Here is a 120,979-nt window from a genome sequence, read left to right on the forward strand (position 1 = left end):
GAGGGTATGCAGAGCTAGCTTGTGTGTGAAGCATCGTTACATTTTTTTCCCAGTCTCTGCTCACGTTGAAAGAAAACTTCTGCAATGGCCCAAAATAAACAAAGGTAAGAGTAATGACTGCAGACGATGGGATAAAAAAAAGCCATATGTGCCGCCAAAAGAGAATGAAACACTAATCTAAGCCTCTGCTGGATTGGAAAACCCAGAGTTAAAGAGTCAGTCTATCAGCAGCGTGTGACACCAGTTATCCAATGATCGCTCATGTTCAGTGGCTCAGTGAAGCCCAGAGAGAGCCAGACTAAGTTGGATTAACTTCCTGACAAAGGCCAATAGTGAGTTGATTAACGGAGTAGAAGGATGAGCCAGCTGGTTTTATTGCTTGGCCTGTCTTGTGTTTGTGCACCAGTCTCCCCCTGTACAGTATGACACACGCAATTACACCCACACACACTTACATATACACACACACTTACACACGGCACTGCTATGCTCCCGCCCTCCCACCTACTAACTATAGAGATTTCATATATATCATAGCTGAGAGTACTCAATTACAACGTCAATAACAATAGTTACAACAATAACAGTGACGCTCTTTCGTATGTTTGTTGAGTTGTGGACACCTTTGGTGTAACCTGTCAAGGTTGTCAAGCTTGCAGGCGACCTGTGGACAGATGGAGGGACGGATGGACAGAGTCATGGATGGATGTGACAAAATCTGGACAGACAGACATCCCCTCTAATCGTATGGACACTGTTCAGTTTAGTGTGACGTCAGGATTTAAATGATTAACGACTTCCATTACATGTGAGGTGAGTTTATATTCTGTGTTAGTATTTTCTGTGAAGCCAACCTCCCTGCACTTTCTCCACTCATCCATCTCACTTGCTCTTGCTCTCTTCAGACTTGCTCTGTATTTGGTAACACCTGTTGAAATTGCATTAGTTCACGTATTTGGCTTAAAAAAAAAGAATAAAGTTTTTGTCCTTTGGGGAAAAGAAGTGACAGCAGCGTCTAAAGCAATACAAAAGTAGCAGCAGCAGTAGCAATGTAAATAAATAACATTGTCTGAACGGAACTGTAAACATCATAAACACAACGCGCTAACTCGCTCGCTAAAATCATAATTGGTAGGTTGGTGTAACACCATGAAAGCTTTTTACAATAACCAGCTAGCCTCAGAGCTCACTCGCTGATTTTTCGTCCATTTTCCTCTCTCCTTAGTCACATACTTCCTGTCATTCAACTCCAGTTTGTCTCTGACTTTTCTTTAACTTCCGATCCCACTTGCTTATCACTCCGTCTTAATCCTCACCTCACTTCGTCCTCTCGTCTCATTTTCCTGACCTTTCATTTTCACTCGTCTTTTCTGCCACCTCAACAACATTCCTGGATCTCTCTTTCCCTCCCTGACACTTTAACAGTTTCCTCTCTCTATTGTTGCCATTCCTCAGTTCTCTGTGTCTAGCAGTGATTTGGTTTGGTGCGTGATGGGGCGTGGGAGGTTTAGCAAGCTTTGGCCTGTCAAAAGAGGAGGCAGTCGGACTCATAATGTTTAGCTACAGTACATGTCTCAGTTTCAAACACATTAACCAGTTCGGGTGAAACTTTTATCTTAACAATCCTCTAGTTCAGGGGTCTCAAAGTCAGATTACCTGGGTCCCACTGACCAGGTTGCTGTCTCCTAGTTCTCTACATAAACACTTAATGCTGCTCCAAATTGTGATCAGTGTTTTGAACTGTATCGTGATGAAATTGCATCGAGATATCATGATACACAATTACGTTGATGGGTAATAACAAGCACATGCTAACAACAATTTTTCAGAAAATCCAATGTAAAATATTTTGCACTAAAAATGAGAAAATACTCAGTATTTTCCATTTGTTATGTGTTAAATTCACACAGAAATATACAAAAATAGGCCTTACCATGTAGTTATTTTATATAGACTATTGAATCTCATGAACCTTTCTTTTGGTGCCTGACAAATCTACGTGCTGTCGGTCTTAACTTATGGTGATTAAGTTGGTTACGATAACTGAAGTAAAAGATTACTTTAAAACACGGCTAAAAAACTATAAAAAGACTAAAAAAACACCCGGGACAAGACAAAACAACAAACGTAAGAATAGTGGGCCACAGCTGACCCCTAGTGTGGTAGTTTGAGACCCCTGCTCTAGGTTCTAAAAACACTCGCAACATGCTTCATCGAGACGTGTCTGTGTGGTTTCATAGTGTCTGAAATCAAAGTCTAGATCTCTTGGATTGAACCAACAACAACCTACGCACATCCTTTGGTCTGGTAACACTGTGGAGCACTACGTCAACACTAAACAGCAGAGGCAGACAGAGAAGAGGACAGAGAGGAAGAGGTAGACAAACCGAGAGTAAAGAAAAGCTCCACAGGTAACAACATCTACCCGATGTATATTCTTTGTACAAGATAAAGTCCTGTTCTTTGCCGTGTCATTGAAAAAAAAAAACTCTGCTCCCCCCCTTTTTTTTTACCTCCTCTCGTTTCTCACACTTGTAACAGTTATTTAAGCTTCCAACTCGTCATCAACCAGAGAACCGCTCCCTTCTACTTTCTCCGCTTTCCTCTCCTCCACTTTTCTAACTCATCTTTTTCTCTTCTTAGTATCCCTCCATCTCTTTTAACTCATCCATGTCATTCTGAACACACAAAAACAAAACCGTAAATGACTAATTTTTTACAAAGCTAGAATGCAACACTAATTTTTTTTGTAAGTCTTTTTCATCGTGTTTTTCCAATTGTGCAGCTGCTAAATACAATGACGGGTATTCTAAACATGTTCATTTCAAAGTTAATAAGAGTTACTGTGTGTTACAGCTGTAGTATGAAGGTGAGTTTGAGGCTAGGAAATATAATCTCACCTTTAAAAACAAAAAATGACTGTCTTAATATTCGTACACACACACACACACACACACACGCACACGCACACGCACACGCACACACACACACACACACAAACAGCCTGAGAATGTGTGATAGAAACACCTGAAGAATCATAATTGCACCGGACATTGTTGTGTCCTCCATTACGTTTCTGTACATGATTCAGGTTTGCTAATGTAGCAGATGCTTTGTTCCAGTGTGTAGTGACTACGCTGTTGACTGATCCAATGGCTTGGATCAGTGCTGGAGACAAACATGAAGGTGAAAAACTAAAGACAAGTGGGGGAAAAACATAGAAACACACACACCCACACACACACGAGCACACACAAACTGTGATATGACATGATACGATAGTGTGACGAGACATAAAAAGTGTCTAAAAGAATGGAGCTAACTGCAGTGTGCACCTTTTTCTCTCCCCTTCTTCCCACGTCTGCCTGTCCAGATTTATTATTACACTGATAAACGGAACCATCTTTCCATCCATCCTTCCACGTCTCCATTCATCCACTCCATCAAGTCTCCGTCTCTCCCCCTCCGCTGTGGGCTCTTCAGTAGGACAGATGGGCTGGGTCTAACGCTAGGCTTAGCTGCTAACGCTGGGCTGGACTAGGACAGACTGAGCCTGGGCTTGGCAAAGCTAAAGCTAGGCAAGACTAGCGTCTGGCTAAGCTAACGCCGAGCTGGGCTAGGCTACCTACTGAAGAGCGAGTGGAGCTGGTGCTGATGGCTGTAACACTGGCTGCTGCGAGGAGACTCAGTGCGATCCATCACCGTCTGGAACCAACCGGCCACGTCCACCTCCAGGACCTCGTAACGGCGGATGAAGCTATGCTCCTGTATGAGGGAGAGGGGCAAAGAGATACAGAGGGAGGGAGACAGTTTAGTAAAATCTGACTAATTGGTAATTCTGATGAATCTCTACAAAGTGTTTGTTGCACAGTATGACTGGTGTCTTACCAGCAGCACGTGGTATTTTGGCCTTTTTCTGTGATCCTTTGTGAGGCTGTGGAAAGAAAAAGATTAGGTGAAGCTGGAATAAGTACATTTTAAAAGATAAATTTGAAGGTGAGGCAATTTAATTTACTAAGTACAGTTATCTCGTTTACGATACCTGCTTTTATTAATTGAAACTATTGTCTTTTACTATGTTTTATTATTTTAAAGTACTATTGTCTCACACTCAACATGGGCCTGTAAATGTTCTCATTTGTCCAGGGGTCCGTTTCACAAAGCAGGTTCAACAAACTCTGAGTCTAACCCTAAACTCTGAGTTGATCTACTCTGAGATAGGAAACTCTGAGTTTTCGGTTCCAGAACAGCTGATTTGCGTTAGTTTTATAAACTCGGAGTAGTTTGACCTGGAGTTAAGCGCATGCACCACAAGTATAAAAAGACAGCATCAATGGAGCCCTGATTCGACGAGTCACTATGGCAACGGGGAAGAGGAGGGCTACGCTGCCGCTGCCACATATTAATGCGCTCATACGGAGAGTTTGAGAAGGTTTTTCCCCGTAAGTGTAACACCGCTGCAGCAGCAAAAGAGAGGGAGACAGTGTGGGACAACATTGCTGCTCAGGTCAGTGCGTAAGTTTAAATGTAGTCCTGTTGCAATCACAGTAATATCACAGGGGAAACTGCTTGAGTGGTAGTCTATTAATTTATTTCATTTAGGTGCATTCCCGTGGGGGAGAAGCGCACTTGGCAGCAGCTTAAGATGAAACATAAAAAAAGGTTTAAACAGGTAAAACATCGGCACAATCTCATGGTGACGCCTCATTTTGAGCATGTTTTACATTGTAACGTAAGTATTACCGTAAGTGGCTGTTTTATATGTTGTATAAAAAACTCCCATTTGCAAAAAAACGCAGCGCAACACACAATATCTGCTGGGATATGAGAGCATGACTTTGGTTGTTAATGTTGGAAATGTAAGGACGGTTGAGGTTGTGTATGTAAATGATGGACTGTGACGTGAAACTGTACCGCTCAAAAAGATAATTGTCTGGAAATGAAAGAACGTCTATGCGTGGTCTGATAATCATCTCCCAACGAATATTTAATTTCATTCTCTGCGCAGTAATGCTGCACTTTCATCCACGGGATCATTAACAAAAGGACAAAACTCAGAGTTTCCCTCATTTCAGGTTTAACAGACTCAGAGTTTTCACTAAACCTGCTTTGTGAAACGGACCCCTGGTCATCATTATCCCCAAAGCAACTTCAGTCAAAAGCACCAGGCTGGGACTGGTCAGATGGGTACATGAACTGATGAAGCCTCTTGGATGAGAGGTGAAACGTCTTCCTAGACAAATAACCAAGTCCAGTTGCTTTTGACTGAAATTGCTTTGGGCACACTTAGCATGTAAATTTAAGCATGTTTATGAATAAGTGTGTGCGACATGTGCATTGTGACGTTGTTGACAAGTCTGTTGTGCCATGCAGTTACTCAGAGCCACTCAGAGACAAATTTCCCTGCTGGACAATAAAGTATATTTTATCATTTCTTTACAGGGAAATTCAATGTGCTTTACATTAAAGTGCATAGAGCAACAGTGACAGACTATATAAATAAAATACAAGAACAAACACCTAGGGCTGACGTCTTCTTTTGGCTGGTCATTTAGTTGGTTGATATGCTCTCTTACCCAAAGTTGAAGTTTTTTCACCTCGTGGAGACCAGAACAAAATCTCCAAAAAAGCAACGCTCAGCGCAGAATAGAAATAAAGCTGCTCATGTAGTAAAAGTGCTAAAAACAAAACAAACAGTGAGTCCCTTTGCAATGAATTCCAAATATTCCATGGCCTCAGGAAAAAACACGTTGGTGGACACAGGGCAACCAGGTCGAGTGCTCTCAGTGAACTGTGGACGGTTTAGTCCATCCAGAGAGAACTAAGGGCATGCTGTGCCTGTACATGTGCATCCATGCTTTTCAAAAGCCCACCTCTCCAACCGGGCCACGGCCGGCAAGTGTGCTGTGCCTGGGTGCGGTACAGTTGTACTCACACTGGTCAAACTAAGACTTTAGCCATGAAGTGCTTGCGCTCGGTACAAATGGACAGTGTGAGCGCGCACTAAGATTTTCTTTTGCTCATCAACCAATCGATTGGTTAAAGAGGAGGTTGACTACAGCCTACTACAAACAACACTTGCATACACCCAGCATCCAAAAGACATGGAGAAAACCACACCACCATCCCACAGACAGAAGCATACAGCGCGTTTACATGCAGTTTAAAAACCCAATTATATTCAAGTTAAGGCAATATTCCGGATAACAGATCTAGATAACTCCTTTAGTAACCCGCGTATTCATGGATGTACACACCTCAACCTGGGTAGGATTGGAAATAGAATAGATCAGGAAGCGTCAGCACCAAAAATAACAGCAACAACAAGACTTTACCTTTAACCCGACTTCACCATGCCAAGTACGGCCACTACAAAGAAGAACCATTTCTTTGTATTTCTGTCAAAGCATCGTTCATGTTCTCCCCGCTTTCCAAGTTGTTGTAAATTTTGACAAATGTCAGTCGGAAGAAAAAGCCGTATTCTGACCAGCTGTACGTTGGCAGAGCGCCACCTTCTGTAATTCTACATAACCAGGGTAAGTGTTTAAATAATTTCCCCCTGGGATTATTAAAGTAATAAAGTATTTCTGAAGACCATACTTCGGTTACTGCAGCGCATGTAAACGCACTGATGGAGTGCCTTATCATGAGCCTGAGAAAACAAACATTGTCAGTTTACTCTTGAATGTGGACACGGGCGTGACAGAAAGTCATCAGGCAGTTTGTCCCAGAGAAGAAAACCTTTGACAGATCTGAATGTAATTACAAAAGAAAATCTTGGTCAACAGAAATTATACCAGTCGAATGGTCGATGGGAAAGAAATCTGCATAGATGAACTCAATGGCCACAGTGCACTGGGAGAATTTTGTTCATCAAAAGTGTTTCATCCTGAGGGCAGGTTGTTTTTTTTACTCTTTGCAATGGGAGTGCTGTGTATTTACACTCTACAAACACCAGCAGCGTGATATGCTGTTGAGCGACGTTTGAAGTTTTTTTTTTCTGAACACTGAGGATTGTCCAATGAGAAGACGTCTGATGACCTGAGTCATGTAGACTAGATCAGTATAAGGGGGAGATTAGCACTCACCAGTCTTTGACGAAGGACTGGAAGTCGAGGGAGAAGCCCATGCCAAGAGGCAGCAGAGGAGGATCTTCCTGCAGCACTTTGGTCAGAACCTCAAAGTCTGTCTTGCAGTTCTTGTAGGGAAACTGTCCCGTGGCCAGCTCCACCTAGAGGACACAAGGACCCAGTTCATGTTAAGCTAATTATAAGAGCACCATATATTAATATCATACACCAAATGTTCAGCTGCTCCTTCTTTATCTTACAGTACAATTATCCGACTGATACTGAAATGAAAAGTACAGTTGTTCCTTAAGTGTTTAATCCATGGCGCTCTGTCATTACTCTTCTGTCCTCCTGCTGTGCATTACAACAAAGTCTGATTTTAAGGTGTGTTGCTTATTTGTTACATTTTGACACATTTGAAAATGCCCGGGTTCCATTTCGACCCACGGCCCTTTGCTGCATGTCTTGTTCGCAAACCTGTGTCTCTTTCCCCTTTTTTCTATTAATCATGGGCTGTGCTGTCAAATGAAGGCAAAAATTCTAAAAACATAATCCTAAAAAAGGTTAATAATGTATTTTATTTAATGCAATGAAATGTAGAGGGGGGATAAAAAGCATAAATCTTATCAGTCCATGGCACCTCCCGCATTTGACAGGACAGGTGTAGGTAGACAGGAACTCAGAGAGACAGGGGGCGACATGCAGCAAAGGGCAACAGGTTGTAAATAAAACCCAGGCTGCTGCAGTAAGGACTCAGCCTTCAGTATGAGGCTGACACTCTACCAGGTGAGTGACCCTGCTCACACCTCTAGTACTCTTCTTTTCTGATATTAAAATAAGTTTTACCAGAGAGATGCCGAGGCTCCACACGTCTGCTCGGATGTCATAGTCAGGCTTGGTGGGATCTGGAGGGTCTATTCTCTCAGGCTGCAAGGACACGAGAACAGCAAACACTCTACTTAGGGAGACAGTGTTGTTTGCCTTTGAGAGGCTGTGATCACCTTGTGTGGGACACAAAAGTAAAGAGGGTGTGGGTTCTCACTCACCGCCATGTAGGCAGCACAACCGGCGCTGCGGGTCTTGGCCTTGGAGTCGACGAGGCGTCCGCTGATGCCAAAGTCGCACAGTTTGATCTGACCTTTTGCGTCCAGGAGGATGTTGGAGGGTTTGACGTCCCGGTGGATGACACCGTGTTTCTCTTTAAGATACAGCAATGCCTTCACTATCTGGAGCGCACACACACACACAGACACACACACACAGTAAGAATATAAGAACAAAAAAAACAAGTGAGCAGTTTCACACTGTCCTATCTGTGTGTGTGTGTGTGTGTGTGTGTGTGTGTGTGTGTGTGTGTGTGTGTGTGTGTGCGTGCATGTATGCGTGTGTTTCATCCACTTACTGCCACTGTCATTTTTCCAAGGATTCGCTCTGGGATGGGGCCTTGGATTCTCTTCTTCAGCTTCTCAGCACACGTTCCCATCAGCTCCATGGCAATGAATACGTCCGTCTGTACACATTTAGAACACAAACACACACATCCAGCTTTTACCAGTTCTGTTCAGGAGGAAAAACGGGGAGGTTTAGTGATATGTAACTACTATTGTTTTATGAAATACAGATGGTTATGTATTTTGCGGACACCCACGTTGGTAACTATGGCACCGTAGCACTGGATGATGTAAGGGCAGTCATGACTCTTCAGCACCACATCCAGGTCCATCAGAATCCTCTTGTTCTCATCCTTGTTTCCTGTACGACGCATTTGCTGGTACCAAACAAAAAAAAGATATTTTTATGAATATATCACACACACACACACACACACACACACACACACACACACACACACACACACACACACACACACACACACACACACACACACACACACACACACACACACACACACACACACACACACACACACACACACACACACACACACACACACACACACACACACACACACACACACACACACACACACACACACACACACACACACACACACACACACACACACACACACACACACACACACACACACACACACACACACACACACACACACACACACACACACACACACACACCAAGCAATTAGGAAAATCACAAAACAATGACTCCTCTGGTGGCTGATTGACTGCTTAATTGTTTAACAGCTTAGACGGCTATAATTAAGTCATCTCTTAAATAGGAGGGTTGTTGTGTGGGGTGTTTATGTGAGCCACGGTGTTGGTAAACTAGTCGCAAGTGAAGCACAACAGAAAATCACAGAGCGACGCCGGGGTCAGCATCAAGCTCCTGCTGTTCATTTATCATGTTGCCTCGTCTCATGTTTGAGTGTTCATGTCTTTATGGTCCCTGTAGGGCCATTGTTAGACTTTTCGGACTACACATGCCTCTTCACATGACCTGAGCTACCTATCAAAAACAAACGTTGCTTTACTTCTGCTGTTGTTTATTAGGAAATCCATCCATCCATAAATTCACTAGCTACAAACACCAGCAGCCTACAAGGGATGCTAAGAGTCAATTAATGAATTAATGGCAATATTTTTTCCCAAACAAACAAACAAATGATCTGTAATGCACTGTGCTATACAAAGTCTCCTCTGATTGGACAATGCTACCAACCCCCATCAAATACATTAGAGATAGAATAATAGACATGCAGTTTAAAGACATGCACGTGTTAGATTATTTGATGACTCTAAATTGCCCGTAGGTGTGAATGGTTGTCTGTCTCTGTTCGTCTCTATGTGCCCTGTGATAGACTGGCTTCCTGTCCAAGCTGTACCCCACCTCACGTCCGATGCTGTGAACGGCTACAGCCCCCCCCCCCGTGACCCCGTCACAGACAAGCGGTTGAAGATAAAGGATGAACATAAAGTTCAGATATAATGGTAATATTTTCGGTACCAAGTCTGTCCTGTTTTATTCTAACTGCGTTATTAATCTTTTTTTAGCGGCTGTCGCAAAACATTAAATAAACATAAAATTCTTTTGGCCCCATTGAATCTAAACCCAGGAGATTTGAGTTTACAGAAAAGCAGTTGACTGACTTTTTGTGCATTTGTTCTGTTTGACTCTTATCACCTTGACACATTTTAGTAGGCCTTTTAGTAGATACTTCAGGGGAAAAGCAGTAAAGATAAATGTGTGAAGAGTGAATAGGTGAGTGCCGGAAGGTCTTACTTTGACAGCGATGACATGGCCGGTCTTCTTGAATCGCACTTTAAAGACTTGTCCGCAGGTACCGCTGCCAATCTCCCCCTCACTGATCAGGTCTGTCACCTCTGCTGGATACCGCTGTGGAGGGACAAGGAGGCGCAAACACAAACAAAACACGACTTTAGATAGTTTAAAACATTAATGTTGTTTCTATGCAAACTCTTTGAGCTGAAAACAGATGAGATGGGCGAGTTCTGATTTTCTGCTTTGTGAGGCAACAGTTAACCCCTTTGAGCCATTTACTAACAAATGTTTTGATGTGTAATCAAGCTTCTCCCTGTTGGTCATGTCTGAGAATACAGACACACAGTGGGAGGATGCATCACTTCCCTGCTTCGTTGAAATTTAATCATTGGTGACTGAGATGCTGTGAATGACGTCTCACTGAGTGCTTGATGTAGCAGCAACCCCTATGGGCTAATGAGAGGAAGTAAAAAAAAACAACCCGGAGTGCAGCGATGAGTCATGTCATTTTTTAAGCATCTTCAAACCCTGAGTAATACTGTGATACTGGACCTGAAGGCCGGAGGAGGGAGGGGAAAAAACAAAGTTGAGGCCAACCCGCAGTCTATCTCAGTTTTATCTTGGTAGGCAAAAACAAAGCAAATCTCGCTGTTTTTGTGTTTTTATAACTGTATTTTATCAGAGGGCTGTTGTTTTCCTTGATAGAGATTTTCTGCTCTCCTGAAGGACACTTTGTATGTTTGCTTCATAGGGTTTTAACCTTGACCTGGTTTAACAATGGTCTCTGTTCTCACTAAACCAGCTGACCTGCTTTTTCATCAAAGTGAAAAGTGTTAAGAAACTAATTTAGTACTAAAATGATTTATCCCTTAACACAATCTTAGAAGACAGAATCAAGCGTATTCTTTATATAATCTATAAATCCAACAATGTGCTATTTTCCTACACTGTGTATGGCACTTGAAACAAATGACAAATATGCAGTTTTACTTTTTTTTGGAAAAAGAATATGTATTGTCAATCATAAATTTGTTGGAGAGTATTTTCAGCAGTAGATACACATTTATAGGTCTTGGTAGTATTTACAACAGCAGGACAAAGTATATAAAACTGATTCAAAATAAACTGCAGTACCCATATTCCTCGTAATGAAGGAACATATCACCTAGTGTAACAGTGTGGCGCATACACTGTATGTATTTTAATTATTTGTTGGACAACAGTAGAGGTGCAGAGGAATACGATATATTAGTCTATCAGCAGGACCAATGCCAAGTGCCCACTACCTGACCTAAGCCCTGATTTTCGGCTCCCTGACAAAAATCTAAGAATCTAAGGTAAATCATGGTTGGTAGGTACTTTACTGTATGTGCGGCCGGAGACAGACCCAACTACCCCGGGGGCTGGCAAAGCAGTGAGGCGAAGCTCAGCCCCTGGTCGGAGGAGACGCCGCTGCTGCCGGTTGCATTGTCACAGCCCTCTGTGTTTGATATGGACACACAAGGCACCCTTGAACGTCTGTTTCAAACACACCGAGCTTTCAACTGTAGCAAGGGCTCCAGTTTGGAGTCCAGACATTGACATGGGGATTCCTCCTGGTGTCAGAGATTGGAGTTGGTGACACTTGACGTTCTCGCCATCAGTGCTGGTTGTGTGAAAACCACAACAGCTTCAAGACTCCCAACATATGACAGAAGGTTGTGTGGTGTGAGCAGTGCAGCAAACGGATGACCTTGAAAGTCTTGTAGTGGGAACTTGGCATTCATTTGTTTTGGTCTTTTCATAGAATTTGTGGACTATAACAAAAGTCAAATATCACCACCTGCCTCATGACCTCTCACCCTTGTTTTCACTTATGTGATTTATTCCCAGACTAGAGAAACTCAAAATTGTCGTTACGTGTCACACCTCACCTGACCGTCGATCTTCAGGTAACCCGTCTGTTTCATGATCTCCTGCAATTTCTGGTCGATCTCTGCACTGTGGGGACAAAACACACACAGTGACAAACAATATAATGGATTGCAAATACTACATGAAGTATGTTTCAGTGTGAAATCGTTCGTAGGAAGATGAGACACTTCTGATTTAAAAACGGACGCTGTGTGTGTGTGTTTCTGTACATCACACACACAGTATCTGGATGCATTACGTGTAAGTGTAACATAAGCTGCTCTTCTTTAAATGATCCTTTGTTCTGCTTACGTCCATGTGATGATCCTAGGTCAATATTATACAAGATCACTTTGACTATGTTTTGTCTCTCAAATCAGATAGTTGTGATTCAACGTTAGGATTGCCTGAGGTTTATTTTATTTTTTTACCACTATCTTACAACAGAAGGCAGTTAATCTATCCTATGCTGTGAACATAAACATAAACACAATGATTATTGAGATTCTATATTTACAGTTATCTACAAAATTCTCAAACATCAGCCTGTGTCCACATACTTCTCTAAGCTCTTCTGCAGGCCGTACGGAGGCGTGGGCAGGGTGAGCATGTGTCGCGGGCGGCTGGGGTAGGGGTGGTGCTGAGGCGAGCTCTCTGAAGACGATGAACGGCTGCCTCCATCGTTGGCCAGTGGCAGCTGGAGCGCTGGGGTGGGGTGGGGTGAGATGACACATCAGAAACAGGCAGGAGAACAGAACGAATGTTAACAGTACGTTAAGCACCCAAGGCCAGCATGCCAGAAGGTGTAAGATGACTATATTTATTCATGCGTTCACTGAATCCATGATTTTAGTGGTTTAAAGCTGTAGTGCAAAACTACAGAAGATGATAATGTGTTACTATTTGTGCTTTATAAGCTTGGTTTATTATATTTCAGTTCTCTTTGACTTTGCATTTTCTTCCTGAAATCAAAGTGTCTGATGAGAAAAGATCATATCCTTTCCCATGAGACACCAAGAGAAACTGGCCTTCAAAAAGTCAAAGAGTTCTTTCATTACAGCCCTGCTATCAAGACCCTGCGTAGTATTTGACCAGCATATGAACTTGTGGTTTTTATTTCCCCAAAAGTTATAGCTTTGTTTTTGTTTCGCTGATGTCCCAACCTAATGTTAAAACAAACAGGACGGTTATCTCAAGAGAAAAAAAGCAACACAGCACAGGGTTAGCCCACAGCCTGGGAGGAACAGTTTAGGGATGCGGACGTCCACATTTCATTCAGAGGTTTATGAACACTTGGGTTTTCTTTTATTATCTGCAGCATTTGGTTTTATTAGTTATGGTAGGATTGTACACGCTAAAATGACTGCTGACATCTCAGAATGGGGCATTACTAAAAACACGACCAAGAGGGAAAACAATGGGATCAGAAGGCTAAAAAAAACCCCAACCCAACAGCTTATTTGAAGGTGAAACCAAAAGTGAGCGCATCTATCATGTAGTTAATTAAAACTGGGATTTGGTCAAAGTTGAAGCAGGAAGTCAATCTTTGAAATGTAATGGATTATAAGAGCGGGTAGTTTGGGCAATAATTTAACAATTCAAAGTTGTTCTCTCCTCCAAATACATTTGGCTGAGATGGGTATTTTTTTATTTCACCATCTGTGTGATCATTAAACTGCTTGTATTTGTTACATTGGAGATCTTTTTAGGGATGCCGCCATGTTCCCAGATGAAACAGATGTCAGTAAGATTTATTTTGGTGAGTACAATGTTATCATAACCATGGCCGATGTTTCAATAATCCGTAGTTTGACATTAAAAGTTAATATAATCCCCAGAAAGCCACCCAGCCCGAATATGAAGTGGCCCAGACAGTTGTGGGTTTGTCACAACAAACTGGCTGTTGCAACATGTTTCTAGCCCCGTGGGTCTAAATCATGCATTCAAGGACACGTTAAAACTCAGCTGACCTTGTAATATCAGCTGTACGTGCGAGCAAGCACAGACTCATTTTCAAATGGAGATGTTAAAGAATGTTAGGAGAACAATCTGTAGTAGTATTAGCACAGACCTGTCATGCAACCATATGCTTAGAGTATAAATAGGAATATAAGTGCAGCTTCAGAAGGGTTTGAATCCCTACTTATTATTACAGTAATTTCACGCCAGTAACCTTTTTAATTGTTCAGAAAACCAGTTCGCAAAACATTTAGAGGACCACTCAGCTGTTATTTATATCATTGACATTATTATAGCTTTTGTAGCAGAAGGCTGGCAGCTCTTCTCAGAGCTTGTATCCACGAGTCACCTGTGGATGGATCCACCTGTAAGGGGAGAATCCGTTAGTGACGGGGAGGAGGAGGGTTAGTGTGGAGAGGAAGAAAAGAGTCAGGCAGTGCTTTTGGCACAGATTGCATCTTCATAGCTCGGCTGGCTCCACATGGACGGATGTGCGGATAGACAGGCAGACGGAGCGGGGAGATGGGGAGACACACACACTCACACACACAGACGCACAGATACTCGCAGGCACTGCTGCACCGCCTCCAGCTCACACAGTGCTGCTGCAAAAGAAAGGAGGAGCAGGAACGGATGCCAGAAGATGAATAACAGACAAACAACATCAAACTGAGAGAGAGAGAGAGAGAGAGAGAGGAAAAGAGATGAGAAATTCGGCCAAAACTGCATAGCACAGACTAAGCTGGAAGTCAGACAGCCAGTCAGTCAGACAGACTCGGGACAGGAAGTCTTCAGTCGCCACACAAAGAAAACAGAGTGAGAGAGAAAGAGTGCAGCCAGAGTGTTCACAGCACTCCTGCAGACGGACCAGTGGGATGCTGGATTAGACTGTGTGTGTCGGAGAAAACAACCCAAAAACAACGTGTCGTGCAGAAAAGCCACATGCACCGTAATTCTCTGCCTCCAGCAAAACCAGGGTTAATCATCTGACAAACATCCACACACACTGTGAACATCAACACACACCAACACTGCCCTGCCACTGGCACAGAGAGAGGAGTCAGAATGGAAAGGTGGAGAGAGGACGTGATTTGAGGGGAGGTGTAAAGAACATCCGGGCTAAAATATCAGAACTGGTCCAGGACTGGTTTCACAGACAGGTTAAACTTCTACTACTCAATAGAGTTTCTTATTCAGACGTTAAAGTGTAATTCCAGCGCAAAATCATCCCATAGTCTTTTTTGGCACTTGCATACATCAAATAAACCATCAAAAACGTTTTTTTGTGTGTAACAACTACTAACGGAGAAATCTGGGAGAGCCGCTAACAGTCTGACGTGGCTAACACTGATTAGCTCGGGGCAGTATGGTGAAGGCATTAAAACGGCTTTTTTAACCACTAATTCTGCTCAAAATTACACCAGACCTCTGCAGTAGCATGAGAAGAGTCCCTACACATAAAACAAAGCACCAGTGTGCTCCTGCCTTTAGGATTGACTTTGGTAATCGATTTGAATGAACTTCACTACGAGAGGAGCTGCTACCGGGCCCAGTTGGCAAGTCTTTCAGAACACTCTTTTAATAAACTCTGGGTTCACTAACTACTAACTACATTGTTGGTGTTTCGTTTTATGTGTAGGGACTCTTCTCATGCTACTGCAGAGGTTTGGTGTTATTTTAAGCAGTATTACTGGTTAAAAAAGCCGGTTTATTGCCTTAACCGTACTGCCCCGAGCTAATCAGTGTTAGCCACGTCCGGCTGTTAGCGACTCTCACGGATTTTCTTTTTTTGTTTAACAATTGTTAACAGTCTTATTGATGTAAATGCCGAAAAAGACCATAGGATGATTTTGCACTGGAATTACACTTTAACTCGAGAGTAAGAAATTAACTGTGCAAGTATGAGAGACGTTGTGGTTATTCCACGTCTCTGAAACCAACCTTGTCGACTGACGCTAAGATAAATTACTTCTATGCTACTTGAAAGACCATCTAACTGATGTGGCTGAAACACAATATGCACCTATATTTGCTGGGGAGAGTAAACTGACTAGTACAGCCACTTAATAAAGATGGAACAAGTCTTTTTCCAGATATTCTTGTCCTTTTTAGGCCGTTAATTACACAGGAGAAACATGCATAAATGTGTTAAAAAGACAAACGGGAGTAATTTCAGTAATAAGGCTAAAACAAAGGACACCTAACTAGATAAAAAAATGTAGGGTTAACTGTGTGTGTTTTTCTCGTATAGGATTAGAAAAATAAGAAAGAGAGTGAGGGAGGAGGGGATGGGCAGCGAAATGGGGGACATGGGTGTTTGATGGAGGTGGGTGGGGGGTGCAGTGGCAGAGAGTGCGATGGATTGAATGATACCTGCACGCTGGGAAGGGGCTGGAGCAGGACTGAGCTGGATCACGATGACTAGACAGGAAAGAAAATATACACACACACACACACGCATGTTACTGCACTGTTCTACTGAGACGATCAGATGTGCGCGCGCACACACACACGCACACACACACACACACTCACTACATCATGTAACAAATAGGGGGGACCACACTTTCTGACTTCGACTCTTCACACATTAACCAAACACACCAATCTGAGCAGAGATATTTAGAGGATAAGGCTGCTCGATTATTGTCAAAAAATATCCTATGAAAAAAAAACCTAAATCAACAATACGTTAGTAAGGAAGCCCTAAATGGTCATACATAGCATACATTTTATTTCCTCCGTTTTCCCGAGATAACAAGATAATTAGAATAGAGTAGAATTACTCTAATTATCCCAGACTGGGAAAATATTTTGTAACAGCAGTAGTGGGTCAGCAAATAAACACTTTGTACATAACAAAATTATGATCCGTTTTCTCGTTATAACTAGAATTTTCCTCAGTTTTCCTGAGATAACGAGATAATTAATGTGATAGATAATGAATGAAACGTGATGGGCCTGAGATTTCCATCACATCTGACAGGTGATGCCTCATAAAGACTTCTCATATCTGGAAGAACACTACAGACAACAGATGACTTCAGTTGGTTATTTATTGTTATGAAAATAAACTGTAATCCGTATATTTATGTGAACATTGTAAAACTCCTCCCTGTACTGGTATTTATGTTGTTGTAATATAATATTTAAAAAAACAAACAAAAACTGTAGTTAATAAGGACATCAGGCTCACTCACGCCTCTGATAAAGCTGAAGCCTTACTAACTGTCTCCTTAGACGACGCACACTAATGTGAACATTATCTGTAATAAAAAGGCATAAAGTTATTTCAGCTTGTCAGAGATATGTGACGGTGATCGATGTTCTCCTGCTCCTCTGACATTTCTACACTGATTCTCCAGATCTCAAATTAATGATCTCGTTATCTCAAGAAAGCGGAGGAAAAAGGTTTTTTTATAACGAGAAAATGGAGGAAAAATGACCTTGTTACAATAAAAAAATGGAGGAAATTACCTTTGCATAACCCAAACATAGGAAAATGATCTTGTTATCTTAAGAAAATGGAGGAAAATGATCTCGTTATCTTAAGAAAATGGAGGAAAATGATCTCGTTATCGCAAGAAAACGGAGGAAAATGACCTTGTTATAACGAGAAAACGGAGGAAATAAAATGCACGTTATGTATGATCACTTAGGGCTTCCGTACACTTGTCTGTTCTTCAACATTTTTTTTTCTTTCTAACTTCCAAAACCCAGAAAAGGCATACATCTTTAAAAACAAATTTGGTGCTCAAATGTGTATTTGTGGCAGCAGGACGGTGTACATCAGCTCAAAATAAATCCACAGTGCCCACGTTCATTGTAACGACACAACATGTAATCCAGTGTGACTCAATGGCGTGGTGTTAAGACAGAAACTGTTTAATACAGTTTGGTTATATTATGGCCGTGACCCGATCAGGTCCGTGTGAGATTGGAGCGTTACTATCTTTTGGTTTATGTCAAAGAGGGATGACTCTATCAGGCTTTAGATACACAGTCAGTATGAGATTTCATGAGATTTGTTGACAATAAGAAAAAGACAGAACCAGCACCGGCCTTTCCTCAATCCCAGTCACACACACACTCACGCAGCCAATGCTACATCACAAAACATTTCTAAAAGAACAGAAAAAAGAAAAAGAAGCATGTTTTGTGGTCAATGTCTCTCAAACCTCATATGAATGCACAAGAAGTGGTGATCTGTAGGGAAAGAATGATCTCTGAACAGTCAGTGAGTGAATAGGGTTTCTCATATATTGTTGGTTTTTAGTCCAACGCTAGTAAGATAATAAAGAGCTTTACGTCTCCACAGGTACATGTCCGTCAGCACGGGCCTGTTGCGGACTCTCCTGCTCAACTAGCTGGGCTGTGTGTCTTTGAGTTTTCTCCTTACAGACTGCTCAAGGGCCTTTACTGTTTTACCCAGCGGCGCATCTTCTCCGTAGGCAAGGACGGCAACAACAAACTGGGGCTGACAAACTTTAAACTACAGCAGTGAAAATACGCAGAGTTTGCAATGATAGTGGGACCCCTGACCTCCCTGCTACGTTTTTATTCATTTGTTTACTCTTGTTTCAATTGACAATAATGATTCAGTTTAAACAGACCTATAATGGTGATGAAAGCTGGTTCGAGGGGCCCCTGTGAATTCAGGCCCCAACAGACTCTAGGATCGCCTCTGGTTTTACCACCTCATATTAACTGAAAACTGTGAAATACTTAACGTCAATAAGTCTGCAGCAGACAACAATTTAACCATTATGTTAAGTACTAGTTTATATAGCAAAACAACAAAAACAACGATTGGTAACGGAGGTTGGTAAAGGTTGGTAACGTATATTGAACGTTAGCGGTTAGTAACAGTTGGTAACGTAGTTTTAACGTTGGCGTTCGTATCGTATGTTGAACGTTAGCGGGCGGTAACGGTTGGTATCGTATGTTAAACGTTAGCAGTTGGTAACGGTTGGTATCGTATGTTAAACGTTAGCAGTTGGTAACGGTTGGTATCGTATGTTAAACGTTAGCAGTTGGTAACGGTTGGTATCGTATGTTGAACGTTAGCAGTTGGTAACGGTTGGTATCGTATGTTGAACGTTAGCAGTTGGTAACGGTTGGTAGTGTATGTTGAACGTAAGTGGTTGGTAAAGGTTGATATTGTATGTTGACGTTAACGCTTGGTATCGTATGTTGAACGTTAGCGGTTGGTAACGGTTGGTATTGTATGTTGAACGTTAGCGGTTGGTAACGGTGGTATTGTATGTTGAACGTTAGCGGTTTGTAACGTATGTTGAGCGTTAACGGTTAGTATCGTATGTTGGACGTTAGCTAACATTATATCTGATAGCTTCCACACACTAGCGTCTGTTTTCGTCTGTCAGGGTCAAAACTGGGCAGTTAAAATTGACTTTGCCGCTAGAGTCACAAGCAAACACGCTGCTTAAATAATTATGTGAGAAACTACAGACACGGTAAGTAAGAAATGACACCGCCAATATATTTAATTTCACTGAACACTACATCAAATGTTGAGATTGACGCTGGGCCTGCCACCCACTATCACTCACACTGCTTCATGTTAGCCTGTTAGCTTGTTTGACAGGACAGAATCAGAGCAAATTTCGTGGACGTGACTACAAGCGAGACATTTCATGACAGCGCTTATTTTGATTATTATTTATTTTTTTGCTTAACTCACGATAGAAATGGCCCCACTTGTTAAGTGTGTGATTTCGCAGTACAATACAGAGTAAAAAGCTGAGTCGGTGTTTGTTTATGTAGCTATAGCCTGTTAGCATGTAGTAGCTAGGAGCAGCATAACACCCCCACTCCTTCACTCCCTCCTTCACTCCTCCTCTACGGTCTTTCTTCCCGTTACCGACTCCCCGGTTCTCCCCGGTGTACACTCACTCGGCCTCGGACGTGATCGCTGCGGACTCATGTCGATGTTGAGGTCGATTCTCCGGCGAGCTTCTTCATTCTCCTGCTTTAGTTTCTCCTCGATTCGCGACAGCCTCTGTTCCAGCGACGACATCTTGAAAAATTGAGCACCATGTAGTTTCCCAGCAGAGCTCTCGACTCCCCTCTCCGGCAGGCTGGACACACGCACACGCACGCGCACACACACACACAAAAATCCGACCATATGCGCATATTACAGTTATACCTTTACAGTTAATAATTAATAATTATCACGCTGAAAACACACACACACACACACACTTACTTGATCAGTCGGTTTATCACTCTGTGTTTTACTGTCACTTGCCCCCCCTTTTTCCTAACCGTTTTTAACTAATTTCATCACCTTCATAACAATATACACTATTTGTGACATCACAACCGTACAGAAGTCCTGACGGCTCGTTTAAAGACCGTTTCTGCATACAGGCTGTGTGCATTTCTATGTGGATTGAGAGTTTTGATACTTTCACAGTATTTATATAGCAACTCGGCCTGCTTTATGATGAAATAAAAATACACATGTAACTCAGTTTTTACAATACAGGACCTTTAAATGGTGTTGATGTTTCATTAGTTTTACAAACCATTACTGCACTGATATACTAGTGTTTTCCAAAGATCCAAAAACCCCGGTTTGAAGCGGCCTATTTACTTATTTTGGTCATACATGACATCTTGTCTAAACTCTACTCAATGAACCAAATGTTTTTCTATTAGTGAGGTTTGCTCCTTCACAGGGAGGTCAGGATGCAGAGCAGCGAACATTGATTTCAGATCTATGACACTTCAGCAGGTGATTCAGTAAAGCTCTCTGGCTTTGGGGCGACGCGGTGTCAGCCTGAAACCCAAACAAACCCAAGTAAACTGATATTTGTATCAATAATCACATTAAACAAGCTGATGTTCAACAGAAATGTGTCCACTGTTGTGTATTACATGATTATAGAGCTGAAACAGAAAATTATTTAGCAACCATTTGAATAACTGAATAATCGTAATGTATTTTAAGGAGCAGATATGACTTTCTCTGTTTTGATCCTCTCTAATGTGAAGTTTTGTTGTTTATCCTTTTAAAACTTATTTTCAGGACTTTCGACTGAACCCTGGCTCTGGCACAAATACTCAGACGATGAATCTATGACGATATTAATTGATAATTATAATTTTGTAAAAAGATGACATATGAAGATGTAACTGGACACGATTCAACTGTAATTATATGAATTGTCACTGAATCGCAAACCAAAGTTTAAATCAAAAACATTTCAGTGATCAGTTAAGATGCTGACACCATCGTTCGAAAGTATTTCTCTACTTCACAAACTACTACGACTTATACACGGTTTTGTTTTTTTACTGAGATGTATCTGATGTTATTGCCTTGGTTTGAATGAACACTCTTGACACAGACAGAATATTCACTCCAGGTTTTCTTTATAAAATAAGTCCTCTCATACTCGCACATGGTTTTGTATTGTCATACACAAGATAAGTAAAATCCACACCATCATACATACAGCTTCACAACAAACTCAGAAATGGTAAAATGTTATAGACGTTTATACCACTGGCTCATTTGTTTCCTAACATTAACCACTATGTTTCAAACAATATTGTTCATTTAGAAATGTATTGCCAAGAGAACTTGTTCACTGTGATCTAAGGCTGCACGCTCTGCAGAAAGCTGTGGAAAAGTGAGGTTTGTTTTGCTTGTGGCACCTCCCAGATTTTCCAAAATCACTAAGATATCGGGTTCGGCTGAAACAAGGATGATTTCATCAATGCAGTGACCACAGCGGATAGTTTTAAAAACTGTTGGAGGCTCAAGTTCTTAAACAACAGACAATAAAACAACAGTTAGAGCTGGCGTTTGTAATTTTTCTGGGAGGGAAATGACTTACTTCATGTTTACAAAACTCTGGAAGCATGCAGGTAACTGGATGAATGTGTCCAGAATGATACTTGTACATCAAGTCTTAGTGTTCTGAGTTTTTTTCTCCAATTAAAAAAAGTTAAATAGTGTAACCAAACAGCTTCGATGCTGATGGTTGGGATTCTGTGTCGCTACACCCGTTTATAGCAAACGATGTATAGTACCCAAGAATCAGATTAAAAAAGAACGCAGCGGTGGGAACTGAGTTATGCACCGAGGAGTCATAAAATGTGATAACTTTACAGATTGCTGCTGTAACATTTGTGGCAGCACTTATTTTTACAGGTAGTTGGAAGATGTCCAAAGAAAAGAAAGAGTGGTTCTTTACCCCATAATTAACTCATAATTCACCCTGGTCAGCATACGACGGCTGAGAAAGCTCCGGATACAAATTCACTCTGAACGTGACGTTACTAGTTCCACTCTCACCGGAAAATCTTCTTCTTTTTTCTTTTTTAAGTCGAGAGCGTTTCTGCAGCACATCAGACCATTCTTCCTGCTGCTGTACACATTGGGCCACAAAATAAAAAACAAAATGCTTTTCTGTGGATTAAATACACGTACAAATGTAAGGCATTGGTATGAGAGGCCAAAAACAAGCCTCAAACAGTCGACAGCTCCGCCTCTCACAGCCGCACAGGTGAGCACACGGACACGTTACAGGATGGAGGAGGCGTTTTAAAGGCCAATGTCTGCAAAGACAGACAAGTCACTGGTGTGGTGTACAATGATTGGAGAGGGGATGTCTTTGTTAGTCCAGCATTTTACCCCATCAGCTATCTGACCCACCTTCTATTTTCCTCCGTCTTTAAACCCTTCAGACACAGAAATGGCAGACCGACTGCCTCCGGTCTCTCTGCATTCATTCACAGTGTAATTAACGGCAGACAAACAGTTAGGGGACAGTCAGTTGAGAGGCCGTCGGTCCGCTCTGATGAAACTGTTGTGAAGCCTTCAAAATTGAAAAAAACAAAAAACATTCTTCTAGGTCCCAGCCCACTAGCAGAGGTCAGAGACGTAGTCAAAGTCCCGGAAGCTGTCCTGGTCTTTGCGGGAAAGCACGCGAGGCTCACGTGGAGGCGTGAGCGTGGGAACTTCAGTGGTGAACTCCTCATCGAAGTTGCTGACATCTTCCTTCCCGACAATGGAGGGAACAAAGGGAGGGGGCACCTTTCTTTGCAGCAACGCCTCCCAGTCCACGTTCTGGAGGAGGACGGAGAAAAGGAGACAAGAATTAATTATAAATATTTCCTTCTTTGTGTCGAGGAGGACAGGTGAAGCTGTGTTTCCACGGACGAGAGATAGCTCAGCTGTTTTCAGCCCGATCTTTTACTGCTGCTGCAAACTGAAAATTTCCTGCTGTTGCTTCACATTAAAAAAGGTCAACAGATCTGTTTTAAACATTACAGGGATGATTATGATGATAATAATAATAATAAAGAGTTCCTTCAACCTTTTTCAAAGTCAAATTCAAGCACTTTTCAAACCTTGAAAACAACAGATTAAAATTCCAGTGTTCTCAAGGACTACCAGCACCCATAAAAACCCTGATAATAATAATAATAATAATAATAATAATAATAATAATAACAATAACACAAGCAGCCAAAGTGAGCTGTTAGATGATGAGCTGCACGTGACGGGTTCATCGCTCCTCCAACACATCATCAGGGTGAACAGCGACCGCTCGTTCCCACCCGTGTCTAAAAAAACAGTGTACTTACTCTGAAAAATGGCTGCTTCTTCACCTCCTCTGCATCCTTTTCCCCAGAGCCAAGCCTTCTCTCAGGGTTCCTCCTTAACAGCTGCTCATTAGGACACACGAGAACAAGAAATTGTGAGCAAGTGGACGTTTGTCAGCTGTGTTGGTGAATAATGAGTGTTTTATGTGTGTGTGCAACATTTGTCACATATTGTTCACGGGTGACGATGTACAAGAGAAGGAGAAAGAGTGGGTGTGTGTATTTGTGCGTTCTCACCCTTCTCATGATGCCGATAGCCTCGGTGGACAGGAAGCGTGGATAGCGGACTTCATCGTTCACAATGCTGTCAAACACCTCCTCTTCATCATCTCCTGGGAATGGAGACTATACAAACGCACAGATTTGTTATTGTTACCGTCCAGTTCTGTTTGTAAAGAGGTGAGTAGGAATATAAATAAGTCATTAAGACCGGTCACATTTTCATATCCATTTATCAATACAAGATTAAAAAAAAACATTGTGTTGGGTACGGTATATGGTGTTTGATCTTTGGTTGTTTACAGTAACAACAACAACAACTAGGGTCCCCTGCTCAGATCTAAACGAGAGCTACTGCAGTTACATGATACCGTATGAATTTTAAACTAACTTGTAATGTGTTTTCACTCAACAATTTGTTCCGCTATCACCTCATACGACAGAGAGCTTTGTGTATATGAGAGTGTATGAGTTCTCACCTCTCCCACCAACATTTCATAGATGAGCACCCCCAGTCCCCACCAGTCCACCGCCCTGGTGTAGGACGTATCCGTTAGGACCTCTGGAGCCAAAAACTCTGGAGTGCCACAGAATGTGCTGGTCCGGTCCCCAAAGCCCATTCCTACAGAAAGAGGCAGAGAGATGAAACGAAGCCTTTAAAAAAAGCTCTTTCAGCAGACGAAAACAAAAATGAGCCTGTCCACCAGTAACATAAGAATAACCACCTTCTTTACACAGTCCAAAGTCAGCGATCTTCACATAACCATCTGTGTCGAGCAGCAGGTTGTCAAGCTTGAGGTCTCTGGAAGAGTGGGAGGATAAAAAAATAAACCAAGCGCAGCTGAGAGTACACGAGGAGTTTAACTGTCCCATATCATGATCATTTTCAGGTTCATGTTTGTATTTTGGGGTTTTACTTGAACATGTTTACATGTTTTAATGTTCAAAAAACACATTATTCTCCGTCTCAGCGCTCGTCTCTTTAAACCCCCCTCCTGAAAAAGCCCATTATGATTGGTCAGCGTTCGTGTGGGCTCCACTCACCTGTACACAATCTTGTGGTCATGGAGGAATTGAAGTCCAAGAACTACGCAGGCTGCATAAAACCTGAAGAAAAACCAAATAAACATTACTACTAACCTGCAATAAAAGGGAACAAAAGGTAAACCTCATAAGTACAAAACTGGACCAAAGAGAACAACATAGACGCATCACTCTACAGTAAATACACATCCGTCAAAGTTGTCAATATTACATTTTTAGGCTTTTGGTTGCGGTTTTGTTTTCCAAACATATTAGTTAATCAATTAATAATTTTATGTTTTACTTGTTGCTATGGAAATTTGATTTTAAAAGCAGTTTTTCTTGCCAAGTTGCCAACGTTGGAATTTTTACAACAACAGAAACATTGGCTTGATTTGTTAAACTTGGACTTCTGAAGCCTCATGTTTGCTTTGGTTGAATGTATTTTTACAAATAAAGTGTGTTTTGTCACCGATCACCTATATTAAAAATAGACCTGTTTCACAGCAGAAACTAACATGTCAGGAGTGCATTTCATAATATTAATGATGGCTTCATTCCACTTAGGGGGGTCCTGGTATTGTGTGTGCTGGCTCACTGGAAGACTTGTTAATTATCTCTTTACAGACAGTATGGACAGGAGGAACAATGACAGCATCCAGCAGTGCTTTCAATATACATATTGGCATGTAGCAGACTTACTGGAGCTATGAGTACATAAAATATGTATTTATTTATTAAAAGAAGAAGTCAAAGTTGTCATTGTACTTTAAGATTTAAAGTAATTCAAAAAGTCTCTGTTTACCGTTTTCACTTTCTCAAACACACGCATATACAGTTGTTACGTACACGGCTCGTGGCTCTGTGAAGACGTCTGTGTGAATGTGCATCATCAGGTCGCCTCCTGCTGTGTACTCCATAACAAAACACACATGCTCTGGAGTCTGGAAACACGCAAACAGGTTGACGAGGAACGGGTGGTGCGACAGGTTCACGACCTCAAAGATGCGTTTTTCGCACATTAGACTGCAGAAGGAAGAAGAAGAGGAGGAGGAGGAGGAGAAAGAGGCAAAATGAAGTGAAGAGAAGGAGATCATTAAGGATTGAGGGGAGGTCATTTACACTGAATTACTTTTTCTTTTGGACGATGAGACACCCACACTCATCCCACAGATGAACTGCAATCAGGGTGATTCAAGGCACATCCACCCAAACTAAACACAGTGAAATGTATAATTGGAGCTCAAAAACTAGAAAGCAAACATAACGCAGCAACCAGACACACAAACACCGGAATATGCCGACTAATAAACACATCAACACACACCTTTCCACCTCATCCCGAGCTACGATATCTCCTTTCTTCAGAGCTTTGATGGCGTACATCGTGCCCGTCTTCCTGTATTCCGACAACAACACCTGGAGACAAACAGCAACTACTCACTTTGTTTCCCTCTTAAAAATGTACAAACCCAAACAAAGTGAACTGAGGGCTTCTAGATATGAATGTTTATTGTTTTAATGAGATATGAAAATGAAAACTCTCTTTAACTTATTAAGATATTATAATAAGGACTGAATTACAGGTTATGTTGAAGTCACTTTTCCTTTTCACGTTACTGCTGTTTGAAACTATGAAAATGTTCATGAATGCCATTGCAGTTCGTGTTTCCTGTTAACTTCCTGCAGCCATGCCGTTTTTCATGTGATGTTTAACGAAGATAATTTACAATAAATGCAAGTGAGAACTTTTAACACACTCCATACGCACCACAACAGGCATTTGGTGGCATGGCATGTGTCTTTAAAGTTTGGTTTTCTAGTTGTGATGTAACTTTAGGTCACTTTGTGTTTTTTTTTCTTATTTGTAGAAATATATCAGCAAATATAATGCTGCATGAGAAACGCTGCAACCCAGAGGAGCTGCCACTCGTGAACATATTGAGCTCTTTAAATTCAAGAACTACCTTCTTTTGTTCTGTTTGAGAAACCTTTCCCCATTGTTTTATTGTGTATTAGAACGTAAAAGTTTCTTTAAAAAAAACGGGCCATTCTTTGAGCTGTACCTTCCCAAAGTGTCCTCTGCCCAACACAGCAATCAGCCTGAAGTCCTGGAGGGACAGGGGACCTTTCCTCTGCTTACTGGACAGACAGACACACAGTCAGCAGGAACATTTAAAGTGGATACCAAAATACAGAAATAACAGATTTAAAAGAAAACATTCAAACCGCTCAGAATACATGACAGCACGATTGGTCATAGCAAACATGGAAAGTGTGAGTGTGGGTGTGGGTGGAGCAGTAACCATCATTCAGTTTTATTATTTACACCCGTGCTTTCCCGTCAAAACGTCTTCAGTGAAAAAGGAAAATTATAAAGTGTATACAGACAAATATAGAATATATAGGAGAATATAAACAGACAATATAAGACTAATAGGACAGTGATTATATATAAAAATACACTGGATAAGGTAAAAAACAATGCATAAGGCTTCAATGTTGGTATGTGTATACCTGCCAGTGGGTGGGGTTCGGACAGGGCACTCGGGGGTGAGGTCTGGGGGGGAGAAGGGCTCGATGACTGGCAATCGGTCCTGACAGGGGGACATGCGAGGAAAGAGACACAGAGGAGAAGACACAGAGAGACGTGCAGAGACGGAGACGCATGATTTAATGACGGATGTAACATACAAACAGCCACTTTGATGGAGTGCACACCTGCGCTATGAAGCATAATCTCCCCGGCAAACATTCAGATCACATAAATCACGTATCTACAGTGCTCTATAATGATCGAGGCTCCCTTTTCAGTACTGTATGAGCTTTCTGGATTCACTGTGGGCCTACAGGGCTACAGTAGGTGGGAGAGGAAAATAATTATTTAAAATGATGCTTCAGTCACGTCATGATGGCAGATGGGAAGATTCATGTTTACGCCACCAGAAAAGTGTCATTGCAAATTGGTTGTGTGAGGGTTAAAGATACTGTGCACTGACATTATGCAATAAAACAGAAAAGAATATACTTCGTTTTTCTCTCTTTAAAAAAAACAAATTCAAAACAATCACTAATAATGGGGAACAATTAGCTACATATATTTTATGTTCTTATGTTATAAAATTTCATCAAATGAATCAATTTGGCTGACATGAGGCGGCCATATTTGTTTTTTTTATTAAGCGCCTTGTAAGGAATATAGGAGCTTTCAGAAAACTCCTAATAGTAATTATGACGCAGATGTCAACATGAACACAGGACTTCAAACGTCTTCAAATGTTGGCAAACGTCTTTAACTCAAAAGTAATCGTTTATTCCTTCTTGTTAGCTTCCAAATAACATCCGAACTTGACCTTAATTGCTATTATTGTAGTTGTAATGATTATGGATACCTAGTGTTTAATGCAGAACAGTTAGTCTTTACTTGCTTGAGCTTTAATTCGATGTTGAATAGAGAGTTTCCCTTATCCCACAGCAAACACACTCAGCCCCTCACACACACACCTCCCCCACTTCCTGGGCTTCCTCTCTCTCCGTCTGTCTCACCGGGGTGTGTGCGTCCGTGTCTCTTTTGTAATCGCCTCTTATCGGAGAGTCGCAGTCCAGACTCAACTTCTCCACTGAGACCTCCCTGAAAAAATTCACACAGACACAAACAAACAGACGAGCATGGCGATGCAGACGGACGAATGAACAGAGACAAACACAAATGGGTTGTTAAACGTGGGGCAGAGAAAGCATCACATGCTTTAGACTTTGCCAGGAAACACAAGGAAAAAGGTTCAAGGAATGCTGCTGCGTTTGATAGCAAAGTCTGACTGACTATCAAACGTTACACGTAGATGAAGAGTGTGAGTTATGCATTGTGTGTGTCTCACCCAGAGTTGAGTGTTAGGCTGTGTGCGTTGGGACTGTAGGTTCCCGAGTTGTTGACAGTGGGAATGGCGTTTCGAAGCAGCCTCACCCACGTCCCAATATCCACGTTCATTTGACGAGCCCGAAGGAATGCCTTGCCTGGAAACACACGCGTACACACACACACACACGCACACGCATTAAATTGTGCATATGTTTTCATTGTTTTTTTTCAACATTTTGTTTTCTATTCTATTCTATATTTTATGTTTTGTTGCCTTTGATTGTGGGGTTTGTCCGATTTCTTCCCATCTTTGTTTTTATTAAGTTGTCATAATCATGAAGAAACAAGATGCTTTATTCAGCACTAGATGGCGCTGTGGCATGATTATAATTCCCACTTCCTCACCATGCTGCTTAGAAAAGACCTTCTTCTGCCTCTGGAGGCGAGGAACTCTCTCGATGACCGGGTTAAAGAAGGTCACCTGGAACAAACAAACAAACAGACAGACACACATATAAATACATGGAAACTACAGACCCACATTTTATGTTCAGACATCAGACGACTGAACCTTTCAAGTTTGATATATCAAAGCAGGGTTTTTCAGCACAGGTACGTGTGTGCGTGTGTGCGTGTGTGTGTGTTTGTCCATGTTGACAGGTGTGAAAAGGGCACATTTGAATATCTTTCTGTATTTATAGCACTATAGATGGGCGTCATGACTGCAAGGGTGTCTGTGTTCGCCTTTATGTGTGGCTGCCCCTTTTCCCATGTTGTGTGTCTCAGGGCACACACACACTGTCCATTCGTACCGTTCGTACCAAGAACGCATCACGGCTAAAGTCTAGTTTGTTTGACAAGTGTGAGTACAACAGTACACGCACGGCACACTTGCCGGCCGCTGCCCAGTTTTTAGTAAAGCACGGATGCACATGTATGCATGAGCGTGCACATGTGTACGAGCACGAGCGAAAGCATTGACAGCGGTCCTGATGTCTGTTTATAGGAGTCTGTTCCTCGCGGCAGACATTTAAAAAGATGCTGCCATACGGTTTGCGGTGGTTTGATGCAGAGGGGAAGTGTTTACTTCAGATTTGGTCAGATGAAATGTTCAAAAACAGTACAGAACTAAATCTCGGCGGGGTGATGATGTATAAGCAAGAAGCATTTATGGTCTGGATCATTTCAAGTGATGCGAGTACAAACGGGCCTGGGCCGCAGGGGAAGAGGGGGGCGCACTCACACTGTCCCTCCGTACCGGGCCCAAACAGGTTCCACGGGTAAAGTCTAGTTTGTTTGACCAGTGTGAGTGTAACTGTACCGCGCCTATTTGTGGCCACTTGCCGTCCACAGCCCGTTTGGGAGAGGTGGGCTTTTGTAAAGCACGTTTGCATGTGTAGGAGCACGAGGCCTATGGCGGTTCTGACGTCATTTTAAGTGTGCCAGTTCGGACATATAAAAAAGGACGGACCATGCACGGACATTTAAAACAATGGCGGCGAAAGGTTCACGTTGGTGTGATGCGGAGGTTTACTGCAGATTTGGTGGGATGAAAATATTTCAAAACAGTCGGACAAGACGCACAAAAACTCTTAGGTCTATGGAAAGATTTGTAAACAATGCGACGCATGACGCATTGACGTCAATCATTGCGTGTGACGGGGGGGGGGTCAGTGCGCCCACAGCTTATGTCAAGGTTTGTGTGTGAATGAGTGAATGACTGTGTGAGTGTGTGAGTATGTGAGTGTGCACTCGTGTGTGTGCATACCTCTGCCAGCAGCAGGCCCTGAGGCTCCAGCTCCAGCTGAACTCTGTGTTTCTGGTTATCCAGGAACTCTTCCAGCTTCAGGTACTTCAGAGCACACAACGAGCGGAAGTCCTTCCAGTACACTGCAATCTCCATCTCCCTCGACTAAAGCACACACACACCGGCACCGCATGGTGGTACAGTTGCAACAGTTTTACAAAACAATAATTAATGCCCACAATGCGTTTGTGTGTGTGTGTGTGTGTGTGTGTGTGTGTGTGTGTGTGTGTGTGTGTGTGTGTACTAACCCTTTCCAGCTCCACAGTGAAGGTCTGATCCCAAGCCTGCTCTCCCACAGTCTTCCAAGGTGTCTGTCCCACCACACTGTTATCCAGCTTCAGCACGGCACTCACCTCAGCTACACACAAACACACGCACACACACAGAAGGTGACATTCCTATACAGAACCTGGCACTTTAACCCTGACACTATAAAAATGAAAGCTACAGTGTTCTTAAACTACAATAAAACAATTTAAGTATTGATCAATGATCGCTATTCATTGGAGAAACTGCAGAAAGTGCAAAGACCTGAAGAAACGCTGCCTCTGAATTGCCTACTCAGGGCATTAAGGCAATTCAGCTAAATGTGCTGATGTAGCTGTGCCATTATGTGTGAGCGCTGACCCACAGAACCTCAGCAACCTAAAGTGACTATAAGTGAATATGCTTAATATAGATTTGCCACGTTGCTATTATGTGCTGAAAGGAGCCAAATTTGTTACAGTATTTCTGATGAAAAATATCCAAAACCACAAGAGAATGTTTATTTTAACTACATTTTAAATTAGTGTGTATCTATTAGCACTGAATACCTAACATTTTCAGAAGAACACACACACATATACACACTTACAGGAGAGCTCGTCTGTCTTGCTCGGTGTCTTCCCGCTGACTGAGCCGCTCCGTCCGTACAGCCCCTTGCTGCCTCTCATGAAGGACCTGGTGTCTCCGGGGCTGTAGCACGGCAGCATGACCGCTGTCGCTTTATTGCGACCTGGGACAACCTCCAACAACCCCACACAGCCCAGCAGCTGCACCTGGAGGGTACCTGAAGACAGAGGGGAACAATTCAGGTGTGACCAACTAAAGACCAAATTTAGATAACTATGCAGTTTTTGATCTACAAAGATCACTTGCACTTGGAAAGCCCTAATGCTGTCTTCCGCAAATAGCCATAATTTGTTGGTCATAAAAAGAAAATCACACATATTAAGTTATTATAATTCTTACATATGGTGACCATAAAATAATAACTTTATTTGTATAGCAACTTTAAAAACAGCAGTTTACAAAGTGCTTTGACATAACAAAAATCAAAATACACACACAAATACAGTATAAACAAAACAAATATTAATAATCATAATATCTAATGAGGTAGGTAGAACATAACCATAACTTACACATCATCATATAAAAGTGTACAGAGGACAAAGGAAATTATTATGAGCTTGTTAGTTAATTAATTTAAGGCGCTTGCAAAGACGGAACAATGAGATAAAAGGATAAAAAGATGACATCACAGGAAGGCAAGTCTATAAAAATAAGTTTTAATAAGTGATTTAGAAGAGGACAAAAAGAGGCTGCGAACAGGCTCATATGGGGTCAGTGTGTCTGTGATGCATTCTGGGCTAAACATCAACAAGCCTTAAAAGTGATTAGTAAAATTCTCAAAATCAATTCTAAAACGTACAGGGAGCCAGTGGAGTGAAGCCAGGATCGGAGTAATGTGGCGGCGTCTGTTAAAACCAGTGAGATCACATTCCCTCGCGCTACAATAAAAATATCTCCCTAACTCCTTGGTCTTCCTCGTTCTCTTTGCCACATGAATGTCATCCTCAGTTCAGAGTATTAGATTTGTGTACATGCACACTGATTCTTCTTCTGCTGTTCAGAGTCAAGTGTGTGAAATATGTATAGGACCAACCAGAGGGGTAAATATGGGCGTAGCACACAAGTTGTTTTTTTATGTTTAAACACATCGCCACAAAATAAAGACCCAAAATGCCGGATGTCCCTTTGCATTGTATTAATCCTTTACGTTATACTGCTCACTACAGGAGTGTTTTGTCACTTCAGTGGTGTTGTCAATTCGAAATGCATGTCTTTGATACAGACTTTATGTAAACTCAGTGTAAATAAAGTGTGTGTGTAGTATTATCCTTGTTATATTATAACAAGAAGATGAGGACAGCAAGACTTTGAAACCAAGAAAAATTGACAATTACAGTTAAAACTTTTGAACTTTCAATTCCCTCGTCTCGACAACAACGCTTTTCTAAGATGGGTTTTTGGTCAGAAGCCTGAAATAAGGTCTGTGGTTAACACAGCCATAAAAGATAGTAACGTTTTGTTCCACGACTTAAAATACGTCAGTAAATACACCATTGGTGAAATTTGAAGTTTGTGTCTTAAAAAAGGTGGTTGTTAGCAAGTGGCTAAATGAGACAACTACTATAAACATTTGCCACAAAGCTCCTTTTCTGCAATCTTCTAAAATCATTTCAATGCTAACTCAAAATAGAAATATGTCGTCCCTGTAGCACTCTATACATTTGTCATTTATTGTTTAAAGTGTTGTAAAATGGTTTCTTCATTTCAAATAGCATCCTACCTCGATCAAGACGGCTCCACAAAGACAAACTAGGGGCTTCAGTGACACTTCTTAGTAGTTTTTTTACCATAGTGGCAGCATGTGAGACTGTTGTGTCTGCGTAACTTTGTCTTATACAGTATTACTTACCGGTGAGAGGCGAGGGCTTGTTGAGGGTGCTGTATTGGTTGTAGAGGTAGGGGGCGCCATGGCGAGAGCTGAAGACAGGGGAGGAGGCCAGCTCTAGCTCCTCTTTGATGACATTGGCCTTGGGATGGTCCTCCGGAAGCTCTGCCAGGCGCTGGTCCAAAGAGTCCCTCAGCAGGTCTAACCGCTGAGACGCCTCGCTCAGACGAGACTGCGCCTACAGAGCATCAACGTAGAGTAGCTTTAATACAAATGAACATCTACTGGGTGACATTAATTCAAGTATTACCTCTCTATCCAATCTCACAGCCCACACAGTCCCTCTCTCCTATCGTATTTTAGTCACATTAGTTACTAGTCAAAACCTGTGAATCACTGATGAAAAGCACCAGCACAGAAACATGGTATTATGGTTATTTTATTTTTGTTAGGCCAGATATGATTTCGCAGCTGCTTTTGTAAAGATTTGTCCCACATGTTATTCGGAAAAGAGAGTGTACAGTAAATGAAGATGCTCTGTGAACTGTCTGACTTGAGAGGAAGTTGCTTTGTGGTTCTTCTGCCTGTGTTGAACCCATACGTTAACACATTCAGACACCTTGTGATGTGATGATGCTGTGACAAACTGATAAAAGTACAAAAGTACAGGCTGGAGTAAGAACAGAACATTATAGGGGCTAAAGTGTGTTTGTCTCGAGGAGCTAGTGTCTTGTAAAGCTTCTTTTATTGTAAGAAATGTATGTTTAAGGAGGGGTTTGTGTGTGTGCGTGTGTGTGTGTGTGTGTGTGTGTGTGTGTGTGTGTGTGTGTGTGTGTGTGTGTGTGTGTGTGTTCGTGTGTGTGTGTGTGTGTATGTGTGTGTGTGTGTGCGTGCGTGCGTGCGTGCGTGTGTGTGTGTTCTAACCTCAGACAGGGCTTTCTTGTCCTGGACCTTGTTGGCCCCCAGGAGCCTGAGCACATTTTTGGCCCCCTCGGCGACAGCATGCTCCACCCGGTAGTGATGCCTCAGCTCTTCAATACGCAGCTCCATCCCACAGAGGTCCTGGTTACCTGCAGCGACAAATTACATGACTGCGCATAAGAGTAGAGGATTTTACACAACGCAATTAAGGCTGTAATGCCAGAGGACACTGCTTTAATCCCACCTGTACCTTTTATTCAGCTGTATTTTGTAGTTGCATCCAAGTGCAGGTGTACTTTGAATCTTTTGTTTTTGCAGCAGCGTGTTATAGGGAACTCCCCTGGGCAAACTAAGTTAGGTTAAAGCTTTAATGCACGTCATGCATTACACAAGAGTCAGACAAAGTGCACATTAGAAGCGCCCGGAGGGAGGTGAGCAGCCTCTGAGTGTTCCCCAGTAAACACCATTAACTTTACTTCAAGTCTCTGTTTTCAAATGGCTCTCATTCCCATCTTTCAAAGCAAACAAAAAAACACTTGTCCATTTTATCCTTAAAGCTTCTCTTTCTATTTGACATTTAGCTTTAAATTAAATATTGAAAGAGAAAACACAAAGGAGGGATATCTCCCAATACTTAAATAAGATTTCATAGGATTTTATAGTTACAAGTGTGTTGTCCACATATGAAATAGTATTGTCGTTACTTTACCGTATCATTATGGAGTAAATGTTGACCGCACAATGTAATGGTTACAGAATAATGACACCGCCATCGTTTAGATTGGTCCCTATTGACCCTTTCCGCAGAATTCAATTAGTAGGCAACAGCCGTGTTCCTTGTTAACTTCCTGTTAGCTGACATCATTCACAAACACTGCAACCGGAAATAAGCTAGGACTGTTTTAAAATGTTCATGTTTACATCTTTGAAAAGGTCTGTAAGCCTCGCTTCTTTCTGCCACCCGGTACGAACTCCGGGGAAAATAACGAACTTCAAAATACAAACAATGCCACTAATAAAACACTGAAATTGGTTATTTCACCCTTAAATGGAAAGTACTGGTAACTGCAGCTAGATCAAAGCAGAAAATGTTATCAGTCAAACGGGATAAAAACATACTTAAGCTCCCTCATTCAGAAAAACAGACATGGGGTCAGCCTTGGAGTAACACCCGTGAAGCACAATTACAGCTAAATGGTTCGCTTAATGGCACAGTAGTGACCTTAACGACAAACACAATTGAGCACACAGATATAAGGGGAGAGGGGGTGAGAGATACGGAAATGGAAAATAGGATAAATAGCATTAAAAAAAGGTGCAAATGTCACGTTAGTGAAGAGGAAGGACAATAGGACACAGGTATGATTAAAAATTATTTTTAGGACTTCTGAGTTGTTCAAAGAAGCGCGGCATGAGACAGGAGGAGAAAGAAAGGAAAAGGGGGAGGTGGGTTGGAGATGGATGTCGATGCTTTTATCTCCTAATAAGGTGTTCTGCCTGGAGCCCAGACCCTGCTAGATGACCCCTCCACCGGGTGTGGTGCCTGGAGACTGTCTGTGTACACTATACACAAAACCCCTGTGTGTGTGCGTGCGTGTGTGTGCGTGCGTGTATGTGTGTGTGGTTTAAAAGGAGAGAGAGGGAGAATAAGCTAAAGAGATCTGGAGACTATGTGGGACACCAGCACAAGAGAAGAAAATTCAACTGTTAAAGTTGTATTGAGGTTACATTTACAGGCAATAACATACCTACAGAGAAGTGTAGAAAGGCATATACTCAATATGTATTTGTACATAATAGCAGTTAGGGTTTATGAGAACTGAAGTACTCCACTGATTTAACATTGCACTTCTGTAACACTGTCGGACTCACAATGGACAGTTTGAAAAAATGATGAAAATCAGCAGAAGCAGAAATATCTTTTTTTATTTCATGCATTGTTCATTCTTTGTCAAAACCTGGCTGCCACCTACATTACCCACATTACGCAACACAACCAGTTCCGTCACATATTCACGTGTGCTAGTAGCGGCTAATGTAGCCTGGAGCTGCTAGCCTGCAGCAGAAATGAGGAGCAACTACAGAGGTCCTGGAAAATCCTTTCTGTCTAACTCACACCTCCAGTGTGTTTTTTTTTTCAAGTCTTCAGACTCAATCGATGTAATTAATCAGCCTTCACATGGCTCCTTCTGCAGGCTTAATACAAAGTTTTCCACATATGCAGCAGTACTCTGCACTAAGGCTGCAATGATATACTGGTTTCATGCGCTATGAAAATGGCAGATTATCATTCTGTATACAATTTTCTTTTAAACATTTCTTTTATTTTCAAAAGGGAGACTTCTTACATGTACTTCCATTAAAATTGGCTTCATGTTTCAATTATAATAAACCAAAAATTCCTTTAAGAGTCGTTGTAATAATAATAATGAAAATAAAAATTATAATCATGGTTTACCACCACCTTATAACTTGGTAACACGTTGCAACCCTACTCTGGATGACCTCTCAGCACACTTTGATGAGCAAAATCTGTGGAGTTCCCCTTTAGGTACAAAATCATCGCTGCTCATTCCTGTCATTGACACGTAGAATACTGTTAGGACACTACAGCAGCGGAAGAAGCATCAAATCATAAAAACTCAGTAGATCTCCCACACAGAGGACACAGAGGATTAAGTATGGCCCTTAAATAATCCTTCCAAATGGCCATTATCTTTTTGACCTTAAAAGCTCACTCTCTTAATAGCCATCGGCTGCCTCAGTCTGACATGCGCAGAAACGCAATATAGCCCTAAAGGAAATATACCATCCTTACACTCTGTATTTTACTTCTACCCCTTCCCATTGCTCTCGCCCTGCTGCATTTGACCAAACCTGCTGTCTCTCCTGACTGTAATCAATCGGGTCATTTTCCCAGCACGGGAACCATAATGTCCACAGCACTCAGAAACTCATTGATCGCTCTGTCACAACATATAATGTGAGTGTGTGTCAGAAAGAAGATTTGTTTGTTCGATTGTACCTTGAAGTGCACGACCACACTTTCACACACCTGCCCTGACAAGGTTTGTGCGCCGCCTCTACACACAGCAAAATGATACCGTGCGTGTGAAAGTGTGTGAGCGAGTGCTCTGTGTGTGAAAGAGACATTTCATCTGCCGATCCTTTTGTTAGAAGGCCAGATTTGTTTTTGATCACATCTGTGTGTGAGTTTGATTGATTGTAGGCACGCACGCGCACGCACGCACACACACACACACACACACACACACACACACACACACACACACACACACACACACACACACACACACACACACACACACACACACACACACACACACACACACACACACACACACACACACACACACACACACACACACACACACACACACACACACACACACACACACACACACACACACACACACACACACACACACACACACACACACACACACACACACACACACACACACACACACACACACACACACACACACACACACACACACACACACACACACACACACATTTATGCTACTGTGTGTGGAGCTGCTGCTCAGGACAGACTGTATGACATGCAGAATAAAAAAGCATGAAAGTAGAGAGATGAAAAGCCCCCTGTCAGTGCCAGCTGACCATCGTCATAAACCAGCGTTATACTTCAGATTATAAACACAAACCAATCACACACAGCGTCTGAAATTAACAATTGTGAACTAAAAATGTTCAGCCTAAGAAAAATGATTGCATGTTGGATCAAAATCGTTACTAAACATTTATATATACATATATATATACACATGTGTGTCTTTATGTCCGCTTCATGGTTTTATGGAGTAGGACAGTAAACAGTAGACTCCTCGCACCACAGAGTGCCACAGGAAATCTTTTCTGCCTGTGGTCATTAAACTATACAAGACATCCCTAGGAGAGTCTGTCACCCCCTCTATGTAATACGGACTCAATCATAAACAATCTGTTCTTTGTACATTTATACGGTACTTTGCACATTATTACAGTACTTTTGATCCGTATATATTACTATTGTAATTTTGATTTGCCATTATGTTGCCAAGTAATTAAAGATATTTTACATACTCTCACCGGCCACTTTATTAGGTGCACCTGTCCAACTGCTCATTAACGCAAATTTCTAATCAGCCAATCACATGGCAGCAACTCAATGCATTTAGTCATGTAGACATGGTCAAGACGATCTGCTACATTCAAACCGAGCATCAGAATGGGGTAGAAAGGTGATTAAAGTGACTTTGAACGTGGCATGGTTGTTGGTGCCAGACATGCTGGTCTGAGCATTTCGGAAACTGTTGATCTACTGGGATTTTCACGCACAACCATCTCTAAGGTTTATAGAGAAAGTTCAGAGTGAGAAAATATCCAGTGAGCGGCAGTTCTGTGGACACAAATGCCTTGTTGATGCCAGAGGTCAGAGGAGAATAACCAGACTGGTTGGAGCTGATAGAAAGGCAACAGTAACTCAAATATCCACTGGTTCCAACAGAGGAATGCAGGAGAGCATCTGTGAACCCACAACACCACCTACTTTCTAGCAGATAGGGAACAGCAGCAGAAGACCACCAGGTGCACCTAATAAAGTGGCCGGTGAGTGTACGTATCGTAGCTGACATGTTCAACGCACAGCATTTTATTCAATTAATAACTGTGAACCTGTAACCCCTACAGACAGTAACAGTACAATTAAACAGGAGTCTTTGCTTCATTGGCTTTAGATGGAGTAAACATACTTGTAATTAAATAAAAATGAACATAAATAAAATGTAGACACGAATGTAAAAAAAATAAATAAATGAGGATCGCAGCTGCACGGTGATTGGTAACCATGGTAACCCGACACCATTCTACAGCCAGCTTGATTAGTTTCAATATCATCTACAGGTCGGCTGTGTTGTGTTAGTGAACATGTTTTCATTTTTATAAATTAATATATTTTATTTTAGAAAGTGAGCTAATAGTCTGGAAACAACACAAACATTTTTCCAAACTTATCCAGACCTGGAAATTACTCAGATTAAGTTCCATACTTTTCCATACTGCGTAGGAACCCTGTACAAACTTACCCTGCGTGTCATCATTGTGCTCGGTGGCCTGCACAGCCTTGCGGACTTGCATGCGGATGATGTCAATTTTGGTCTTACTGTCCTGCAGCATCTGCTGGGCCGTCTGCAGCATCTTCTTATCCTGAGTGGAGCAGAGTTGAGACAAAGAGCAAATCACATTATATATATATATATTCTAATACTAGAAAACGTTGAGCAGAGAGAGACTCTGAATCCTTTTCTTCTTTCTGTTGATCGATTATGTGTCAGATTTGTATTTTAAAAGCTTTAGAACCGCTTGAAAGGGAAGGGGAGGTATGAGAGCAAGGTCAAATGAGAGGTGAACAGATGCTGCAAAAAAGAGGGGGAGGGGATTTTTGAACCATTAAAGAGATGACAGGTGTGCATAAGGGAAGTGGTTCCTGGGTCCTACACGTTCACACAGATTATCATCTGAGTCAGCAGATTGCAAGGTCGTTGATCATCAAGATGCACACACATGCAGTCATTTATCAGCCAGCTGAGTGGTATAACGTGTACTACAACCTACAAAATGTTTCTGTATTAATACACTGCTGCACCCTAGTGTGTTGTCAGTAGCACCATGTATACTGTTCTCTTGAGCTGTGTTGGGGTGTGTGAATGTGTGTGTATGGATTAAGCCATTGTCCTGTACCTTGGTGGATCCATTAGCGTAGATGGGGATCATGTTTTCAACTCCCTGTTTGACTTTGAGCTCGATGTTGAGCTGTCTCTCCAGGGCAGCAATGCGTTCCTTGTGGGCTGACGTACGACTCTGCGCCCCGGGAGACTGAGGACACTCATCTGTGGAGGGAAGAAAAAAGGTTGGAGATGATATAAAAAGGAACAAGATGAGGGTTCACACGATGCACTCTAGAGTGAAAACACTCTCTGAGGAATTTCATGTAAGGTCAAACAATGTGTCCTGACTTTTGGACTAGTCTCGCTGCCATGGACACACAAGAATCCGCCTGGACCTCACCAGCTTTCCAAAATATTGATTAAATAACGCTATCCAGTGAATTAAAAACCAAAATCCTGCCACAGAGCAGCCCTGCTAGGACTTTCTTGGTCAAATCAGAGGCAAAAGGAACCAAATGACAATAGGGATGACAGTTTGTCACATCCATACCTTTATTCTCTTCTCCTCCCTTCACCACAATGTGAGCATCCAGTTCTTGCAGCTGAGCATGTAGGTTGTCCAACTTGCGGTTAGAAGAACGTAACTGGCTGTCCACCTGTAACAGTTACAGCAGAACATTATTTCTGGTTATGAAACTTTGGATATTGAGTGGACACACTACATGACATTTCTCCTCATACCAATATATATGCTCGATTCGTAAGGTGTTAGAAAGTCAGAATCAAATTAGCTGTCTTTAATTTTGTTTTAATGTTGTTTTATTGCTTAGGAACAACAAGAACGTGACTTACATTCATTTTAGAGAGGTGCAGTTGTGACCTTAATTTTACCAGTTTGATCTCCCACATGGAGGGAAAATGTGGGCATCAAAGTAAATGACTTCGGTCACATTCATTTTCCTTTTAGGGAAAAAAACTAACGAAAAAATGTAATCCCACCAAAAAATAGAAATGCATCTTTGGTAACTCCAAAAAAAGGTATTTCTAGACCATGCAATTCGCTGTTCCACGCCACTAATGAAAGTACACTTCATATAAAAGAAAAATTGGAAAGAGAGGCAGGAATGAGGCTTTCTGAGGAGGATTGAGGAAAATATGAGCTTTTTAATGGTCTTTGACGAACTTCATGAACTGGAGAGAACTTTGTTGGAAGAATGTTATAAGATATTTTAAGACCCCATGTCAACAAAAATACAAAAACAAACTTAACCTGTTGGAGACAATGTGGCTCTCCACAGCCAAACCATTTCCACATATTCTGGGGCTGCCAGAAATCGAATCAGTATTGGAGCGGCATTCACATCACATTAAATACAGTGTTTAAGTGTAAATACTATATTTTGAACATCTGTATCTGGGTCATGTTCTGTGCTTTGAACTAAGGAGGGACATATAAGGCTGCTTCAGGCTCTTCTGGTTGCAAGTAAAAAAAATCCATTTCCAGGAAGTGGTTAAATCCAACACACCTACAATTGAGGATTGGCATGGAATAATTCTGGAAATATTCAAAGAAGTTTTTTTTTGTCACCTTCCTATCCCTGATGGAAATAACAAAAGCAAGTTCCCTCACTTTAACGTATATAGTTGTCTTTTTAAGATTGTTAATATGTTGATGCAGAAACTGCAACTATGCAGGTTGTAAGCATGTGGATTGAAGAGAGAGTTTAATGTGTGCAAATGTGCTAAAGCTTTTATATTTAGTGGAATATACGAAAACATGTTCTCAGGAAAGTGACAATGAATGCTCATGAAGGACCAGGAGGACTGTCCTTTGCCATACAAACTGTGTCTTATTGTCTACTCTTGTTGTATGCAAAGTGGTTGCATAAACAGGAAATTAGGTTGAAAATGATGTAAAAACCAATAAGTCTACAAGAGAACATCAGGTGTTAGAAAACTTGTCCACAGCAGAGAAAGATACTTTAATATAGTTTGGTATTGATGCCACAGTGGACTGTCGTACTCCTGGACCCAACAGGGGTTGGATCTGCAAACTATTCAACCTTTTTTTGCTTCCTCATCCTTCCATCAGAAACTACATTTGCTTGTGAGCAACATATATAACTCTGCTTGAGTATTAATGCTCACTTCTAACAACAGACAGAGCTGGTGCAAATGGACTGGGCAGCTCCGGGAAGTCAATGTGTGAGCCTGCGTGGCATTCCTGCCCTGCCTGTGGAAATGTGTGCTCAGTGAGCCTATGACTGAGTAAATAAAGATCATAACATTGGTCATATGAGGCTTTAAAGAAGCGCCAGATCCTTCAGAGACTCACTACTTTTTGTCAGAATAAACAGGATAACAACTTAAAGGAAAACATAGGTATTTTTGAACTTGTACCATATCTTCACAAGTCTGCCCAGTCTCGCTCACGCAGAAGTCTTATCCTGAAATCTCACAAGAGGTGAATGGTCCCCATTTTGAAAACAACAAACCTTTCCTGGCACTCCTCTCTCCAACTCTCACTCACTGTTTCCACCACTGTCTTACAGCAACAAGTCACCTCTCGTGAAATTTCACAAACTGACTTCTCCGTTAGTGAGACTTAGGTCAACACAATAACAAACAGAAGTATTGTGTATATATACAGTATTTTATTTCTGTGCAGGGTCCTTTCCATAATGTTGAAACCTATAATAACAATTATAGCATGTCAGAGGTAAAAACAACCACTTTTAGTGGATGTAAATCAGAATTGCCCCACAGGTTTATATTACAGCCAGGTTCGCAGCTGTCGGCTGCAGGGCTCTCGCTCAATACTGGATCTATTTTAACAATGTTGTTCACATTAGTCACTTAAGCACAAAACATTGGAAAATAGGAACCAGGTTGAAAAATACCAAAGTTTCCATTTAACATACCAGCAAATCTATCCAGTTCCTTTGATCGGGTGAGCAATTCACAGCCACTGTTCCAGTCATTAAACTGGTTTCCTGCAGTTGTACTGATGTAAAATTCAATGACTTTCCAACTTAAAAATCAGAGCGCTTCCATGACCTTAACATTTTATTCCGGCCCTGTTATGGATGTTTGGTGAACGGTAGATGCACTCTACAGTGTGCTTGTAAAATCACTTTCTATTTAATCTTTCAGATAATCCATTATCATTTGGAAACCTGTTTAAAGGGTCTTTTGGAAAAGAAATAAGACATTTGACGGTTTGATTGTTGGACTCTTAACAGGTCCTGGGGGATGAGGTGGATGAGGGACACTGTGGCTAACCTGCTGAGCATTCCTCTTGTCTGTCGTCGCCCTCCGTAGGTTCTCAGCTCCCTCCTTGATTTTAAGCTCCTTACGAATCTCTCTGCGGATCCTTTCGCGCTGCTCGTCCAGAAGCTGTTGCACACTGGAATCCGAGAAATCGGAGTTCTGGTCCAGTCCGAGCTGCTCCAGAACAGACAGCCCACCTGGGTCACTCTGGATGGGTGAACAGAGAGGGTGGGGGGGAGGGAAAAAAGTGCAATTTAATGTTTTGAACAACATAAAAAATTTTGTCTTGACAAAAAAAAAGCTTAATTTACTACATTTTAAAACTGGTAAGAGGAGGTGTTGAGAGTGAGGCAGAAAGAAGAGGAAGAGATGGTGAGCCGGATAGGGCAGTAATGGGAGGAAAGAGATAGAGAGGGAGAGATGATAGTGATGGGGGTGAGGTTGTGGAAAAATGAAAATGCTAGAAAAGGAAGCAGGAGGAGCAGTGAGGAATGACAAAAATCTTGTTCAGCCAGTGCTTATAATATTTCAAAACAAATCTCCAATGCCCAACCTGCTTACAAGAGCTTTAGGGTCACTAAAGTTCAGGAATAACATTAGAAATGCCATTTTCAGTAGTAGCCTGCCTGCCAAATGGGCTAAAACTCAAGTCTGTACTCGAACATCAAAGTGAATTACAAATCTGTCCCATGACCCATGACGTCCATTGTCGTCTTTTAGCCTTTTTCTCATGAACTGGTCATTCTCCACTGGGCAAGAAATGCCATGAACGTCTCAGCTTGAAAAACACACTTTAGTACCAGTAAATAACTAGACTCCAAAAGTTTCTAATCACTCCCTCTATCTTCCTGAAAATCCCTTTTAGCAGAGATCTGGAGACTCAACATGTCAGACACTCAATCAGGAACACAGCAGAGCGTTAATCACTGGAAGTCACAGCCACTCAGCCACTATTACAGGAACACACAAATTAAACAAACAAGCCAACAACACTTCACCTCCGAGCTGTCCTCATCCTCCTCGTCACCATGCCAACACATAGTTCACTCAGATATGATGACCCAAAAAAACTAGAGAAATCTTTGGTACGCTCCTGAGCTTCGCCAAACAGCTAATGCCACACTGAGAGCAAAACGGGTTAGGGGGAGAAAAACGATAAAAAGAGATAGAGAGGGAGAGTTAAGTGAGGGAGGAGGGGGAACGCCTCCGAAAGAGGATATCCGTCCCAACACCAAGCTGCTCAGGCCTTTCCTGTTTCCTCTGCGATTTTTGCTGCTGTCAGTGGAGCGCGAGACAGAGAAGAGAGGGACAGAAACCCTATACATCAAGGACACATCCTCACTCCCAAAGTTTTTCTTTCCTGGATCTGTGGCAGTAAGATTGTACCATGTCAAGTCTTCATCCTTTTCAAAGATTAATCAGATCTGGCTTGAAGTGAATGTGACAGCCTTTTTTTTTTTGATGCTCTCACTTGGGTCGGTGATATGATCTTGAGAACGGAAAAAAAAGGAAAGGATGTGTTTTCTAAGTTTTGGATCAAAGCCAGAGAGTAAGATTGGGATGCGTTTCTGCTGCCTGCCTGACCTCTTGTTTCGTTTGGGATCCACATCTACAAACCACAGTGGTGATCCCCTAAAGAAAGACTGTGGGAGACAGTTACAGCCTCAGCTGAAAATAGTGGTGGTGGGTGGAGTTAGCGCCTTAAAGCTACTTTCCAACATCACCCAGGCTTTTGCACACTGCACAATGACGGTGATCCTACAGGTGTATTGCATGTCTCACTGTGTCTGATGGATATAATCAAATACTTGTCTCAACCTGTGTTTTGATGTCAGATTATTGAATGAATGCCTCGTGATGTGTAACGATATGATGTCAATGGAAAACAAAATATGCAAACACAGACTTAAAACATAAACATATTGATCATAAACATGTGCCATTTTTATGTGTTAAACTGTGCTGGAACTGTTCATTTTATGTATTTGACAGGGACAGAGCGCATCTTCTTAGCTATGAGCTCATTTACATATGTAGTCCCTGTGCAGGAAACACATAACACTATAATAACATCTTGTTTTTAACCTTTATTGAAAAACTGCTCTTTGAACTTTGCACTGTCTGGTGTACTCTGCCTGATTTCACGCTGTATTATGATAAGGATCACGATCAACCCGCCACGTTGTTAGAATTTTGTCCAAAAATTACGCAACCGTCTGAATTTTGACACATGATCTTTTTGCCTTCAGTAGATGACTCATCACTGATCAAACACAGATTTGGATTGACGTTTAAAGATTTTTATCATGGTTGTCATCCGCAGCCCAAAATTGCACAGCGTGAAGGGGTTTTACTTTAATCCAAAAGATGACATTTTCTCCATACAGTACATTTGATCATTCACATCTGTCACATAGTTGAGAGAGATGAAACTTCAGGCAGGAAGAAGTTAACAGCTAGCAGTTAGCACTGTGCTACACAAACATATGATTACAGCAGTTATCTGGCAGCTCGCCTGAAAGCTGCCCAAACATGGACGTATAATAAAGATCCACATACCGGATTCCTCTTTTTTCCTGCTTCCTGGTTTGCTGCCACATTGAACATACAGATAGATGACATCATGCACACACAAAAAGCACTTCTAGGCTTTGGGAAAGTTTTGCAAATATCAAACTTCCGTGAATGAAAATTAACAATATTAAGACTAATAATTGAAATTGTTTTTATTTAGAAGTGCCCTAAGTCTGATGTCACTCCCTTACAAAATATGATTTCCGTGTCCAACAAACAAAACAGACAACAACGGGCGAACATGTGAAAGATTACGATCACCTCATTCTTCAGTTACGTAGTTTTTTTAAAACTCAGATCGGTTCAAACAACAAATACGAGGCTTGGACCCGGAAATCATATTTTGAAAAGGTTTTACGCTACGACTTAACAGCCGAATAGCTGCCGCTTTTATAATGGCTATCTATTGTATGGGGAAAAGGCTTTTTGGGACGCAGTACAGAGAGTGGCCACTGGCTCTGTATTCAGCTCTGGACGTATCGATTATATATCTTGTGTTTACCAGAGATATGCTGATACGTTTCTTGAAAATAAGTAATTCAGTGTGAAAAAACATAAAAAATGACCTAAGGGAAAATAGTCCCGTTTTGAGGAAGAGTTTGTTGTGTTTTCTTGTGATAGTTTTAATTTCAGGGCACAAAGAATGAAATAATTGTGTCTGTCATTTTGTGGTTTGTCTGTTTTTCCACATAAAATTGACCCATCCCTCTCTACTAAAAAGGAAAGGTCACAATGGGAGTTTTATTTCCTGTAGTCTAAAAAAGATAGACTTGCCAAGCAGGGAATTTAGGGAGAGCGGGTTCACACAATTTATTGCCAATAAGCAAGCAAACACCAAGTCCACGGCAGATATCACTCTTTATTAAGAGCTTTAAAGCTAAATATGGATGATCACTCTTCGGTCACTCTGTGGTGAAATCAGCAACAATGCATTTTTATTGAGCATTTCTGTTATATCTTTTAAAGAAAACCTTCACTCGCTTGCAAAAGTGTGGTAGCCTTTAGAATGAGTGCATCATTTTTGACCAGAATATTACCTGCACATAAAAAATGCTCTGAATTTTCTAGGAGGTATAGCCGACAACATGGGAGGCAGTAGCTCAGGTGGTAGAGCTCCTGACAAAAGCATCTGCTACGTGAATTTAACAAAATCTGTGTCTATATGTCATCCTATAGTTTGGCCTTCTGATCCGTAAGATCACTTATTGTGAGACAGAATAAAGAAACAAGATATTTTGATTAACAATTCAAGGCTCCTTTGATTTAGGAACAACTCTGTAAACTAAAACAAATTCCAATTAATTAAATATGATATGTTACCGAGGACACGGTGGTGTAGTGGTTAGCACTGTCTGAAGGTTCATGGTTCGCATCCCAGCCTGGACCTTTCTGTGTGGAGTTTGCATGTTTTCCCCGTGTCTGCGTGGGTTTCCTCCGGGTTCTCCGGTTTCCTCCCACAATCCAAAGACTTGCACGTGTTAGGTTAATTGATGACTAAAATTGTCCGTAGGTGTGAATGGTTGTCTGTCTCTGTACGTCTCTGTGTGCCCTGCAATAGACTGGCGTCCAGTCCAGGGTGTCGCCGCCTCACGCCCAATGTCAGCTGGGATTGGCTCCAGCCCCCCCGCGACCCCGACCCCGACCCCGACCCCGGGATAAGCGGTTGAAAATGAATGAATTAAAATGAATGAATGTTACTGAGGTATCCATCATCATTTATTTCTTCAAGAAGTTTCTGGACAGTATGGTAAATCATGATATTGATTAATACATTCAAAAAGTCAACATTAAGGGTGCCTATGGAAACAAAAATAATGAATACAATAATGATTACACAAAAAAAATCTGAAATTATAAAGTTTCTTAAAACTTCACACAATTAATCCTGTCCGTCTCCACCCACCACCTCCACCTCCCTGTGTAAAGTGTGTGAACATGTGATCCACCACCTGCCGCTGTAAGAAACACTGATGAAATGTTTGCTGACACTTGCAGCATCGGTCACAGTGGGAGTAACTGCTGTTGCTTAAAAGAGGTCGGAGTGTTTCGGTATAACTGTGGACTGTTGTTTCTGCTGAGCTATCGCCTTACTATCAAGTGATTGTGTGTCAGACGGTGGACTGATTGTGTAACTGAACTGGAAAGATGTTGTTTGAGTTCTTACACTCTGCTCATGCCCTCTTACCCAAATCGGCATTCTGACTTCAGGCAATGAGTTAGAAATACATTTAGTATGACTAATAAAGTCAAGTATTTACTGATAACATGCTTACCTTAGTATTTTCAAATGTTAAGTGTTCAGTGTTGCCAGATTGGGGGGGTTTCAGCACAACTTGGCTACTTTTTATGTAACTTGACAGATACAACTTATTTTGAGTGGGTTGTGATAATTTGGTTTACGAAAAAATACCTACAAAAATGTTTTAAAATGCTCTGGCTTGCTCAATTGTCTTGGTAGGAGTGGATGGTTCAAAAACAGAAAGAGATAGCAGACGGCAATTTTTCTTTAAATGATACCTAGCTCCTAGGCCACAGCACTAAGATAAAACATTACAAGCGTATACGTTATTTAATATACAAATGTGTTGGACGAGCATATCAACCCTGTTCCTTTTTTGTGTACTTTTTACTTAATTTTGGAAATTTCTATCCATCTATCTTAGTTTAAAGTTATTTCAAGACACTTTACATATAGAGTAGGCCAAGAACACTATGACTTATTCATGATTTACAGAGACTCAACAATTCCCCCATGAGCAGCAACAAGTCACACAATCTTTCATGATAATAACCGTTATTATTATTATATTATTATTATTATTATTATTATTATTATTATTATATACACTGTATTAATACAGCAATCTTGTGCACACAGTGGCGACGCAATCTATCTAAAACTCTTAACCTCCCTTTGAAGATGAATCATACTTTTACAGAGAAATCGAACTGTAGCTACAATCAACCCTGACTCTGACTCTAAGGCTATGGCTGCAACATGGGTTCAGTCTATCAGTGTATGTAACTCTCAAGTGATTCATGTTTGCAGGTCCTCAGCAGCAGCTACTGTTGTACAGCAATTAAACCCGAACAGAAGATGATCTCTGGTCCCAACAAACTGTACAGTCACACACTCGCCCGTCAGGATGCATCTCGTCACTTCCAACACAACACGCGTCGTGACGTTTTAACAGCAGCGGATGTTGACAGGATGTGTTCTGACACACATATGTTTGAAGCGCAGAAAAGTAACACTAGATGAGTCATCACAAATCGGTCACACAAAGACACGTGTCTCTTAGACTGATACCCTTTCAATAAACTGAGCTCAAAACTGAGTTAAAGAGAGGAAAACTGATACAATAACACTCAACTTCATCTTTCAAATGTGCAACGCTACAAAGATAGCTATCAGGCATGAATGACTTATCCCATGCAGCTTGTTAGTGAACTAGCCCAGGGAGGATCATTCAGCAGCGGCGTCCAGGGAGGTAATGACGGGCTAATTTTCAGTAGATAATGGTGCCGAGCGAGGCCAACTCAATTAGACTGTGTCAGAAGCGTAGAGGAGCCTGGAGCTGGACAGAGAGGGACAAGACAGAGAATGGGTAAAGTGCAATTTTGTCAGTGTATTAGCATGACCTCCACTCTGAGGACATAGCCTGGAGTTTTCCTACTGAGTGATAATGACCACTCAGTACAGACAGTGTCCACACAGAGGTCATGGAAGGGCGTGGTCGTGCATGCGTACATGACATGGACAAAAATAGTATGACAGATATTCACTTTTAATGAATGCACACACTGATGCACACACAAAATCCCTCTCACTTGCCAGTGAAACGTGACATGTCCCTTGGGAAGTGAGGCCACAGAGCTCAGCCCATTTCTCACTGATGCCTGTGTTATTATAAAGGGTGTGATCTGTGTACTCCCACGGCTCCAGTGCGCGCACTCCAAAACCGTTGTTGGATATGATACTAGGTGAAAATGCCATGACTGGACGATTCTTTTACCATGAGAGAAGGAAGGTTAGACGAGCTCTGGTTGTGCTCAAAGTCACAGGTAACAATAGAAAAGGAAGGAGACAGAAACGTTTTTTTACAGCAACAAATCATGACAATAAGACAGACAGTAATGGTCATTTCCTCTGTATACTCAACAAAGAGACGGGATGGATAGATGACTTGTTTCCAGCACCAGATAAGGAGTATTACATTGATGAGAGGCGAATGAGTTCCTGCTGGTTTGATGATCCTCCAAAATGACCACTTTCCCATCGTGTTCACACTGTTAGTGCATTCTTATTTTGCTGCCTGAGATATAAATAAATGCCTTTGTCTGTACGTGCTGAACCTACTTAAAGTGACTGCACTTCTCCCCTGAAAGGCAGAGATGTAATTATATTAATATTATATATATATAAAAATATGAATTAAATATACTTCATTGGAAGTCTTAATTTTAAGAGTACTCTGTGTAATTAATGCAGCAGAAGCAGATATAGACTATTTTTTTATTCCAAGCATTCTTTGCCTTGTTAAAACATGGCGCCTACATCACAGACAATGCAATGGGTCTGCTATGCTATTAACAGCTAACCTTGTGTTTTCGGAGCAGGTTCGATTTTCTGCGTTTTTCGGACCCCACAAAACCCATTTGACCTCTCAGATCTAACGCATGTGTAAACACCATTGTCCAAACTACCTGATAAACTGACCAATTCACTTTGTCTCCCGCGAAAAAAGCACTTTACGACAAGATGTGCATTTCATAACTCAAGATTACAGCGTACTTTCAACAGGACAGACAGTTATAATCAGGTGTATGATGACGATGAGGATGAAATAAAGGCTGAGGAGAGCACACAGACACACAAGGAGCACGACTGTGTATGAATGGAGATGGAGAGGAAGGAAAGCTCAGCCCCTTCAGATAGCCAAGCTGCCAAATGCAAGCCGCGGGCAGAGAGTACTGACAGCCGTGTTCCTCCAGTGGAGACAGGAAATGAGAAAGAAGGAGCGAGAGACAAAGCCACTCCATTTTGTCTGGTATTGCAAATTTTTGCAGAACGTATAAAATAATTTTTAAAAAACGCACTGGACTCTTTGTGCAAGGTTTCTGTGGGTAACGAATGATGGATTAAAAAAATCGGACATAAAAAATACAGACTCGATGTGCAAATACCCCAAGTCAGTGCTAAAAGCTGACTGAAGACTTGGAAAAACGACTATGTGTAAGTTTCCATCCAAAATGCCCCACTGTAGCTGTAGTTTAAAAAAGTCTTTAAAATAGATTTTTTTTTTTTTAAATAACCCGTTGCTTAGGCCTGATAGGGGGGTCAACTTAGGCCTGGTGAGCCACTGGGCTTGCAATACATTGGGTGTGTAAAGTCATTGGAGTTCCCCTTTAACTTCAACCTATCATTAAATGCAAGTCATACAGTTTTTCTTGCCTGGTTTGAAAAAGCTGTGGCGACAAAGGCCATGTGGTACAGAGGAAAACATGTGAATACTTATGTCAAGTAAAAAAACTGAATGGACTATGGCTGAGAATGCTGAACACACACGCACACGCACACACGCACGCATGCACGCACGCGCACGCACGCACACGACAGGAAGAGTGTGGATGACGAGGAAGGTAATAAAGGAAATAAAAAGCAAACCAACACATTTAGTTTTACCTTGAAGAGAAATGTTGGTTTAACACATGCCTTTGTGCTTGGATAAAAAGTAATCAACACTGTTAAATGCAGGAGCACATCCTTTTTGAGGCTACATTTGCTAGCAGCGTAGTCATCATGTACACATGGACAATCATCAGCAACTGGACCATCTGCAATTGAGACTGGAAAAAAATAGACTGGCAAGAGCAATAGACAGTTTGTCCAGTCACGCTCATGAAAAAGACGGAGAGAGATGTAGCTATCGAGGGATTGAAAGGGAGAGAAGGACAGACGAGTCAAACAAAGAGGGAGCAGCGTGAGGACAGGAAGAGAGGGAGGAGAGAGACAGACGAGGCACAGCTGAGCGGGTCACAGGGTTGAAGCACACAAATAAGCAAAGAAAGAAAGAAAGAAAGAAAGGAGAAAGAAATGGGGCAAAGAACTGCAGCAACCAAGCTCATGAAGAAAAGTGGCTAAAGGATTCAGCCCTTTACTGTATATAATTATAGCAATAAACGGCATTCTTAAGTGTTTCTCCAGTCTCTCTTTAGGTGTACATGTATGTAAACTATTACTATAATTTTCACATAAGCACCAGAAACCATCAGAAGTAATGATTATTGTCATTGTCAGTTCATGTGTTGACTACTTTTCTACTGTTCTTTATAAATTCTCGAAGCCCAACGTGATGTATTGAAAACAGCTTGCTTTATCCAAACCAGGACATGCAATTGATTTTAATGCTGGACAAAACCTAAATTGCACATGCACAAGCACACAGGGGCGTGCAATTCACATGTTGCCGTTGGTTTCACCTTATTCTCTTGCTTTACAGCTCATAGTGGTGACACACCAAGAATCAAAACAATGGACCAAGAAAGGCATGGAACACTGTTACCTAGCATACAAGGATGTTAACTGGGACATCTTTAATCACCTTATTGTTTCAGATCTACACAATATACGTCACCAGAGGCATACAGAGGTAGAAACAGAGAAGAAGGCAATAGGAAAAAAAGACACGCCTGTGATGGCTTAAGGTGAGACAAGGTGACCTGATCCTTCGCAAACACACCCACATACACAAACACGCTCATGAAAATGAGGGCAGGCACAGGCAGCATTTGACCTTTAACCCCTTCGGCCATGTTAACAACCATCAGTTCTTCCAGGATCAATCTCTCTGCCTCCTTCACTTCAACCTTCTCGTCACCATCTCCCCTCTCTCTCTCCTTCCACAATAACCACCAACTTCAACCTTTATTATCACCACGTACACACACACAAATCCTAAAAGCTGAAGTACACGCAAATCAAAAGGCACTTTTAGCAGAAAGCAGTGAATTCAAGAATGTCCCTTGTCTCTATTGCGGTAGCTGGATCTGTAATTAAAAAAAAAAAAAACATGCTATTCATAATCTTTCCTTAACCTGGCATCCATTGTTTTCACCACCTATTGACAACGTCACTTATTCGATTCAGGTCCGTATAAGCCTGACAGCTTGGAAGATTCTTTACACATATGATAAAAAATGGGGCCTGAAGTGCAACACACAATGGCTGCGTCCAATCATGTTTCATTTGGTTTATGTAGCACACACTGACACACATACAGACGTAAGAAGTAGTCAGGGGTCAATATGTGAAATTGTTGTTTTCAGAGGATTTTACACATGTTTAAGAGGGGAAATTCGACAGCGGCGTGAACCCATCACAATGAAGGTGCTGTGTTCAGGTGCATCATTCCTCTAGCTGAAGGGGAGAATTAGTGAGGCTTTGTTTTAAAATCTCTTCCCTCATCTCTTTCCCTCCCTCACCTGTCATGTGTTGAACTACCTGTCAGGAAGCTGCTGTTTTGTTATGCAAACCTTGATGCTCACCTGGATTATTGCTCACACGCTGCAGCACACATTAACAAAGCCACTACGGGAATTCATTACATAAAGTGCAGCATCAGGGAGAAAATATTTATCAGATTTTCCTATCAGACAGTATAAATGGTATGGTTAAAATACAGGTCAAGTTGCAGCATTTTCATCTTTGGATTTTCTGAAAAGGGCCTTTTTCATGGCGGCATCATTCAGGTTTTAGAAGCATTCTTTATGTATATCGTAGTTTGTGAAAGTTTACGGCCTCTTGCCTGTTTACTGCTTATGGCCAGTTCTTTGCACTGCTGTGGTTGTTGTCCACAGACCAACCAGCCAACAGTTTGCAAGAAAAACGACATAGATGCAAGCCCAAAAGAAAGGCATTTAGTCAGAAGGAAACACATACATTAAACATTATGAAAGACTTGGATATCAACAGGTTTTCGGATATGTGTAAACATCGCAACGCCAACCTTTTTTTCAAGCAGTTGGTTGAGGGAATGAAAGAGGGAGGCTGTGTTGACCCGGTCTATCAAGTCTGCCACCAGTGAAAATTCAGCATGGCTGCATGTTAACAGGAATATTTGTGGAATATTAATTTTCCCTGTAAACAGCATAGGATTATAGTCCTTTTTTGGAATAGGGGCAAACCCCTGAAGATTTAGTGCATGTAAACGTAGTCAATCATAAAGACAGCTTAGTGGACAGAGGTAGATGTTTAAATGACAAACATACAAACGTGGGAATGTAAACACAGTCTTTCGGGGTGAAGTGGCTCCATATCCACTACTGAACCTTTCCTGGAATAGAGAGAGAAAAGGAAGCAAAGGAAAGGAACAAACAGCTACTCTGCTGCTCCATTCTCCAGGGAACAAACACACAGAGACATTAATCTTCCTCATCAGCAGGGGGAGGACCCTCAGCTCTGACGGCCTTCTGTCAATCACTATGTGTTTCAGACATGCTTAGTGAGCGGCCAAGACACCTTTCAATCATTGTCCAATCCCTGCCCTGCTGAAACAATGAGGATGCCCTTACAGCTGTCAATCATCCTTCGGCTAGTACAAGACATCCTGAAGAGAAGCTTACAAAAAATAATGTTTTGATGAGAAGGGGAAAATACAGATGTAACCCTTTTAGTAATTGTTTGAAATTAATCCAGGTGGGAATGTAAACACACACCGTCTTCAAGTGGAATATTTGGCTTTACGACATAGCTACATATTTGAAGATCTATTTATAAGGGAAGATAAAGTTAACATGTGGTTTCTCAGAAACTCACTGCTTCTCATAACACTGGTTCTTAACGTACACCTCTGAGAGCCGATAAAGACCAGAGCAGCACAAAGAAAAGAAAAGCAGACATTGATATTGTGTTAACTGTTGGTGAAAACTGGTACATCCTGTATGTTGTTTAAACAAGACGGGAGAGGAGTATGAGGAAATGCTGAAGACATCTGCAATATTTAATATAAAATATCAAAGGCAGTGCAAACCCACACATAATTAAAATGACCTGTGTCAGTTTGCCATGGACATGTGCAGGGTCGTTGAATTACATTCTTTGTCATGAAGCCGTGGACATCAAGTGGAAACAAATCATGTTTATTTACATACCTACTATACCAGGGCTGCCCTGGTATAGTGGTATGTGGCTCTCCCTGGTCCTGGAGAGCCACTGTCCTTCATGTTTTAGGTTTCTCTCTGCTCCAACACACCTGAATCCGATTATGTGCTCGTTATCAAGCAGCTGAAGCTTGTCGCTGGTTTGAAAATCGTTAGACTCAAGTGTTAGAGCAGGGAGAAACCTAAAACATGCGGCCCATGTTGGCCCATGTTGGCCCTCCAGGAGCAGGATTGGGCAGCCCTGTACTATACCAACTGTCCGGCCAGATTATTATTGTAATTGTTACAATGACGACGTTTAAATGTGAGAAATCAAGTGCGCTGAACAAACGATTTAGTGCAACATTTCTGAGAATTAAAAATATCCAATATCATCAAAAATGTTTCTGATTTTGGGACAGCAACAAAAATGACACACTGACCTCCAATGTTACTTAAAAAAATGTAAAAACACAAGGGTGTTAATGTCTTTAGATTAGGAACCAAAACTAAGTAGAAACATCCTCTCTACTTTGCCGATGCAGTCTTGCAGACATGCAGATGAAGAGATAAAGAGCGTCATAAGTCAAAAAATATTACGCAGACATTGAAACCAATGATAACGATAAATGTTATTTAAGATGAAAGTGTTGAATCCCAAGTAAAGCAATGCATAAAGGATAATGTATAATACAGGATAACAAGCTCTTTGTTGCTGTACTTGTTCCTGTGAAAAGGCTGCAAGCACTGTAAGTGTGTTATTAGACTACATGAGTGTCTACGTGAGCGAAACCTACCCAAGCTGAGTTGTCTGAGTAATTGCTCTGGCAGGTCTGGGGTATCTGATGAGCTGCACGGAAAGACAGCCCTACCGAGCTGCACGAACACTGGTGTGTGTTTGTGTGTGTGTATGTGTGTGTGTGTGTGTGTGTTAACTCTAAAGTGAAGAGATAGAAATTATTCTGCATGGCTGATTCGCAGTGAAGCACAGATCTGATGTCAGTTTGAGTTTTGGCTGCACGTGAAAAGTATGAAAATATAAGGAGATGTGAGCTGCTCCTGGATCTGCGCACTGCGAAGGGATTTGAGTGCAAAGGTTAGATACAGACTTCCACCTGATGTCAAAACAATGTCTGCTTCACGCTGTTTATGTGCACGAGAAAGGAAATGTGTCCAAGAGACTGTGTGTGTGTGGGGCTGAGTCATATAAAGAAAACATCTGGAGGCATTCCTGAAACGCCTGAGTGGTGACAACAGCCAACCTGGCAGGAAAGTCTTGAGGAGAGAGGGAGGGGTGTTGGGAAAGGTAAACTGAGAGCAGGGAGAGACGGGGAGAAAGCGATAAAGTCACTGGACTATAACAGTATGTCTCCATCTTATCAGTCTCCACTGACTTGCATCATGTTAAATACCACATGGATTAGACTGAACCTTAATTAAAACAGAGTGTTGGTAACCTCATATCTTTAGAGATTTTTGTTTCAGTGACAAAACTAAAGGGTTTTAACACATCGGGGCCTGACTAATAACCAAGCCCCGACCACAGAAAATCTAGGTCATCCAATACGGACGCGCCAAAAAATGCAGTTCACCGAGTGGCCAATAGGGGCAGTTTCATAATAGAGCAAATTCTCATTGACCCCCATGTTAAACAGGCCATTTTCACAGCATAATTAAACCTTTTTAAGGCCTGTTTCAAAAAAAAATTCTAGTCTGCATGTTTAGGTCATATCTCCATGACAACACTGAGGGGGGTGATTTTTTTTGTAACAGGCTAGCTTTTATTTATTGGAGGTTAAAGTTTATGAATAATTAGGGGCACAGCCTCTTGAGTGACAGTTAGCTGCTGGCCCTCAAATCCCCTCGGAGGCTAGTTGTTAGGATTAGCATGCTTACTCCATCATCTCGACCTGGACTGTGGTCATTCGTGTGGTGGTGTTACTATAAGTGACAAGATGTTTGCTCCTCGATCAACTGTACAAACAGATGGTTCAGGAACACAACTTGTTAGCTCTTTTATGCTAATTAAATAGTTGCACATGCACCATGACTTGCAATACAGCGTACTATCGATGTCACATACACTAGATGCTAATCTGGAGCACAGGGAGGATTTGGGCCGTGAGGGTCTGTGTTTTACAGTCTATGGGCATGGTACTGTGCTGATTATCAGTTTAAATCATAGATCATAAATGCAGGCTACCTGCACTCGACTCCCGGAGCTGGTGTGTTTCCCACTAGAGACTGACTAAATGTTACTAATTTGGTAAGCATCAGCTAGGTGAGCGTATCTCCCTCCACCAAACGTCACATCTATACTCTTTTTTTGGTGAGAGGAAAAAGGTCAGTCAAAATCTGACAAGATGGTGACTCTAGGTGGGGATGATTGGATCATCTTGAAATAAATGACATTGACACAGAGGCTACATCCATTTCAAGGGTTCAATCTCCGCTCATATTATTGTGGACAGTAGCTTAGTCCATTGGGACTTATGAACCAGTGATCCTCCATACGGACTAAGCGAGGAGTGTGGATTGGTAGCTGGAGAGGTGCACCATCTTAGTTTAGTCTGTTAGCATGCTAACAAATGCTGCTCTAAAGATACTAGCTGAGGAAATTTAGTTTTGAGGCAGGTATTTGGTCATAAATCCAAGTACTGGACAAATCTAAATGTTGACTTGATGGTAAAAAGCAGAAGTAGAAATGTAATGATATTTCAATAAAATACCAATATAATACCTTTTATGTCAAAGGACGGGGTACACCCTGGACAGGGTGCCACTCTATCGCAGAGTCAATGGTGTTTTTACATGGAAAGTGTCAAGCAAATAACCACATATAGTGCCAAACTTGTTGCAGATTTTTCTCTTTCTATTGACTAACTGATTAAGCAACTTATTAAACCAGCTTTATACACACAGTTTATGTCTGAAAACAAATTAAACCATTCAAACATCCTTTACACACAACCAAGGAAGATTTCACTGCAAAATGATCACATTAGAAGCCAGCAAAATAAAAAACTCAGTTCCTTTACACTGAACTCTCAACTGTTGATACTAAAACTGCCTTTGGGAGGGTAATTTACCCCTGTTTAGTTTCACAGAACCTCAGTTCCTCTCCTTTTCATCTCTTTCTCTACAAGCAGAGGGAGGGATGAGACTGCAGGGAAGAGTAGAGACACAGACAAATAACACAGACAAATAAAGCCAGAAAGAGATAGAGAGAGAGAGATATGTTCAGCCAAAAAGTGAATATGAAGCAGGTGGAGGAGAAAGGGAGGGTGGTCGACCAACAGTGCCAGAGGCAACTGATGCATAAAAGAGCATGTGAAAGCCTGCTGGGAGGCCAGACTCAAAGCCAAACACACAGACATCAGACACATGAGGGGAAGGATGAGAGAGGGAGTTTGTGGCCATGAGTGGAGCAGAGTTCATTGAGAGCACATTGGGCAGAGTGCTACTGTTGTGAACTAGTCTACACAACACACGGGTGCACATGAAATCAACAAGTCTTAACCAATCTACAGTTCAAAAAGTGCAAAAGTTTGGGAAAGGATTGAGTGTGATGACCATGGCAAGAACAAGGGCGGAAGGGAGTGAAGAAGGGGTGAAGCCCGGAGAGAAAGAGACATAGAGAGAAAGAGTGTGAGAGAGAGGCCAGGGGTTCACACTATAATTAAACAGCAGTACGCATGGAGGTATCTGTGTTGGATATTTAGCTGGACGTGGAGCTTTAAGTCAGTGTTGCCTCCGCACAGTTTGCAGTATATTGCATACACATGTTAAAGCATTCATACTAACTGGAAAATAGAAATAAAAATAGAACGTGGCTTAAAGGGGAAGAAGGTGACAGTGTGTGTGTAAGAAGTTTGAATGATGGCGGTGAAGCGTTAGGTTTAGCTGAAGAGATTAACACTAAGCTGTCTGATGGCCAGACACACAGGGTCTTACTACTTCCTAACAAACACAGAGTGCAAATCGTGTGACAAGCTTTACTGATATACATCATCTGAGGTATATCTTAAGAGGTTTGTGCTTTATATAGCAGTTTCTGTGGGCAGAGGAAAGTCTCTTGCATAGTGTGGCATGAGTCATTTCTCCTGAACCCTTCGCCATCTTATAATTGTCCACAAGACTTTTGCAAAATAGTGCACATATTTGTTTGTGACACTGATGGAAGTCCATGGAGGATTGAAATTTATGTGTAAGGCTGCTAACGACAGTATCATCTTGAATAGGACTGTTGAGAATAATGCTAGTCTATAAATAAAATAATACTCAAATGTACTCACCCCAAAAAAAAGAGCACATACTTTTTGAAGAGTGCCACTCAAAGCAGCCACACCTTTAATATTACAGAACTTAAAGTCTTAATATAATTTATATATTTATATTTATATATTTATATTTATATAAAAATCCTCCCAGTACAGTTGTACGGAATAGAGACCGAAACTGTTTTTTTGTACCAGGCTGTAAACATGTTTATTTCTGCTGTAAAGTTGGGCGTTTTAACCATAGACTGCATAAAAAATGGACTAATCATCTCCGCCAAGGTGCATCTCTTAACTTGATCCAATCATCCTCGCCTACAGGAGTCGCCGCTTGTCAGACTTTGACACCGCCCGATTTCCTCTTACCAAAACAGGGCATTGATGCGACATTGAGGGGAGGGAGATGCGTCCATTTGGCTGAGGGCCAGCGGCTAACTGTCACTCGAGGCGGCACCCCTAATTATTCCTGAAATTGAACCTCCAATAAAATAAAATCGAGCCTGGTAGCGAGAAACCCCCCTCAGTGTTGTCATGGAGATATGACCTAAACCGACAGACTAGAATGTTTTAACCAGACCTTAAATAGGTCTAATTATGCTTTGAAAACGGCCTGTTCAACATGGGGGTCAAGGAGAAATTGCTCTTTTATGAAACCTGCCCCTACTCGGCAAACTGCAATTTTTAACACTTCCTTATTGGATCAACCATTGAGTCGCTGTGGTGGGGGCTTGATTTAAATAGGCTATGGGGATTGACTCACTTTTGGAGCCAGCCTCAAGTCGCCACAGGATGAACTGCAGTTTTTGGCATTTTTGTGCTTAATTTCTGTTAAGTTGTGAGGAAAATCGAGTTTGAATTCTTCTTCAAAAAATGGCTTTCTGCGTATCCGTTGGTACCACTAAGCAATGACTAACAGCTGACTGTGAGCAAGTTACAATGTGTTTGTCCCTCTTGTGTGTGTGTGTGTGTGTGTGTGTGTGTGTGTGTGTGTGTGTGTGTGTGTGTGTGTGTGTGTGTGTGTGTGTGTGTGTGTGTGTGTGTGTAAAAACGTAGTATAACCAAATCTGTGAGTAGAGAGACAGAAGCTGGTTACGTGTACATCATATTTGTGTTTTGAGAGAACCCCATGGGAGACTGGGTGGCTTTACACAGTGAATCTAACGGAGACAGACGGAGCATGGAAGTGCACATTAATGTGCCCTCAAGAGCACCCTGGGGATTCACTGCCTTCTGTGTGTGTGTGTGTCACAGCATTATCGGTTATGACTGTGGGGTACAGGTGTGGCAGCAGCAGCAGAGACCAGTGCAGCAGGTCTGTGACTGTATGTGTGTGTGCGTTTGTTTGCAGGACATGCAGAAACAAGTTCAACCCACCAACAGGGATTATGTGTAATGGACATTACTGACTAGGGATTATAAATAAATTGTCTTTGGCGCAACACACACTAAACACTTCTGCATTGAGTCATAACTCAGATGAAAATGTGGGTTTCATTGTAGAAAATTGTGTATATTTTGTCCTTAGATTAAAAAAAGGACCATAAATGATAATAAGGTATTAAATCCCAGTTGGGCAGCAAAAATATACCAGCTACAAACTTGGTGGCTTGATTATGTCCCAATTGGCAGAAGGAATACAATATTATTCAATAAATTAGCTTTTTCTTTGTTAAATTTACCAGGTAACTCAATTCAGCATCTGTCATCTAGGCTGTGCAAGAAGAGCATTTCCAGGTACAATAAACAAACAGCTGTTTTCATATTTAGTTTTACCTGTTACATAACTTTGGTTTAATCTGTCTGTCAGTATTCCCATGTTTAATATTGTTGAAAGCACTCAGTTTTGCAGAGGCTCGAGCAGAGCTATAAACAAATACGTTTAGCTTATGAATAAAGGCATATTTTTAGCAGGCATGTGTGGAAACGAAAAACATGTGGATGAGAGCGACACATTAGATAAAACAGATAAAATGGGTGGGTTAGCTGATAAGCGAAGTAGAAGCCATCTAACTGAATTGAAAGCAGAGGTCGTCAGGTTGGGTTTGAATCAGGTTATGTAAAGCATTTGGTGATAATGGACCTGATTGGGTAACCACGGCTTAATGTAGGCAACCGTTTAATCAAGTGGGAAGGGAAAAGGCATTTCAATCCAATCTCTAATTACATAGCCAAATATAATCTCGGAGCCTACGCTTAGTTAATTGTCCTCTGAGTGAGTGCACACTCATTAAAGCTTCCCAAAAAAGTGGTGAAATGTACATGGCATTAGGAGAAGAACAGTCTGTCTCATCGACATTTTGCACATGAATACCAACTGACTCTTACTAGGGAAGACTTCCTAAATGAGACAACCATCTTAGTGGAAATAGCCAGGTGTAGGTGTGCGGGTGTGGTGTGGGTAAGGGTCAGGTTTATAAATCATTAGGTACAAAAAAACTATGACCTCATCCTGTTGGCAGCTGTTTCTATGACAGCACAGCCTCTAGGTAACACACCAGGAAACACCTGTCTCATCCTTTCCCTCAGCTATCTAATTGTCCAACAATCCCTCTGCGTTCAGGCTTGTCGACATTCAAATGAGCAAGAGCTGAATGAAGGCGAAGCCGGATGTCATACCGACTGAGTGTTAAATAAAGCAAGCGACCCGTGCTGTGGAAGCATCGGCCGCAAAGAAGTCAAGTAAACTCGAGACAAAAGGCAACACACAAAATGCCATGGCTTCATTTATTCAGTTTAAATGAGAAAACCATCATAACCCAGCACTTTGTTGCGTCTGTAAACGTGTACTGTTCAAATAAGCCTGACTAAATTTGTTTTTGCAGCATGGCCTCAATCTGGTCCGCAAATAAAATTTCAGTTGAACAAAAAGTACAAGTTTTATGTCCCTCCACCAATTCAAAGTCCAGTCATTTCCAATAGTGCTAGGCCTAAGTTGAGTTCCCTCTGTGCCTAAGCATTTAGGATTTAAAAAAGTGTATTTAAAAGATTTTTTTAAAAACAAAATGTGTTATACAAGTTGCAAACTCCTTTAAGAAATAACTTGGTGGATAGGTCATGCCGTTCTCTCTCCTGTGTGATTGAGAGAGAACGTGTGATAGTGAGTATGAAGTTAGCAGAAACGTAGTAGCTGTGAATGTAGCACTGCAGTGTGTGTACAGTTATTTGTCAATGGATAAATGCTACATCTCCTTCAGACCCCAGCCAAGTCCTGCGTCTTGCTTGTTGCCTGCTGATCAAAATGAAAGCGGTTAGCCGCGAAGTTAGCGACAACTTCTTCCTGGGCTCACTGAAGGTGAACTGGCCTTTAATGTGGCTATTCCCATTTCAGTGGCAACCCGCTTCTGAGTTTCGCTCAATTGAAATAATATTAAAGACAGAGTGGTGTAAGCAGACACCATAGATTTCCATTCATAACTAAACCACCCAATCCTTTTTTTCTGCACTTTGTTCACTTCTAAAATTCTTATGGTAGGACGAGCTCAACAAATATAGTATAATAACGATAAAAATACTATTAGTAAATGATTATTATTAGATTATTTGAACTGATTTAATTCAAAGTGATTTTACTACATCTCCACCCAGCTACCCAACCATCCACCCAAGCCTGAGTTTTCAGCCTGAGCTGGTGAACCTCCCAGTGGGCCAAATGTTATCAGTGTAACTCGATCTCCCACCCATTCTAATGAGAGGGATTGTTTGTGGGGAGACTTTAATAACTGCCATAGCCTATTTATATCGTATAAGCCACACCCTTTGTGACGCACAAAACACACACAAACCCCACACACATCAACTTTGACAAAGACCATCTGTACTGCTATGGATGCTCTTATCAAAATCATGCTGGCAAATATTGGCCTACTTTACTCAGACAACAAAAAAAAAAAATATCTTTACTTCAACTGCTCCTTAATGTTCTGTAATCTACTGTATTTAATTGTATTTGTAGATGGCTAAAACATGTATGAAATGTTGTGACTGTGAAATTTAAGCATCACCAACAGATGATAATTTTTTTCTTCTTCTTTTGCCTTTGTTAGAGCACAGAAGAAAATTGACAGGAAACGGGAGAGAGACAGGAGGCGACATGCAAAAAAAGGGGGGCAGGTCGGTGTCAAACCTGGGCCGCTACGGCTTGGACTTTCAGCCTGTGCACATTGGGCGCCAGCTCTGACCACTGAGCCACCGGGCTCAGACCAACAGAAGACCAACAGTCTTCATCAATATATGTATATTCACAGACCAGGTATGTACATGACACATTAAGCATGATGCAGTAACACTTTCATAAATGTAACAATGTTTAGCCTGCCAGTGTGCTGTGTATTTGGCTGTAGGCTGGTTAACAGCGATAGCATGTTTTAAAAGCTTTTCCTTCTAATTATCCCCAGTAGAGGAAGGCTCTTGAGGTTCGACCGTACACAAACGGGAAAAACAAGAGGGAGGGTTGTAGAGGGAGAGGAGGAGGAGAGCAGCTGGTGTGTAGCCTAGACAGTAGGGAGGGAGGGATAGGAGGGGAGAAAAGAGGGGAGAGAGGGGGCAAGATAACAGAGGGGCAACATGGTGATCACTTTACACTCTCGACTGTCGTTAGGCCAGAACCATTCATCAAAGAGAGTTCACACTAACACGGGTGTACCACAGTGCTACAACATCTGTACACATCTTAACTGAGTTCGGGAAAGATCAGCCAGCAAATCAGTCTACCCAACAGCTAATGGTTATTCTCAATCAAAACAGTCATAGCAACATTGTTTCTTACAAAAATGTAATTTAAATGGCGTTTCCATTCTATTAATGATCATTCCCACTGTGGAGAACAGGCGCTGGCACAGAGGTGGCAGGGATCAGCAGGTGCTGCTTGGCCAGAACACTCAGGTTTCTTTTTGTACCGGTGCCTTTTGGACTTCCAGCTCTTCAGTGGGTTTTTCTGAGACCAAAAGCATGGGTGACTGAAACAAGCTCCTAGCTCGTTCAAATCCATATTTTCAAACTAGTCTTACCCAAAGAGGGTGTCCAGTGCCTCGGCGTTGCGGCCCCCCTACATATCGTCTGGGCCTTGCACAGTAACCACGTCATGTAGTTCACACTCGTAGATGGCGAGGCGAAGAGCCGTTGCCAAAAATCGAAGGCGTTTGTGTCGTGGGTCAAGCGCAGAAGCGGCATTTTTTACCCATAGACGTAATTTGAATGAGGACTACTCGAGGAATCGATCACTCACGCCCATCCCTAGTATCAATATTTAACCTCCAAATATCTATCTACCTGTATACTACCAATCATCTGATGTAACTTGATTACCACAGTATTATTATTATTATTTTATACCTTTATTTATTCAAGGGAGACCACTGAGAGCAGGAACGCCCTGATCACATTAACACAGTTACACATTCACACCTTGAAGCTGCGCAGTACAACCACAGTCTGCTCTGCTGGCCACTGAGCAGCTCCACTGGAGCAGCTTTGGGGGTTATGGGCCTTGCTCAAGGGCACCTCAGTGGTGGTAATGAGGGTCACTTCCCCACCCAAATTTATCCAGCCTGTCCTGGGGATTGAACCACGACCCTCACTGCCCCACTATGTGTGATGCAGCTTTATGAGGACACTAATCTTGTTATCTGCCATTATTCAACTTTCTGCCAACAAACTTTTTTAGAACAGAAAATGAAGCACGGAGTAGTGAATTACCTGTTAAATTAGATGGTAAAGTAACAAAGCTTAACAACCACATGGAGAATGAGCCAGCGGCAAAATATCTAAATCGTGATCACAAAATTATTTTGATGAACTACTTTCCCGTTAAATATGGACGGATCCCTCTGACTGTCTGATGAGGTTCACATATATCAGTGTTTGCAGAGTGAGCTCTGGGGAACCATGCCTAGTTCATCCCATTAAGTTGGCCGATATTTCTTTGTTCACAAAATGTTTACCGGCTCTAACACTGACTGCATCAGTTGAAACATCCTCAAATATCTTTTCCTATTAGGGGAAAGTACATTTTCACAAAGTGAAACCCCTCCCAGAGATTACAACATAATGCTCTCTGTTGATTTATTTCTACTAAAAACACCTTTGACCTTTTAATGCAACAACTGAAAGCATGTGGCTGCTCAATGTTGGGTTTTACATGCACAGTATTTAGAGGCAGACTAAACCATTTTGTTTATTCGCTGGGAGGTTCACCAGAACAACAACTATAATTGTTTTTTCATCCTGTTTGTCTAATGTGTTCAAAGCTAAAGAAAAGCACACTATACCTGTGCTTTAAAGTGCTCTTTCTACATTTCTCAACATGCATTTTAAGCTGTTAATTTATGCAGAAAGCAAGTTAGCCTAACTGAGAGGCTGTTGGAACAGCACGACAGGGCAGAGCGATGGGACTGAGATCGATACATGTGGCCCAGGGGCCTTGGGCACTGCCATAATGAGGAGGGTTCAAGGGTCAATGTATGTCAGAGTGCAAGTTTACTGGTGCTGACAAGCCATGCGAGAGGGAAAGTGAGGAATTACTGCTGTTATATAATGAAACCTCAAAGAAACATAACAACGTTAACATCAATTATTCTGACAAACAGAGCAGTAAAACCTCTGTGACGTTTATGTTTTGGCTGAGTGAACCACCCTGACTTACTTGCTCTTGTGCATCCTCCTGACCACTCCTGCTGTTTCCAGCCCTCCCAGTGCTCTCACTGAAAGCTGGCTGGTGGGGTTCACTGGCCAAGGGTGATCGGTGATGTCATGACAGTTTGTGAGCTCAGTGTTGCCTGCGTGTGCGAGTGTGTGTCTAGAGAGAAGGCGGGGTCCATCTGAAGCAGGAATGCAGGGGTACATGACTATGAGGTAATGAGAATTAGGGGATGTTTGCACATAGCAAAGGCGAGATGTGAATGAGTGATTAAGTTTCAAGTATAACGTTTTTTGAGATAAATTCGAGCAAAATCTCTGAAGTGAAACATCAGCTTAGAAACAGCTGCTGGGGCCAAGCATGAAGCACAAACACTGTTTGGATACACATGCGTTTTTGGGATGTACGTTTCACGTAAAACGCAAACGCTGACCCATGGACCTTCACTGGCAAAAACATCCCACACACATTCAACACACTTGATATGTGTGACTTTACTACCCAGCCTGAGGTGGGCGGGTGGGTGGGTTGGTTGGTTGGTGAGGGTATAGTTACCCACATGCTCCAGCCAGGATGGGGAAAATGAACTCACAGTGAACTGAATGTGATCTGGGCTGCTGGTGTCAGACAATACAACCTATTGTACTGCTGCGGCTGTAGAGCCTCATCATCAGCATATTGCCCTTTAGACCTCCCCTTCCCTCAAACCTCCACCCTCGGCCCCAAGCAAAGCCTTGCCCACATCTAAGCGGCTCCTATCAGAGCAGCACTAATCCAGCTACAGCAGTAGCTTTTGAAGTGGCCAAGTCACAGTGCAAAAGGTTCTTTAATTTAGTTTCATAAAAAAAAGTAGGAAATCGTAAACTAAGTGCATTTTTTTACTATTTGGAATGACAAATAAACTTGGGGAAAAAACACACCCACACCCATTATATCAACACTGAGTTGTCCCTTTAGCCCGGCACTGGGAAAATGGCCACTGACTAACTGTAGGACACAAATGAGGTTCTGTAATGTGAACACCATATTGAGACACTATATAGAGTCCATCAGAGGACAGTAGCCTAACTGTGTCCAACACTTGAGCTATTTACACACATGAACCCCGGACAATGTCAGGAGAATCAGGTCTGGAGTTTCTCTTTCACACATGTAGCACACAGTAGTGGATTCGCTGTACCAAATGTGTTCTCACTACTTGGAAATACTGCTTGGTTTCAGCGAGGGGTGGTGTCTGGGTAGAGCGTGCAGGAGAGAGGATGTGACATGGATTACACCGCGCTGACGGAGCTGGTTCCTAATTTTGTCATAAACAACTGAGTGTCTTGCAGTGCCTTGAATTTGTCTGATGATTTTGGAGTTGGCCTTTACCGACAGAGGTTTCCAAATCTCGTCGTCTCTCCAGTTAGACATTTTTGAAAATCACCTTTCTTTTTCTTCACCATCGGATATTTGTTTTCTTCTGTAGCTTCGTATACAGCTGAGAATGAGCAGCTGTATTCACACATGGGCTCACTCTTAGCCTTTTCCGACTGACAGGGAATGGGCTCCGTTATGGTTCGTGCATCAGAGTTTGAACCCGCTGGAGCATTTTAATCAAAAATAACTGGGTTCAGAACCTGGAAAGTCTGTGCCGAACTGGAACCAAAAATAGCTTTTTTTTCTTTTTAGTCCGAACCGGTTCAACCAAGATAACATCGCGTGCCAATCAAAACATAGAGCAAACAGCCCTCTTCCAATAAATTACATAGTTTATCAAGACATGTGTGAAGAAGATATATTATTGAGTTTCCTTTTAGAGAAATGCTCTGAATAAATTTGAGTTACCTCTGGCAAAAGGTTAACTACGTAGTGTGTCTAGAGCTTTTATTTTGAAAGGTAAGAACGGAAGAAGTGAAGCTATCTGCGCTGCTTTTGTCAAGGTTAAAGTAGAGAAATAGTTTTCCGTTTGCACAAAGCAGAACTTTGTTGTTGTCTTATAATCCTCTAAAGTAAACAGCACAATGTGATGAGAGACGAAATCACCCAACATTCAAAATAACAACTTTCACATGGAACTAAATAATAGGTAGCACTCCACATTATGGCACATTCAGGTCATTTAGTAGCCAGTAACACACAACACATCAGGCTCACTGCGCAAAATACATTTACTGCTGCTGTGCATTGTACACGCCCTCATCTTTCATTACAGTTGTTCCCACAGAACTGTTGGAAATGCGGGCTCGTTCGCTAGGTAGCACCAAGGTTCAAAGAATTCTGAACGGCGTCGGTTCAAGAACCCGTTCCCTGTCAGTCAAAAAACAATCTATCGAGCTAACTAGATAACTAGCTGATGTCCGATACTACTGGTTCTGACATTTGCGTTCTCACATACAGCCCAGCCGAGTAATGTCTAGATCGTTTCAGGTTTGTACTGCATGTGTGAAAGGGGCTTTGGTTTAAGCATTGATTGTTTCCACAGCACTGGCTATGTAGAGAGCCTTTTTTTGTCAACATCACGAGAATTAAAAAATTGGGATGTGTTTTACAGGATTCTGTTTAAAATTACATCATACACAAACTGCTTTAACTGCTTTATAAATGCTATCATTTCCTTGTGGGCCAGACAACATAAAGCACACAGTCAGTAGGGCCAATATGAGGTTATGATCATGTGTTACAAACCTAAATATAGCATTATCCATTTGAGAGATTGTATCATATGATAGGGAGTCATGTTAGACTGCGTTGTTTTATTAAACCGAGATGCCTAACATAAAAATGAAAGAATATTGGATCTCTCTCTCCAAGTCTCCAGTTGCTCAACTGTTCTTTGGTGCATTATTGTGGATTCTGTCTGCCTACATGGCCACAGGGCAGCGCTGAGAAAAGCCTACTTTGTGCACATAACTGTCTCCTTACGTCATGGTAAGGCTTATGGGAAGTACTTCTATGCATTCCCTGGAGTGTCTGACTCTGCATGTGTGTCAGCTGTTATATCTGTGCGAGTGTGTGCTTTTGCTAACATGAATATTTGTGCTCATGTAGAGTTTTTCAAACCACACTGTGTGAGTGTGTCTCAATTGTCTGGGCTTTTTCAGTGGACATACTAACATGTCAAACAAGCAGTAACAGAGCAGCAACACATCCCTCCTCTATTCCATTCTTGTCTCCCCTCTAACCTTTATCAGGAAGCATGACACAGCAGGGTTCAGACTCCTATTGGGGCGGTTTAATATTGTCTTCCTGTGGGGGCAAAAAATGGCACGCCATGGGAGGGGTTAAGAGCTCCACTGTCTGCTTCATATCTACAGTAATGGACGTTTCAAGGGGAACTCCACTGATTTTACAAGTCTGTTTACAGGTGTCAGTACAGTTCTGCTGCATATGGGGAAAACTGTTATTTAAAACCATCTGTGTCTTCAGAGGGAGCTGTGTGAATTCTGATAAACTGCCTCAAATAATGTCACCCGAGTCAGTCAACTGGGGCTGAATAAGAGAAATTTGAAAATGAAAAAGAAATTATCTCTTGGTGTGGGGTTAGAAAGGAGTGGAAGTCTTCAGTAGATGATCCATCTCTGATTTAGGTTTCATTAGCCACTACCAGCATAACACACCAGAATTTCAGGCCATAACCATCTATTATAAGGATGTCATAGTAGTGCAACGCTCAATCTGTGGAGTGCTCTTTTAAAATGCATAGACAAACTAAAAAGAGAGATACAGACTAACCCCCAAACCACCTGTTCAGTCTTGGTATCATAGCAGGGCTTATAAAACTGATTGTTGCGCTGAGACAGAACATCAGTGTCACAGCATCTTCTTAAAGTAATTTGGCCAAATTCAACTTGTGCTTTAAACATGCCCAATGAAAAAAAATGGTGGTGGGGTAAGGACTAATTCTTTGCTTGTTTCTGGACTAGTAAGAATGGCTCTGTTACCAAAGCAGGGAACAATGGTTTCCAGTGCACTGACACCCAAAGCACCCTCTCTTGTTTCCCGCCGTATGTTCGTAAAGATCATTGGGGAGACCTGAAGCTCCGTCCATCTCCATCTTTCCTTCTCTGCTCTCCTTCTTTGGCTGACCACCACCTATAGTCGGTGAGCCTTATGAGGGCTTGTCCAAAAGAAACTGAAACAGGACATCAGGTAGTTCTTTTGAGCTGGCTTTATGATGTGAGCAGATTAACACAACATCTTAAGCTAGAGCCTCATCGGGTGGCTGATTCAATTAATGATGTATCTCCTAAACTGGTCATTGAAGAAGGCACACTAACAAGGTATGTCCAAATTGAACTGCATCTGTTTAGCACAGATCTTCAACCCCTGTCTAGCCTGGGGACATTAAGGCACCAAAGCTAGAAGTAAACATGGTTGAAGTGGCAAAAAAAACAGCACAAAGCATTTAAAAGCAGTCAGATAACATGCTGCACTTAGGCAGCATAATTAAAACACAGACTGTGGTTAATTTTACGACAGACACATACTGAAGTTCATGACTTCCTGAAACTAACTAAAGAGGAAAAAAATGATAAAAGGAACAGGGAGAAGAGACATCGTAAAATAGTACTGAGACATGTTAAAGATAAATGTTATCAGGCCGCAAAAAAACGTTTTAAATGACCTCTTAGTCTGCTGATTATTCTCTTGTGTAATCAATCAGTTGTTTGTTATTTTGCTTGAAAAAGCGATTAAGCACTTGTCAAAATGGCTACATAATCAATTCATTTTCTGTTGGTCAACTTCTTGATTAATTAACTGACTATTTCAGCTCCAAGATAGTCAATGTCATACTGGTCTAAAGCTCTGAAAAGACCTGAGGACAAATACTACTTAACAACTGAGTAGTAGTCAGTGGACCGACCAACAGGTAGACTTCAAGTTATATCACCAGGCAACCCCCTCTGAATCCTGTGACTCCATGATTTCTAAGAATGTGTGTCTGTAATTATATAATACTATAATAAAATATACTATAATAATCAACCAAGAAAAGGCACAGCCTGCACATTTGTAATGTATGGGAGGAAAAGGACTTATATGGGTGAAATGGTTGATGGAAGAAAAGTAGTCAAACAAGGACTGTTAAGTGTTTAGTAAGCATTTTATGACGTCAGAGACTTTCTCTGACACACACGCGCAAAATATACAATAAGAGGAACAGTGTGAACGTGAACTCTTCTGCCCTTTTAAACTCCATGTTCTTACATCAGCTTAACTTATTCCCACTTCTGCAATTTCACGCACACCTGTCCCTCACTTGTTGGCTACTTTAAGTTCTGTATTAATGCAAACTTGTCTCATGTTTCACTGCCTTTGTTCACAATTGACTTCAGACATCAGAGTTCTGAAATTGTAAACAAGAATGTGACCGCAGCACAAACAGGTAAGGCACACAACTGCTTCACCTGCATGACAGCTTTACCACCTGTATTTCTCAACTCCACACTTGCAGGTCAACTGATACATGACACTTGCTGGGACTTAAATGTCACAGTGTGTTGAGCACGTCTTGAACAATGGATCGCTAAGTTCAATCAGCGGTATGAATTTCATATTGCTATCTGCCTCCTCCCGCTCTCTGTCATGATTTTCAAAATAAAAGTAGACATATCACGGCGGTTGTATCCCCGGCTCCTCCAGTCTGCATGTCGTAGTGTCCTTGGGCAAGATACTAAACCCAAAGAGTGAGATGTGCTGTGCCATTGGTGCATATGGTTTGATTAGATTCGAGCACACGGCACCTCGCATCGGTGTGCAAATATGTGTTTGAATGGGTGAAGACGTTTCACCTCTCATCCAAGAGGCTTCATCAGTTCATGTACGCATCTGACCAGAGAAATCATCCCAGGAGATTCAACAATCTAACCTCAAAGAACAACTGTTCACAAATGGCCTCCTGCGACTCCAACAACTGTCGTTAAGACTCAATAGAGCACTCACAAAGTCGAAACCTACTTCCCACCAACGGTCGTTGGCACTTGGAGCACAAAGAGTTCCGGTGACTTCATCGGCCTTGTGAGAGGTTAAATACCTGCATCTCCTCACCAGGTGAGATGCGTACACGAACTGATGAAGCCTCTTGGGTGAGAGGTGTAACGTCTTCCTAGACAAATAACCAAGTCCATTTGCTTTTGACTGAAATTGCTTTGGGGATAAATATACACCGTACAACACAAAGGTGAGTGAACACTGCAGGAGCTCTCTGTACGAGCCCTCTCCAAAACCAGAACGTGTCACACCATACATTATTAACACAGGACAAACTATCCATTTCCAATTCAACAGAGTGGTTGGTGGTTCATCACAGAGGGGTCCCAGGGCCACCAAAACATCCCTAAGAAGCCTCCCCGGCAAATCAGTAATATTTCACCCATCCACTTTGTATGCATTAACAGATAACTCTTATTGCATGTATGATGCTGACAGTAGTTCTGATATTGACCACTGTACAGTCATGCAACTTTGTATAAGTATATATATATATATATGTTATGCTTCCATAAACACTGTTCTCTGATGGATTTGTATTTTATTCACTGTGTGGTTTAAACCAGTGGTTCCCATTTCGGGGTCTGGGACTGCAGATAGTGAGGATCACAAGATGAGGGAGAAAAATAAACATTGCTATTACATAGAACTGTTTTAGTTTTTTTTTGCTTCTGCAGTAGTGAATACATTTACCTCTCCAGACTATACAATCTTTCAGATTGGTTGAACTGCTCACAATTAAGGCCATGTGCACAAGATATTAATTTAAAGGGGACATACGGGGTGGGGTGGTGTTGGACATAAAGAGGAAGAATCAGAGGACCACCCAAGATCCTCTTCAAGAAAAAAAATGTTACAGGTCAATAAAGTCAAATTATATAGACCATGCACGCATGTTGCAGGACATCCAACTTCATCAACTTACTTGTATAGAGTCGTTCGCCATCGTTGTCCCTGTTGCTCTGTTGTCAGCCAGTTTGCAGTTTCAAAGGCAACCTGTGCACATGTGCAACGTATCGCCTCTCTTCTCTAAAACAATGCTATAAAAACGACAGGTAAAAAAAGGACCGGGTGTTCGTCCTGCGAGTGTTGTCTCAAACTTTATTTAGTCTGTAGTGACACAAAGGCAAACAGTCAGGAGGTAATCCGCATTGTTTGCTTGCCTGGCCGCGCCTGAACTGATCCTCCCTTGTGCTGTGTTTAACTAACGTTAGCTCTCACTTCACACAAATAAAGAAACGCTTTCACTGTCTGCACGTATAAAACCAAATACACTCGCGTTTAAAAAAAAAAAAAAAAGCACCCAAACAAAAACTACCGAAGCTTAACAGTCGTTGTCCATTTTGCCATTCAACAGCTAGCAGAGAGCCCCGTAAAACCCGCCCGGGCAGCGCTCCTCCGTCATGTCCTGCTGAACCCAAGCGGAGGTAAAAGTCACATCCACAGGCGACAGAAAATGAAAGAAAGACCCCTCTGTCCTCTCTTCTTTTTCCCCGGTAACATCCGTGGACCGTGAACACGCCTCGGTCTCTTGTCTCTATCAGATGCCACACACAAAAAAAGCCGCCTGTCAGTCCTCCACCACCCGCTCACACAGTCACACACGAGGGACAATAGGCAGCGGATGTGTCCGTTAAATATTCCGGTAGATGGAGTTAAAAAACGCGCAAACATTAAACACGTTTTCCGTTTACAGTGAAGACGACATCACAGCCACACCGCGGGTATCTGACGGGAGGGCAGCACTAACCCAGACCCTGCTGCTGCGCGCTCCCGACACTCAAGCGATGCCGCCCGGGCGTTCATTGGCTTAGAAGGGCTGGGGCGGCGGGGGCGCGCCCGGATGTGTCATGTGACCTGAGCTTAGTGTCGTTGTCAACTGTAACTTCTAATGAACCAACTGTTGGACACGTGAGGGCGATGGCAAGATGTTTTAACATGTAAAACAATCACACTACTATCTGTATTTACATTTTAGATATCCTTAATACCATTTATCCAAGTCAAAATGTTATTATTCTTATCTACAGATGTCATCTACTCTTACATACCTGGACACTTCTTTTGTGCAATAACTTTATCCACCACTTAAGTGCAATAATTTAATTTTTCTGCTCATTTCTGTCATATACAGTCAAACATATGTTATCTTGTAAATTTCCTCTACATTTAACTTATCTGATTTAACTTTCTGTGAATTTTATTTTACCTGTATTCTTACATCTACCTCATATATATTTGACTAAGAGTTTATTGCTTACTGTTTATTGTTTTATATATATATATATATATATATATATATATATATATATATATATATATATATATATATATATATATATGTACTTTCTGTATTTATTTAGCTAAGAGTTTATTGGTTATCCTATACTGTATTATTTTTTTTATATCTCCTTTGTGTTTTTTGTAAGCTGCTGGAAACTCACTTTCCTTGCGGGAGTTCATCCCAAAGGATCAATAAAGAGAAGTCTAAGTCATTTCAGATATCCACAGCGTCATTCTTACTAGTACAAATGATGTCACTTTTGCCATTCATGTGCATTGGGCTTTCTAAATTTCCACAATTACATTTTAGACAATCTAGAATGAGCATCCTGGATATCTGTAATGTAATTCACAAAAGTGTAAAAACACCCAGTTACAAATTAAAGTCCTGAATTCCAAACTTTATTTCAGTAAACGTAAATAAGTATGATCACCAAAGGAGTGGACAGATCGCTATTGACAATGCTAACATGCTGACGTTAAAGTGTCATTCCGACGCAAAATCCTCCCATGGTCTTATTCGGCATTTACATACATCAAATAAGCCATCGAGACAGTTTTTTTGTGTAATGACTATTAACGGAGAAATCCAGGAGAGATGCTAACAGCCGGACGTAGCTAACACTGATTAGCTCGGGGCAGTACGGTAACTGCTTTTTTAACAACTGAAATTAGGAGTTGACTCGAGTCTGAGTTTCCTGTTTGCTACAAAGTGCATTTTTGTCAAAAAAATGCTCCACAACAGAACGAAAGTGGATCTCATTCAACAGAAACCGTAATAAGAGCTTATATAACTTAAACCTGTGTGTTGGTGTGTGTGTGTGAGAGAAATAGAAAGACAGCTACAGAGAGAGACAAACTCATAGGGTTCAAGTTATGGTGGTGTCCGTGTCTTTTGTAGATTTGATGGATAAGTTGAACTGGACGTATTTGCATAACTGACTTGCATAATGAAAATAAGGCGGCAGAAAAAAAGGAAGGACGCAGGAACTGAGAGACACCAGTGCTCCAATACACGCTACATACTGTATGACATGAAGATCTGTATCACAACTGACAATACCGTTAAAAACTGGTGAGTCAGGTACAGTCAGCACAGAGCATGATTCAAATTTCTGTGAGCAAAGATGACTTTGTGAGAATGTTACAACTGTATCTACACAAATTCATTCATTCTGTGGATGTCGAGTGTTGAGAAGGTAGCTAATTTTAATCCTTTTCATAATTGTATCTATCTATCTATCTATCTATCTATCTATCTATCTATCTATCTATCTATCTATCTATCCATAGATATATACTGTATATACCTGTATACATATAGACTTAGACTTCTCTTTTTTGATCCTTTGGGATGACTCCTTCAAGGAAATTGAGATTCCAGCAGCTTACAAAAAAACAAGGAAGGTATAAAAAAAATAAAGTATAGGATAACCAATAAACTCTTTGCTAAATAAATACAGACAGTATAAAAAAACAATAAACAGTAAGCAATAAACTCTTAGTCATACATACATATATGAGGTAGATGTAAGAATGCAGGCCAAATAAAATTCACGGAAAATTAAATCAGATAAGTTAAATGTAAAGGAAATGTAAAAGATAAAATATGTCTGACTGTATATGAGAGAAATGAACTGTAAGATTAAATGATTGCACTTAAGTGGTGGATAAAGTTATTGCACAAAAGGAAGAAGAAGAAAAGTGTCCAGGTATGTAAGAGAATATATATATATATATATATATATATATATAAATATATATATATATATATATATATATATATATATATATATATATATAAATAAAGCTTCTTGAATCTTGAATCTATATAAAATCTGAAAAACTTCAAAACAAGTTGGTTAAATAGTGGTGATAACATGTGTCATAAAACATTTTGCATGTCAGAAAAGTAGATTATGTAAATATTTGTATTGCTATTGGAAAGTAATAGGCTTTTTGTTACACGTCGACAGTCGGCATGTTATTTAATACACAGAACTATTTAAAGGTCTACACTAATGGCTATGTTAAAAAAAAAAAGTCCCTAATCCCTAGTTTTACATGATTTACTTGGGGTCATCCCTGTGTGCCCCGGGTCCTAGGTTCAGCTGTTGGGAAACATGGGACCCTTTTTCCCCAAAAGGTCCCATGTTTGCCGGTCGCATAAGCCTCTGCCTTCGCGGGTTTAATACAGAATTAGTCACAGTCATGGTTAGGGTGAGGGTCAGGGTTAGGGGGGGAACATAGGTACGCTCCCGTTTTACTTTATAGTTACAACTTGGTTTGTAAGAAAGACGTTCAATTTACAATAATATAACACAGAGAAAAGTAGCAAATAATTAGCGTTACATTTGAGAAGTGACCTCAGTGACCTCAGTGCACACTATAAGCACAGAACTGTTAAATTAATCATTACATGTAACTAACGTTAGTTATGTATGGGGTCTCTCAAATGTTCAACATTTGTTAAGATTTGAAAAATGTTAGTAGGTCAGGCTCAAACCATTCATTCATTCATTCATCTTGAGAAAACCTGCGCAGACACGGGGAGAAAATGCAAACGCCACACAGAAGTCCCAGCCGGGATTCGAACCAGAAACCCTCTTGCTGTGCAACAGTGCTTACCACCATATCACAGTCCCGCCCAGGCTCAAACCAGTTGTTGATCATTTTTCAAATAATAAAGCTAACGTTAAAGGTTGAATATGTAGAATGGGCAGAACACCGCCATCTAGTGTCTCAAGATCGTAGTTGCTGCAACAAACAATAATTCCAGCAGTCCGGTTGCCAGGTTTGTCAGACACGGCCCAGTAGTCATGGAGACCGAAGTCTGTTTGAGCCTGTTTGAGACCGTCCACCCTGGCAAATCGCACAATAAAAACAAGTATTGAAGAGGAGGTTTGACTGACAGTCACCGTTAGCCGTTACAGCTAAGTAAACGTGAAAGATGGCTTACCGATCAAGGAGAAACGTAGCCATTTAAATGTGAGTTTTTAATGCTGTTAAACTCCTTTATCTAAGTCCATCGAGTGAATTCTTGGCCTATATTGACTCTGGTTTTTGGGTCTCCGGTCACCCAGCTGCTGGGACAAAAAACCCAGTGCCAGCCTACAGTAGCTGCACCCAACAACAGACAGCCCTGGCAACCTACAATGCTGGCTGCTATTGGTTGCTACAATGGAAACAGAACGTAACAGAAAGTCATTGTCTAACCCCCCCAAAAATGTAAAATATTAATTCAGCAATACTTTCATTCTGTACCCCGAAAAACGCCTCACTGGTGTATTATTTTGAAAAAAAAAATTGTTCAAAAATATTTATGTTAATAGTTTTTGTAGCTCACTTTATACCCCTGGCAAAAGCATCAGTAGAAATAATAATAAAACACTTTTAATTATGTTTAACCATTCTTGCTGATACTCATTGACCTTTGAACTTTCTAACCGCAGAGCGCAGCAGTCGACATGGAAAGAAGGTAGTTTCATTGCTAGCTGCGTAGCTAACGTTAAAGTTAGCTAATAATCTGTTATTAAAACGTTATAATCATGTGGATTAATTGGGTCAAAACACCAAGTAGCCGACTGGTTTACACTCTTTTATCTCAGGCGGTTACTATGCTAACACATGGGTTTATTTGATAGCAACAGGGCAGTTAGCTTAGCTCGCCCGTTGACATTAACTTTATGAGAAGTTAACAGTTAACGTTCTCTAACGGTTGAGTTACGTTCTCTAACGGTTGACTAACGGTTAAGAGCGGTTCAGCGTATTACGGCTCTAAATTAATGTGGCTTTTCTTTTTTAGCAGGTTTCCTTAAAAAAAAAGCAGAAAGCATGACAGATATTGAAGTTCAGGTCCAGTCCACCTCAAAATCACCTCACGGGGGCCCGCAGCTGGACAGGAGCGGGGACAGGGACTCAGACTGCGGGGAGAGCCTTCACAACACCGGGCAAGCAGGTCAGATATGATCCAGGTGTGCTGTGACGACATAGACCTGAGATCTTCCACAGGCCCGGGACCCCAGGGGGGTCCTCATGCCCGGGACCCCAGGGGGGTCCTCATGCCCGGGACCCCAGGGGGGTCCTCATGCCCGGGACCCCAGGGGAGCCAAACTGTTTCTTTATCGTTATTTTATTTCAAAATATACATGAACGCAACATATTATTTTCGGGAGGCGTGCACAGATACAATTGAGCTTAAGGATTCAATGTGCCTTTCCAATGTATGTTAAACGTTGAAATAGGATGTTTACACATATGAATATGTTAATAACGTTCATTGTGATATCCTCACCAAGAGGAAAGTTTTTTTTTTTTATTAATATACTTTAGTAAACACTTTATAAATACTTTAATTCACAGTTTATTAAAGGTATTAAATATACTTTATTAAACACCTTAATAAACAATTTACTTCACAGTTCATTAAAGGTATTACATATACTTTATTAGACACTTTAATAAATGCTTTAATACACAATTTATTAAAAGTATTTAATATACTTTATTAGCTACTTTAATACAGTTTATTAAAGGTATTAAATATACTTTATTAAACATTTTAATAAATACTTTAATACACAGTTTATTAAGGGTATTACATATACTTTATTAAATACTTTAATAAATACTTTAATACAGTTTATTGACGGTATTAAATATACTTTATTAAATATTTTAATAAATACTTTAATATACAGTTTATTAAAGGTATTAAATATACTTTAGTAAACACTTAAATAAATACTTAAATACACAGTTTATTAAAGGTATTACATAAACTTTAATAAATACTTTAATATGAAGTTTATTAGAGGTATTAAATATACTTTAATACAAAGTTTATTAAAGGTATTAAATATACTTTAATAAATACTGTAATACACAGTTTTTGAAAGGTATTAAATATACTTTAGTAAATACTTTAATACTCTGTTTATTAAAGGTATTAAATATACTTTATTCACTTTTTTTGTGGAGATGAGCCATAAACAATTTTACATTTATATTGTTTTTGCCCATTGTATCTGTTTGTTTGGAGGGACACGGAAAACTTTGTCTACAAGAAAACTAAATACATCCCAATTAGACCCAAATACATTATTTCAACATTTGAACACGATGATAAATCTCTTTGATTCATAATAAACCTCACGACTCAAATTGGAAAACTCCACATACACAAGAAGACATTTTTCAAGTCCCTTCATAACTTTAACGTCTTCACAGCAGAGTTTAAAGTTTATATAAAAACCTGATGCTAAACAAGAAAACACATACTATCATACTTTAACTTATTTTTATTTGCCTCATCTATAGATTTATTTTGATATATATTTTTACTTTTTTTTATTCCGTGATGCCGTCCCTTTATCTGCCGGTGCCTGTTTCTATGAACACTCTGATTGAATGTACTTTTTCAATTGTGAGATCAAGATTTTCATTGAAAAAACAAAAAGATCTTTGTAAAATCTTAGTATTGTATGCACCATAAAAAGCTGTTTTTTTAACATTATTTTTTCTATAAATTGAAAACATTTACAGTGTCAGGTTTTACACACTCCACAAAGTAATCGTTCTCTTGTCAGTGACCTTATTGTACTTCCACAGTACTCGCCCACTGCTCCGCGGTCGGTGGTTCTGCTTTATCCCATAACCTTGTTTTCGCTTTATTTTACTAATATGCAACACAATTTTATACAATATTTGTAGTGCTTCTTCTGTCTTTCAGCTAAGGCAGGGGTGTCAAACTCAGGCCCGTGGGCCAAATCTGGCCCGCGTTGTAATTATATTTGGTGCGCAAGATCATATCAAGGTTCTATGAGAGCCGGCCTGCGAGTATAAAGCACATACACGTCTACTGTTCTGTTGACAAACATGAGCATCCATGCTACCAGTCTCTTCGGACAAACTTAATCACCAAAAATGGGCAAAGAAAGATGGCGAACAGGAGCTTTCAGCACCGGTGGAGGCAGATTATCTGTTTATGAATGTAAACCCCTGTTTGTCTCGTGTGCAGAGCCACCGTGGCTGTAACGAAAGACTAAAACATAAGAAACACCACGACAAGTACAAGGACCCGCACTGAAAAGGTTCAACATTACATATCTGGAGAGAAGGGAAAACATGCACATTTGCAGTCTTGACCCGCAACTTTGTCCCAGTTTTTAAATTTTGGACCACTGTTAGTTTGAGTATGACTCCGCTGAGCTAAGGAATCCTTGGCCTAAAAAAACTAAAAAACTTTGAAGTCCCCTGACAAAGGTGTATCATATTTAACTTATATTCCTTAACTGTTTCACTCATTCATAGTTTTTTGTCAAACAACCAAATCACCGCTTTAAATTAATTTGTGTGTAGAGACATCATTTGTTGCTGTTGTTATGTGCATTAATTTGTGTCTCAGAGGAGGAGGATCCACTGTCGTTGTTGGCTGTCGTTGCTCTGGTGCCTCCCTGTGGTGACCGTACGGCCTGCAGCTGTGACTGTGAGACCTGCAGCAGCTCTCAGGAGGCCTGGTGGATGGAGAGGAGCCTTCAGTCCGTGGAGCTGCAACTTCACTTCCTCCTGAGCAAAGCAGATGACTTACACGACTCCCTGGTCAATGGGTAGGCTCCTGGTTACTGGTCATAATGCCCTGGTGTCACCTGGGTATTTCTACTGGTGAGTGACTCCTCTTGTGTTTCCTGCAGACAGGGACATCTAGAGAGAGAGGCTCTTGCTGCTGCCGTGCCCGGCTTCCTGTCCACCTGTCAGCCTTTCTTTAACCAGCTGGAGTCCCACCACACCGCTCTGCCTTTTGACTTCTACGCAAAGGTAGATGTTTTCTTTAAAGGGCTGGTTCACCTTAACTTATTAAAAGCTTTTTTTTTTTTTTTTTTTTTTACCAGTGGTGATTGTTTTGGTTTTATTTGGCCAGGCTTTGGAATTAACTAAGCAGAGGAACAGAGACTCTTTTTCTGGAAAGAGATGCTGCTGTTGAATTTATTTAAACGTCCCGTCATAAAATCAAAACTGCCTGGCTAAATACAGCTAAAGTTAAGTGAGAAAATATAACAATTATCCGCTGCAGCAGCTACCTACAGAGAGTATGCCTTGCATTAATGTGTTTTTTTTTTTAGATCTGAGTGATTCAGCAGCTCGGCTAGTAGCTTCTGTATCACAAGGATGATGAATAAGTGTTTAAATTAATCATTACCAGGCTGTGTTTTAGATTTTTTGTCATTTCTAAAACTTGAAAAAAAGTGAGGGGGATGTTAAGAAACCACCTCATGTAAAAGTCCATCATTAAAACATGTTAACACAGTTTAATCAGGTATTCCTGAATATTCCTGCGTATTGTGTTTTTATTGTGATAATTCGTGTTTATATTTCTATTCGCCAGTGGCTTTGGACAGCTGAACAAAAACTCTTCAGCTGTCTCAAATAGTGTCTGGATTTGTTGTTTGTTATGGTGGAGTGCTGTATCTGTTGCTGAATGAGACATTTGTGTCAACTTCTACTGCATGTGTGCGTGTGTGCGTGTGTGTGTGTGTGTGTGTGTGTGTGAAGCGTGTGCAGCTGTCTGACTTTTCTCAGCAGCTGTGTGAAAAATTGGAGCAACTGGTGTTGACCTACGCCAGCTACGATCTCCTCTGTTTGGACGAGAGCAAGCCTCACAGGTGCACATGCACGCACGCACGCACGCACGCACGCACGCACGCACGCACGCACGCACGCACGCACGCACGCACGCACGCACACACGCACACACACACACACACACACACACACGTTTCTACTAATACAGGTTACTGATTTTAACATGTGACTGCAGCACATAACATGACAGAATAAGGTAGTGAGACATACACAGTATAAACACACAGTTATTTGTCAAAAATCTTTCATTTAAAGCAACAACAAGTAGGATTTGCCCTCAGGCTTCCCCTATAGTTGGGAGGCCGTATTTTCTTTGAATACTGTCATAAAAGTACTTTCTAGTAGTCCAACAGCATGAGAGCCAAATCACTATTGGTAGTGAATCCCTTTTCCTCCTTCAGCTCACGCCAGCGAGTGAACGCTGGGCCAATATTGATCCTCATCCACCCTCGGATTCTGTCACTATCCCTTTTTCTTTTCTTGGTCTCCTTCGACAAAACCTTTACTTTCTATGGTTTAGTTTCAGTTTCGGCCATGACATCAACACAGTCTACACGCTGTACCAGTCAACACACGGGCACACACAAACGAAGCACCAACAAAGTAGTTAGCAAAACCTGGAGCTTATTAAAAGAGTGTTTTGAAAGACTTACCAACTGGCCTCGGTACCAGCTCCTCTCGTAGTAAAGTCCATTCAAGTCGATTACCAAAGTCAATCCAAAGCCCATAGGTGCTTTGTTGTTGTTTTATGTGTAGGGACTCTTCTCATGCTACTGCAGAGGTTTGGTGTTATTTTAGCAGTATTAGTGGTTAAAAAAGACGTTTGAATGCCTTCACCGTACTGCCCCGAGTGAATCAGTGTTAGCCACGTCAGACTGTTAGCGACTCTCCGTGATTTCTCCGTTAATAGTTCATAGATAAAAAAAAACTGTCTAGATGGCTTTTCTGATGTATGTAAGTGCCGAAAAAGACCAGGGGATGATTTTGCGTTGGAATTACACTTTAAACTTATTGCAAGTTGATTTTAAACTGACTTTGGCCAGATTAATTTCTTTCCTCCTTGCTTCCCTCATCCATCTGGGATCGCTCGACTGGGAAGCGATTTCAGGAGGCTGGGCCTTATCAAAAATCCTTGTATATGATTGGATAAACCACTTGTCCGTCATCTTTATTGACGCGCTACTTCAACCACTCACATCGAAACCAACTCGCGACGCTGATGAGAGCGACGCAGGGAAAACCAAAACAGAACAGCTGACATCGTTTCCACCAACAAAAGCCTTCAGAGCCGTTCTCTGGTGTTCTTTTAAAGAAGAAATATTCTCTAGATTGGACAACACGATGAAATAGCAGCATCGATGTTGACGTCTGCTTCCTTAATGCGAGCCGCCATTGTTGTCTGAATCACAACAGTCGCTTCTCTGCTACGTCACATCTATAACACCCGCCCGGCAGTCCTGATTGGCTTGATCATTTTTTTGCGGACCCTGAAATCACCCGGCTATGGAGCGATCCCAGATGGATGAGCGGAGCCAGGCGGAGTCAAGACGGAAGCAAGGCGGAACAGAAGCCATCTGCTGAGAGTCAGGTTAAGTTGATGTACCAACACAAGGGTCTTGGAAATATATTATGAAGGATGAAAAACTTAATGGTGTTGCTTTAAGTCTGAAATCACTTAACATTTCAGGTTATTCAACCAAACACATTTACTGTATTTGGTGGAATAACCTTGTCCTGGAGGATCAACGTAACGCCAGTTGTTTTCATAGATTCTTTCCACATACTGTATCTGTCTCTTCCTTTTCTTCAATGAGATCTGGATACCTCACAGCATAGTTGTGTTTACTTAAGTCAGTCCCTAAGGTTACAGTAAAACTCAAGGAAGGGAGGTACTGAATCATGTGACTGTTGCTGCTAGAAAAACATAATTTACCCCTCAACGCCGAATCCATCTTCATACCTCTTACTGTCTAGATCTCCTGTTTGCATTCCCAGCGTGTCTCACTTCTGCATCGGTCAGAATCAGCTCGGCCCACTGAGGGTGACCACGTTCCGCTACTGTGAGCCGACGCCATACCTGGCCCAAGTAGACACCGGCCTGTACAAACGCATGCGCTGGAACGTGGAGAGACTCCGAGACGAGGAGTGGACAGATGAACAGAGCAACGACAGGGAGGCAGAAATATTCAGCGACACAGAATAGTGAGTCTGGGTGATATTTTCTTACTTTCTGTTTCTACATTTTTGATAGTAGACTGTTTTTCCTTATTCATACCAAAATATATGACCCATCATTTTACTGCATTGCACTGCTCCCAGTAGACCACACACCCCAAAACAATAATGATAAACATTGACAATAACTGCACTATAATATTCACCAAATGGGTTCACGTCAGCGTGATATACTTAGGTTGAATTTCAATCACAATGTGCAGTAGTAATATTAATATTTTTTCCCCTGTGCCTTTGTGTGAATTTAAACATTTAAAGATATTGTATATATTGTTCCTGTTATTCTTGCTGTCCACTTTGCTGCTGTACTATGGTAATTTACCCTTTGTGGGACTAACAAAGGAATATCTAACATGCATCACTGTAATTCATCCAGTTACTTCCTGTGCTACGAGGACATTCCCAACGCACACGCAGAGGCTGGCAGAGATATCCAAGGTGTCTCTCATGGTAACGTGGTGAGGATGTGGTCCATCGGTCAGTGGGTGCAGCTGATCCCAGACACAGATGACATCTATGACTGGTATAGTGGTTTTACATTTATTCATTCGTTGTTCTCTAGCTGCTTTTACGTTAAGACATTTGTCACTGCCCAGTGGTCTCTAGTCAAAGCAAGGCAGTCCTCACATTTGTCAGATCACAGATCAGAGTCCTGCACAGGTCCGATTGTCACGACCCCCCTGACCAGGATGCGCCATCCGCACATGAGCAGTTAGTTATGCAACCAAATCTGTTGACACAAGATCTGCAGCCCAACACGAAACTGCAGATCCTTTAATAGTTGTTCACTGTTCAAAGGATTTGTTTAGGCAGCACGTGTAAAGTCGTCGTTTGGGCCATTTCCTACATGTGAAGCTATAAGACAATATTCTAAAACAAAGTTAATTCAGGAAAAACACTTTTAAACAATGGTTTTCTTATTCTCATAGTATAGAGGAGCACGTACAGTATATATCCACAGTTAACATACCTATTTATGCACCTGATTGAAGTGGCTCTCCCACATTATTACAATAATGGGCTGAAAAGAATTGATGCAGTCAGAGAATTACACGTTAAATCATTATTTTACGGCAAATCACCTATTTTGCCGGTTACACGGTGGTAACTAGACCTGACGCAGGACTCCAAGTCAGTTCTCATGTCTGATAACTTCACAACAGTTTTCTTATGTTGTCTTATCTCATATACGTGTTCCTGCTCCTGCCAGGATCATGCACGAGGTTCCTCAGGCCGACTATCACAGGCTGTTGTTTCTGGGCAGCAGTGAGCCGTCCAGCAGTAATGCTACAGAATACCTGCAGCAGCTGCTGTTGTCACACCAGACAGAGTGATGACGGTTTGTGTGTGTGTTAACAACCACGACACCCGTCTCCGGGATACACCCTGGACCATTTTAGATCACACAGGACAGTGCAGATAAGTCCTCCAGCTGGTTTTTAAGCAGATGTGTTATGTTGTGTTTGTGGGAGAGTCTAAGGTTGAACATGTGTTTTCATATGTTTGTGAATATCTGCGCTGAAACACCCAAGCTTAAGTCACAAGCAATCACATGACTGTGAAGCGTGTGAGAGCTTCAGCCAGTGACTTGGTGCATTCAGGGCCTGTTGGTTTTTTCCACATTTAAAGCTGAAGAGGCCTCTGTTATCATAATACACCGACACCAGTGTTGGTTTTTATAGTTTGTTGAACTGATGTTTGCCGCACAATATTTTGTCACTTTTGTTCAGTGTGTTCATGTTGAAAAGATTTCATAGGAGATTGTAAATATTTTGTTTAGTTTTACATTTTTTGTAAGAGTTCACATTTTTAAAAGCCTTTTGTAGTGTTGTAAAGAAGTACAAAAGTGTTATTTAAAAAAAAACATTTTATTTACATGAAACGTTGTATTGAAATAATTACACACAATCACAGAATTCTGTCTTTCACAAAGTTCAAATAAACTTTACATTTTTAAACAAGCTGCCATCATTTGGGCTCCACAAGCGGGAGCGCCCATTTACTTCATTTCAACGAGTTCATCAAGCCATTTGTATTAAGACTCACAGGCGTCACTTAATTTTCAATAAATTATATCTAAATGTGAGATTTAATAACTTTGAGCATGAGAGACAAATGAAATTTGTGCACTCATCCTTTAGTCTACTGTGTTCAGTTTGACCATGTCAGCTCATCGGTTCTGTTGACTGGACATAAAGACAAATACAAAGGTAATTAACTTACAACACAATTAAATCTACCATTTAAAACATCCTTCATTTTCTATTCAATAAAAATCTATATATAATTCTTAAAGGGCTACTACTAGATCTCTAAAGTACAAAAGTAAAGTGGAGGTTCCCTTCATTACAGTGAGCAGTCTTTTTAAACAATAAGCACATAAATGCTTACGAAAATACTACGCAGAACATTTAAGAAAGCACATTTAAAAAGTCCAGCTTTGTCAAAAATGCAGTAAGCATGATGCGTCCTACCTGGAGGACGCGAAAACAAACATACATGAGCGTAAAACACCTGCTCGCTTTTCAGCTGCTACACATAGGCTTTGATACGAGCGGTGGTGGGAGTTTTCTTTGCTGGAATCAACTGGGAATCTGTTTAGAGCCAGTTTAAGGTTAAAGCACCAGATGCAGATTCATACTTGGCTCACTGCTTTAAATGATCAAACAAAAGAAATCAGACAGGACAGCAAGCCAAGAAACTACTGAATGTCCTAAAAATGTCCTCGTCACTATCGTGCAACAGACTGACATTAACATACAGCGCAGACATGAACATTTACGTCACACACACTTGCGTACCATTATCTCATCACAGTTTCAACAAAGTTAAATACTCAGAATAACCTGATATTGATCCTTCCTCGTGTCACACATAAGGTGACCCCTGACCTTCACAGCAGTATCGGTTAAACCCCAGAGTTAGTTACTGTCTTCTAATGTAAAATATGCGCACTGCACCAGCGTAGAAAATCTTGTATAATAAGCGGCTATCATCTGTCTGTAGTTTCTGACTGAAACAACCTCTAAAACATGAGCATGACAACCTCAGGCAGACTACACATATGGTAGAAGTTAATGTGGCTCCAGAACAGTGACCAGCAAACAGGTAGCCTTCAGCAGTAAATCTAATTTAACCAACAAATGTAATCTCTCAACACAGATAGATGCACATAACTAAAACCTCATTAGTCCCTGACACTGGTGTTTCACAGGGAAATGCTTACACGTCTTACTGACCTTTGGTAACAAACTGTAAGATCCAAACAGCCCAGACTGAGACCATGTAGGGAAATGTGCAGATCATCTCTAATCGATACATTTCTTTGACCTCAGTTTAATAAATTACGACAAAAGTAAGTTGTGTACATCGTAGCCTCTATTATCAACTTTTTCAACTTAATTGATACATATAAGTGCAATCTCAGAAAATTGGGAATCAGTGTTCTTTTATCACTATTCAGTAGTATATTCAGTGTATTCTCATTTTAAAATAAAGTTGATAAGCATGCGCGTCAACACGTATAAACAGTTTCTATTCAAATGGCTGCAGGTGAGAAACACATAGTAAAACAACCAAATCTATCAGTCAGTTTACCTTTGATTGATAGTGGCCATTTGGCACAGTCGGTGTGCATGCGAGATTGTGGCCACCCTTGGCACAGAGATTTGGCATAATGAAAAGTGTCCGGTTCCCAACCCTGTCAGTCAGTAGCAGTGATGCACCACATGAGATCCTGTCAGTGATCACATGGTTTCAGGTGTGTGTGAGTTTAAAGCATTGTAATGTAATATTAGTCAGTGTAGAGCTTGTGTTTGCTGTGGTGTTGGATTTCGAGTGAGTTTCAGTGCGGTGTCACATTTTTGTTTGTCTACTTGAAATGAGACTCAAGTTCTTCGCTGGCAGCACCAGAGACTTTCTTGCCCTGAGTGCAGACTCGTAGGCAGCATCCAACTACCACTGTGGACACTGAGGTCATGTGTCCTTGATCATTTTGTTGTTTATTTAATTTGGGAGTTTCCGCAACTTGAGCAGTTAACATTTAACAATTAAAATGATTCGTTCGACAGGCTGATTCACGTGTTTATAGTATACTCAATATACTGAATTCTACTACTTTAAGACCAACAAAAGGAAATAAATTAAAAGCTAGGGCTTGGTATTCATATAATTTCCTCTATGTTAATTTGGGGTATATGAACGTTCATTTCACTTAAAACATGCTAAACTACTCGATGCATCAGTGTCAAAAGTGGTGCCTTAACAGCCTTGAGTTTAAGTTTGTCTTTAAGTGAGGACATATCTGATTGAGGATTAAGTACACAAGCCTAACAATATGACTTAACACTTAAAGGGGACCAAAAATATAAGTAAAAACTGCTCCATAGACAATGAATAGGGAAAGCAGCTCCAGACTTCATACTTGATGACAACTCATGTTTGAAACTTAATTCTCTGGTTTCTGGCTTAAAGAGAAAGTAGCTCATGCATGCAATACAATGTGTCAAATTTAAAAACGGAATAAATACCATATAAAAAAATTAGTTAAATTTGGAGCATAGTGAGAACTTGGACTCTTGACCTTTGTATTTTTAAAATCCCTAATCTGGCCCAATCTGCATGTAGACCAAAAGCAGACTGCAACCACAATCCAATCTCCCACTTTCTATGTCCTAAATCTTACCGGTTACTTTGTTGGGAGTGGTAGCTAGCACTACTGGAGAGTCCTGATTCAGGGCAAGAAAGTTGCTGACCTTTTATGTTTTTTTTGCATGAATAAATAGTATACATTTTTGGAGAAACAGCCAACAACTGAACTGCAGCACCACCAAGCACTGGCATCTGTATTGTATGTGCTTTTTTGTTTTTTACAGTAAAGTCAGAGATCCCTGCCTCTCAAGTGAACCTATAGCAGTGGTCCCCCAACCTTTTAACCCTATGACCCCTTACAGAAAAGCTCCATTTGTTTTTATGACCAGATCAAAAAAAAAGTGATCATTCTTTCTCAGATTACTGCATTTGAGTACTTAAATTCATTCAGTAGTTTTAAATAATTCAGTAGTTTAAAAGAAAAAAAGAGCAAAGATTAGAGCAAAGTGTGAAAACATTGTGTAGCAGAAACAGGTTTTTGTACCCTTCAATCTTGTGAGCCCTTATTACCGAGCCCAAATATTTCAAGCCATCTGTAAAGCTCTTCTCCTTTAGTAAATATTCATTTGCCCAGTTGTGTGTACAGTAGTAGGAGAGTAAATGTAGACTACTCTGAATACATGTGCTTGCCTGGGTCCAGACCGTTGAATCTGCCCACTCCGAGTTGACGGAGTGCAACTGGTTGACTATTACGTTTGATATCATACACTACATGTGTCTCTTTCGGTCTTGAATTCCCATGTGTATGTGTGCGTAATAAACAGCACTTGTGTCGCCTGCCCTGTATGAGTGTTGTTAATGTTTAACAGTACTGCAGATGTTGTGCTTCGTCATACTCTCACTTCCCTCAGTGATGGGTCTCCAGCTCCACCACTGTCCACTCTCCCTGCGGGGAGCTCCCTGTTGCCTCTGGGGAGAAACTACTAACGGAGGTGACAGTGGCCGATGGAGGGGTGAGTGGAGGCAGCAGGCTGGGCCACAGGCTGCTCTCCAGGGGGCTCAGTGTGCCTCCTGCGCCCCCTGGCAGCAACAGCAGGGAGGAGCAGCCATCTCTGTTCAGCAGCAGGGTCTGATTGATCAGCTGCTGGACTATGTCCACTTTCTTCCCCCAGTCCAGGTCAAGGGGTGGAGGTCGATCTGGAGAGTCAGGAGGGCAAGGGGAGGAGCTGTCTCCATCCTGGGAGGGGTTGCTGGATGTCTGAGGGGAGTCTGGGCGAGGAGGAGGGCTCTCTGTAGACGGGGAAGAGTCTCGATGTTGGTCTTTATCTGAGGTCACCCTTTCACACTCAACCATCTCTTTATTGGAAATCTCTTGTTTGGGCTCTTTCTTCTCCTTAGTGGAGTTGAGCTCCTTTATTCCTTCTTCAACTTCAGACTCCTCTTCATCACTATTCTCCAGGGCTTCATAGATGGTGCAGAGGCCAGAGGAAGGGGACAGCAGCACTGTCTGACCTTTATTGGACTGTTGCAGCTCTTGCTGCCATTGCATGATTTGCTGTCTTTCCTTCAGTTCCTGTTGTTGCTGCTGCAGCTGCAGTTCAAGGTCCCTCCTCTGCTTAAGCTCCTCTTCCTTCTTTGTCACCTCTGCCTGCTCCCTCATCTTCTTTTCCAGCTCCTCTTTATTCCTTTTTATTTCCTCTTCAGCTTCATCTTTCTTCTTCCTCTGTTCCTCTTCCTCCCTTCTTTTCCTCTCCTGCTCCGCCTCCTCCAGCGGTCTGCTCTGCTGCTCCCTGCGCTGCTGCATCTCCAGCAGCTGTCTCTGGTGTTGCTCCAGCCTGCGGAGCTGTGGGCTCAGCGCCTGCTGGCCGAGATTCCTGGGTGGAAGGTCAGCACAGGTCAGCTTTGGCGGGTTGACGGCAGCGGCGGCGGCGTGTGGTTTGACAATGTCGCAGTAGGTTCTGGGGTATGTCGAGTGATCGCGCCGGTGAGGGTGCGGTAGTGAAGTGAAGCCTGTGTGTGAGAGGAAGCGGGAAGGAAGATTACAGTAGCTTGATGTGATAAAACAGGTCACAGGCAGCAGGACAGTGACAGCAGTGCAGTGTGAGTACAAGCAGAAGAGTGTGGAGGGAGGGGGGTGGCCTTCAGAGGCTCATACTTGCTGCAGGAATAGTGGAAGCATTGTGAAGCCAAACCCAAAGGCTGAGTAGCAATTATTTGTGGTTCTGTTCTTTGAACAAGTGACAGTGTAGGACATTGTTTGAAACTGTGCAGCAGTGACAGATACAGCCTATTAAGTGTCCTAGTGTGAGGTGACTGGGGGTGGAGGCTGGGGCAAGGGTAAAACATTTGTGCAGAGAGCAAATGTGCTTAATTTTTTTTTTTTTTTTTTAAAGATATGATCGTATTTTAAAAAAATGAAACCCAGAAAAGATTTTGTGTGCAAAACAAAAACAGCCAACTTCCTGTATATGCAATCACTATTAACTATGGTGAGATATACACAACCACAAAAAAGCTTATTGCGAGCTTACACTGTCGTCACCCGTGAATGGAGTTAATAGTTAGTCAACCAGTGATACATGCAAAAGCTCTCCATGCATTTAAAGACATCCAGCATCACAAGATAAACTGAAATAGCTTGGCTTTAGAAGGAATAAAGTTAAGGTTAGACATTATTCCAATGTACGTGCATCAAGTCCTAGAGCCAAGCTACTCAGCTGACCCTGAACAAACCAATCCAAAGTAATGTAATGAAAGTCAAATCTTTGTGCAACAGTGACATGCATAAGCATAAGTTAACATTGATACAGTGCTGTAGAACAATGCAGCAAGAACGCTGAAAAAACAAACAAAAGAAAAGTAGTTGAAAAGAGCTAAAAACAGCAACACACCCATGGTGAACCGGAGGGAAATTAAAGTAGCAGCAGAATGAGCAGGATTGCACTCTTGAGGCTGGAGAGCTTGTCAAACTTCTTTTGCTGCTTGAGATGCTGAAGTTGATCCATGGATGAGAAGGTCTGGCGGTTTGGAAGATCAACTTACGGCAGATTCAATCCAATGATGTGGCTTGTCAGTTTTAAGTCTTTAAAAAAAAAAAGTTAGGGCATGGGTTCCACTGTCCAGTTTTCAACGGAAAGGCGAGTGTATGGCAAGGGTAGAGCGGCGAGAAGAGGTAGGCTTCATGGTTGTCTGAGTGGAAGTGTCTATTATATAACGATATGTACAGAGCCACTAGAAAAAAACTGGAAGTTTGTAAGACCTTGAAATGAATGAGTGGTGTTGGATGACTTGTCTCGCACAACAGACCACTCCCAAGCGCTCATATCAATAAAACTGTACGGTGAGAGAATACATCATGGTAAAAAATCTAATCTTTATTTAAAGTTTTAAAGGTTCATTACTCCAAAAAGATGGATAAACACAAGAAAAAGCTGGGGTACAATTTAAAGTGCAAGGAGAGTTGAGGAGTGATAGGGGGGGAAGGAAGATTGCCTGTATCGTAAGGTAGGAGGGCAAAATCAAACAGGAATATAAACTCAAACTTCATTGTCAGTTATCAGCTTTGTTCAGTATAAAAGTATTAGGATAAATACACATGAAACATGATACATAGTTCATTCCACATTTCTTTTGTTATGCTTAAATGTTCCCTCTTTAAGAGCTGTAAACAGACAAGTCAAAACCATGCCAGTTTAGGGCAACCACATAATTCTGTGTTAAATAAAACAGAAACCAAACCCAGGCACGCTCACACATTAGGAGTAAATAGTAGTAGCTATTGCACATACAGGAATTTAAGCCGTATACTCATCATGGAAATTATATATCAGAGGCAAGTGCCACTGCTGTCCTCTTTTTTTAAAATCTTTTTTCCCTTGTTTTGCTCTCTGTTTTTTGACTTTGATTATGTCCACCCCCAGAGATTTCAGGACAAACACTGACGACAAGAGCTACAACAGTGAGATATTTTGGGGAGGCTGGAGTTGGGCCAGAGACAGTTGAGGGACATTACTTGGGCTGTTGGGGAGACGGTTAACTATACATTACCTGCAAAAGAGTTATCAGTCTTTTCACAGATAGCAGAATAGTAGGGAGGCTGGACTTCATCTGGGTTTTCTTCTGGTTGCTGGAAAATGCTCAGAGTCGACTCAGCATCCAGGGCTTCTTCTGGCCCCGGCCCTACCTCCTCGACATGCTCAGCAGACTCAGTTTCCTGCTTCCCACATTCGATGTACTGCTGCTCTGCGAGGCACGGCTGGATGTGCGGCTGGGGGATCAGAAAGGGCTCCTTGGCCTCCTCGGGCAGCTCCTCCAGGGAGAAGATGCCAGGGCTCTTGATGCAGCTCTCTCCTGTGGACTGGGCGTTGGAGTTTGAGGCTGTGGTCATAGTGTCAAAGCCGTAAGATGCCAACGATGTAGCTGAAGGTGGGGTGGTGTCTTCGCCTGCACCGCCCTCCGCCGCATCCGTGTCAGCCTCCTCTCCCTCTTCCACTGTGGACAGGAAGCCCTGGGCTGAAGGCTGACTGTCAAAGGTTATGCTGCTGACTACTTGACTTTCCAACGAATCGTCCAGCTGAGCCTCTCCCTCTGTGTCGCTGGCCTCATCTTCTGTCACTGAGGTGGAGGAAGGGTTGGATGTGGGGGCAGTTGCAGGACCTCCCAGGACTTCATCAGCAGGAAGGGTCTCAGCCTCAGCTTCCTCCTCTCCTTCCTGGTCCTGTGGAGAAAGCTCTTGGTCTTGCACATCTTGAGGCTGGAGCTTCCCGTCTCGACTGTAGTCGCAGAGTTCCTCGGGTGTGCTGGTCTCACTGCTCAGGGTGCTTGACAGAGACATTCCTGGGGCAGAGAGAAGAGCTGGGGCAAGGGTCTGCATTGGGGCCGGGCTGGACTGATCCGTGTACTTTTGGACCTCTAGATTTTGTTGCTCATCTTTGGCAGAGGAATGATGGAGAACTTCTTGGTTTTCAGGAACAAAAGGAGCAGAGCCTAGTTCTAGCCATGCTTTGGCTGGGGTCTGAGTTTGGGTCTCAGAGTCTGCTTCTGCTAAAGGGCTTGCTGCAGCCCCTCCTGCCACATGTGCAGGCTGGGAGACATGCTCGAGGACCTGCTGTGGCTGAAGAGGTTCTCCCCAGGGATCAGAAAAGGGGTTTGGTTGGTCCCACTGAGCAGCTGGGGCAGAGGGAAGCAGAGGCGGAGGTGGTGGCTCAACCACTCTGTTTAAGTTGTCCAGCCTTTCATCCTCAGCAAAGTCATCCTCATCTGCATTTCCATAGCTTTCCAGCCCACTCTCTGTCACTCCCTCACTAGCCATCTCCACATCTTCATCCTCATCCTCCTCCTCTTCATCATCATCCTCCTCCTCCTCATCATCATCCACATCGTTGTCATGCCTGGGTCTCTGCGGTTCATCAGCTCGCTCTGAGCCCACATCCATGTCGCACACCCGATCGTCGTCATCTTCCTCTTCCTCGTCCTCATCAAAGTCATTAACTGGTATGTCAGGAACCTTCTCAAAGTCAGGTGAACCTGCTGAGGCTCCTTCCATGTCAATGGCTCCTTTAAGACTGCCGTCTCCCAGATCATCCATGCTCTCTGTGCCCTCCAGGACACCAGGGGCACTCAGTTCGGACGCACCCTGCTGGCTGCCGCTTACCTCCTCAGAGTCCAGCTCAGAAAGCAAGGCGCCACCGGCTCTCCAAGCAGACCCTCCTACCGGTCCAGCCGACCCAGGACGAGATTCCTCTGTGGGCTGTGTGGTCCCACTCATTTCAGACACAGAAACCAGCTGGCTGCCCTCCCTCTCCTCTTCATCATCCTCCTCATTTAGATTGATGGGAGGAACTAACAGAGAGATGGAATTTGCTGCTGCTGGGAGGGCTTTAGATGTGGAGGGTGTTTGGTCAGTAAACAGATTAACAGGGTCCACAGATAGATCTGGAGGACAGGCCACTGGTGGAAATGTAGGCTCAGCGGGGGCAGGGGTCTGCTCCTGCATTGTCAGTAAGAGAGCACTGCTCTCTAGCTGCTCCTGCGGTGGCAGGGTTTGTGGTAAGGCTGTCCTGACAGGGCTTTGTGGAGGAGAGGGATCCCCTGCATGTCTTTGAGCAATCTCTTGAGGTACCACCTCTGGTGTGGTTTCCTGGGCCAAGACTGGGGGGGCATCGTCCTCTAATGCAGAGGCAGCAAGTGATGATACTTGTGGGAAGGACTGTGTAGTCTCCGCTTGCGTTTCTGCTAGCACAGTCACTGCTGTGGCAGCTGCTACTGCACCAGCTGCACTCAGTGCTTCTACAGCAGGTGTGGTATTTGAAACACCCGTCTTCTTGGCGGCAGTGAAAGGTGTGACAGCCTGAGTGGGTTTGGTTCCACGTTTTGTCTGAGGGGTGCTGCTGCTTGCAGGTTTGATGGCTGGAGAGGCAGGTGGCGTTCGACCAAGGGGCTGTTTGTTGTGAGCAAGGGACCGAATGGCAGCTACAGGTTTCTTTGAGGGAGTAGATTTTGTAGGTTGTGGAGTTTTGGACTGAGACACCTTGGGGTCTGTTGCCTTTGCTGTTGTGGACCATTTGGAGGCAGAGTTGGGCTTCATGGTGGCTGTTGGTTTAGAGGGTTCAGGTTTTTTGGTCGCAGCAGATGTTGTAGGTTTCTTTGCCACTGCAGCAGAAGGTGGTCGACTGACATCTGGTACAAAGAGAAAACCAACAAATGTCAGTTCACTCAATGTGCTTCAACTTCTTGCTACTTTACCGTTGACACTATAGGCTGGCAACTTGAAAGTGTCGAACCAAATCCATCAGATATGTTTATGCAATCTAAATGCAGATGGCACTTGGATTCAGAAGAGTGATTCTAAGTTGGAACAAGGAGAAACTTCTTACCTTTCTTAGCAGCAACAGTTTTGGGAGGCTGTGCCGCTGTGGTCCTGCCAGTAGAGGGTGCTGTAGTAACTCTAGATGCAGCAGTTTTGGCAGTTGCAGCTGTGGTGGGCTTGACTGTAGCTGTGGTGGTGGGCCTGTGTGTGGTCGATGCAGGTCGAGAAGTTGTGTTGGGCCTGGATGTGGTGGATGCGGGTCGAGATGTTGAGGGACCTGTAGCAGGCCTGGAGGAAAAGAAACAAAGACATGTTCAGGTGAGACAAAAACAAATTAAACAAAAACAAGTTATAGCAACCTAATTGTGTGGTGCATTCACTTTTGTTGGCAACGATCCAAACATGAGATCTGATGCTCTGCATTTACAAGCATGAATAAATGACCTGCCCTAAAGTAAACCACAAAAGCAATTTCAATAATGGGAGCCCATTAACACAACACCATCCATCTACTGCCACACTGTAATCCCTTGTTCATTCTCCAATCACTTCAAAGAGGCGAGGACAAGGTGTAATGAGAAGGGAAATAATGAGAACCATGAAAGGGAAATTGAAAGCTTGAATTGGGGAAGAATAGAGGAGAGGAGAACTGAGGGGAATGGAAATCTTGAATTGGGGAAGAATTGAGGAGAGGAGAACTGAGGCAACAAACCGTGACAGGAGCAGAGAGGGAAAGAGTTGTTGGAGCTGAGGGTACTGAGATTAAAAATGAATGATCAGCAGAATGCAAAGACAAAAGAACAACAAGAAAAAAAATGAAGGTGGACAAACAGAAGAGGAAGGAAATCAAGGACATTGAAAGAATGTTTAAAAAGACGAGGAGAGGGGAAAATAATAGCTAATAGCTAAGAACACATGCAGCAGGAGGGAAAATAAAGAATCGGTCCCATTTTAAGTTCCAGGCCGACTACTGGAGTTCAGACTGCACTAATTTACTCAATCACTACAACAAGCTAAAACTCCTTTCCTCGCCTTCTCTCTTCTTCCATTAGGCTCCTCTCCTAGAGAAGCGAAGTGATGCAATGTGCGCTCTGTCATCAGCACGGATGCACTGTAGACTACAGCCTTCAACACATACAGTAAAATGTTTTCACTTTTCTTCACTTGAAATGTGACCTCATCTACATGTTAAAAAAAAAACAAAAAAATAGGGACTCAATCCTGCACCTTTACCCTCCCTGACTGAATCAGATGGCACTACCTGAACCCAACTATGTATTTTTGTTTTATTTCATAAATTACTGACTGGTCTCCGGGCTAACATAAGCATTGGCTACATTCTTTCCCTCTGGGCATTGCCAATTCAAATCTGTTTTTTTAATAATACAAATGATGCGCAAGGGCTCAGTTGATTGGCAGAGAGTCAGAGAGAGAAAGAAAGTTATTAGAAAACGACATCTGAAAATATCCAAACCTGAACCTCATCCAAGCCCTTAGCATTACGCAACAACATGACATGAACCCAAAACTTGATACTTTCAAGTGGCCCGTTAGATTTGGGTCTGAAGGAAGAACTGCAATGTTTGGTCGAGCCCCGATCTGATGCTAGCAGTAGGGGTCGAGCTGGTTAGTCTAATACCTTTTTTTTTTTTTACATACGAGTGTGTCAAGTTTGATTTCAAAACGTGCCGGAAAACCCAGTATAAAGCAGCCCGGAGGCCAATAAAATGGTTACTTCTTTTTTCACATCTTTACTCAGTCTCTTTTTCAAACTTGGTGCAGAGTGATTTGGAGTGATGTCAGATCGTTGCTTGTGCCGAGACCAGACGAAATTTGTGGTTGAGACGTAGCAGACATTACCGACGAAGGCAACATGCGTCGTAGCATCGTGCTGAAAAAGGAGGTGAGAATAAGCGTGTCCCCTGGGCGTTATTTTTCCATCAGTGTCGATAAATACCCACAACTCCTGCAGAATTATTTGTCCCCAGGACTGCACTGGAAGAACAGTGCAATTCAGCAGATTTCCCCCAAAATTTGACCCTATGACACATCAAATAAAATGTGGTATAGAAGGCAATGGAGGCAGCCAAACTTTTCAACTAATAGACCATTTCTTGTAGTTTTAAGCAATGTAGCACATATAATATATTTGTAGGGATCTTTATGTTACAGAGGCTAGACTTCTTTGTGATATTATTCAATTAAGTTTTTCAGAGCCGTGCTGAGGGCCACATCAAAGCCTTTTCTCCAAACAGATCAACTGAAGCAAGCAATTATGAAGTATTTCCATGCGCCGACACCCCCTTATTGGGTTCAATTTGATTAGTGAAAGTGATTTGTCAGAGACATCTGTGCAGTGCAGTGATATGAGCAGCAGTAACCTACATAATAATCTGAATGTTGCTTATGCTGTGCTATACTGGGCTCTGTGAAATTGGCACACAAAAGATTTATCTTTCGAGGCTCCAAGAATTTGACGTAGTCTGCGCTGCAAAGCACTGCTGCATTGGCTAACCTACAAACAAAGTCAGGCGGGCAAATGAGCGAGCCAGCCGCAGGCAGTACTAGCTAAAAGTTGGTGTGCAAAAAAATGCAAAACTTCAGCACTGAACAGAATCAGATTTATTAGAAACAGCTGCCATACAAATGAACTTTCACAGAAACCAAGAGCTCCACAATCGAATGCATTTGCCTTAAGGAACTGTGTGACCCCACCACCAATTACAACAATCTCCATTACATCCTCCTTTGGACTGACAGAGACGCACTGATTTTGATGGCTTCCAGCAGAGTAGCATGCCTGCACACAGATGCCGCTCCCACATTACAATAACCATTACAATGACCATTTGTTTCCACAAGATCAGACAACCACTGCGGACTGCAGACTCATAGGGATATTGTAATTGGCTGCTATCAGACAGAAGACTTGGACTGCATTTTACTGTAATGTGAAGTCGTGTCGGACACTGAGATGCTATCTACCCAGAGTGAATGTTTGATAATGATGAAAAATAAACAAGGAGTTACATACAGTTAGACAGAAGAACATTTGAGCAGAAATAACAGAACAGGGAAAAGGTAGAAAAAGTTGCATTCAATTAAGCTTTTTCAAATCTATTCCCGCATGAAAGCAAAATATGAATTGACAGTACGACTCAATTATGGCAGGAACTGAGGCGGATATAACTGAGTGAATGACTTTCTTAAAGTGAGGAGTGAGTGAGACTGAAGGATACACAATATAACCCTTACCCTTCCCTCTTGTTTTATGAGGAGTTATAACTCATAACAGGTTTGATCCAGAGACATGGCACAGAGCCTGTACTCCACACACACACACTGCCTGTGGGTGGTGGCTGGTAGTTATGTTGTGGTGTATTAGTATGGATTATATTTCCTGACAACGGTGGGTTGAAATCAATACAAATCACAGTCCAAAGGGAGGATGGGAGACACTACACAGCCATCTACAGGATGTTAATGACCAAAGACAAGGTCCTCTTAAGGGCAAAGGTCAGTAAAGGGACAAGTCACTGATACACTTTATGGACCTTCTTTGTTTTATCATATTCACATATGTTTACGACACATACAAACAACGCGGCCATGGTATTAACATACTGAGCAGCTGCAACATCTGTTTGGCCAAAAATCAAAGTGTAAACATGAGCCAGGGGGATTTGCTGACTACATCCATTTACCATGACTATCTCTTGTTCCTTCTAAAAAAAACACAGCTTGGAGGCTCCCTTGCCATACCCGGTGCTGTAGGTGAAATTATTGTTTTAAATCAAGTCAAAGAAAAGGGACAGGGCAAGCGAAGGAGGTCCACTTTGACTGCATTTTATTTGTAGTAGGAGCTTAATGCAACACAGATAAAGTACACATTTGTCTGTCCTCGCCTTTTCCCCCCTCATCACTTCAAGGGCCCCCTCTAAGACAACAAATGGAAACAGAGCACCCTAACAATTCCTTGTTTGGCTTGTAGGCTGTCCAAAACCAGCTGCTTTACTCTTTTCTGAGAGGAGCACACATTCCTAAGGATTGTGTGGGCCTAGAGCTTTCTCCTTGACAATACAGAGTGGAGGCCTGAATCAGCTCAGTGGAAAGTTGAGATGAAGTGTTGCAGCCAAGCAACAGCACTGCAGACAGTGTCGACTCTTATGAGGCCCTGGGCACCCGCTGTCGCTGTAATAGATGCCATGGGCCTTTTCTGCAAGGACAGTTATCTTGCTCCCTACCAAGTCAAGGAGAAATGACACTTTTATTGCCAATGGGACAACATGGAAGTAATCAGGAGATGAGGCAGGGACAGAAATGGCAAGTCATTCTTCTAAGGCCCGTTCAACGGTTTTAGTATAGTTTGGATAAATTCTCCACTACAGCCCATTCAGTTCAATATTATTTTTCAATAATAATAATAATAATCATAATAATCCTCCACCAGCAATTTTGTCCTTTCCCAATGGGGATCCTGTGAACATAAATCATTATACTCTCTTATTCTTCTCATGTTACACAACTACATTTATAATTTTACAGTCTCTGTATGCAGCTAAATAATGAATGAGTTAGAAATATGGGGGCAGCTCAGTGGAAGTTTGGCTGTAAGGAGGGTTTGAGGAGATTCTGGCTAAATGCCCAGCACTGAACATGCACAGACGGCAGGGGGGGAAGAAGGATGAGGGGGAAGAGAAGGGAGATTGAAAGAGGGGGTGGGGTAGACAAAGACTGATTGCTCAGTCAGTGCAAGGACACTATAACCATCGCTGGAGGAGAGGAGAGCAAAGCAGGTGCCAGATTTGACAACATTTGGCTTTTTCTCCAGTTATCAAGGGTTTTCATTGACCACTGAGACAGATACCGCCCTGACCCCAGGGATTGCTTGAGGATGGGTGGGGGGTCTATGTTGTAGGGAGAGAGGGAAAAGGACTACTGTTAATGTAACTGCATGTATTTGAGAAAAAAGAAACTGTCGTTTCTTACTTGCATGTAAGCTGTAAGAAACAAACATGAACTTGCAGCAGAAACAGCCCTACCACATTACTGAGTACATTCAGCACAGATCAAAAGTTTTAATGCCTTTTCTTTAAAATCTTATTCCCACCATACCCAAGCATGCATCCTATTACCAAGAGCTTATAGCTGAACGCAATCACCACATCTCATCAGCCTTTCACGAATGAGGCTATGGTAAAACCCAATGTTTCCTTCCCTCCTGTTGGGCCAATTGGCATTGATACTTCATGAGGGAGGAGGGTCTTTACGCTTTTTGCTACATGTTGTGTATGTGAGCCTTACCGTAGTCCCGTGTATACATTTTACCTCAATAGATCTACATGAAAGATTTACCTTCAGATATGCAGCTTTAAAAATTTTAATGTGCGTTCCTGTGTGACAGTTTAGGCAACAGTGACTGCTGTTGTCTGAGCAATATGAAAAACAATATGGCTGGGCTGGAATTACATAAGAAATGGGTGCAAAAGTACAAGGAAGAGGCTATGCAGCTGCTCTGTTGCAGGTAAATAATCTCATTATGTAGTTAGCCAAATCCTTTAACACCATTTAATTCTGTTGCATGTGTTGCTATGGATTGTTAGTGCTATAGTCCTCAGTGTCAGGACTAATGCAAGTCACTGCTTGAGCTGAGAGACGGTCTGTTGGGTTGGTGTTACTGCCAGAGAGCCAGCACAAACAAACATTGACTGAAAAACACACCACTACTAATGTTGCTACACAAAGGATTTGACAGGCCACCGACTTGGACATCAAATGCAAGTGGCATGAAACGCAACGCGCTTCATCCGTCACAAGGGCAGACACCTGCTGCTGTTCTCCTGTTGTCCTCTTTGTCTCAAGCAGAGAGTCGAGTGCATGATGTCACGTCCCGGGAACAAGCCAGGAAAAAGTCACATAGGGATGACGTGCTACTGTAATCAGACTCCAACACTTGAAATGCCTCATCTGATTAATTCAGATGCTTCTCCATGTGCACACCCACACACAGTCGAGCATGAACATATGACACATTAAGAGCAACCACTCCATACCTGAACAATTATCACCCCATAGTCAACATGGTGCCACAGTATTAAATGCTACATGAAACCGATCATGGTCACTCCTGACAAATCCAACAAACGAAACTATCAAATCCTCCCGACAATGAAACCATTGTCTCCTGCTGAAACGGCAGGATTTGATTAACTAATTTATCAAGCAAAAACTACAAAACTGTTCTCTGGTTCCAGCATATCCAATATGCAAAGGTTTATTTAATTGTAAACTGGATCTTAGAACTTGGGATGGGCAATTTATAAACTAACTAATATGTTGATTAATAGAAATTGAACTAAATTTAATAGAAGTATTTTCTGGTTTCTTTAGTGTTCTATGACACTTTTAGAAGTCATCTAATCTTGGACTTTGGAAAACACTGATCAACATTTTGGTTTTCCATTTTCTGCCATTTACTCGACCAAATCAATGAATCATGAACATAACCGACAAATGAATCTACACTAAAAAAGGATTGTTAGTTGCAGCCCCAGTAAAAACTCTTTAATAACAAAAGCTTTCTAGTCGAAATGACAGTGAATGAAAGAGTCTACTATGAAAATCTACAACAGCCAAAATGATCATCTGAGAGCAGAAATTTGAACAAGTTTAGTCAAACTAGAGTCCTCTCCATCCAAACCACCAGCTCAGTGTGAGAGGATTATGATCAAGTCAAAAGCTCTCTGCCCTGGGGAGGTGGGCTAGTTTCTGCCAGGGGGTCTGTTTGGGACAAAGAGGTAGTTCTTCAGTATCGCTGCCTCTGTCAAGGCTTTCTGGCTCAGGTTATTTCTGCTAACATGACTCACACTCTTGAAGCGAAAGCTGACTCAATAACGGCCCAAAGATGACAATGGACATCGTTCTCCACTGCTCTTTCAGGGCATCAAGATAAACAAAGTCACTCTCTCATCCAGTTTGTAAGGGGGATTCAAAAAGTTCAGATCTCAGAGAGGGAGAAGTGTGAATGACGGGCAGAAACATAATGCAGAGCAGGGAGAGAGAGAAAAAAATAAAAGGGGGGGTGGGGGTGTAATTGTCAGTGAAATACTATGTAACTTTATTAAAATGTCTGTGTGCTCTATGGACACTGCACCATTGACTGATTATATTACTTTATCACCCCTGCTGCCTGTTTGTGATAGACATGCATACCTGGTGGTCTTTGAAACAGCGGTACCACTAGATTTTGTTGTGGTTGAAGTGCTGGGTTTTGGGGCACTGGATGCCGCTGCTCTGCTGGCAGAAGCTACAAAAAATAATTACGGAAGAACAGAAGGAAAATATTAGACGACAAAGAAATCAGAAGAAAACATGTTTAAGCATAGGTTGTCAAAGACAGCAGAGAAAAGTCTCATGAAATAATTGACATAAATAGGGCTGGACGACATTGCCAAAATTTTGTGTCCCGATTATGGTAATTTCATATCTGTTAATTCAATAAATAGATAGATTATATAAAATAACCACATGGAAAAGCATATTTTTGTATACTTGTGTGCATTTAAATTCAACAAATGAAATAGTATGTTCACATTTTATGAAGAACTTTAGGGCAGAACATAAACTCAATCAGATTTTCTGAAAAATTTAAGTTAGTATGTGCTTATCAATTTTTAGATAATGTAATTGTGTATCACACAATATACGATTTTGTCGCGATACAATTTCATTGGAAGGCGATAAATGATCACATCGAACTATGGCCCAGCCCTCGACATAGGTCTTATCCATTTCCATTCAGTTTTACTCATCTCATTCAGACTTACCGGGGGTTTTGGGTCTAGCTACATTAACAGTCTCAGCTACTGGTCTCTTCTTAGAAATGCCATTCACCGTTGATGGTTTGGTACCATTTGTTGCTGTGGCAGCAGCAACAGAGGTAGTCCTGGCCGGTCCAACAGGCTTCTTGTCAGGCACTCTCGATTGGTTCTTGACTGTGGAAGAAACTGCTGCTACACCCACCAGCCTTTTGGGTACGGCCCCCGCTGCTGATACTTTTGCTGTAGTCGCTGTTTTCTTGACTGTAGCGGCAGAGACATTGTTAAAGGATTTGACGTCATTCACCATGCGGTGTGAGGCAGTACCTGGCCGTGATCCGGAGGCCACTGCAGATTTGGCTGTGGGGTGTGTTTTAGTTGCGACAGCTTTTGGTTTGACTTTGAGGTCTGCTGCCGTGGTCTTGCCATTGGCTTTCTGAGTAGCCCCAGGTGCTGCATCATTTGCAGCTTCCTCTGGTTGTGATGGGGCTTGCTCTGTTATGTTGTCCTGTGATGAGGAGGGCTCTGCTACTGCTGCAGCTTCAGTGGGCTCCGTGGTTTCCATGCTATCCCCATCCGGTTTCATTCCCTCCTCCTAAAAGGTGCGGATCCCGGCTTTGCTGCCTGCTTACAGAGTCCAGGGGCTCACACTCGTCTTGATTGGCCAGTTCCTCTCACACTTCAGTGCCCTGTAGAACAACAACAAAAATATCATCACAAGGATAGCAATGAAATATTTTACTGCACGACTCTTAAGATGCAGAATTTGACCATGTTGCATTAGTCATGAAGTCATATGATAAACATGTAACTGTCAGCCAAAGGAAATGCCTTTTATGGCAAGGGGCCTTCAAGGAATTTGGGGGAGTCTGAAAAACAGGAAGTGAGCAGTGAGAGATGCCAACAAATCTGTTTTCTAAACCCGTCCGCCCATCAAACAGAGCTACCATGGTAATAATACATCATAATGTGTGCAGCATTAAAATACACTTAGGAATCACTAAAATACCACAATAAAGGAACCATGGATTGTTTTAACTGCACATTGTTGGGGCAGAAATATATAAAAAAAAAACTGATGACTGTGCTCCAAATGGCTTCCAGCATCTTGAAAATTGAAAGGGAAAAGGCTGTGGTTTGGAGAGCTGAAAGCCATGAGAGGATTCATAATCTCCTGACATGACACACAGCCCACAGAAGACGGGGAGAGGGAGGAGGTGGAAAACAAGTACCAAATGGCCCAGTTGTCAGCTATTGTCTTTTCTCTGTTGAGCAGATGCAGATGGTAATCGTCATCCTAAGATCGCTTAACAGAGATTTGTGCGCTGGGAGATTTCTTAATTGACAGCATTAGGGGAAAAATATGAAATGAATTTTGCGTAGAAGAAGCTGTAGAGAGGTTGGAACAAAAGGGGCAAGATGTTAGAGAGTTCAAGACCTTTATATGACTCTACTCAAACACATCAGTCAAGTCTCCTCTTGCTCTGGTTGGACAGAGCTCTTCCCAGATCTGTTATAAGTTAATTTCCCCCTCTAATCATCCCCTCCACCCACATTCCCCATTCCTCTGCCCCTCTTACCAGAGTAGCTTCTCAACACCCCCACCCCCTCCCACTTACGCCTCTCGTTTTACCTAAAGCCACTTGTTCCTCCCCTCCTCCCGCTGCTAATAAATCCACTTCCAGTAAATTGTTACACATATGGTCACACATATAGAAGTGGTTCAAGAAATAAACTGTGCAAGAGATTGATTGCAGAGGAAATAAAAACAGATTGTGATGGATAGAAAAAGAGCAAAAGGCATACTAGAATATAAGGAAGTAATGGAACAAAACTAAAGCTTTAAAAAAAAAAGGGGGGGGGGGTAAAAGAGAGCAGGTTCTTGCTAGTGAGTTATAAGAATGAACGAACCGTGACAGCAATTCAGAAAGAGAGCAGACTCTGCCCTTTCAGTGCAAACTAATAAGAAAGCCAAGGAAGATTTATGATATGCAAGTTATTAAGCCAGATAACTAAAAACATCTTGGAAAAAGGATGAGGTCCAATGAGAACAGATGTCCACAGACATTATTTACTAAGTGCATTTATACATCCTCACAGGATATAATACAAAACAAACGGCTAAAGACATTGGCCTTTCCAAAAGACATTTTAGAATTAAGTCTTCTGAAGGAACAGTGCTCATTGTTGTCCAACGGTCAGGAAAAATTTGTTTCCTCGCCAGTTACACATTAACCTCTGAGGTAATACAATGCTGTGGCTCCTTTGTCCCCGATCCAAAAATGTTGATACGTTGTGCACCATTTATGGGGTAAAAAGATCTCAGCAAATCTCAACTCTTTGGTATCAACATACTGGGGGTTAGCCAAGCAACAAAACTACATCAATCAGAAAATAAAATGCTTAAAACGGACCACTTGCTAATTTTGGAATAACTTGTTTGGCCAGTTTTGAGTTGCTGATAACCACTGAACACACCTTCCTGCAGACTCCATACAAACACCCACACCTGTGCATACAGCCCCTGAACCCCCCTAATCTCTTGTATAAAATATACAAAAGCCCTACCCCTTTGGTTACAACCTGGACTCAATGCTGACCTTAAAACAGTTTTCCTCTTGCTGCCTTTATTGTTCTACTCTGGTCTCTGTGGTTACAAAGCAGTAGTGTGCAATAGCCTCTATCATCAAAAACTCTTGATTGTCCCTTTTCTTTTGGGAAATATCAAGCCTTAAAAATGATTTTCATTTAGATCATTTGCAGACACAAAACACACAAATCAAATCCATTGTCATCACCCCATTTATATGAATGGTAAGGTTTGGAGGCCATTAGCAAATTAAAAAATGAAGAGAAGTAATTAGTGAGGTGGCTTCTCACCCACCCTTCTTAACTTTGATCTTGTTTATGTAAAAAAATGTTTACATCTGGTAAAACTTGCTTGGTGAAAGGTGGTGGCGCTCCTTGTCCGAAGACAGACAGGAGAACAGGAAAGAGCAGTGAGACAGGGAATTTGACTGGCACTGCGACGTGCATGGCATAGTTTTGCCAGTCCAGCTACTAATGCCAGGGGCTTAGCAGACAGCAGAATGAATCACATTCCTCATGTGATGACCCCCTTCTGGGCACGTAAAGACATCATCTGTGACCAGCTGACACTATGTGACGCAGCACAGAGAGGAAGTGAATGGATCATTAAAATCCTCTCCACATTCACTCACAGATAAAAGGATGTTTTTATTAAATTAACAGCTAGACTGCTCTGCAGGGCTGGTGCTTGTTTTCATATTCATCACACCACACTTGACACCAATACTATGGGACCCACGATTTTATGTTTGAATAGTGACTGCACAACAACACCAGCAGCAGCACTCCTAAACTGGTCTGCCTGGTCAAGATGAACAGCCTCACGCATTTGGATGAAATACAAGAAAACCTCCATTGTCTGCCATTCTCTCTCTCTCAACATTTGCATAACAAATCCTAAATCACTGAAGATTTAAAACCATACTCAGGACGCAGCAGGTCTTCTTTATAGCTGGCAACACATGCCTAACATCACTATAAACTCAAAACCCTTGTGACAATAACAATGTGTTGCAAGTATTGTGATCATATAAAGGCTGGAACAAAAAAATGCAGTAATACGAATTTAGCTCAAGCAGGAGAAGAGCTTGTTTATAAAATGCAGCAATCACTTTGTAAGATTGTTAGAGGGAGTCTGTCTAGACAGAGAAAGGATCTCGTTGGTATTTACGTTCCACTTCTTCTAATAAAGAAATACGACCTTTTGTGTCATTAAATCTTACTCCTGACCTCTGTCTTGAGGCAGTTTAATTACATCGGTCGTACCCAATCTCAGTCTACTCGTCCAGACATTAAAAGTGGTGCCTGACAAAATGGGTCATTTTTAATACTGTGTCTAATACAAGCAGAGGGGGATTTAGCTGTGTTGAGAGCATGGCAGGGGTTTGGTATGCATTGTCCAGACTGCTGAAGGTGGTGGTGGATGGGGGGGGGGGGGGGGACTGTTACTGATTCTGGGGCGTAATGTCATCTGTAGTGTTACCCCAGCCTGCTGTCATAATGCAAATATATTGCAAATTAGGACCAACAGTCTGATTTTGTGTCTAAAAACAAGCCAGTGAAGGAAAATTAGGAACACATTTCAGCCATTTCAAAGTCTGATTGATAAACAGCTTATTTTCAAACTATTATGATAATTTAATAATCCTTTAAGTCATGATTTTAAGCAAAAAATAATTATACCGTTCTTCAAGCTTCTGAAATATAATGTGTCTTTTCTTTGTCTTCAGTATACAGGAAAATGGCTACAACTAAATATAAAACAACTAAACAGCAGAGGTATATCCACGGCAGATAGTCTATACAATTCTGAACACATTTTCTTTTTTTTTAAAAAAACAATATTTCAGAATAATTCAAGTATTTATAATTTGTTCTCCAATTTTGATCCCCAGTGTATACACACACACACTCAATGCTTGTGCACATGTGCAATTGTGCCATGCCAAAGCCCAACTATTGACCTATTGATCTATTAATCTGAATGATTAATATATTTATTCAGGAAAAGACATTTGTCAGATGCCACTTGCCTGATGTTGAGTTTCAACTTCAAGATTCATGTCAATGCTGCATCTGCTTAGATGATTAATGGAACTAAGTAAATGCCTAAAGCAGCGGTGAGATCAAGAGCAAATCTGATCCGACCCATCCACATTCCGGCTCTGCAGACTTCCTCAAGACTCCTCGGGGCTACAGAGTGACAGCTGGCTGTATGTGTGTACGAGTAAGGACTGAAGGGGCATAGGGAGTCAAATGAATGTGCGTGTGCAGTGTACATCAGATGGGACTGTGTGTGAAGAGAAAGCGAGAGAGAAATAAATGTGTAGGATTAAAGTGTGAATAATGAAAATTTAATTCGCACGAATTTACATGCATGCAGACCCAAAAAAAAAGGAAGTAAAAACTGGAATTAAGCGGCCGGCCACTTCCTGCATTCTTTCAATTCTACAGGCACAGTTGATTCATCTCTACATTCCTGCTAGAACCGCACCTTTAGACATTTAAGACAAAAGGAAAGCTGGCCTGGTGAGCCTGACCGTGGACCGTGGGAGTTCTGGGAGTGTTCAGCAGACAGTGTTTATAGCGTGAAGGATGACAGTGTTTATAAATTAGATATGAATCGGTTTATCTGCTTATTAACTTTCTTCTGGTGCTTGTTCGAGGATTGCACACAGGAGTTAACACAGGCAGTTATTCAGTCCGAGTGGGACAAAAAACATATGTGAATGAAAAGGCTAAGAGGAAGAAGGTGGTTGGTTTATGCAGTGAAACGAAGAGGAAAACAATAGGTTTAATCGTGTTTGGAGGGGACTATTCCTTACTTTGGGCTGAACTTCAGAGCAACAGATTTACAGATGCAGTGAAAACTTCTCACTTGCCTTAATTTCTATCTTCTGCTACCACTCCAAAACCATTAAAATTTACAGAACCAGTCTTCAATGAACAACTTCAACTTGTTAAAAGTGGGACGGTAAATCGAAACGGAGCAGCAGGCCATTACATACACACAGCCTCCCATTTCTCTATCTAACCATACAAGGCAGTAGTACTGCTTCTGCTGCATCACCACCAAGTGTTTAGTTCACGCACATACACACATCTCAAAGCATGCTAACCAGAAAGAGTGCATAATATACCTTACAGTTCTACAGAGCACATTGCTGAATAGCTTGCCAAATCTCTGCACAGCACAAGCTCTCTCACTGTGACACATGAACACAAATATGATACATCATGAATCCTTGGAGGGAGATTTCACAAAAAAGGCCAAGAAAAGGGTTACAAGAGAGTTAAGATCAGGAGTAAATCATAGAAAGCGTTAGGAAGAATGCAGTGTGCTCCATGGCCAAACAATTACACGATAATGTAGTTTTATATAAAACTGACTACCAACAACGGCAACCACACAAACATTGTCACATATTAACACAACGTGATATTGGAGCTTAGCCATCATAGCGGGCATCTAGTTAGATTTAAAGAATTAGATTTGCTCTCTCATCATTCTCTGGCCCTATCACTTTGTTTGAAAACATTGTTGGTCACAGAATAACTGATTCATGAGGTAGAACCATACCGATATATAGTATAATCAGTACCAGGAAATGATAAGTTGAGGTTTAGACCTGGTTTGGTCTAAATGCATTTGCAAATGGTAATGTATCAGGCCTTCAAAGCACAGATAGTGAGCAACATAAGCCTATCTTTGTGCTTAAAGCTCACTCTGTTGCAGAGAAGATGGGCATTTCACACAAAGTGATCTAACATAATCTGATCTTAAAACTGCTAAACATCAACACAATGAAGGATGATTTAGCTCGTCAGCTGTTATCAGTGTATGTGCAACACAGCCATCAGATTATTGATGTTTGGCACAGTGTCCCACTGGCTGTACAGGACAAAGGCTTGTTCAAATGGAAATTCCTTGTATCAATGAAAATTCTCTGTCGTCCAGGTCATAGGCTATATAGAAGTAATATGACAAAGGCTTATGAATATCATAAAGAGTTAAGAACTGTTGAAAAAGAGAGACTGTCCTTGGAAATAAACCACACACGTTTCAGCAGTCCAGAATATTTTACCTGACATTACTACAAGTGTTCTACCACAGATGACACATGGCCAAGGTGAGTAACTGGAGATGACTGTCAACATTTTTACAACACCCATTAATCACTAGATGCATTCCTCAGCAGGCTGACAGGTGAGGAAACACACACAGAAAGCAAAACAACTCTATTACTTGTGGGGGGGGGGGGGGGGGGGGGGGTAAGGAGACATTGGTATTCTCTCAACAATATCTCTTTCAAACAAAACCACAGAATTGCATACCGTCTGTACATTCAATCCATTTAGTAGAAATCACACAACAGCTCTTCTTAAATCAAGCTTAAATGTTGCTGGCTACTGGACAATAAAAGCTTCTGCAGGCCCTAGGTCCTCACACCGGATTTCCACCAGATCAGCACTGTGTCTGCGCCGTACTCCGCCGTCGGTCAATTCCCACCGGCTGCACCTGAGGTCCTTAGCAGTGCAGCTATGACAGATAGCTGCAGTCACGAGGACCCATGAGATCTCTTAAATTCACATATGATGCACAATATACTGTAATAGGTTGCCGTTTCTATTAACAGAACCACAAAACCAACAGTTGTAGAAGGGAAACACATGATCTCCCTTTTTGTGGAGATTATTGCGATTCTACTATGGAAAGTACAATATTTGTATTTCAGGTGGTGTGCTCGTGTAAAGTTAATACTTCATCCCCTCGCTGCAGGTAGGAGCTTTATACTGCCAAGTTAGAAAGAATGACAGTCAAGAGTCCCCTTCATGTCACCACTCTGAAATTTATGGTAAATGCATTGAAACTTCTCAGAATACGGGTGCACTACATATAGGGGCGGCTGGTTTGACTATGGAGAAGTGAATGACGGCAGTGGGCGTTCATAGTGTTGCCGAAGTACTTGACTTTCATTTTGCAAACTTTGCATATCGAATGAGTCATGTCCGGCTCCTTCTTCACCTGGAGGTTGTGAAATCCAAGTGCGCCAAAAGACTTGCCTTTATTGACGGGCGGCCTGTCAGTGACTGACTAGCCGGAAGCTTGCTGCAACTATGTTCTACACACACCCACAGTGTTGCAGCAAGAAGGCATCGTATTCTCAGTTAAGAGTTTTATGATAAGGTCGGTGAGGATGGGAACAATCATATATTTCTGAACTAGTTCATTTTAAAATTTGTGAACTGAACTTTGAACTTGTTCATTTAGAAAATTAACTTTCCCAACACTGTATATATATATATATATATAAAAATTGTGCATGTGTGGAGGGGAGGGCTACATAGGCTCCTCACCCCTCACAGGAAACACTGAAGTTGATGAACGGTTCTTCATGCACCTCATTGTCTGTAGCCAAAGAAACGCATTAACCCTCAATGATTTTACCGGCCGACTGTCTGTTCTTCATCTGTCAAATAACAAGACTGTGTGCAAGTGCTGACAAGCCCCATATCACCGTATTTCATCCCAAGACTGCTCTCACAATGACAAATGCTTGTTCATAGGCATTAAGCATACGACCTAGGAAAGCTATGATCTGATCGAGCTACTGGTCCGACATCAAGAATTAGCTTTATCTTTAACATTGTGAGAAAAGCCCACACCAAATGATGCAGACTTGGGCCCAAAAAACACTAGAAAACAGACATAAAATGCCAATTGTTAACATTACGGCACATTCATGATCTACAGTTTTACAAACAATCCACACCTGTTTTTCATTTTAACCTTGTTTTGTATAGACACACCACATGTTAATGAAAAAACCCTTATACTTGTGCTGTAGGAAAGGCACCTGGAAGATATCCATCTAAAGACTTCGAATGGGGCAACATGACATGGTTATGTACTTCACTTGGCTCTACTGTGTGATAAAGCCTCAATGATTTGCCCAGATTGTCTCAAGTAAGATTGTCAAAACCAAGTATCGATACATAAAACACTTTAAGACAAAACAATATCTACATTTGATAGTAATAAAGATATAAAAAAAGGGGGGGGGGGTTAGTCAGGTCTACAAATTAGATTTTCTTTTTGCAATGGTTTCAAAACAGGTATCAGGTAACATCTTATACTATTGAATATAATGACTATATTGAATCCAAGTTAAAAACTGTGATATCGGGGCCGCCTCAGTCTCGACTGCACTTCAGCAATGTGTTAGCCCCTATAGGCATGATATACTAGACAAAGGCGAGGGCTATGGCTTATAACTATACCTTTAAGCCGATCATTAGAGGAAATTAGAGTTTCATAGTGATTGATAAAATTACAATATTCAGACATGGAAAAAAAAATAAAACATGACGGGATGTTAGCATTGACAAAAAAAATAATGGCCTGAGCCACTTTCACCAAAGGGGACGGGGGGTTGGGTTTGACGTTAAGCACGCAGCTTATTTTAATCAATTCCATACGGGGCACTAACATGTGCTAAGTGACTGTAAGCCACTCAATAAGGCCATTAGGAGCAGGTGGTTAAGTGTGGCTACAAGTTAAACGGACTAAGCCAGTTAGCCTTTAAGGGAGTGGCAGTCTAAACGGGTGGACTAGATGATACTGGCAGCAGAGTACTCTGAAAGGCTGCAGAAAAATGGGTTACAATCTGCTACAAACCTGGCAGGGTTTTTTTGTGTGTGATTTTTTTTTAACCAACAGGCCAGGCTCTTCTGCCACGAGGACCGGCTGGCAGGGGACACGTAAAGTCAATAGGATGGCATCATCAACAATGGTGAAAAGTGAGTATGTAATCAGATCTGGTCAAAAACAACATCATCATCATCATCTTGAAGTGTTTGCGTGCATAACTGAGCGTAACATTAGGGCACTATGAGGGGGAGGGAGGGCAGGCAAGCCCTATTGTCTGCACTGTGCACCATGTAAACCCCTCAGGCATGGTGCCGAGGGGAGTGGGGGTGGGTTTTGAGTGGATTAACGGGTGCAACGGGACGGGGGAGCATCTGGCGCGGGTAACTTCACCCAAAAGAACCCAGGAACAAGGAATAGGCTGCAGGGTGCAAGAGGGAAGGATGGTTGATACTTTTTTCATAAAGTAGAAATGTTATATGGATAGACTGAATGCACAAAGTAAGTCCAACCTGTTAATTAAGGACTGCTAGTCTGTCACAGGTTAATCGGCGTTTTCCTTTCAGAGCCCTACATCTCCAACTGCACTCCCAATCACATCCTGCCAAATCATGCTGTAAATGCCAACATAGAGCATCAGTTTCTGGCCAGGCTTGTTTTTTCTCACTTGCTTACTTTTTTGATTAGTGAACTCAGTTTAATGTTACCAACAACAATGAATCATCACTGAGATACACCTGTTCACAAAAGTCAAGCTTAACCTAATTTAAGATAGGATGTGTGGTAGAAATGAGTAAAGGCTGTAGAAGGGTTGCTTGAAATGGATGGAAAATAAGGTAGGGCGGGAGTTATGGTATGAAGCCATGGCTATAAAAGATTTAGACCAGGCATATAGCAGCATAAAACTCATACCAGCTTCCCGCCAAGGACCTTTGTCCAATGTTATCTCCCCATCCTTTTTCATTTCGTGTTGCTTTCCAATGTCAGCTAATAAAAATAGAATGAGGGAGCTGGAGAAGAAAAACACTACCTCTTATTCAAAAAATTCTTCTTTTTAAAAAAGCTTTTGACATGTTCAGTAACGTTAATTCAGCATAAAAACTAAAGAACCAAATTAGGAGATGTTTTTTTTTTTTTAAACAGAGCTGACAGTTTTGCAGTATCAAAGCCAGCCAGCGACTACTCTTGTGTGCCAGCAAACTGGCTATAGACGGCAGGCAGATAGTCAATATAACACTGGAGCGCCCGAGGGCCAGATCAGTCACCATGCCTCATACTGGGCAGGGTGAGCTGAGGCCAGACGGACAGTGATCCCACACCTTCCCCGCCTGCCTCTATGACAGCCACACCCCTGAACTGTGCCACACACACACACACACACACACACACGCGCGCACACGCACAGACTTTCTCTTGCATATGAAGAGGCAGAGCAAAGGATGATAACGGGATATGCTCGGCCTGCTAGACACAAACAAACACACCCTTATAACAGTCTTGGATCAATAACAAACAAAATACACAGGTTTTCCATCATCTACGCTTATTTCTCTCACACCAAGACCTAAACAATGCTGCAGTATGTAGCCGTGCAAATACTAATGTAAGGCTCCCTGTAAAATCTGTTATATTGGCACGGCACAGCAGCATGTCTTTGGGATGGTATTCAAGGCTTCCAAAGTGAGCTAACAAACAGACTTTGAAAGTGCTGAATTACTCTTTCAATAATTACAGTGCACTGAGCCCAGCTTCACAGTCCCAGACAGACTGAGTGCCTAAAAAAATGCAGCGCCAGCGTCCACCACTTTATCCTAATGGGTAGGAGAGTGCCAGCCTCCATACCACAGTGACGAGAGTTACAGCGCCACCATCCCACAGCTGAACAGCCAAGAGCAACACAGGAGAGGCACAGCAAACCTGAAGGGTGAATGATGAAATATAGTTTAACCATGCATGCCATCCTGCACAGATGCAGTAAAGCAGGCAGGAGTTGGGATTGAATTTCCATGGGTGTGGGCCTGAGACTGACACTGATGGCAGGCTGTAAAAGCAGCTGACTTCCAAGCAGATGCAAATGCTCTTCGACTGTACAAGGGTTGTGATATCAATTCAAAGTCCCCGGTATTAATTAAAAAAAAAAGTGCTCTACTCGTCACACTGGAAAAAAAGGTGGGTTGGGATTGCCTCCACATGGCTCTCACCGCAATATCTAATAATGAAAATATTAGCAGATAGCAGAAAATTGCAAGATTTAATGCATTTTGCATTCATTCTGCGCTTTATTTTAAAGAAACCAATTTTTATTTCCTCTTGAATGTGAATGATTTTAGCTTACAGAGCTTTTCCATAATGACAACAGTGATAAAAATAACAAAACACTGATGCTTGTTGATAAGGCAGAGTGTGATACATTCTGTTCTCACACTGTTGGATCACAGTGGAGAATAGATTTGAACCTTTGACCCCGACATCCATAACCACCATAACCTCTCACAGCTGTTGCACATGAACCCACGCTAAGACGAATAAACAGCACAAATCATCAGCCCTCGGATGTATTAATCCAACAGCATAGCACGCCATTTAACAGGGGGAAGCTGACACTACAGACAGCAGATAACTAGTTTTTGTTCACAGGCCTGTCATCTCAGATAAAAATCAACGTTGGCAGGCTGGCTAAGGTTGCTAAAATTTGACACAGCTTTACAAGCTTGAGAAAAGCTCTCAAGTAGCTGAGAAAGAATTCAGAGGGTTGAAGGCGTTTAAGTGAAGACACAGAACAGGTATTTCACTCAGTCACAGAGCATGGGTCATGGTTTGTTTCCCCAGTGTGTGGCATTTCACACTACCGCAAATGTTGCAATGTCACCACCTGCATATCTCTCATGCCTGACAAACAACAACAACTGCTGATGCGCCATAAGGCACCACAGACATGCCTCAGTCATAAAAGCAGGCAATGAGTCGTCGACAAGACTGAAAGAGACAACACAAAATTAACTCGAAGCAACCCAGTGAACTAACAGGGTTGCTGTTAGTTCACAAAAATTAACTTGAAGCAACCCAGTGAACTAACAGATAAAGAAGGAATACGTTTGTGATTTAGAAAATGCAATCTCATGATTAAACATAAAAACAAATTCTTCTTTGCATGATGCACAGTTCCCTCTGTTTAAACCACCTTACATCATCCCTTGAGACTTCTCTCAAGGTCGTAGGATGCAGTGAATTGCGATAATTATTTTGAGTTCCTCTTCTGGCTTGCTTTGGCCTTTAGGAAAAGGAAAGGGAAACAGAGGTGTTGACAGCGGAAGTGGCTGTGCAGAATATAAACACAGACCCACACCCCTTAATACACAGATGCAGCCTTTCACAGAACATGAAGGGCTGGCAAAACCTGCTCCTCTGGAAATAATAGTCTAGCCTCAAAGAAACAACAAAACTAACGGTTCATTTGGATGACGATTATTCCCTTCTGTTCAGTGTTCTGAACTAATACTTGCATCTTAATTACTTTTCCTAATTTCATGAGAATTGCTAATGAGCATGATGTTTCATAAGTCGGTTACAGAAAATGACAATTATTTTACGTCTTGTCGACTCCAAACAATATCTCAGAAAAGAGCTAAAAGAGTAAGTGACAAGATTTGCTCAGTCACAGAATGTAGGGCTGCACAATTAATCACAAATAAAAATCACAATATTGACTACTGCAATATCTAAATCACAGGAGGGAGTACCGTATTTGTTAAAGGGGAAAATATGTCCTGGTCTGCAATCTGAATATAGATTAAACAAAAGAAGTACTTGCTTGGTGTAGATAGTCTTAATAATCACACCATGATGATCAATACATTTTACAATGAATGAGAATGATGCAAAAATTTCGATTCGCTCCAACATTATGAATCAGATCACATTTTCCTCATATCGTGCAGCCATTACAGGATTTTTAACTGGCACCAGCAACTTTTGACCAACTAAGTGCAAACACCTGAAAAGTATGTCACACAATATTTCCTGACTTAATTAGTTAACAAGGCCTCAATGCACCATAGGACTACGTACAAGTGCACACTGGATTCTTGGCCACGAACGATACACCAGACGAGGCAAACACAGCATCAGTGACTGTGCAATTGGCTCCTGGAGCTTAGCCAGAACGTCAGAAAAGGTGCGAGTGAAAGGGGGAGAGAAAACCATGTGTCATTCACACTTGGTTTTACACCCAGTTGACAAAGTCAGCCACACGCACAAGGATGTTCAGAAGGCTATACACGTCTCAGAGAGTGTGCATGTCAAATTTATTTTTGAAGGCAAAGGGTCATTGCTCCCAAACCCTGCCCACCACACCCAGGCTGCCCATACCAAACAGATTATGTAATGTTGACTGAGCTAAAAAAAATAAAACACAAAAACATCCTCCATCACGGAGATCTGCAGACGATGCCTCTCTGATAGTCTGCTTCTGAGCTCTATGTATTCCTCCCTTTTCTCATGTGGTCTGCCAAAATCAGGAATGAGATCACTCCCGTGTGCAGGGATGCAAATATGAAAACAGAGGATGGTTATCTTGGCAAGAGACAAATAACTGCAGGGCTGGGGTTTGCAGTGTACGAAATACAAGATGCAAGCTACTTCAAAATAACCATTTCACATCCATCCTATCAGTGATGTACCGTATGACATGCTGTATACATTTTAGCAACTTTATTGCACACATTCTTCCACTTATCTCCAATGAAACAAAGACAACCTGCTGAACTCCAGGACCCCCAAATAAACTGAAAATATAGGTGGGGTACAGTTGTACAGTTAAACAGAGGATCCAACGAAATTAAAACCCAATTGTTGTTTTTATGCACTGTCAGACTGTTCCTCGTGTTGATTTGGGTCCCTGTCAGTGGTGGTCCATGGATCTTAATTTTGGAACCCATGTTTTCTGAGTTTGTGTGTGTTTTTTGTGGAGCTTTAATAATAGCATTTGTCTGTTTTGCACAAACACGCTGAATTCTCTCTGAGGTTTAGCAAAAGGCCCAATTTAGCCTCACACAGAACAATAGCGGCGGTGGAGCAGCCTGCTGAGAGAAACAACATGAAGCCAGTCAATAAATTGAACCAGATATACAACTCAAAGACCGTGTGCCAGCTGAGTCTTGTACCGCTGTGAGCCCAAAATAAATGGCGTTGTGAGAGTAAAAACACACGTTGAAACCACCGCCCAACGGTTCCGTACCAAGCTAACGTTACACATCCATCATCACATCCACATTTCAAAGAGGGCGTCTGGCTCCAAAACAAACCATGTCCGGTTATTTTACAAAGATGAGGATGAGGGGGGGGGCTTCCCTTAGCAAAGCAAAGCAGTCATTTTCACGTTACTTTATGGTTAAAACAGCGCAAACAAACGAGGAGGTGACGCAGCCTAACTTAAATGATTTCGCTCGCGCAACACACGTTACAACCGTTATACATTCTACGTACCTTCCAACCGCCGACTCCTGTTGTCATTGACGACTCCCGGAGAAACAAACGGTCCGTCCCTTTCGGTCCAGAACTGAGGTAAAATGAACTAAACAGGTCGACAGAGGCGTAAATTTCACCCGGACTAACAATTACCCCGCTCAGTCGGCGGCGAGCGTCCCTCGAAGTGTCCTTCCCTCCACGTTTGAGCACGTTTGAGGCGGCAGGCTTTAAGAAGGATGGACCCGGGCGGAGCGGCGGGGAGGCGGGGGAGTGACGGAGGAGTCCGGGGCAGCAGATTGAGGACGAAGCGTGTTGGTCGTAGAAGAAGAAGATGCAGCTTAAATCCCGCGAGCGGTCCAATCAACAGCGCGAAGATGGGTGATTATGCAAAGCAGGAGTGACGTCACATTCAAACCCAAAACTCGAAGCCCTGGGGGTCCGAGGCCAACCTAGGGGTGCTAGGGAGAGTATCTTTGGGGATTTAGTAGGAACTTAAAGGTTGAGTATGTAGAAGAACCTTTATTAAGACCTATATTAAAAACAATTTTTGTCTGAATTAATATTTTCCATTTTTTGGACAGGTTTGACAATTAATTTTTGTCACGTTTTGTTTACATTGTCCCAGCCAATCCTGCGGTTAAATCGGGAGGTAACACCCTTTTAAAATATGATTTCCGGGTCCAAGCTACGTATTTCTACAACTCCCCGGTGCCTGTTACCCGTTGTTTGAACAGATCTGAGTTTTAAAAAAATAATCCTAAGTCATTTTTCCTCTTTCTTATTGATGAAACAGATGTCTAACGGGCGAACGAGGTGATCGTAACTGTTCACATTTTCAGCCGTTGTTGTCTGTTTTGTGGGTTGCCGGGGTTGACTGTTGTTCGTAGCAGCTACTGTAGGCTGGCACAGGTGACATGCCTCAGCAAAGAGGACATTATTTGTCCCAGCAGCTGAGTGACGCCGAAAAAGCTACGTTTCTCCTTGACCGTTTAGCTAACTTTCATGTTTACTTAGCTGTAACGGTAACTGTCAGTCAAACTCCTCTGTAATAATTGTTTTTATGGTGCGATTTGCCGGAGGGGACGGGTTCAAACAGACTCAAACTGACTCCGGTCTCCTGTAGGCTACTGGACCAAATGACCAACCTGACAACCTGAGTGCTTTGTTTATGTGACTATGATCTTGAGACACTAGATGTTCTGCTCATTCTCCATATTCAACCTTTAATTGTTTAAAAACTGGGCAGAGAGAGCGGTTATAACTTTTAATCAAATTACACTCCTATTTGTAATTACATTTTATACAGTATATCGGCAATACATATACAGTCTAGCGACTAAATGTTAAAACTGCTGCTATAAATGGTTTTGTATATGTAAAACTTTCAGTGATGAAAATATTTACACAAAACAGAAAAAAAATGGTAAAAGTTAAAGTAGAGTGCATTGTTAAAATCCACATTTAAAGGGGAACCCCACCTAAATTAATAAATTCATATACAGTGTGTTATTTCTATGGCCTTGGAAAGTTCAATCAATAATTGTAACATGAGCTACTCCCTCTTAAAGCCCGAAACCAGAGAAATAAGTCTCAAACTTGTGAGGTAAAATTAAGCTGGTTTCAGGAGGAGCGCCGGACTTAGTGGCCAAACAGTGGAATTACAACTTCTGTGTCGACCGCGTGATGCCATTGGCCCAAAAAGACTTTTCCCATTGACTTACGTGGGGAAAGAGACGTCTGTAAATCAATCAACCCCCACAAAAGGACTCATATCACTATCATAATTGTATCCATTCGGTCCAATAACATCGGGAAAGTCCAGAAGAGCTGTACCGTTAATATTTTAATCCCCATTCAAGTTGGTGGAGAGTTAAACTGTCAGTAGCAGCAAGTGTCTCTAGTGCGCCTGCTCCATAGGCCCGACAGGAAGTGTGGCGGAAGTAGTACAAATCAAAGAGATATTTTTTGCTTCATGTGAAATGAGCGGATTATTCAAACTGCTGCTCCCACTTTAAAACATACATTTTTAGTCTCATAGGACAAGCTGAAACAACTGTGTTTCTATTTCAGAGACAGGATGACAAGAGTGTAGCAGTTTCACCAGTCTTCTGGTCCTTCTTTATTTTTATTTTGTATTTTTCTGTGTGTTTTGTATTTTTGTGTATTGTGTGAGGAGAGAGAAAATCCAGAGTCAAATTCCTTGTAAGTTTGCACATACATGGCGAATAAAGCTGATTCTGATCCTGCAGTAAGTTTTATCCTGCAACAAAAACATATGTTTATCAAATTGGAGGCCTAGGCAGCAGCATTATTTACAATGTGCTTTTGCCATTATAGATTTTCAACTACTTTAACTTCATTTAATATCCCTGCTTTTTGTCATTCCTTTTGTTTTTATTATAAACCTTGCAAAGCACTTGGTATAGGTATCAAAAGGTAAGGCAAGGCAAGGCATCTTTATTTATATAGCACATTTCATACCAAGGCAACTCAATGTGCTTTACATAAAGACAAAACATTTGTTTTTAAAACAGCAGATAAGTGGTTGAAGATGAGATGAGGCAGCATAAAAACAGAAACAAAAACTACAGTTAAAAGCAGAAGCGAAGAAGAATAAAAAAGTAAAAGAAAAGAAAATAGTTTAAAGTTGCTTAAAAAAAGCTCAGCTATAAGCACATGAAAAGAGAAATGTTTTTAACCTGGATTTAAAAGTGCTCACAGTTGGGGCTGATTTCAGATCTGCTGGTAGTTTGTTCCAGTTGTGTGCAGCATCACAGCTAAATGCTGCTTCACCACGTCTAGTTTGAACTCTGTGCTCAACTATCTGACCTGAGTTCGTAGATCTCAGAGCTCTACTGGGTTTATACTGTACTAACATGTCATCCATGTATTCTGGACCAAAACCATTCAGTGATTTGTAAACCAGCAGCAGAACTTTAAAATCTATTCTGTAGCTGAGTAGGAGGGTCAAGGAGAAATCTCATCAAACAGATGTTCCCAAAAATCTTGAGGCATTAAATGAA

General features: G+C 41.8%; 4 protein-coding genes across 5 annotated transcripts; 1 reads left to right on the plus strand and 3 right to left on the minus strand.

The window, feature by feature from the left end:
* Positions 1–542: 542 nt before the first annotated feature.
* map2k7 (mitogen-activated protein kinase kinase 7) lies at positions 543–20,180 on the minus strand (the record flags this gene model as incomplete). Its single annotated transcript, XM_083922707.1, is given in 13 exon segments — positions 543–3,765; positions 3,889–3,934; positions 7,089–7,231; positions 7,917–7,997; positions 8,117–8,296; positions 8,473–8,580; positions 8,719–8,838; positions 10,272–10,385; positions 12,185–12,251; positions 12,725–12,869; positions 16,497–16,544; positions 20,037–20,165; positions 20,168–20,180. Coding segments are annotated over 13 exon segments (1,338 nt in total). The 3' UTR covers positions 543–3,621.
* Positions 20,181–21,604: 1,424 nt separating this feature from the next.
* Positions 21,605–73,603, minus strand: pkn1a (protein kinase N1a). 2 transcript variants are annotated; one of them, XM_083924925.1, is made up of 23 exons: positions 72,804–73,603; positions 43,292–43,486; positions 40,560–40,665; positions 40,083–40,231; positions 39,428–39,548; positions 34,320–34,465; positions 33,420–33,633; positions 31,530–31,724; positions 30,922–31,031; positions 30,635–30,778; positions 29,272–29,347; positions 28,886–29,021; positions 28,554–28,638; positions 27,525–27,604; positions 27,074–27,149; positions 26,335–26,426; positions 25,857–26,033; positions 25,029–25,091; positions 24,710–24,786; positions 24,464–24,606; positions 24,003–24,110; positions 23,748–23,828; positions 21,605–23,226 (listed from the first exon to the last, which is right to left on the minus strand). In XM_083924925.1, exons 1-23 carry the CDS (start codon positions 72,822–72,824, stop codon positions 23,023–23,025), a joined length of 2,799 nt encoding a protein of 932 aa, XP_083781051.1. In that variant the 5' UTR covers positions 72,825–73,603; the 3' UTR covers positions 21,605–23,022. The 2 variants fall into 2 exon arrangements, with proteins under 2 accessions (XP_083781051.1, XP_083781050.1); XM_083924924.1 differs by lacking the exon at positions 72,804–73,603 and adding an exon at positions 44,278–44,414.
* A 4,392-nt stretch (positions 73,604–77,995) lies between these two features.
* On the plus strand, positions 77,996–85,371 carry cUnh19orf67 (chromosome Un C19orf67 homolog; the record flags this gene model as incomplete). Its single annotated transcript, XM_083937001.1, has 7 exons — positions 77,996–78,119; positions 80,568–80,769; positions 80,854–80,977; positions 81,713–81,822; positions 83,798–84,004; positions 84,414–84,560; positions 85,248–85,371. 7 exons carry the CDS (start codon positions 77,996–77,998, stop codon positions 85,369–85,371), a joined length of 1,038 nt encoding a protein of 345 aa, XP_083793127.1.
* A 4,163-nt stretch (positions 85,372–89,534) lies between these two features.
* On the minus strand, positions 89,535–118,147 carry prr36a (proline rich 36a; the record flags this gene model as incomplete). The annotated part of the gene is made up of 6 exons (XM_083937009.1): positions 117,975–118,147; positions 103,262–103,941; positions 102,648–102,741; positions 95,503–95,723; positions 92,675–95,305; positions 89,535–90,637 (listed from the first exon to the last, which is right to left on the minus strand). The coding sequence occupies exons 2-6, from the start codon at positions 103,836–103,838 to the stop codon at positions 89,535–89,537; spliced, it is 4,626 nt and encodes a 1,541-aa protein (XP_083793135.1). The 5' UTR covers positions 103,839–103,941; positions 117,975–118,147.
* Positions 118,148–120,979: the final 2,832 nt, after the last annotated feature.

This window comes from Echiichthys vipera (assembly GCF_963691815.1).
Source record: "Echiichthys vipera genome assembly, chromosome: 2".
NCBI lineage: Eukaryota > Metazoa > Chordata > Actinopteri > Perciformes > Trachinidae > Echiichthys > Echiichthys vipera.

Excerpts from the sequence above, each read along its gene's own strand:
- pkn1a (XM_083924924.1), bottom strand. The coding sequence starts at position 44,319 with ATGTGTTGGCATGGTGACGAGGAGGATGAGGACAGCTCGGAG. Across the intron at positions 40,666-43,291 it reads ACAAGAGGAATGCTCAGCAG|GTGGACAGCCAGTTACGTTC; the intron begins GTTAGCCACAGT and ends TAACTGTTACAG. Across the intron at positions 30,779-30,921 it reads TCACTGTGGAGCTGGAAAGG|TCGAGGGAGATGGAGATTGC; the intron begins GTTAGTACACAC and ends TGTGTGCTTTAG.